General features: G+C 46.4%; 1 long non-coding RNA gene across 1 annotated transcript; it reads left to right on the top strand.

Moving 5' to 3' along the window:
• Nucleotides 1-89,429: 89,429 nt before the first annotated feature.
• Nucleotides 89,430-143,161, top strand: LOC309612013. The gene is made up of 3 exons (XR_014234886.1): nucleotides 89,430-93,130; nucleotides 103,774-106,541; nucleotides 143,151-143,161. It is a non-coding gene; the product is annotated as an uncharacterized lncRNA (long non-coding RNA).
• The last annotated feature ends 1,018 nt before the right edge of the window (nucleotides 143,162-144,179 follow it).

Here is a 144,179-nt window from a genome sequence, read left to right as displayed (position 1 = left end):
TGCTTAAGTGTGGTCACTGGATTGGACGTATTTGAAAGGCAGGGCTTGTGTGTGTGTTTGGGTTTTTTTTCATGAAAATAGCTTGTACTTTTCTGATTTTAAAACAATACCTTCTTGCCATATAAGAGTCTTTTGAAATGTTTGAAGAAAGTAAACTGTCCTGAATCCAGCCACACACAGATAAAGCACTGTTAACATCTTGATGAACATCCTTTCCAATCACAATCTTTTTATGGATTGAGAGATAGTTCTCACTTTTCTGTTGCTGTTGTTAAAGCTCAGAAATATACTCTGGTCCTATTTTATGATAATATAGAGTTACATTATCCTGTCTAATGGCTAATAGGATAGGATGATATAGGGTTGGTATACCATAATTTATTTAATGAAGACACTATAATGTCATAATGAGCCAATTAAAACTTTGGCTCATAGCTAAAAATTATTCTTTTCCATTATTGAAAGACAAATGATTTCAGGTTTATACCATGTATATACCATGGTTCAATGAACATGTTGCTTATGCAGTTGGCCAATTATTTTCTTGTTTTCCTAGGAGTGAGATTGCTGGATAAAAGACATACACATTTACCATTTTGTTATCTCTATTCCAGAGATTTCCCTCTGGAAACATGCCAAATTTATACTCCCACAAACACCTTTGTCAGCATTAGGTATTATAAATCCTACCAATCAAGAAAACAATTTCATTTTCACATTTATATAATTGGACATTTGTATGTCTTTGAAAAATTACCAGTTCTCTACCCATTTTTATTGAGGTATTCCTTTTTTATTGATATGTAACTGCTCTTTGCATATTAAGGATACTAGCACTTTGTCGTGTGTTTCTTGTTTTTTCTCAGTTTATCTTTGTTTTTGTTTTTTTGTTTTTTAAAATTAATTAATTAATTAATTTTTGGCTGTTTTGGGTCTTCTTTTCTGTGTGAGGGCTTTCTCTAGTTGTGGTGAGCGGGGGCCACTCTTCATTGCGGTGCGTGGGCCTCTCACTGTCGCGGCCTCTCGTTGCGGAGCACAAGCTCCAGATGCGCAGGCTCAGTAGTTGTGGCTCACGGGCCTAGTTGCTCCGTGGCATGTGGGATCCTCCCAGACCAGGGCTCGAACCCATGTCCCTTGCATTGGCAGGCAGATTCTCAACCACTGTGCCACCAGGGAAGCCCCTTTGTTTTTAACCTGTTTATTTTTGTTTTGTTTTAGTCCATTTTTGCCATATAGGAGTGTTACAATGTTCAGCATTTCATTGTTTACAACTTCTGGTAGCACACAGACCTGCCCTAGGCCCAGGTGAAAAACATCACTTATGTTTGTTTCTGGTATTTTAATGTTTTCATTTTGTTTGATATACTTTTAGCATAAGAAACCGACTTCTATTTTTGCTTCCCAAATGGTTATCCAATTAGGATTTCTTTAAAAGCTTGTTTGGAGAGGTAGAAGCCAAAGAGAGCGTAGAAAATAGAGGCTAAAAAGCAGGACTGGCTTCTCTATCTGACCTCTTGTCTTCAGCATCCTTTCCGCGCATAGTAGGACTAAGGGAAGCCAGTGTGGCTTTAGGCGTTGACTTTCCAGGAGTGTTGGCTGAAGCCAGGAATAAAATTGGGACAATACCCCGAAACTTGGCATGCAAGTTAGCTTTAAAGGGAATAATAAACAGGATGATGATAAGAGGTAGTTTGTGTGATGGAGTTTCCAGTTCCCTGAGAGGCTGCCTTCTCCACGCTGAGTCCATGACCATCAGAGACCAAGTGTCCTTCCCCTTTCCCCGCAGTGGTGTGACGTTAACACCAGTGCTGACGCTCTGGTGAGCAGCAGTTGGTGCCTCTGGCCCAAAACCCCTTGAGGATAGGTGCTGACACCCACCCGTGTGTCCCCTGCACTTATGCGGTCCCTGGCACACAGCTGGCGCTTTGAGGGCCTTTACCGGAACAAAAGGAAAGGCACTATGGTAGCTCCCCAGATTTTGTTGCGTCCACAGTGGAGATGAGTCATCACCCGGAGTCATGAGTCGAGCAGCGTTTGGGCTCAGAGCTAAAGGTTATGCTCTTACTGAATTCATTTTCATGCCTGTGTTCACTTTTCCAGCAGGCATGGGCTGAGTGTCTGCTACATGCCGGGCCTGTGCTGGGTACTGGGAACCTGCCCGCGCCGAGCTCCCGGACGCAGTGGGGAGAGAACCACAGTGGGTGTGGAGACCAGAGGCAGACCCCCGAGAAGTCAGGAGCGGCTTCTAGAACGAGCCTTGAAGGATAAGGGCAGGTAAGAAATTCCCTTCATTGAAAGGGAAATTTCCACTTTCTCCCAGGAAGCACAGGGAGGAAGGGCGGCCTGTAAGCTGGTCCAGGTTTTGTTCTTGTTGAGGATGAGCTTTTAAACCTGCCAGGAAGCTTTGGCAGAGGTTGGCTTCTAGCTCCTTTACCGCCTGGACGTGTGTTGCAGTTCGTACGTTTTCATGCTGTCCATCAGACTTCCTTGACGGTTCCCTCGTGGGCCCTGAGCACTGCCAGGAAGCAGGGGCAGGAGGTGGGGCTGGAGGGGGCTGCGTAGTCCACTGGCTCAGGCTGGGGCCTGGGGGACAGCGCTGGGCTGGGCTGGAATCCTGCTGACCTGGTCCCCACAGAGCGATGGAGAACAGGCTCCTTTGTCCTGGACGCTTGGCTTATGTTTCCGCAAAGTTTACAGTAGTTTTGCCAGCAGTCTGGCATGTTCATAGGGAGCTGTATCGGTTCAGATGTGCAGGCCTTTTAAACAGGAGCTGCTGCTAGAGCAGAAACTCCCCAAGTCACTTATACAGTTTGATTCCTTTTACGTTATTAAGTAGCATTTGACACAGACGCAGGTACCTATGTAACAGATGTTACATTCGTGTAAATTACGAGGCATAGTAATCAAACCAATGCTCATGAACTTGCTGTGAACACCAGAACTAGAATATTGTCAATGTATCTGAAACTACCCTGTGCCCACCACCCCATCCCATCCCCGTCTCACCCCCAGAGGTCACCACTCTCCTGGATGTTATTTTTTCATTATTTTGCTCATCTGAAAGTAGCTTCACCATCCATGTATGTACAGGTAAACAATACACCATGTCTTTTTGCTTGATTGTAAGCTTTATAAGTACGTTGTCTTCTGCGACTTTTCCCACTCAACTTATGTTTCTTTTTTTAAAATTTATTTTATTTTTATTTATTTATGGCTGTGTTGGGTCTTCGTTTCTGTGCGAGGGCTTTCTCTGGTTGCGGCGAGCGGGGCCACTCTTCATCGCGGTGCGCGGGCCTCTCACCGTCGCGGCCTCTCTTGTTGCGGAGCACAGGCTCCAGACGCGCAGGCTCAGTAATTGTGGCTCACGGGCCTAGTTGCTCCGCGGCATGTGGGATCTTCCCAGACCAGGGCTCGAACCCGTGTCCCCTGCATTAGCAGGCAGATTCTCAACCACTGCGCCACCAGGGAAGCCCTCAACTTATGTTTCTAAGACTCAGCCATGTGGTTGTGTGTGGCTAGAAACACTCATTTTCACTGCAGTGTACTATTCCTTAGGTGTCTCTGCCACACTTTATTTATCCTTTTGTTTATTATTAATTTGTATTGGAGTACAGTTGCTTTACAATGTTGTGTTAGTTTCTGCTGTACAGCAAAGCGAATCAGCTGTACATATCCATATATCCCCTCTTTTTTGGATTTCCTTCCCATTTAGGTCACCGCAGAGCACTGAGTAGAGTTCCCTGTGCTATACAGTAGGTTCTCATTAGTTGTCTGTTTTATACATAGTAGTGTGTATATGTCCATCCCACTCTCCCAGTTCATCCCACCCCAACCTTCCCCTGCTGGTATGCATACGTCTGTTCTCTATGTCTGTGTCTCTATTTCTGCTTTACAAATAAGTTCATCTGTATCATTTTTCTAGATTCCACGTATAAGCAATATTACATGATATTTGTTTTTCTCTTTCTGACTTGCTTCACTCTGTATGACAGTCTCTAGGTCCATCCATGTCTCTGCAAATTGCACAATTTTGTTCCTTTTTATGGCTGAGTAGTATTTCATTGTACATATGCGCCACATCTTCTTTATCCTTCTTTATAGATGAGCATTTGGGGCTAGGTGTCCGTGTATTGTTTTTCTACTGCAGACCCAGGCTTCTCTGCCCTGCTTTGTAATATTGAGTTGGAACCTGTAAACATTCTTCTTTTGCTAGATTTGTCACTAGAAGGTTCTGGATGGACATTGCAGAAGTAAGGGGCTTCTCTACCTGGTTCTGGGTGCTCTCCCCCCTTCTGGCTTGTGTGATGTGGCTGCTGGTAGTGTGTGTGGCACCAGGGACTCTCACCCTCTAACAAGCTTCGCGTCACCCTGGGGTGAGGCTTCCTGCTCGCCACCCTCCTCCGCCTTGGCTGCGGACCAGAGGGGGCCCAGAAAACCCTGTGAACACCCTCTCCGTGAGATCCGAGTCCCAGCCAAGTCTGCTCCCTCCCTGGACCGCTCCCTCAGCTCTGGGGCATTCTTCAGAGCTCGTATCCCTTCTCCGTAGAGAAGCCCCTGGTACTAGTTAATAACGCCTTTATGTTACATTTTCCCTGTTCAAATTGCTGGTGTGGTTTCGTCTCCCATCTGCACCCCAGGTGATGTAATCGTACACAGGTCCTTTGGTGCCCTGTTGGTCAGGCAGGGCCGAGGCAGGTGGCGGGTACAGTGGCCCCAGCGCACACGGTGTTAGGTCTCCCCGACTCTGGGCCATTAAAGCCGGCGGCTGGCACCCTCAGGCTGGCTCTGAGCTCCAGGCTCTCAAGAGGTACATGTTTACTGTTGCCCTTTAACCTCAGTCGTTACTGCAAAAACTAAATTATTCTTGTGATCATTTTCAAATTTCGAATTCCCAGTTTTAAAAAATAACTTCCTTTGTAATAGCTAATACCTGAGACTCACAGCTCACTGGGTTTTGGTCAGTTGGCAGTGGTGTGATTCACCATGTGAGGTTGAATTCTGGAAATATCAGCAAGGCGGGGTGGGGCAGCCATACTCAGGTCCCATCATCTTCTGGATGATGTTGTACTCCTTCCCGCTTCCTGCCGGGTGGGGAGAGGAGAGGATTCCCAAACAAACTCTTCTCTCAGGAGGGCCAGGGAGATGCTCTTCTGGACAGAAATCTCCTCTTGCTTTGCTTGTAAGAGTGGAGTTCTGAGGTCACCAGCTGCCCTTGAAACCTTTCATCCAGAGTTTTTGTTCCTTGTCGGCTTACGCACCTGGATGTCTTACGTGTAGCCCAGCATCCTTTTAGAAATAACCTGTGGTACCCAGGCTCTGCTGTCTGACAGACATTTACACCTGAACAAGTCAAGTTGGTCTCTGAGCCCCCATTTCCCCAGAGCAGAGACCATAATGGGATGAGCCTTCTTGGTAACTGAGCACATGACACAGTGCAGAGTGTAAAGGGCTTGGGGAGCCTGGTGCCTGACTCAGCACTGGCTTGATTACGGGGGCAGATGAGTGTGCCCAGTGGCCAGCATCAAGGGACAGAATTCAACCAGTTGGGAAATTCTGCCTACAGGTACCACTCCATTCATGAATTCCTTTTACATGAAAATTTTCATTGAAAAAAGAGAAAGGAAGAAAGAAGGAAGGAAAGAAAGGAAGAAAGGAAGGAAGGCAGGGAGATAGATGTGTACCAAAATGCCATTTTGTATCATTATTCTAGGAATCTATCCTGCATATAGGTTTGGGGAGCGTCTGGAATAACATTCACAGAAAATTATTTTTAAGTTATTTCTAGGTGGTGGGCTGTAGGGTAATTTTAACTTTTCTGTTTTGTATTTTTCCATTTTTTGAATAGTTTTACAGAAATAAAGTTAAATTCAGTGACCAGAGAGAAATAGAAATAAAAAAGCCTTTTCCTTCTGGAGGCCAAGCTGGCTGGGGCAGCAGAGTTTGCGGGGCAGCGGGGGCCAGGGGGCAGCGGGAGGAGGGGCATGGGGAGCTTCAGGACGGCGCGAGATGCACGCTGGCTGCCGGGAGCCTCAGATCACTCACCCCGTGGACCCCGGGGCCGCATCCACTGCACTAAACTCCCCGGCCCCCCGCAGGCGCAGCTGTCATGCGGGAAGCGGCCGCGCGAGGGCGCGATCCCCCAGGGAACCGCGCCGGCCCTCAGAGCCACGTTTCCTCTGCTCACCTGGCTGAAGAAGGGCTGTGGGGAGCTTGGGGAAGCTTGTGACACACGGGGAGCGGGGGCAGCCTCATTTTCAGGCATCCTCTCTGTGCGGTTCTTGATACCCTGGGTGTGTTTCACACAGATTGCTCATAACTGATAGTGACCATAAACTTAACCTCACAACGACACCCTGCACTCAGGTGGTGCCCTGAGCCCTGAACGTGCCCTCGTGGCTGCACCACGTTTATCACAGGTCCCTCTGGCCCTGCAAGTAAACCCCGTTTTGCCAGGGAGGGAATTACTGATACGTTTCAGGGATGAAGCATGTCGTGGGGTCTTAGGGCAGAAGCATCTGGAGCATAAATGACCTGATGGCTCAAGCGAGCAACAAGATGTTTTTCATGACGAACTTTGTCCTTTAAATCTTTTCTCTGCTCGGTTCTCCGTGCTCAGCACACTCCCCTCTCATTCCGGCTCTCAGTTCTGTGTGTTCAGAGCCCACCTCTGCAGGCCGGGCTCTCATGTCCCGTCCCTCCTGGGTTCAGGACTGTGACGGTGCACTTTGAGTCTGCGCTCTGCCCCTCTGCTGTGAGTGACCCCAGCTGCTCTGAGCTTCCCATTTCCCCTCTGAGTCCTCACGGCTGAACTGGGAACCGAGGCCACAGTAAAAGCGATTTGGGAGTGGAAGGGCCGTTCTTTCCTCCCACGCGTGGCTGGAGCAGAACGCAGCGGGGTGTGCCCGGAGCCCCGCCAGCATCAGCAGTGCATCTGTCTAAATGCTGGCGATTCTTCCAGCACAGGCCGCTCTGCCGATCCCCCTTTACCATGGCAACATCTCTGCGGCCGTCACCGGCGTGGGAGGACTTCATGTCTCCTGATAGTCAGGGTGGACCCTGAGCCTTGCTACCTCGGCACGTGGAGGGAAGCAGGCGCCCACCCGGACTGTGGCACCCCTGCGCCCAGAGGAGGGCCCAGGCCGAGGCCCACACCACCAAGGCCTGGGGTCTTGCTTAGAGAGTAACACCGGCCCATGAGCTCTGGGCAGAGGGTCTCGGGGAGGCTCGTCTCCGTTCCACAGAGGCTCCTGGGAGACGGAATCACTTGATGGGCAAGGAAAGGTGGCAGAGGGGTGGATTCTGCCCCCTCTGCAGGCATCGGGAGGCACTGGGCTCCCGGGGCCGCCTGCTCCTCCGGGCCCGCAGGGGCTCTCCAGGGACGGAGCGCCGGCTGGGAGCACGGCTGTCCCGCCTGCGGAGGGGGCGTCTGGCTGAAGCCGAGGCCACTTGAGACTGTTTTCTGCTTGCGGCGAGCTGCTCAGGAGAGTGCGAGGGCCGTTAGGGAAACATTCACCCCACAGCTGGAAGCTAGGGTCACACCGGGCCGGGGAGCCCGTGCGAGGGGACACGGACACGTGCGAGAGCCGGTGAGTGCCCACGGACCCCTCTTATGAGTTCCTGGACTCATAGTGTAATGAGAAAATCAGCAGGACAATCTTCCCTCTGGCGTTTGAGGACAGAGATTCAGAAAGGTGCAGTGACTTGCCCAAGGCCACGCTGGCTTAGCCAGAAATCAGGTCTCCTGATGTCCCATCCGCTCCCCTTTCTGCACGGCTCGCTGCCCACCCACCCCACCCTGCTTCCTCCCCGCCCTCGTCCTCCACTCCCTACGGGTGCCAAGGCTCAGCGCTTTTCAGCCTGGGAGCAGGCGGCCCCTGGGAGCAGCGTGGGGCTGAGGCCTGGGCAGCTGGTGCCAGGCAGCCGCCAGGTGGGCCGTGGCACCGCTGTCCCAAGGGCGGCAGCCTGTTGCTGTGCCCCAGTGATCCTTAGAATCGCAGACTCCCTGAGGAGGGGCCCAGGAAGGCTGTCTGTGCAGACTCCCTCTCAAGATGCGGGAGAGGCCGTCAATTCCCAGAGCCCAGAGCGTCCATCTGGCCGCCTTCAGCAAGCACAGGAGCAGGTGGGCTCCTGAGACCAGAGCCTTCCCTCGAGGAAGCTGCTCACCTCTGGCCCGGACCATCTGCCAGCTGTCCAAGCGCCCTGAAGGCCGGATGCTTCTCAGCGTCCACGCGCCACCCCGCCCCCTCCTCCCTGCCCACGCCGCATCCTCCCAGTGGCCTGGGGCCCGGGGTCCCCACCACCGGGGAGCAGTTCTCACGGCTTCGCCGGCTCTGACCCTCTGACGTCTGCTTGGCTGCTCTCCACCCCCCAGGCCTCCAGATGACTCAGACCCACATCCTTCTTCCCTGCTTTACTGCCGCTTCCTTAATTGCTTTCCTGCTTCCAGTTTTGTCCCCTTGCAGTTGCTTCTCCGCAGGCCACAGAGTGAGTGTCTAACATACACTAAAATCCACCTTTCACCAGGGGCCCCAGGGGCTCCTCTCTGGAAACCGGTCCTACCTCTGTCTCCCTGCTGGTCACCCTCACCAAGCCTCACTGCTTTGTCATTGCCTGTTTGCTTCTCTGTCCCCCCAGCAGGGACGGCCTGGGGGGCAGAGCAGTGTGCCTGCCCAAGGGTGCCCCCCAGAGGCGTGACGGCGCAAGCGTGGGTTCAGGAGTGAGTCCAGCTGTCGGGGCCCCGGCCTGGTCCTGGGGGCCCCCGTGGCGCCCCCAGGCCTCTCTGGTGTTTGGTGTGAGGCCTGTGCGTCTCCCTCAACACCCTCCTGACGGAGCAGGCTGTCCGGCCACTGTTTCAAGCGCACAGTTTTTTTTTTTTCTTGAGCACATTTAAGGAAGGAAAGAAAGAAGGAGGGAGGGAGGGAGAAGGAAGGGAAAGAAAAGGTGGAAGGATTGAAAGAAGGAAGGAGATGCATTGACTTCTAAGCTCCGGCTCTCCCGCTTGCCAGGGTTTCCTGTAGTCAGAAGATTCCAGGTCTCGAGGTCCCACACGGCTTTCATAGGCTCCGGGCACTTTTGTCTTTGCGGGCTCCTTCCTCCATAAAAAAGTATTAAAAATTATATTTCGTGACTATGTTCGTATAAAGATGAATATAATCTAGGCTGGAGTTACTATTTTATAGTCATTATTAGTCATTATTGTTATACTCATTTTTCCCTCTGATCTTAAAATAAATTAAAGCGTGTTGTGACCCCTCTCAGTGTTGTGGGCCCAGGCACTGTGCTTCCCACACCCGTGGAGGCCTCCGGGTGGGGAGGGTCTGAGTGCCTCTTCATCTAGGGGTTCGCTTTCCCTGGAGAAGGAGAAGCTCCCCGCCCACCCCCAGCTCTGAATGGGGTCAGAGGACGAAAAGGCAGGCCCTGCCGGAGCGTGTGCGTAAATGCCGTAAATCTAGAAACACAGAGACTGGCACCGTGAGACCTGCCGGAAGCTGGTCCATCCGGTGTCCAGGCTCCTGGCCTCTGCTGGGAGGGCGGTCACCCACGTCTCTGACTGTACCCCCGGCGGGTCACCCACACCCCTGACTGCCATTGCAGCAGCAGCCTGTCCCACTGAGGCTCCCAGAAGCGGTTGTGATAAGTCCTGGATCCCTGCCGAGCCCAAACCATGTGGACCTGATCGCACACGTGGGAAGGAACCAATGGTGGGAGCTGCTTTGAAGACCCTTGGGAATAAAGAGTGCGTGGGCCGGAGGGGGTGCTGTAGAGGGGGCAGGAGCGAAGGGTGTGCAGGCACAGGAAGTCACTTATTCTTACGATTCCGTGAGTGAAATTATACCTTCAAATCAGTCAATTCTGGTAGTGTGTCCTGAGCTGGGCATTGGACTTGTGAAAAGGCTTCATAGAGAAGTAATTCCCTCTTCAGATGGATGTTTTGGATGAAAGGAGAGAGGATGTAAACTCCTGTGCTCCGGAGCTGTACCCAAAACCGTGCGGTGTTCAGATTTTTCTGTCGAGGGAGGGGACACTGCTGTCATCATCACCCCGCTTGCAAATCCACTGAGCACGTGTAGCAGGGGAGCAGGGGTGGGGCCGTGTCCCTGGTGCGTCGGGGGGCCTGAAAGTCGGAATTCCAGTGAGTTCCAGTTCCTCGCTGTGTCACTAGTTAAGCTCTGTGCCTCGGGCACCCTCGTCCCCCATTTCCGATTCAGAGATGACTAACATTAGTACGAAAAAACAAATTACCAGAGTGATAAAAGAAGAAAACAGTTTTACTGGGCAAATCTCCAATTGCAGCATCTTTTGGCTTCAGTGAATAACTGCAGGTCCCCAGCTGGCAACCTTTTTACCTAGAAACTAAGTTCGGCAAATCCAAACAACTGGCTCTCCAACAAGAAGGATGGAACCTAACTCTACTTCCTTGAGACATTTCCGAGGAACGAGGATGGTATTTATCAGGTCTTCCACTGTCTGAAGCCCCTTAGGATGGAATCCTCTCCACGGAGGCCCCACGCTGGGGTGACTGCTCGAGGCCGACTCCTCGGGACCCTCTCCCTCTTGCCCCACCCAGAGCCTGACACTGCTGAGCCCAGAGGGTGCAGGGCACCCGGAGCAGATCGCGACTGCCAGCCCCGAATCAGGTAACCCTCTTGTTGAAACCAGGGATTGTTTCAGAAGATGATCCCATTGGCCCTTCACTCAGCCTAGTGAAGCAGCTACTCAAATCCCACGTGCCCTGGAACAGAAGTGACTCCTAATAGACCCAGCTGAGGGTCTGATACTCCTGGGCCTGGTGCCCGGCTCACCAGCCAGCAGCGGCCCACCTTGGCGAGTTCTCGTAGACAAACGTAGATGATGACACCACCTCCCCCTTGTTGATCAGAGCCTTCCAGACCATGGAACCAGCAGAGACTACGTCCAGTTGGGAGGGAATTGAACCGAACTATTGGCATTGCCCCAACAGGAAGCTTAGGACCTGCCCCGAAATGAAGAGATTCACAGGCGAGGAAATCACAGACTTTCCAAGAACCTCATTCCAAAGTCAGCAAGTTGACCAAGCTATAGGTGAGGCTGCTTTTCTTTGTGTTGCGTTAGTTCGTGTGTGTGAAGAATGAGATCTCAAGATGCATTACCAATTCCACCCTGCTTCCTGCACAAACTTTGAAACACACCTCGTTGTAGCTGAGCTGGGTCTAACCATCAGGTCAAGGAATGCTCCTTCCCGTTGAAGTTTTATCGACATGAGATGGAATCTAATTTGTTTGTACCTATTCATCTGTGAAAATGTTCTCTGATGTCGGAGGATGAGGCAACCTGAATCCACTGCCATAATCATCTGCTGACATTTTCAAGGAGAGAGGCCAAGGCCACTGAAGGCAGTTTATTATGAATATCGCCATCTGGACTTATTCGGATAAAATCATTTTTTAACCTAGGAGTCCTTTGTCTCCAGAAATGGAAATCGTGGTAAGTCATTCACTTGATTTTGTGATTTTCCAGGTTGGGTCACATGCCCACCGGAGCCTGGGATAGTCAGGTCCACCCAAATCAGATGAATTGGATCCAGAGCGGGAAAGAGATGGAGAATCAGGGCGCTGCTGCCTGAAGAAGGTGGGGAGAGGGGGGTTGCTGTGGAGGCAGAGCGAGACCCACCCCGTGCCTTCCTCCTGACCCCGTCCTCCAAAACCTCGCGGGAAGATGCTGTCATGACTGCCACCCCCGACTCCGAAAGCATGAGCTTTGTTCCCTCGTTCGTTTATTCAGCAGCCGTTCACTGAGAACTCAGCCTGGACCAGGACCTGGGCTAAATACCGCTGAGGATGCAAAGTAAGTCAGATGGGGTCCTGGTTCTTAAGGATCTGAATTTTTTGCACGGCTCATACTCCTATTCCTGTCATGAGCCATGAACCAGGGGTGACATGATGCCTGCCTTCTTGATGGAATCACCTGATTTCCTCTTTCTGGCAAAGAGGGATGAAGAAACCTGTCCATCATGGAGAAGGCATTTGATGTTCACTGAGGTAACAAATCGTCCTGATGGCTCGTGGGGGAAGGCAGTTTCAGTGGTAGTGCACATGGTGATCGTCGTCAGGGGGCCGGGGCCGAGGGTGGCCGCACAGAGAACAAGCTGGCTCATCTGGTGTCCTGGTCTGTGTATCCGGGGCCGCACCTGCCCTGCCGTACCCGGGGACCTGCCACGGCCGTGGGGCGGGGCCGGCAGTGGGTGAGCGTCTGCTGGGCCACAGCTGGGGTTTTCCCTGACTCCTTCAGTTTTTACTTCCCTTCGTGCCAAGCACGTTTGATTTTTAAAAAATCAACTTTTTTCTTCCAATGACCTTACTCGTGCTCTTTGAACCTCGAGATAGAAAAATCAAAGTCAGAATCCAAAAGTTTCCCAGGAGCTCCTGACCTGCTTTGGGGGAAGCCAATTCTTGTTGGAAGTACAAACAAGGGAACTGTTACCAAAGGTTCTGCACATGAGTTGTCCGAAGCATCCCGGAGGGTGGTACCTGGGGCCCCTCTGAAAGCCACTGCTCGGGCAGTCCTGTCCAGCCTCACTCTCGGCTGGGTTTTACCTGCACGGTGTCCAGAGCAACACTGAGGTCTCAGGCGGGACCTGCCAGGTCACTCTCCTCCTGTGCTGTTCCCACGTCTCTCTGTGCCTCCAGCACAGCCCTTGGCTCTCGCCGGCCTGAGGCAGGGGACCCTGAGAGAGCTCCTCGTATGGAAACAGGGACTCGGTGTCCATGCATCTTGGACCTCAGGCCTAGCAGCTGGTTCCCTTGCTGCCAGCCAGGTAGCTGGGTCTTTGTGCGTGAACCCTGCCTGGGTAGTCTCCCGTTCCCCCAGATTCCCGGCCCTGCCCTGCCCTCGCCTCCTGCCCCAGCCCGGGTGCTGGAGCCGGCTCCTGCACCTCTGTGTTCGGGGCCTTGCCCTCCACACGGAAGCTCTGACTTGGCCTGTTCTTGGATGCCTCTTGGGGCACATCCTTCTTCTCCCAGCGCCTTCCTGCATTCCACGGCCAAAGCCAGCAAACTGACCTGCTTCCTGCATATTATACTGTTAATGCACTTTGTAATCCTCGATGCTTCTCTCCTGGAGAGGAAAATTAATTTTCACATTTTGTGATTTCCTTTGATAGACTTGACTGTTCATGTCTCACACACACACACACACACACACACACGCACACACACACAGACACACACACACACACTCTCTCTCTCTCTCTCTCTCTCTCCCCACCCCCCTGCCCCTCACAGTTCGAGTTGGAGCCAGGAAACAAACTGGCCAGAAAGGTTTGTGCTTGCTCAGGACCCACAGCTCCAAAAGCCACCCTGCCACCGCGATCCGTAGATGGAAGTTTGCCCCACTTCATGCTCAGAGGGCGTTAAATTGTTGCTCTGAGTTAGAGCACATTCTGCCTTCCCGAAACTTCTGGGCACTGGGTTTCTGCATATGAGTTGGAGCTGGCCCGGACTCTGATGTGGGGATCGTGCGTGCTCTCGGATGTACCTACTCCGTGGGGTTCCCGTGAGGGTTAGAAGAAAACCGGAGTGATGGGGCTGGACCTGGAGCTTGATGCCTAGTGTGTGCTCAGTGATGCTGAGATTTGCTGTTACCCTCCCTGAGGGGGGCGTCCACCAGCCCGAGGGGACTCGGGAAGGCTCACACCCAGGTTCCCACAGAGCTGGCTCTCCACGTGTCCTGCGTCTCTTTGCGGATTACACCCTGCGGGCCAGGCTTCCCTCGGGGGAGCTTTCTTGGTCTTTCATACCTGACTCTCTGCCTTATGCCAGGGGTGGGGGGCTGTCAAGGGGCAGCAGTCCCAGTCTGGGCTGCAAGGAGCCTTCCGTTTCGACACGACCCTCTCCGGGTCTGGAGAGCTGCCCCGGAGCTGGACAGACCCAGTTCAAACCCCAGCCCCGCCCCGTCCAGCTGGGAGACCGTGAGAATGCCTTCATTTTCCCCATCCCATCTCCGCATCTCTGAAATGGCGATAACAGCACTGGCCTGACTGGCTCGCTGAGGTGAAGGACCGTCCGGCGTCATGCAGCGCTGAATTCCGGCCCAACCCGTGACAGCCGCTGTGTCTGGGTTACTGGGTGGCCTTGCCCCACACGCGCCTGTCATTGTCGTCATCTGTGACATCTCTGTGAAGCCCCTCGCTGAGGAGCAAACTAAGGGAGGTCCTCGAGAGAAACCAATATTAGGAAGAAAGTCACAGACCCATCGTTAGAGGGTCTGCAGAAGCCCAGCCCCAGCCCTTGCCGAACCTTCTGGGTTTGTATGAACAAGCTCGCTGGCTTCTGCACCCCCGGGCCCTGCGCCGTGCTGCTGCCCATCTTGGTCACACCACGCTCAGCTGCCTTATCTATTCCCTCCTGTCCTTCTCCTGTGGGACTCACGGCTCCTTGAGGACAGAATCCCTTTCGAGCAAAACGTCCTGTGTATAGTCTCCGTGATTCGACCTGCTCTGTGTGCAGTGACCTGCGTCGCTGCTCCGCTGTGCCTGCGTAGCTGAGTGATGCTGAGGCCGAAGGGGCCTGGATGACTGGCTCAAGCTCGCACGCAGCAGCCCCTCCAGGTCCCTGGCTAGCCCCCTGCCCCTGTCAGTTGTCATGGCGATGTCATGCCATCATCACCACCACCGTCATCGTCTGTTGATAGGGCAACCATGTCATTTGTCACTCAGACTGGCACACTTGTGAATGTGAAAGCAGGAGCTGTTGGTAATCACTCCAGGACCACCGGTGGGACCACTGGGGACAGTCCCCCCATTTATGGAACAAACACTGCGGAAGCCTCCCTGCTAAGCATTCTGCCTACCTTCTCTCTAATCTGTCAAAGGCTCCGCTAGGTCGGTCTGTCTCTACCTACCGTATTGATCAGAGTACTGAGGCCCCAGAGAGGAAAGGGCCCAGACCGAGGCCGTATCTCCTGTGAGGGGCAGAACCGGGCTGTCTGCGCCCAGAGCCGGGGCCTGCGACCACCTGCTGGCCTGCCTGCTGCTCACTTAATTGGGTGCCTCAGACGCATGTGGAGGAGCCGCGTTACATGGGTACTTGGTGAGGCCCGGGCGCTGCAAGGGTAACGCAGAATCCTGGGGCCCCGGCCAGGCTGGGGGTCGGACAGCTGTCAGGGCCCTTTGTTTATCTGGCTCTGCATGGACATCTCGGGCTAATTCACCAATCCCGGTGTGATGTGCGGAGCGCTCTGGACTTGGGCTTTTGCAGGGGATGGTGGCCTGGTAGCCTTCCTGCCCCTCGGGTTAGTCCAGGAGCAGTCGTCTCCCGCTCAGCTCCACGGCTGGGGAGTAGGAGGCCCCGTCCCCAGCCGGGGGAGCTGGAAATAGTTCAGGTGTTTCTCGCTCTTGTTCAAAGCAGGGATCGACACAGTGGATCCCGGTGCCTCCCTGTGGGCGCTGTGTGTCCATGAACAGTGAATGACAGCAGGGACAGCTGTCTACCTGGGGCCGTCACAGGCGGAGGCTGCAGCATCTCCGCACACTCACCAGAACAAAGGCTCCCGGTGAGTCCGTGGTCTGTAGCCCACCTGCCGATCCCTTGTTCCTCCGGCAGCCTTCTCCCTGCTCCCTTCAGGACCCAGACAACCAGCGGGGCCCGCACCCCAGGGCCATAGGGGATGCGTGCGCTACAGGGGTCATGAACACCCAGGGTTTTCTGGAAATGCGCTTACCCAAAGCGCCAGTGTAAGAGTAGACGACCAGGAAAGAAAGACACAAAGACATACCGCAATCAAATTTAGAAAAAGGGGTGGTGCATCGATTTTCTTTCTTCACATTTATATTTCTAGGTCATCATTGAAAAGTCATCCAGCATGGTAATTATCACTCCGTTCCTGTGCCCCGGCACAAGTTCCTAATCACTCTTTTTGGGAACTTCCTGGGTAGGGTACACTATTTTACTCATCGTACAGAACTTTTGTAACCAAAGACAATCCAGAATATCATGTGCTCTTCTACTCTGTGTTACTGAAAAATTGTGGGTCGTCTGGGCAATAGTGCTACAGACTGGGCAAGAGGAGCTCCACCTCCCGTGTGCCTGGTGGATACGTGGCATCGAGATATACCACGTGGTTTTTACATACGCTCCTGCCTCCTAATAACATGACGGTGTTTTATTGTTTTCCTCACCAGTGCTATTTGCTAACACATGTACAGCACTGACTGCCAGGCACCATCCTAATCCCTCTCTACTTCTGATCATGTTGAACTCTCCCCACACCTCTGAGAAATAGGGTTTTAGTGAGGGTAACTGTAGCTGCTTTGAGAGAGAGACGCAGAAACGCGGCGGCTCTAACCAGATTGAAGATTCCTTCTCCCTCACGTGACAGCCTGAGTTCCAAGCTGGAAGGCAGCGTGGTCGGGCGGATAGCTACTCTGCCCTTGTCTACGTGTGCCTTCCAGAGGGGCTCTGGTCGCTGCTGCCCAGCCCTCAGAAGCAGAGAGCAAGAGGGTGGAGGGAGACACCTGGAAACAGCACAAGGCAGTTCCTCCTCCTGTGGGAGAGGAGGGAGTCACGTGACCACGCTGCCAGGAAGGCTGGGGGCGTGGTCCAGCGCCAGCCCGGCCACAGGAGGAGGGTGTGGAGAAGGGTGAACAGCCAGGGGTTTCCTTACTGATGAGGGAAGTGGTGGCCTTACTGATGGGGAAACTGAGGCCAGCGGAGTCAGGAGCTCCCCCGACAGCACAGACAGTCCGTGTGGAGCTGGGATTGGTACTCAGGTTGTCAGCCTCATGTCCATGCTCTTAGTCGTTATGCTGTATTGCATTTTTTTTTTTTTTTGGTTTATTTATTTATTTTTTCGTACTTTAAATTTTTTTTATTTATTTATTTTTGGCTGTGTTGGGTCTTCGTTTCTGTGCGAGGGCTTTCTCGAGGTGCGGCGAGCGGGGGCCGCTCTTCATCGTGGTGCGCGAGCCTCTCACTATCGTGGCCTCTCTTGTTGCGGAGCACAGGCTCCAGACGTGCAGGCTCAGTAGCTGTGACTCACGGGCACAGTTGCTCCGCGGCATGTGGGATCTTCCCAGACCAGGGCTCGAACCCGTGTCCCCTGCATTGGCAGGCAGACTCTCAACCACTGCGCCACCAGGGAAGCCCTGTATTGCATTTATAATTCAATATTCATTTAAACAGATGACATAGGTCTTCACATTTGACCACCTACCGTATCCTTCTGCCCCAAAGCATCAAAGCCACCCATTTGTCGGGAAAGTACCCTGATGCATCTGATGTCTTGCTGGAGCGCTGGGTGTTACCCAGACTCTTGAGTCTAGAGCCCTGAGGAGCTGACGGGGTGGACGGACGAGACATTGGCTGGTGGGTAGGACTGGTCCCCAAGGGCCGGGAGGGGGCCTGCTGCTCAAGGCTTTGCAGGGACCGCTGCCTTGTCCTCCATCAAGTCTGGGCGGCGGGGCTGCTTCAGCAGGAGCTGCCGAGGGTGCGGCCCCAGGGCCGAGGGCAGCCAGCAGCTGCAGGTAACGCTTCCTTCAGCCAGGCACCTCTCCTCGGCGGGATTTCCAGAGCCTCTTTGCATCTTAGACAGCTCATTGCTGCTCTCAGCAACTTCATTCATCATGGTCCCTTTTATATTCCTCTCTTCTCCCTTTGGACACCAACATTAGGACAGGATTGGGAGATGGAGAAATTGGGAAGTCAGAAAAACAAAGCAGCACAACTTCATTCATCATGGTCCCTTTTATATTCCTCTTTTCTCCCTTTGGACACCAACATTAGGACAGGATTGGGAGATGGAGAAATTGGGAAGTCAGTAAAACAAAGTAGCAGGTACCATTTGGTGGCAATTTCTAGTTACGGAGGCATTTCCTGCGTGCATCTTGGAGGCACGGAGGCCTCCAGGGTCATGGTCAGGATGGGGGAAGAGCCTGGCAGAGGTTTGGAGGCTGCGTAGAGCACCAGGCAGTTGTGGCAGGTCCCGCATCCCAGCTCCGGTCCCCTCGCCTGGAATGCACTGCCTCCAGGCCTCTGGACTGACCACAGTGTTTTAGTCTAAATCGGTTCATTTTCCCTGCTAGGGGTTGGCAGGGACAGCACGGCGGATGGCCTGGGTTAGTTTAAGCAAACACCCCGATCCAGCAATTTATAGCTTCCAGGAGGTTACGAAACCAGCATTCCCCAGGACAAGTTCTGCGTTGTCACACACCTTGGCAGCCTCTCACACACACCCTTTTAGGGTTTCCAGACACCTTGAAACCCATCCATGGGTTCCCTGGGCAAGGACAAGAACTCCCCTCCTAAATTTCTCCAACTTAATTCATTTGTTCATCACACCTATGAAAATGGATCAACTCAATTGTTTATCGGTAAGAGAATAGTTAAGAGGGAGTAGTTAAATAATCAGGGCCAACCCACGGCATGAAATATTTTGCAGCAATTCCAAAGTGCGAGATAGATGCTACAAACAACAATATGGAAAAATCTCCAAGACAGTAAAGTTTGAAAAGTAAAAGAGAAGTTAATTTGTTTAGTTTGAGTACATACATTGAGAATGTGCCATGTGCTATGGCTGTAAGCAATGAGCAAGCCAGAAGTCCCTCCCTGGGAGCTCACGCCTCTGAAGCCAGGGTGGGAGATGGGAAATGGGACAGAGAGATGTGCTGGGTGGGCCACACAGGGCCGCTGGTTCTGTATGGGGGTGGTTTGAGGCAGGGAGAGCCGGTCGGGAGGCACGGCAGTAGGTCAGGGTATGCAGAAGTGTGGCCTGACCACGATGGGGGTGTGGGTGAGAAGTGAGCAGATTCTGGGCGGTAGAGGCCCGGGACTTGTGGATGGTTTGGAGTGTGAAATAAAAGAGAAACCAAGGAGGATCTCCATGTGGCAGGAAATGCTGGTCACCTGGGGAGGGGAGCAGGTTCAGGGGGCACGAAACCAAGGGCTCTGCTTCGGCCCCGTCTGCACGGCCGATCAGGGGTCCAGGCTGAGCTGTCAGGCGGGCAGGTGGTGGTCCAGCTTCAGGCTGGAGGAAGATGTTGAGAGGCATCATCTTCTAAACACGATGCATGGCCGTAGGACTGGAAGAGGTCAAAGGGGAAGAGACATGGTCCAGGACCGAGCCGGGGACCGTCCCTCATTTAGAGGAGGACCCAGCCTGGGAGGCGGAGAGGGACCAGACAGTGAGCAGTGAAGTAGGAGGAGAGCCTGGAAAGGAAGATCCCCAGAAACAAGGGCAGAAAGAGCCTCACGAGGGAGGGAGAGACCAAGTCTCACAAGTGCTGCCGATTCCACTCGTGTAAGATTGTACGTATATATAATATATATATATGTATAATATTATCTATGTGTGTATATATATATGTATACACACAGACCTCGGAGATATTGTGGGTTTGGTTCCAGACTACCACAATAAAGTGAATATTGCAATAAAGCAAGTCACACACATTTTTTGGTTTCCCAGTGCATATAAAAGTGATGCTTACACTATACTGTAGTCTATGAAGGGAACAGTAGCATCATGTCTAAAAAAAGAACAATGAAAAATACATTAGCTAAAACATGCTAACCCTGCCCCGAGCCTTCAGCCAGTTGTAATCTTTTGCAATAGTAACATCAAATATCACTGATCACCGACCACTGTACAAATATAGTAACAATGAAAAAGTTTGAAATATGGTGAAAATTATCAAAATGTGTCCCAGAGACACGAAGGGAGCAAATGCTGTTGGAAAAATGGTGCCGAAAGATTCGCTCGGCACAGGGTCGCCACAAACCTTCAATTTGTAAAAAGCGCAACATCTGCGGAGAGCAATACACTGATGTATGCAACACCAGACATGTAAATGCATGGGGAGTTCTGGAAGTATACAAACCAAAGGGTTAGCGACTGTGTTTGCAGGAGGGGGTAAAGGGAACTTCCTTTCACCCTCTTGTGTCAGGTGTCTGTGCGTTACTCGTGTAATTTTAAAACAAGAACAATAAATTTAAAAGCAAGGGAGCATCTCCACTGGAGAGGGCCTCTCCCTGCAGGGCCTCCTGCCTGCACATGCCTTCCTGAAAGGGGCTGGAGGTGCCCTGGTCTGGCCTTCTCCCCTCCATCCCTGGCGCCCACCACTTCCTTGTCCCTGACCCAGGGCTGGCTCCACGTTCCAATCCTCTCAGCGCTTCCGCATCCTGAATCCTGTCTGCCTTCCTTCCCTGGCAGCTGTCTCCTTCCAGACCAGTTAACACGGCAGCAAAAGGTAATTCCACAATTGGTTGCAGCTCTCCGTGAAAGTATAAATTATATGTGACACTGTGACATTTGCGACAGACCGCCACATTGATTTGGTTCTGTCTGTGGCGCTTGTTTTACCAATGCGCTTTTTTTCCTGCGCAATTTCAGACTCTGTTTTGTGCAGATGATTGAACATTCTGGAAATTTCTTCTTTTTGAATGATCCACTCCATCCAGACATCCCAAACCTTTGAGGCATAACAAATACAGCGCACACGGTCGCACACACACACACACACACACACACACACCCACCCACTTTCGATCTCTGTCAGGCTGAGAGTCTCAGGGTAAATGAGCCAATTTGTTTTCATTTAAATATGAAAGTGGGAGAAGTAAACCTAACGGACACGCATGAGCGAACACAGAGCTATAAGCTGGAAAAACACAAAGATGAATTTGTCACCTCTCTCATGATAAATGATGTCTGTGCAGTTACACAGGCCCAGCCCGGCGGCCGTGAGCACCTAGGTGCATTGTATTTTTATCTGTAGGGCCATTACCCTCATGTTTCCTGTCATAGGCTCTAAACATCACAGAGCCATGGGGGAGAGCGCTCTGACTGCAAGGACGCTGAGTTACGCCAGAAGCTGCACAGAAAAGTAGGTCATTGGGTCACCCGTGAAAACCAGAACAGAAAGTGAGTCTGTCTGACCCCTGCGAGCCCAGCGCTCCCCAAGCCCAGGCGGCGGCTGATGGAGCCCCTGGATGGGGGAGCCTGGACGAGGGGCAGCTGCATCCCAGGGAGCAAGAAACCCCCGAGGAAAGACCAGTGTTTCGGTGGAGACGCAGGAAGAGCGAGCGATGGGCCTGGAAGCATCCTTCTGGAGCCCACAGCCGGGGACATCTGTGGCACAGATGAGAAGAGTACACATGTGTTTGGAGCCCAGAACAGTGGGGCTCCCACACTTGCAGGGCTTGCCCCTTATGGCTGTTGACCCCATGTACCCTGCTTGGAGCTGACTGAGAGCAAGTAGACAGATGATGACCCTTCAGTGCTCTGGGGGCGCTTGGGGTGGGGGGGCATTATTGAGCTCGACCTCCCATCTTGAGCGGGAATTCCTTCCCCAGGACCCTGGACAGAGGGCCTGAACATCCAGCCCTACCCAAACTCAAGGAGTGGTGGGCGCTCAAGAGTATGTGGCTTCATGGTGAAGGTTCGAGGTCCGGGTGGATGGGCTGATCCGCCGGACTGAGCGGTGCCCCTTCCTCACTCATGTCCCGTGCACGAGCTTTCCATCCCTACAGCTTCCCGCGCAGCCTTCCTGTAGCGACGTCATGCTTCTTGGGACAAGTATGTGCAAGTGACCGCGCTCCCCTGTGGAAGCCAGTGACATGGGCTCAAGGCCCACTTATGTGACGCCGACATCAGTTCCCCAACCCCCAGGTGGCCACCTGCTGGTCCTGCTTCTGCCCTCGGAACCGCAGGGGGAGCCAACAGCATCCACCGGGTCTTCCCATCACTGACCTGCACGGGGGCGGGGTGGTGTGTTCTCCCACAACGTGGTTTCTGGCACCTTCAACATTCTGGTCACCTTCAGATCTGCCTGTGCCTCCTTTGAATTCCCCAGCGGTGGCCTGTGGTCGCTGGAGAGGGCGGGGAACCGTTGCCTTTATCCAATCAGTACCTCGTAGTTGAACTCTGGGAGCTCAGATTTTTATTTTTTAAACAAGCCGGGAACATTTAAAGCTCCAGAATGGGGTTTGGACTGAAACAACGTAAGCAGTTTTCGCGATTTCCCAGGACAGGTTGAGGAAGACTGGCAGAGTCCCAAGAGCTGGGGAGTCGTGGCTCAGAGGAGAAGGACGGTCTTCCAGGCAGGGACACCAACAAGGGGACCAGAGGCTGGAACCGCCCTGGGCCCTGGGGGCTGCTCAGGGGCAGGGAGGCCAGCCTTAGCTTGTCTGGGCTGTAGCCCTTGACCTCAACTGTGATGCTCCTCGGGGCTGCTTTGTGATCAGCTGCAGAGTCTCTAGTTCTGGGAGCTGCTCTCTCTAAAGCAGGAATCTCTTTTCACACCTGGGGAAGATGTACCAGCTCTCGAGTCCGGGGCCTCAGGAGAACGTGCTCCCTGTATGGGTGGTGGGACAGGATGGGACTCTGGGCTCGCCTCCTCCTGACACCCACTTGGAGAAGAGCCCCAGGGTTCCTGCTCTAAGGCCGCCCTCCGCCACTGCCAAGGGCTGAAGTCTCTGGGGATGAAGGGCGGCCCCCTCTCTGCCCACAGGCCCCTGGGCTCCGGGCAGTTACTCCTCATCCTCTGACCTACGTGCGTCTTTGGAAGGTGATCCCAAAGCTTTCCCTGGAGGAGTCTCCTTTTCCTCGTGCCCACTTCCACGGCTCCTGCCTGCCCTCTGCTAGATTTCGGGGGGCAAAACTTAAGCTGCAATTTCCTCACAGATGTTTTACCTGCAGTTACTGCTCCCGGTCCCCAGGGAGAGGTTGGCTTCGTGGGGGCCTCGGACCCCTCACCAGGCTTCCTGCACACTGGTATCAGTCAGGGGAGCGAGTACACGGCGTGCCTTTCCATGTTAATATTCCTTCTGAAAAAAATCTCTCTTCATTACTATGTTTGGACAGAATTTACTGGGACTTCAAACCGACGATGCTAAAAGTTTTTTTGTTTTGTTTTTGTTTTTTAAAAAATTTTATTATTTATTTATTTATTTATTTATGGCTGTGTTGGGTCTTCGTTTCTGTGCGAGGGCCTTCTCCAGTTGCGGCGAGCGGAGGCCACTCTTCGTCGCGGTGCGCGGGCCTCTCACCGTCGCGGCCTCTCGCGTTGCGGAGCACAGGCTCCAGACGCGCAGGCTCAGCAATTGTGGCTCACGGGCCCAGTTGCTCCGTGGCATGTGGGATCTTCCCAGACCAGGGCTTGAACCCGTGTCCCCTGCATTGGCAGGCAGATTCTCAACCACTGCGCCACCAGGGAAGCCCTAAAAGTTTTTACCTCAGATTTTAAGGGATGACTGATTGTGCAGAAGACGACTGACTCAGTATCTGGTGGACACCAGAACTGACCACACCGGCTCTGCCCAGTTCCAGGGTCCGAGGTGGGGCTACTAGACACAGGATTTGTACCTGGATGCCGTCTGGGCCACAGGACAGTGAATCCACGTAAGGCACGCTCTTGTGTCACAGGCCTCCACGAAGCTGACTCAAAGCAAGGAGGAAAAAGATGCTTTGCGCTGCAAGATGCAACCTCTCTGCCTCCCTGCCACCCCCCAGCCCAGGAAATGGGGACCCTTCCTCGAGATCAGAAGCGGTAATGCACCGACACTGTTCTTACACGAAAGTGGTGAGCTGGGAGCGAGCTGGATGCACTTGTGTCTGAAGGGGGTTGTGGTGATGATGGGTCCTCAGCCGGTCTCTCTCTGCGATCACACTTGTCACAGGGAACCAGGGGGAGAAGTATCCCACAGGAGACCCCACATTAAACACTTCACCTTCTGCAGCTCTGCAAACAGCCAGGGGCAAGGAAGAACCGGCAACAAGGAGTTGAGCACAGTGAGAGGGCAGAGGCGATTGGCGGGCTCAGCCCACCTTGCGTTCGTCCTTGGTAAACAGCTGGTACAGAAGCCGGTGCCGGCCGTGTGAATAAAACCCGCTCTAGGCAGCGGTGAAAGGCACCGCGATGACCACGAGGCGTCTGCTGGTGGCTCCCTGCGGCCTCCCGAGTGAGATCCACGTGGGTCTCGTCTGGTCTGTAATACCATGGGTCCCACTGCCCTGTAATCTGTCTGCATGCGTGTCTACCATCCCCACTGGACGGAGAGCAGCTCAAGAAGAGGTCATGTCTTACTCATCTTTTTTCCTACCAGCTGAATAATAATAGCCAACGTTAATGAAGCACTTACTGTATGCCAGGCTTTGTGCTAAGGAGGTCACATACCTTTAATTCTCCACACTGATCCTGAGTGGCTGATAGTATTTTCCTGATTCTAAAGATGGGGCACTGGCCCAAGATGACCTGCTGGTAATTGGTGAAGCCAGGATTGGGATTAGATGGGCTGATCTGGTGATCAGGCTTTTAACATTGTAGGCCACAGCTCTCTCAGTAAAGCTTCTGTGCCTGTCCCCACCCCACTCTCTGAACAGGAAGTCATCTCTCCCAAGGTCCCAAGGCCCCAATGCATCAAATCTGTCCTCACTCACAGCTCATACCAAAGCTAGTCTTTTATTGCGTCATTGGCACAGAGACCCTCCGTGTGATGTTGTCAGCTGCCTGAGAGCAGGAACTCCTCTTTATTCATCTTTGTTGCCCTAGAAATCTCAGGTTAGTGCCTTGTATATAGAAAATGCCAACACTTGTTTAATTGAATCGAATGTAATCATTTCTCATCTAGGGTTATAGATGGGCCCAATATAGGGTCCTTTGAGACTAAATAACATTGTCTATTGAATGGTAACCATGATATAATTGATAATAAGCTGAAAGGTGAACACAAGAAAAAAACATACTCCTGGCAGAAGCTGGGTTGCAAACATGAGTCATGTCTAGTGATATGACAGGTACACATGTGAAGTGGCACGTTGATGGTTGCTATGAGAACCGTTACTCGGGACTCCTGTCGGACCAGAGTAATAACGCCATCTCTGTAGCTGTGCATGTGATGTATGTGAGTGACAAATGCAGAGCATGTACTGAGAGCATATGCCAGTGGTTGTTACATGGAAGATTGTCCTTGGAAAAGGTAAATACCAAATCACTGAAACTTTTCCTAGTGTCTGTTGATGAAGATGCTGATAACCTTTCATGCCTACTTCATCAGGTGATAACATCAATTATAAGGGAATTCTCAGGCTTCATTGAGAAACTACTGTGTGAAGGGTTCTGGAGCTAAGTATTGTGTGAGAAATAAAGAGCCAAAGCAGGTGCCCTTGAACTTGAGAAAATTTTAGTCCTGTTGAGAATCCCCTTCTATACTTTGCCATTTCCTCAATAGTAACATTTTGCAAAACTATAATATCACAACCAGGATACTGACACTGATACAATTTACTGGCTTGATCAGATTTCCCAAGTTTTCCTTGTATTTGTGTGTGTGTGTGTGTGTGTGTGTGTGTGTGTGTGTTAGAACCTATGCAATTTTATCACCAGAGTGGGTTCATGTATCCACCACACAGTGGAGATGTTGAATAGTTGCAACATCATAAGTATCCTTCACATTGCCCTTTTACAGTCACACCCATCTCCCCTATCCCTAACCCCCATCCTTAACCCCTGGCAGCCACTAATTTGTCCTCCATTCCTTACACTGTGTCATTTCAAAAATTTTATATAAGTGAATTCATACAGTATGTAACCTTTTGAGATTGGCTCTTTTTCACTCATCATAAATCACTGGAAATTCATTTAGGTTATTTAGTGTACTAATATTTTGTTCCTGTATACTGCTGTGTAGTATTCTGTAGTATTGATGTACCCTAGTTTGTTTCTAGTCACCTATGAAAAGGTATCTGGATGAATTTCAGTTTTTGGCTATAGCAAATAAAGCTGCTGTGAACATTCATATACAGGTTTCGTGTAAACATAAGTTTTCATTTCTCTAGGATAAAAGATGAGAAGGCAATTGCTGAGTCAAATAGTAGTTGCATGTTTAGTTTTATAAGAAACTGCCAAACTGTTTTCCAGAGTGGCTGCACTGCTTGACATTACCACCAGCAATGTATGAGAAATACAGTTTTAACTCATCCTTGCTGGGTTTTGGTATTGTCACTATTTTTTATTTTAGTCATCATAATACATGTGTAGTAGTATCTCATTGTGGTTTTCATTTACATTTTCCTGATGGCTAATGATGTTGAACATCTTTTCATATGCTTATTTACCATCTGTAGCTCCTCTTGGGTGAAATGCCTTTGCATGTCTTTTGCCCATTTTCTAATTGGATTTTTTGGTATTTGCTGTTGAGTTTTGTGCTTTCTTTATATAATCTAGATACTAGTCCTTTGTCCAAAATGGGTTGCAAATCTTTTTTCCCAGTCTGTAGCTTGTTTTTTCATCCTTTAAACATGATCTCACAGGGCAAAGGATTTTTAAAATTTTGATGAGGTCCAATTTGTCAATTTTCCCTCTTGTGCATCATGCTTTTGGTGTCAAGTCTAAGACCTCTTTGCATAGTTCTAGTTCCTGAAGATTTTCTCCTACTTAATAAAAGTTTATAGTTTTGCATGTTACTTTAAAATTCCATGATCCATCTTGTGTTAATTCTGTATAAGGCATGAGGTTTAGGTCATGGTTCATATTTTTGACCTACAAATGTCCAGTTGCTGTAGCATAATTTGTTGAAAACTCTTCTATTGAATTGCCTTTGTATCTTGTCAAAAATTAGTGGCATATTTGTGTGGGTCTATTTCTGAGTTCACTGTTGTTCCATGGGTCCATGTGTCTATCCTTCTGTCACTACCATGCTATCTTGATTACTGTATTTATATACAGGCCTTAATGATGGGTAGAAGGATTCCTCCCACTTTATTCTTCTTTGTCAGGATGATTTTAGCTCTTCTAGGGCCTGTGCTGTACCATATGAAATTTAGAATAAGATTGTCTTGATGATATCTCATCTACCTTGCTGGGAAAACCTTGCTTGGATTTTGAGAGCAATTGCATTAAAGCTATAGATCGGATTTCCCTGGTGGCTCAGTGGTTAAGAATCCGCCTGCCAATGCAGGGGACACGGGTTCTTCCCTGGTCTGGGAAGATCCCACATGCCGCGGAGCAACTAAGCCTGTGCGCCACAACTACTGAGCCTGTGCTCTAGAGCCCGCGAGCCACAACTGCTGAGCCTGTGTGCCACAACTACTGAAGCCTGCGTGCCTAGAGCCCATGCTCTGCAACAAGAGAAGCCATCGCAATGAGAAGCCCGCGCACCGCAACGAAGAGTAGCCCCCGCTCGCCGCAACTAGAGAAAGCCCGAGCGCAGCAACTAAGACCCAATGCAGCCAAAAATAAATAAATAAAATAAATAAATTTATTTTTAGAAAAAGCTATAGATCAAGTTAGGGAGAATTGACATCTTTACTCTGTTGAGTGTTCCAATCCATGAACACAGTATGGCTCTCCATAAATTTAGGTCTTCTTTGATTTCTTTCATCAGCATTTTATAATTTTCAGCACAGAGATCCTGTACATGTTTTAAGTGTACACCTAAGTATTTTATTTTCTTTGCAATGATTATAAATGGTCTTGTATTTTTAATTTCAGTTTCCACATGTTCATTGTCAGTGTATAGAAATGCAGTTCATTTTTGTTTGCTGATTTTGTATCTTGTGACCTTACTGAATTTACTTGTAAGTTCTAGAAGGTTTTTCTTAGATTCCTGGGGAGTTTTTACAGAGACAGTCATATCATCTATAAATATAGTTTTATTCCTTCCTTTCCAAAATATATGCTGTTTATTTCTTGTTTTTGCCTTATTTCAGTGGGCAGAGCTTCCAGTACTATGTTGAATAGGAATGGTGAGAATAGACATCATTGTCTTGTTCCTGACTTTAGAGGGAAAACGTTTCCTTATTAAGTATGATATTAGTCATAATTTTTTTGTAGAAACTCTTTGTCAAGTTGAGGTGATTCCCTTCTATTCCTAACCTGCTGAGATTTTATTATGAATGGTGTTGGATTTTGTCAAATGCCTTTTTGTGTGTCAATTGACACAATTATATGATATTTCTGTATTAACTTATTGAAATGGAGCTTAACACTGAATGATTTTTTTGAATGTTGAACCATCTTTGCATACCTGAAAGACATCCTACTTGTTTATGGTGTGTAATTCTTTTTATACATTATTGGATGAGGTTTATGAATATTTTGTTGAGGATTTTAACATCTAACTTCATGAGAGTTGTTAGTCTGTAGTTTTATATGTTTGTAGTATTATTTTTCTGGCTTTAGTACTAGGGTAATATTGGCCTCATAAAATGAGTTGAGAAATGTTCCTACCTGTTCTACTTACTGGTGGAGATTGGGTAAAATTGGTGTTAATTCTTTAAATGTTTGGTAGAATTTTCTAGTGAAAACTTGTGAGCCTAGAGATTTCTTTTGGAGGAGCTTTTCAACTACTAATGTGATTTCTTCAATGGCTATAGGGTTATTCTAATTATCAACTTCATCTTGGTTGATGTGATAGTTTGTGGTTTTCAAAGAATTAGTCCATTTCTTATAGTTTCAGATATACAAGTTTAATGTTATTCATAATATTCCCTTTTTATCTTTTTAATGGCTGGAGGATCCATAGTGATATACCCCATTTCATTCCTGATATTGATGATTGGTATCTTCTTTCTTTCTTTCTTTTTTTTTTTTTGTCAGTCTTGCTAGAGGTTATCAATTTTATTGATTGTTTTTGAAAAACCAGCATTCATTTTTTAAATCAATTTTCTCTATTTTCCTATTTTCAATTTCATTCATTTCTACTTCTTTCCTTTTGCTTCCTTTGTGTTTATTTTGCTCTTCTCTTTCTAGTTTCTTGAGGTAGGAACTTAGATTGTTATTTTTTTTAAAGTTTTTTAAAAATAAATTTATTTATTTATTTTTGACTGCGTTGGGTCTTCGTTGCTGCACGCGGGCTTTCTCCAGCTGTGGCGAGCGGAGACTACTCTTCATTGCAGTACACGGGCTTCTCATTGCGGTGGCTTCTCTTGTTGCGGAGCATGGGCTCTTCAGTAGTTGCGGCACCTGGGCTCAGTAGTTGTGGCCTGGGGGCTCTAGAGCACAGGCTCAGTAGTTGTGGCGCACGGGCATAGTTGCTCCGCGGTATGTGGGATCCTCCTGGACCAGGGCTCGAACCCGTGTCCCCTGCATTGGCAGGCAGACTCTTGACCACTGCACCACCAGGGAAGCCCCAGGAACTTAGATTACTGATTGGAGATCTTCCTCTTCTCTAGTGTGAGCATTTAGTGCCATAAATTTTCTCACAGTACTCCTTTAGCTGTATCCAACAAATTTTGATACGCTAGCCCAGCCTTCTTGCTCGCTCTCTTCCTCCGTCTGTGAAAGAGAGAAAAGCAAGGTTGCCGGCGGTAATGCCTGTAAACTGCTGGGCACCACGCCGAGAGCCCAGCATGGTTACGTCTGGAAGGCAGGAGCAGCAGCAGCCGTTGCAGCTGGGGCCTGGGGCGTGCACAGCCTCCCAGGGCAGCTGGGGCCACGGCTCACACTCACGCCCAGACTCCGGGCCTGTGCCACACTCCTCACTGCATCCCTCCTTCCAGGAAACCCTGGCTCAAGGCCGTCTCCCTCCCATGTATTAGGGTTATCTAGAAAGTCAGAACCAATAGGCTGTCTCTCTCCGTGTATATCCCTATCTATCGATCGATAGATCTCTCCCTATAGAGAGAAAGGGAGATTACTTATATCTTCTTTGTTATCTAAATGATTACAGAGGCTGGCAAGTCCAAAATCTGTAGGGTGGGCCTGCAGGCTGGAGCACCAAGGCAGCTGCAGTTCAGGTCCGAAGGCCATCTGTCTGCGGAATTCCCTCTTCCGAAGGGGAGGTCAGGTTTTTGCTCTATTCAGACCCTCCACTGATTGGATGAGGCTTCTCCCCATTGAGGGCAATCTGCTTTACTCAGAATCCACTGATTTCAGTGTTCACCTCCTCTAAAACCACCCTCACAGAAACCACCAGAATGATGTTTTACCACATAGCTGAACTCATGGCCCAGCCAAATTGACACAAAATTAACACTAATTCAGATGCCTTACAGCCCGTCCCCTTGATCCTAATGCGTCTTCGATTTGTCCTGTACTCATTTCAGCTGCAAAGCTTCCCGCACGAAGCAGGTGCATGTCAGAGCAGAATAAGCTGGAATGTTTCTAGAGCCTCTGACTTCCTAAGGCTCCCCTGGGCATGCTCTGCCCAGGGGCCTCCCTCTGACCCTGGGCGGCACATGTCCAGAGGGTCAGGCCCCCATTTTCTTCTCTCATTCTTCCGTCCATGTACAAGTAGTTCTCAGATTCCCTTGTTGCTGTCCAGCTGGGGATCCTCAAGGTGGCCTGGATTGTATAGGACCTGGATTTAGAGGCTGCTCACCCCACTGGGCAGAATTATCTTTTAAAAATGGAATTCTGAGATCGTGTGTCTAATGTGTGAAAGGCTCAGGGATCCGCGTTCATCCCTAAGTCAGCTGTGACAGCGGCCATCCCTACCCAACATGTTTCCCATTTTAAAGATCTCATGCAAGTTCAAAATAGCTTTACACAATACCAGTGCTCCTCCTGGAGATGATTTTTTTCTTTCTTTTTTTTTTTCCTAATCCTTGACCTACTTTTTTCCTGCGCTCAATATACCTAATGAGTAATAATGACTTCAGAGAGAGTAGTGCCAGAGGAAGCCACGTTGAAGGGATGCCTTAAGAGAACGGCTCTGGAGCCCCGGAACTCAGCCAGCTCTGCTGTCGGGGCAGAAATGAGGGTGTCCATCCGAAGGGTAGGTTTGCTGAAGATCTCTACAGCTGTGTTGCGCCCCTGTTCATAGTCGGGGTGTTGCAGAGGTGGCTGATGGTGGAGAAGGCAGAGGGGCTGCCATACACGTGCGCACACACACACACACACAACCACATACACACACAACTACATACACACATATATACACACACACATTCACACACACACATACACACACCACACACAACCACATACACATATATACACATACATACACACACACACATTCACACACACACACACACCACACACACTCACACACACACACAACCACATACACATATATACACATACATACACACACACACACTCACACATGTACACGTTCGCAAACCCACCCCACCCACACCCAAGCTGTATGGTGCTGTAAGAAGAATGCTTCGGGGTCTGGCACATCAACTGCTCTAGAGGTGTTCTTCTAGAACGGATTCATTAATACTGTGATCCGTGCAGGAAGGGACTAGGGCCACTTCTCTGCCTCTGGAGCCATAAACCCGAATTGTACAAGGTTGTACAACTGTGCATTCAACATGTGAATTTGGGCGGGGGTATCCTGTAACGGCAACGCTGATCTGCACCCCCAGGGGCTCCATGGTTTCATTTTCTTCATGGGGAAAGAATCTAGGCCATCTAGAAAGTTCTGCCTTTTTCATTCCTTCTAGGTTTGGTCTGTTGTGTCATTAGGGCCGACACCAGAAAAAGAGGGAGTGAATCACGTATGTGTGTGTATTTAGGGGACTTAGAAGACATCAAATAGCCCCAACCGTGCTGTTTTCCAGCCGCAAATGAGGATAGGTCACTGCTAACGGACTCTTCTAGAGGGATTTCTTTGGTCCACAGATTAATGTTTCAACCCCTACCCCCCCCAAGACCTCCATTCCTATTATGTCTCACCCTCTTAGCATTAAATCATCCCCTGCCCCCCTACTATCTCAACCTCTTTGGGACATTCCCTTCCAAAAGGGAGGCCCCATCCCACCATGGGAATCGGCCCGTCTAAGAACAAATGACCCTCATACCCAACTGGCTTAGACCATTTCTTTGCAACTTTCTTCTCAGCATCAAAGCAGCGCTCTCATCAGAAGACGTTCCTATCATGCGCTCGACTCTGAAAATGCTTTCAGGCCCATGTGATCTTTGTGTCTGGGGGAGGGGGAGGGAAACAAGCATGTATTGAGCTTGCTCCATGTTTCAGGCTCATTGTGAGTGGTTTTACATCTGTGGTTTCTTTAACCATCACATCAACCTATGGCATGGCTGTGCATCAGGAAAAAAGATGTCATTATGATGTGTAAACCCGCCAACCCCAATCTCACCCCACTGAGGTGCTGCACAGAGAGAGGGGGTGGGGTAGAGACCAGAGAGGCCTGAATATCAGGTTACAATGATCTACAGAGCAAAGGGCACAGAGATCTCAGGAAGAAGAAAATATCCTTGAAGCTGGGGGGAGGGGAGGTAGAACGGAGAAGTGGATAGAGAGAGAGCTGGTCCTGTGAGAGTTTTAGAAAGTTGTGTTGGGTGTTGCTGGTGGACTTACCTCCTTGTTGTGCTGTAAACAGCTCTAGTGCCGTCTCAGGAGGTGTCAGAGAGCTGGAACTGGCCTTGTCACTTTCAGGTATTGTTGCTCTGAGCACCACTTTATAAATGAGGAAATTGGGGCTCAGAGTGATTGAGTCATAGCTCATCAGTGACAAGACCCACACACTTAAATGCGGGTTTGTCCGGCTGCAGTCTGGTACATAGTTGACACTCTGTTGATGCTTATGTGAGTCTGTTTACTTTTTCCCATTTGGGCCCAAGTAGGAAACAGAGGCACTGCTTAAATTTGACATTTCCCTGGCCAAGCAGCTTCCTAAAGTCGTCAGAGGCGAGCAGGACCATCTCCCGCACTGCATTCACCCTTGCACTTGCTGTGCATATTTGCACGCAGAATTCCTTACTTCCAGGTACCTGCATACCCCCTCATCTTCTTACCTCAGTCTGCAAAGAGGACCTTCTTCAGTGTCAAGAAGGCTGTAACCCATTGACTTCATGCTGTAAAATTCCCAGCCTATTACTTCGTATTTGTTCACATTTCCGAGTATTTCCCCCTTGCTTTTTTATCAACAACAATGTAATAAAACTCACCTTACCGGGTTCCATCTCTAGGGAGAAGAATGGAAGCTTTGTTTTCCTCTCACAGCTTGGCCAGAAAAAACAAGTCCTAAAGCCAGCATTCTTTAATTTCAGTGGTTATAATTTCCACTCCTTATTGGGTTTTCAAACCAAATGGTCAGGTTAGAAAGCAAAGCAAAACTGCTTTTTATCCCTAAATCCAAAGGGTGTGAATTTCATATTCCGAGCCCTTCAGGAACAAAGCCTTCCGGGATAAGTGATGAGGTCTCCCACACAAAGGGATTAGGCTGGAGTCAGTGCTGTTAAGTGCTGCCTTCTGACGCTGAGCCTCGTCTTCCTCTCTCAGGCATCATGGGGAGAAAGAATGCCCAGAGATAAACCCATGCACATATGGGCACCTAATTTATGACAAAGAAGGCAAGAACATACAATGGAGAAAAGACAGCCACTTCAATAAGTGGTGCTGGGAAAACTGGACAGCTACGTGTAAAAGAATGAAACTAGAACACTACCTAACACCATACAAAAAAAAAAAACTCCAAATGGATTAAAGACTTAAGTGTAAGACCAGACACTATAAAACTCTTAGAGGAAAACATAGGAAAAACACTCTTTGACATAAACCACAGCAAGATCTTTTTTGACCCACCTCCTAGAGTAACAGAAATAAAAACAAAAATAAATAAATGGGACTTAATTAAACTTGAAAGCTTTTGCACAGCAAAGGAAACCGTAAACAAGACAAAAAGACAACCCTCAGAATGGTAGAAAATATTTGCAAATGAAACAGCAGACAAAGGATTAATCTCCAAAATATACAAACAACTCATGGAGCTCAATATCAAAAAAACAAACAATCCAGTTAAAAAATGGGTGGAAGACCTAAATAGACATTTCACCAAGGAAGACATACAGATGGCCAAGGGGCACATGAAAAGATGCTCAACATCACTAATTATTAGAGAAATGCAAATCAAAAGTACAATAAGGTATCATCTCACACTGGTCAGAATGGCCATTATCAAAAAATCCACAAACAATAAATGCTGGAGAGGGTGTGGTGAAAAGGGAACCCTCCTGCTCTATTGGTGGGAATGTAAATTGATACAACCCCTATGGAAAACAGTATGGAGATTCCTTAAAAAACTAAAAATAGAACTACTATATAACCCAGCAATCCCACTACTGGGCATATACCCTGAGAAAACCATAATTCAAAAAGAGACATGTACCACAATGTTCATTGCAGCACTATTTACAATAGCCAGGACATGGAAGCAACCTAAGTGTCCATCAACAGATGAAAGGATAAAGAAGATGTGGCACATATATACAATGGAATATTACTTAGCCATAAAAAGAAACGAAACTGAGTTATTTGTAGTGAGGTAGATGGACCTAGAGTCTGTCATACAGAGTGAAGTAAGTCAGAGAAAAACAAATACCGTATGCTAATGCATGTATATGGAATCTAAAAAAAAAAAAAAAAAGGTACTGATGAACCTAGTTGCAGGGCAGGAATAAAGAGGTAGACATAGAGAATGGACTTGAGGACATGAGTGGGAGGGGGAAGCTGGGGCAAAGTGAGAGTGGCATGGACATATATACACTACCGAATGTAAAATAGTTGGCTGGTGGGAAGCAGCTGCATAGCACAGGGAGATCAGCTTGGTGCTCTGTGATGACCTAGAGGGTTGGGATAGGGAGGGTGGGAGGGAGGCTCAAGAGGGAGGGGATATGGGGACATGTATATGCATATGGCTGATTGCTTTGTTGTGTAACAGAAACTAACACAGTATTGTGAAGCAATTATACTCCTATAAAGATTTATTAAAAAAAAAATTGTACCTCGATCATAGGGTTGTTGTGGGGATGAATGACTTGATGTATATAAAGTAATTGGAACAGTGCCTGAATATGTGGATTACCTCCTGGGCACGTTTTTCCCTTTTGATAGTTAAGTTTTAAAGTAAACAACATTTCTTTAATGTAAATGTTAAATTGATGAATATTCCCTTATCTCTCTTTTTTTTCTTTGGATGTCTTTGTTATCCGTTTGGTCTATATTCTCCCCTCCCCCACCAAAATACCCATTGTTGATAACCTATTGAAATGACTCAGCCTAAGTCATAGAACTCAGTAAACTTTCCCACAAGAAGATCACAGCATTTCTGAGATTGGACAGTCTTGCAGCTGCACACTGGAGTTACATGGCACATCCTCTAAATCTGTAATTTAATGCCTACAGGGATGGAGCAGCAAATATTGCTCTTACCCACTGCCAGACCATGTAGCAGTGCCTGGGTGACATTGGGATCAATTTCACCTGCTCTTACCCACTCCTTGCCTGTCCCAAAGATGTGCATCTGACTTGTGAAAAAAATGGCAAAAGCTGTCCAGATGAGAGTTTGTGGGGACAGATCTGGTCTAGTGCTATTTTTTTCGAACCATGTCTCTCAGATCTCTGAGGTTCAAAGGATAAATTTTAGGGATTCTTGAAAATGAAGCCTGATTGTGACAGACAGGACTCAAGTGTCTCATTTTACCACCACGAAACTATCCCCCAGAGCCCAATCTATAAAGTAGGGAAAGTTTGTCCTTGGCACATTCATACCCTCAGACCCCCTTTTTTTCACCCCCCTGACCTGGGCAGGACAAGCTTTGGAGTGTCTGCCCCATCTACAGTCCTCTTCTATGAGTTGCTCCCATGTGGGCAGCCGTGTTGGAACCATGATCACATCACCCGGAGGCCACAACCGATTGGACAAAGGCATAGCTGTAGCTGATAGCTGATTGGTAGGCAACCATAGGGACACCGGAGGACAGACCAGCTGGGAGCTGAGTGAATGTAATGGCAAAGGGGTTCTCAGGACTCCTTCTGTGACACAGTGACCGCCCCCCACAAAAGGCCCTCCAGTTCCTGCACTACTTTCCTGTCTCCGTGAGGTCTGGCTCTAAGAATATTTCTGGGGTCCCACTGAAGCTTGCCCATGCAGTCTGTGTTCTGGCTTCCTTTATTCCAGAACTGTCCTTATAATGAACGCAGCTTACCTGAGAGGCCTGAGGGCAGCTCAGTTTCTTGACACCTAAGACGAACACACCTGTTGTATATCCCTGCGGGCACTTCTCCCCTGCTCTTGACCCGGGGCCGTCACCCAAGTGCCACGCACAGCCCAGCTGTCAACTACAGCCAGTCCATGGTCACTTGAGATTCAACAGGGGACCCTGTCTTTCAAGCTCAGTAACCTTCCATCAGTGCGTTATAAATTCTCTCTTCTGCCCCCTTAAAGCCCAGCCCTGGCCCAGTCCCCTCCGCAGCACTATAGTGGAGCTTGGAAAGTAGCCCAATAGGAGTTTGTCCCATGGTGGCAGAAAGATGAAAGAAAAAATCTGACCAGATGGGTAGAGGGGTGACGGAGCAGTCCTGTGCTTCGGTGCCTTTTCTTTCACTGAAGTTAAAGGTTGTGTTGTTCCATAAGTCACTTGCCCCTGTCTTGTGCTTCAGCTTCCCCATGGGAAATGGGAGCAGTGATGGCCGATGCACGCTGAGCTAATGCTTGCTGGGTACCTCCCGTATCCAGGCACTGTCCTGAGCGTTGACTACACCCTGACCCTCACAAGAACCCTGTGAGGTTGGCCTAGAGTGGCCCCGTGTAGAGATGGGGACGTTGAGGCATGGAAGGGTTAAGTAACTGTCCCCAGATTGCACAGCTGGGAAGCCACAGAGCTGAGATTTGACCCTGAAGAGCCTGACTTTTATCTGCAGGGTAACTGCAGGGGCAAAGCCCTTCTCATCCAGCCACATGGTTCCCAGATATGTTGGGGAACCAGCCCCAGGGAACTCAGGTCTCTTCAGGGGGAAGCAAGAGAGTGAGCCCTTTTCTCAAAGTTGTAAAAATCTGCTCCCAAACATATTTTCTAGTGGCTGACATTCCATCACTTTAAAACCATTTCCCTCACATGAAAGCTTTACATTATTCCCGAGTTTTCCGTATTTCCCACGGGATCACCTTTGTGCTTGCGTGGTGGTCTGCCGAGCCCTCTCCCTCCTCTGAGGTGGGTGACCCCCGATCAATCCCGCGATGGAGGTGACTTTCCCTCCAGACTCCCCGCAGCTTCACTGGGTCGCCCGTGGGTGTGGTCTACCACCTCCCAGTCCTTCTCCGTTTGTCCACTATCTGCAAACAGAATGCTCTGTGGAGATTCAACAGCAGCCTTTATTACCTCTCGGAGATGTTTACCAGCCAGGGTACAGGCCGCCTGGCTAAATGTGATTTTCCAATAAACAATCCGTGATTTTTAGTATAAGTATGTCCCAAATATTACATAGGCTATACTTGCACTCAAATTTTTCCTCGTTTATCTGAAACTCACATTTAACTGGGCACCCTGTGTTTTTATTTGCTCAGTGGGGCAACCCCCTCTCAGAGGGCTTTCTTCTCCCTGCAGTTTTAACCAGTTGAACACTTTGTTTCATATTTGTGACAAGCAGGATGTGACTGGCTTTCCCTGTGCTGAGAGTGGAGCAGTGGGGAGCTGGGGCATTTCAGGAATTAAAAGGAATCATTGCTTGAGTCTCTTCACCCTGATCTTCCTCGGCCTCAGAATTGCTGCTCTTCCTTCCCTCGCTGTGTCCTGGCTCTGAGCTCAGATGGGTGGGAACTTGTGGGGTTGGGAGCTTGTGTTTGCTTCCATCAGGGGTTGTTCATTGAATTCTCCCAGGTATAGCTGTCTCCCAGGTCAGAGGGAGGTGGACGAGGAGAAACGCATTAACCCACTGCCCCTGCTACCCCGTCCGGTGGCTCCTTGACTCTGGAGTCACAGGCCCTGCTGGTGAAGGTCAGCCGGGACGGGCGATCCTTTTGAGATCAAGGGAACAGCAGGCCTTGAAGAATAGAGGCATTAGCGTAAATGAGGGAGGGAGGAGAGAGGACAGTGAGGCCCCCTGGGGGCCTGTCAGGTTCATTGGAAGCACAGAAGGGCCCAGGGCCCCCCGACCCACCTGGCTTCATGTGTGAGCTCTGTCTGTATGATCATGATACCTGAATGTCCACTGTATCCGTTCACCTCAACACATCTCAATTGAGCACCTACTTTGTGCCAAGTACACTACTGGGCTCATAAAGATGAGAAAGATTCAGTCGCTGCCCTCAAAGGACCCACGTCTTCTTGTGAGGGACACTTGAAGAGGACATTTCAGCCCCACGAGGTGGGTGCTGTGAGAGTGATATGCCCAGGGCACCGTGGGCCAGGCAGCCGGTCGGGGACACACATCTGGGCTGTCCTGCCTGCCTCACGGGGTGAGACCTCCCCCGACACAGACCCCAGGAAGCAGCCAATACCTGACATTTCAAACCATGAGATTGAGGGGAAATACTCTTTTTTAAAAGCCCCCATTTTCAGGAAATATCTTAGCCCAGTCTAGCCAGGGGAACCTTCTGCCCTTGGAAATCCAACACAGGAAGCTGTTGGTTCCAATGCTCATTACACACAAGCACCTACCACTTCCCCGGGCTCCCTTCCCGTGCCTGGCCCTCCTCCTCTTCACCAGAAAGCTCATCTGCCTGAGCTAGTTTGGGCTAATTACTGAACAATAAAGGGTCTGATTTTTACATATTGGCTCTGCTCAGAGCTGCCAAGAACATTCAAAGTGGGGCCGGGTGGGAGAGATAAACATGTTTTCTCGTTATTTTACCTACAAGATTCATTTGAAGGGGGGGAAATCGGCCCGTTCGTAACCAGCTAGTTGTATGAAAACAGATTCCTCATTAATTTTAAGTGTGTCCACTGGAGAAGGCAATTAAAGTGAGAATGGCTAGTGAGTGGTGTTCCTGGGAACAGAGAAAGCACACACAGGGAATGGGGCGGGGCCCGGCAGGGCCTTGTGATAAACAGAGCCGCCCTCACCAGCTCTGCACGGGAAGCGGGCTCCGGAGGGCCACGGAGCAGGGGCACCGTGGCTTCTCCCTCCCACGGCGGGGTCTGGGGCTGCTGGTCAGTGGGCAGTTACTATGCAGTGACTAGGAACGTGCTCCCATGACGTAGGAGCAGGAGAGGAAACACTGCAGGCTCTTGGCGTCCACCTACGTGGCCTTGGGAGCCTGAGCCACTTGGGGATTACATATGGCCATCCATAGGCAAGTTGCAAAGCCGGTGGCCTATATTAACTCATTTGTCTTCTCGCCACTCTGTAAAGTAGGCAGGTCTATGGTGTGTTCAGGAGAGGAGTGCCGCTTGGTTTCTTAGAGCAGCTTAGACGACTAGCCCCTGGTACCATCCTCAGATGGCTGTATGGATTCCAGGGAAATCCTCGGCCCTTATAAAAGGGGCAAGAAGGGTGTGAGGAGGGCATATCAGCAGGAGAGAAAGCCAGTGTCAAAGGAGAGCTGGGCCCATTGTCTGGTCCCTTTATGAGAAGACCTCCAACCTACCCCAGAGTTTTTACGGGGTCTTTTATAGCATGTTCTCTCTTCACTCAGCCTCCTCTTTGTGGACCCAGTCCTTCCCACTCTTGGTCCAGATGATTCCGTCAGGAGTGGGCATGTGACCTAGACCAGACCAATCAGAAGAGTGCATTCTCCTGGGCATGTGACTTAGCTGCACCAAGCAGAATCAATCTAGGACTTTTCCGGAGGTATTGGAAGAGAGAGATGCTTTTTATGGGGTTGCTACCCTGCTGGAATGTAAGTTACTTTGCCATCATTGAGGAAGATTCTGTCTGGGAATAAAACCAGTGCAAAAGAAGGCAGAGCTAAAATGAAGAGAAATGGAATCCTGGCAACATGGTTTTAGTTCCTGGGTCAAGCTATGTCTGAATCCCTTGGATTTTCAGTTACCTGAGCCAATGCCACCTTTCTCCTTAATAAGCTTGGGTTTGATTTCTGTAATTTACAACCAATAGACTTCTGTCCAATAATCTCAAGATATAACCTTGGACAAGTTATATTTCTGGGATTCAATATCCTCATGGGTAAAATAGGGATAATAATGCCCCATCTATAGTTACTGAAGAGACCTGGCCATACAGCTACAGGTATAATATTTCCTTGGCCACATTAACCATTTTTGCCCTAGTTTCCCCTTGTGAAATAGGGCTCAAACTCCTAGGAGTGGGAACAATTTGGATAATGGATATGCAAAGGAATCTGTACACTTATATGGGAATATTTTCCCCCAAGGATAATTGCACTTTTCAAAAATTTTTGATTTTGAGATGATTGTAGATTCCCATGAGTTGATAAGAAGCAATACAGAGAGATTCCATATCCCCTTCACCCAATTTCCCCCAATGGTAACATCTTACATAACCGTAGTATAATATCACAATGAGAACAGTGACATTGATGCAATGCATGAAACTTATGCAAATTTCACCACCTCTGCATGCAGTTTTGTGCGTGTGTGTGTGTGTACTTAGTACTAGGTGATGTGTAGATTTGTGTGACCACCATCACAGTCAGAATACAGAACAGTTCATCACAATGATCCCTTGTGCTATCCTTTTTTACCCACCGTCACCTCTTCTTCTGCCCAACTCCTGGCAGCTGCTGATCTGTTCCATCTCTATAATTTAATAATTTCAAGAATATTATATAAATGGAATCATATGGTATGTAACCTTTGAGATGAGCTCCTTTCACTCAGCATAACTTTGCTGAGATCCATCCAACTTGTGAGTATCAATAGTTTCTTCCTTTTTATTGCTGAGTAGTATTCCATGGTAGGGAAGGACAACAGCTTTCTTAACCATTTATGTATTGAAGGACATCTGGGTTTTTCCCAGTTTTTTGCCCTTAACAAATAAAGCTGCCACGAACATTTGTGTGCAAGTTTTTGTGAACGTAAGTTTTCATTTCTCTGAGATAAATGTCCAAGAGTATAACTGCTGAATAGTATGTTAAGTCCATTTTCACTTTTAAAAGAAATTGCCAGATTATTTTCCAGAATGGCTGAATCGCTTTACATTCCCACCAGCAAGGTATAAGAGATCCAATTTCTCTGCATTTTCACCAGCATTTGGTGTTATTACTATATTTTATTTTAGCCATTCTGGCAGGCGTGTGATGATATCTCATTGTTGTTTTAATTGGCATTTTTCTAACAGCTAATGATGTTGAATATTTTTTCATGTGCTTATTTGCCATCTGTATATTCTCCTCAGTGACATGTCTGTGTACCTCTTTTGCCATTTCTGTCCACTTTCTAATTGGATTTTTGAGTTTTGAGAGTTGTTATAGATACTAGATACTCATCTTTAGTCAAATTTGTGATTTGTAAACCTTTTCTCCCAGTCTGTAGCTTGTTTTTTCATCCTTTAAACATGAGATCTTACAGAGCAAATGTTTTTTAATTTTGTTGAGGTCCAATTTGTCAGTTTTCCCTCTTGTGCATCATGCTTTTAGTGTCGGTCTAAGACCTCTTTGCATAGTTCTGGTTCCTAAAGATTTTCTCCTATTTTATAAAAGTTTATAGTTTTGCATGTTACTTTAAAATTCCATGATCCATTTTGTGTTAATTCTGTATAAGGCATGAGGTTTAGGTCGTGGTTCATGTTTTTGACCTACAAATGTCCAGTCGCTGTAGCATAATTTGTTGAAAACTCTTTCTTCTATTGAATTGCCTTTGCATCTTGTCAAAAATTAGTGGCATATTTGTGTGGGTCTGCTTCTGAGTTCACTGTTGTTCCACGGGTGCACGTGTCTATCCCTCTGTCACTACCATGCTATCTTGATTACTGTACTTATATACAGGCCTTAATGATGGGGAGACGGATTCCTCCCACTTTATTCTTGCCAGGTTGATTTTAGCTCTTCTAGAGACTGTGATTTACCGTATGAAATTTAGAATAAGATTGTCTTGATGATATCTCATCTACCTTGCTGGGAAAACCTTGCTTGGATTTTGAGAGCAACTGCATTAAAGCTATAGATCAAGTTAGGGAGAATTGACATCTTTACTCTGTTGAGTGTTCCAATACATGAACGCCATATGGCTCTCCATAAATTTAGGTCTTCTTTGATTTCTTTCATCAGTATTTTGTAATTTGCAGCATAATGATCCTAGACATGTTTTGTTAGGTTTATTACTAAGTATTTCATTTTCTTCAAAGCAACTATAAATTCTGTTGCATTCTTTATTTTGGCTCCCACTTGTTTGTTGTCTGTATATAGAAACACAACTGATTGTGTGTGTGTGTGTGTGTGTGTGTGTGTGTGTGTGTGTGTGTTGATCTTGTATCCTGCAACCTTACTGAGCCCATTTCTTAGTTCTAGGAAATTTTTTGGTAAATTCCTTGGAATTTTCAAAGTAGACACATTCCATGTTTTCTGCCAGTAAATATAGTTTTATTTCTTCCTTTCTACCCTGAATGCCTTTTATTTCTTCTTCTTGCCTTATTGCAGTGGGTAGAACTTCCAGCACTATGTTGAGTAAGAGTGGTGAGAGAAGACATCCATGCCTTATTCCTGATCTTAGAGAGAAAGCATTCAGTCTTTCACCATTAAGTATGATGTAAGCTCTAGGTTTTTTGTAGACGCTCTTTATGAGGTTGAGGAGGTTGCCCTCTATTCTTAATGTACTGAGAGTTTTTATCATGAATAAGTGTTGAAGTTCATCTGATGCTTTTCTGTGTCAGTTGGTATGATCCTGTTTTTCTTCTTTAGCCTGTTGATATGATGGATTGCATTGATTGATTATCAGATATTGAACCAGCCTTGCATATGTGGAATAAAGCCCATGTGGTCATGGGATTTATACATAAGTAAATATACACACACACACATTGGTTCTGTTTCTCTGGAGAACTCTAACTAATCCACCAGATGATATCTGTTTAATCTCCTAAGAGTCTTTGAGCCACAGAGGTCTCTTCACCTTAGGCTCCAAAGGGCCATGAGAAGGGGGTTCTGGTACCTGAACCCTGGCCTCCCCTGGCACAGCCTCGTGTTCTTTCCCCTGAAATGAGCCTCCAAAAAATTCTTATTTCGCAGGCAGCTTCTCCCTCGGAAATGAAGGTTCTGTTGTTGTAAAGCAGAAGCACTCGCCTTCAACAAGAAACAGCGTATTAGTATGGCCGTCAGGGTCTCCTCACTCTATAAAGTACCAAAGACAAGACGGATAATACTCTAGAAACTTCTTTCTCTAATTTTAGAACAGCGGAAGGAGCATGGGAAACATTTCGGGGGAATGTGTTGGTCTAGTGCCCCAGGATGATGGGGAGGGTACCTGGAGGGAGTGAGAGTGTGCCCTTGATGTCTTTGGGCTCAGCGTGGGCACAATGTGGGGCACAGAGGCCCAGGCTGCTGTGCTGAGCTCGGGACCCCTCTTAACAGGTGCCCTGGATGGCGATGTGGATTAAGTTTGACGAAAGCTTGTCTGCAGAAATGACAGTGAGCCCTCACGTACAACATTTCCAAAGGAGCCAGACTTAGGTTTAAGCTGAAAAACAAAGACCCTGGGTTTTCATAATTATTCTATGGATACTTTAGGAATAGACTGATCACGGCATGCTAGGAAGTGAAACCCATCTTCTCCAGCTCAGTTGTCTGCATGAGTAGCCTTTTTGGTCCCCTGAAAAAAAAGCATTTCTTAGCACCAGCTCAAAACCACTAAGAAAATGACACATTTATGGGGGTAGTTGGGGGAGGGGATGTTTCCTTCCTGTCTTAAGGGAATTTTTTAGAATCACAGAATCCCAAATTTGGAAGTTAAAGACCACCTAGTCTAGTGGTTCTAGACTCTGGCTGCGCATGAGAATCATCTGGGGAAACTTGTGAAAAACATCAATGCCTGCCCCCCACCCCCAGAGAGTCTGAGTTTAAACGACCACAGCTGGGGCCTGGGCTTCCTTCCGTGTGTTTGAGAAGCTCCCCCGGTGATGCCAATGGGCAGTCAGGGTCAAGGAGTCCTGATGGAGTCCAGTCTCTGCCCCATGCCTCAGCCTTAAAAGATGCAGGACACAGGATTTCTGAGCTTTTTGCCCAGCATATACGGATGCCTTCTGTCCCAGGAAACTCACTACCCCCCGAGGTGGCCCCGTTCTATTTCTGGTTGCCTGTTAGAAGTACCTTCTGTGTGTTGAGATGTTCTCTGTCCCGGGAGCCTTCTGTTCTCCTCTCCCCTCTGGCATCCTGCGGAACAACGCTGGTCCTTCTTCCTCAGGCCAGCTCCTCAGATACTAAAACACTGTGCTTCCAGAACCTTCTCTCCACTGCAGTCCTCAGATGACTTATGGATTCAAGGCCCTGATGGACTTCAGTTTGTCAACATAGCCTTCTGCTAGGTCTGCTCTTGGGAATGATGTACTGGGAAGCTCAAAACTTGAGGCCAGAGGTCCTCTCTGGCCCAAGCCATGACCCTGCCACCCACCATCTGTGTCCTCGAGCAAAGCAAGCCCTCCCCTGAGCCTCCATGTCCTCATCTGTAGAAGGAAAGGAAGTGACTGAAATCGATGGATCCTCAGCTAATGCTGTGAATTTCTAACAGCTGTCTGTGGTCAGCGCTCGGGGTTGGAAAATAAAGCTAAGAAATAATAATATCATCTTCTATGTACATCATGCTTTGTATTTTTCACAAACATTTTCTCACTCTGTACTCTCACCTGCCCTAAGAAGTGGGTTCAGCGTGACTGTCCCCAGTGCAGACCTAGGGAGCTTACGTGACCTGCTTTAGGTCACCCAGGTAACCGTGGGCACAACAGAAAGGGTGATGTTATCAGTCTTTACCATTAGTTCTTTGTTCTTAATTTAACACCTAAATAAATCACACTGCTCCTAAAAGAACTGGTTGTATCTTCTATGCCTCTAAGACCCAGGAGAGCACTGAGGTCATGGGCCCACATAAGTATTAGTTGAATTAACCAGTTCTTGCTATAAGACTTGGGTGCCTTGCACTGTAAGGGGCCCCAAGTGGCCACAGGGTGATCCGCCTCCAGGGTGAAGGTGAGCTCCATCTCCCCACGGGAGGGGGTTTCAGGCCCAACTGCCTGTGAATCACTCAGGGAGCTTTCAGAAATACCAAGGCCTGGTCCCTTACAGATCAACTAAATGGGAATCCCTGTGGGCGGGGCCAGGCATTTGCACATTCTTAAAGCACATCAGGTGATTCTAATGTGAAGTTAGGGTTAAGGAGATCAGGGCTAAAGCTGTAGTTCTCAACATGCTGGGGCCTCAGAATCACCTGGAAGGGCTTGTTAAAACTCAGATCACCGGGTACCACCCACAGTTTCTGGTTCAGTAGGTCTGGGATGAAGCCGGAGAATTTGCTTTTCTAAGGAGTTCCCGGGTGGTGCTGATACCTCTGGTCCCAAGGCCACACTGATAATAGATAACATCTAGACCCTCAGAATTTAAGAAAAGCAAAACTCCAGGAACATTGATGTCTTCTCCCACCTCCCCCTCTGCTCCATCTTCCTGCGGCCCACAGTAGCCATCTAAGGAGATGCCTTGAGCATGGATTGGAGCGATGAGGGCCACCCAGAAGCTAGAGTCCCTGCCGGGCACCCGCCAGCAAGGTGCACTCACCGCTGGCACCGGCAGCCTCATTCCTGCGCCAGTTTGGTCGCTGATTCAGCAAAGATTCATCGAGAGCTTCCTCTGCCCCAGGCGCTGGTCTAACTCTGGAGCATGTAGTACACAGGACAGGCAAGCCTTTGCCTCCGAAGGGGACAGAAAGAAACAAAGTCATTTTAGGTGGTGATTTTGAAGGCTTTATGAAGCAGATTTGAAATGTCAACGTTACGGTGATTAACTTCAGGGAACAATTTAAATTGGGAGGTCAGGAAAGGGCTTTCCGAAGAGGTAACAGCTGAACCGCAAAAGGAATCAGTTGTTTGAAGAACTGGGGGAAGAGAGGTATAGAGGAAACAGCTGGTGCCAAGGCTAGCAGCGGGAGCAAGCCTGGGGTCCCCCAGGAAAGCAAGGCTGCCGACGTGGCTAGTGACAGTGACAGCAGAGGACGGAGAAGCGGGAAGTGGCCAGATCGTGGGGCCGTGTGGGCACAGGGTGTGAATTGTATCATCGGTGTAACAGGAGGCCAGGAGCGGACAAGAGCACGGTGTGATGTGGCAAGGTGGCTGGATAAGGAGCAGACCATGGCGCCAAAGCAGAGGCCCCTGGAGCCGTGGACGATGAAGGCGCTTGCCGGACCTGGGCAGAACTCAGGCCCCGCTGCAGATGCACCTGTCTCTTCGCGGGCCTGCTGCCAGGTCCCTCTCCCGTCTCTGCTCACAAAAGCATCTTTGCAGCCCCCTGGGGAAATGTCACTTCCTTCTTTGCAGTTCTGAAACGAGCTTGTTTGCCACTCAGCAGCTCTCTGATTTATGAACTTCCCAGCTCCGCATCTTGGCACGCTTTGAGACTGTAGAGGATGCTCTTAACGAGGTCAAGAGGGGAGGGGGCCCCGGGATGGAGTCTGGTGACGGGGGTTCTATCCCTGACGCATCCCAAGTCCCTGACCCAAAAATGCCAACCCCATCGTTGACGGCGGGCCCAGACTCTCACCACCCTCCAGACACAGCTGTGCCCACAGCGGAGCCCAGAGGTGTACAGAGGCGGGGGTAAGGTCCTGCCGCTACTCTCGCAGGCCAGAGTCTTCGGAAAATTGCTTAAACCCTGAATCTCAGCTTCCTCTCCTAGGATGGGGTCTTTGAGAGGAATAATTCCGTTAATGCATGTGGGGCATGGCACGGAAGCAGCTCTGCGTAGAATTATTATTACTGGTTTTTTTCTCAGCAACTCTACTCACTGTGTCAGATGCAAGTCACAAATCAATTGTAGGGTTATATCTAAGGGTACTTCTGCATCCCCTCCTTCCCCAGCTGCCCCTCACGGAAGCATATAATAAAGGTAGTAATTATTAGTAGTATAAGATCAGCCAACCGTGACCTCCCCTTTCATGCTCTAAGCACTTTATACACCTCGTATCATTTCATCTTCACAGCGTATCATTGAATCTTTGCAAAAGTGTATCAGTCTCATTCTGTCAGCAAGGGCACGGAGGGCTGGAGACAATCAGTAACTTGTCCAGGGTCACCTAGCTAATATGTGGCTTGAGCCTGAGGCCATCAGTTGTGACCCTGAGCAGGACATGTAAGTGCTCGGAGCCCCAGGCTCCTCGTCCGAACTTTGTGGTGGTGTTGTTTGCAGTAAATGGTGCAGCGCACGCTCCTGCTGTGGGCAGGCCGAAGGCGTGACTATTCCCGGCCTCATTTGTACGAGCAGCTCCACTTCTATGCATCAGATACCCCTTTGCCTTGATCAGCTCGGCAGACGTGCATTGCCAGGGCCTGTGCTAAATGCAGACAGAAGTCAGGGTGCTTATGTGTCATGAATCCAACAGTTCATGTCAGTGGGGGAAACTGGAGCCAATGCTGCGTGAAGAGAACTTGCTAGAAAGGCTCCTATAGGCCCAGCAGTTCGGGGCACAGCCTCCCTGGCTGTTGGTCTGATTTGTCTAAAACCCCCAGGTCTGACTTTTCTACTCGAGGCTCTTTAAGGCAATGGCTTCTCACCTTTTGGGGGATTATGTGTCCCTAAGGACGGTTTCCCCAGAACGATGCACGAACATGCACAATTTCAGGGCTTAGTCACCCCAAAGCTTCCCCATAGCCCAGGCTGACGTGGGGTTTTAGAGGGAAGGAAGGGAACTTTGACCCCATGACAGGGCTCAGGGGAGGGCTGTCCCAGCCCCTTTCATTTGAGGACCTGCCCTCACAGAATGGGAGTCACACGAGGCATGCGTGTCTCAAAGGCATCCTTCCTCTAATTTTACTTGTTTAAGGGGGCCGTGTTAGCTTTGCAGGAGAGCATTTCACATTCAGTGTAACCGTGGGGCAGCATCCAGTGGGCCTGCGGCCTCTCTCCAGCTCCCGCGGCCTCTGCCCATCCCGGGCCCCATAGCCTCCTGTGCGCCCACACTCGCCCAGGGTTCACGACGAGCCGCGCTGGGGCCTGGCCACAGCGCTTTTCAGCACTCCCTTCCAGAGCCCTCGCCCACATCACAACGCAGCCACGCCAGGCAAGGCTCAGACAAGCCTCCGTGACCGCCCCTCCTCCCGATCCTGAGGCAGTTCTCTATAACGTTCCACAGGACTGTGCTTCCTGAAATTCCCACCCAGGAGCCCATAGCAACAGTGAACCCCGCAGGGTATGGGGAGGTAGGCCAAAGCAGCCAGAACCTCAGAGTTCTTGGAAGTCTTCTGTTTTCTATTTGGAAGTGATTCAATGTTTGCATCTCATCCCATGATATTTCCAAGTTCACTTGAACATTTAAAGAAGTAAAATTGATGCTGCAGGATGTGTGCCATGAATCACCTGTAGCTTGTCTACACTTCCAACCCATACCCTGACTCCCCCCAAGAACCAGCACCCAGTTAGTAGGAGCTTCTGGCTTGTGGGTGACTATTTATTCATTAGTCTATTCCCCAAATATTGGGGGAGAGTTGCCATGTGGAGGATGGCACAGAAGTTAAGCCCTGGGGTTCTGAGTCAGCTGGACTTGAGTTAAAAAATCTGTTCACTTAACTAGCTGTGTGACTTTGGGTAAGTGACTTAACCTCTCTGAGTTCCAGCTGCATTATCTATGGCTATAACTGCATCTGTCACATTGGACTTTTGTGAGAATTAACCGAAATAATGTCTACAGAGCTTTCAGTACCTTTCAGTACATTATCCAATACAATGCTGTTTATGTATTGGACCCCTTATATGTCCAATACATATAAGGTGGCACCTTATATGGAATTGTTCATATGCAATTGTTAACTGAAGTGTTAAAAGTGTTAAGTAGGGAATTATAAACAAAGATAAAGATATTAAACTTGTGTGTTTTCAACAACAAAGCTCTTTATTTTCACAGTCATGTTTCATTAAATTGTAAGTATTGAAAGAAATTATGTAAACGTGAGAGCAGGAACATCCAGGCAGAATGGGTTTGGGAAGAATCCCTGTGACTCTGGGTGGAGAACACCGCAACCAGTGGGAACAGAGGTAGTGGTCTAGAGACCCCATCCCAACGTTGCACGGGCGACACTGAACCCCAGGGCATGAGCACAAATGGAGGTCCACGTGCCATTCTGCTAAACCTTTAAAAGTTCTAAGTCAAGCTAACATGAAAGATAGTGGCTCTTTCTCTCCTGACAAACGAAAAAGCCACGTTGTAACATCGAATTCTTGGACTCGGTGTTTCAGCCTGGAACAAGGTGGCCTGAGAGGGCCGGCTTGAGGCCCTGGGACCAGATCTGCCACTGTTATCTTCCCACCCTCACTCCTTACCCACCGAGGGGGCCTGGCCCTGACGGCGCCATCCCAGCTCCATCTGCACCCCCTGCAAACAGTCACCCCTGGGCCGCCGTGAGGAAGAAACCCAGAGGAGAGGCCCTGCAGACAGAAGGGCTTTGGAGCCCTGTGGGCAGCGAATGCTGGGTCTCAGGCACGCTAAGCAGGGGTCTAGCCCCGGGGTTGGCAAGTATTTCTGTAAATGCCCGTGGGTCTCTATCATAACTGCCACGTCTGTCGTCTTGGGTGAGAACAGCCAGTCAGTGTGTAAGTGGAAGAATATGGCTGTGTTCCAGGAAAACTTTACCTACAGACACTGAAATTTGAATCTTATGTAATTTTCACGTCATTCTTCTTTTGATTTTTTTTTCAACCATTTAAAAATAGAGAAACCATTCTTAGCTCCTGAGTTGTATCCAGACAAGTGACAGGCGCCCTTGGCACTGGTCTAGAAGGTGAGCTGGAGCTCTGGGTGGACACGTCGCATGGAGCCCTGGACCTCTTACCTTGTGGGGTGTGGAGCAGGGCCCTCAGGGCACAGGGCCAAGAGCAGGAGCCCCCCTAGCCCAGCATCAGGCTGGCCCTGAAGCAGCCCGCCAGGCAGGAGCTGTGGCGGTGACTTGCTCCGGTTAAGGAGGGAAGCTGGTTGAGGGGAGCTTGTACCGTCAGCAAGAGTGGTTTGATTGTGACGCCGGCCAGGCCTCTTCAGCAGCATCCCCGAGAGCCGTCACGCCATCGCTCACCCCTCACTTTTCTCTCTCTGACCCACTATTTCCAATATCCCAGGCCTCCTCAGGGATGTGAAATGTGTGTGTGCGGGTCCCTCTCTCTGATCTCTCTGATAAGTAGAGCCTCACGTCATAAACTCCCTGATCTCTAGAAAACTCATTCTGGAGCCCACTGTGGAATCGGCTCTCATCTCAACCCCCTGCCCCTGCCCGGGGACACATCCAAGCAGGAATCATGGCCACAGCAGACCCAGTCCTGAGGGCACCTCTGTTCCCTTCTTCCTGCTCGGGCGATGCGCTGATGCCCGTCTGAGGACAGAGCATTACTTTTCATTTCAGTTCAGCTACTGGATTTCGGCTGCTGTCGCAAATGCTGTTGATATGGTTGCTGGATAATCTATTTTCCGTTTGCTCACTTACCAGCGATTTCTAAGGCTCTTATGGAAATCATTGTTCGTCATCCCTGTATTTAGCCTTGAGCTGAACCAATCTGCTGGCTTCAAAGCAGGGGTTGGGGGGGGAGGGAGGGAGGAAGAGAGAGAGAGAGAAGAAAAGAGAGGATAAAGATGGACTTGTCCACAATTTTCCCTTTTAAAAATAGCAACATACACTCCAGAGGTGGATGTGATTTTTGATAACAGATGCAGTCAAAGAAAACTATTTAAAATCACATTTTATGTCTAACTGACCATGCGGTGATGAGCTCCTTCGCCCACCGTTTGACTCAAATTACCATGGGAACAAGCTGCATCTTCAGAGAGGTGCTTTGGGAAAAGGGCTCCGGCAGCCTGTAGCTCCTGCCTCAGCCCTGCCCTCCCCCAGGAAGGTGAGCAAGGGCTCACCTGAGCCCTTCGTTGAGTTATTCATCCAGGGTCTCAATTCCAGCCCCCGGTGTCTAAGGGTCAGGACACTTCGGGATCCTTTTATCGTTTGGTGCAGGATCCGCAGGAAGATACATCTGATTTTAGTCTTTCTCTTCCTTTAGCACCAAAGAATCCAAGCTTAAAGTGGACCATCCTTCCTCCTGCCCCCCGCCCAGCCCCCAGCTGTCCTCTCCCCCTCTTCACAACACTGAACCCCAGACCCTTACGCCTCAGGGTGCCCTCCAGAGGAGCTGGGCCAGCCCGTGCCCCTGACCCCCTGTAACAAGGATCTCCCCGATTAGAGCAGTTTTCGCGAGTTGGCTGCATATGAGGTGCACCTGGAGGGGAAACTTTCCATGCTCATGCCCAAGCCAGACCTGCAGAGCAGACAAAGCAGGATGTCCAGGGGCGGGGACTGGGCCTCAGTTATTTGTAAAGGCTGCCTGGGGACTCGCATTCTGTGGTCCCTGAGGATGACGGCTGCTGTGAGGAATGACTCGTACTTCATTCTCACCCCAGCACACCCTGCTCCAGACCTGTGGTCCCTCCCTGCCCCCACCTCAGTGAAGAGCACAGACATTCCACGAACAAGGCATCTCTCCGGGGCCCCCCTGTTTCCACCTCTGCGTCCCTCTCTAGGTGATAAAGTCCACAGGGCCAGGGGCTGTGTTTATTGTGTTCACCCAGCACAACACCTGCCACTTAGCGAGGCCTTGGCATTTTCTATTGGTACAAATCATTGAGTGAAGGACTTTGATAAGAAGCCATACTAGTAACCTTGAAGCCCTGGATCTTAGACAGAGACCTAGAGTTTCTGGATTCCCAAGTTGAATGGGTCAGCTGCTTGGAACAGAGCCCCTGGGAGGCTCATGTTTGCACGAGCCAGCTGAACAGGACTCTGCTCTCCAGGCCCGAGTCCTTGGTTGGAGTCTGTGGTCACCATGATTGCTCCTTGGCTTGACAGCCATCGGAGGTCCTGGAGGGACCACATCTGGAACTCTCAGAGGTGCTTGCACCCCCCTGGTGTCAGAGCCACTGAGCATTTGCTTTCTCGCCTACCGTATCCACTATGTCACCTATGAGGTCCTCTCTACTGTGTCACCCATGAAGGCAGTGGCTCTCAGCTCTGGCCACCCACTGGAATCACCTGGGAGGCTCTGAAACATCCCGATGCCTGGGCTACTGCAGATCGTTAAGTGGGAGCCTCTGGGTGGGGCTCGGGCATCTGTAGCTCTTAAAGCTCATCCAGGTGACTCCAAGGCGCTGCCTAAGGCTGAGACCTGCTGGGCTAAGATGAGACCCAGACATGGGGGCGTTTCAGAGCTCCCCCAGATTGATTTAACAGCCAGGCAAGGCTGTGAGACTGGCTACAAAGTAAGGGTCCCTGTGTCCTGCTGGTTTCTAGGTAATGCGTTTGTTAAGCATTTACTATGTGCCAATCACGGTTCACATGTGAATTAACTCATTTAATTTTCACAACTGGAAAGGCTCTGATATGGGTGCCGGTCCCAGTGCTGCTTTGTACTGGCTATTTAAGCTCTTTGGACCTCAGTTTTTCTCATCCATAACATGAGAACAATACTATCTACCTTACTGGCCACTGAAATAATTAAATACGTTGATTTATGTCAGGTGCTGGCAAATGGTAGGTCTCCAATAAATGTCAGTTCCTTTTCCCGGGTTTCAAATATAAAACTAAAGTCTGGATCTCAGAGACACAACGTGACATGAATTAAGGGAAGATATAAAAGTATAGCAAAGTGACCCTTGCCTCAGGAAACAGAAGATAAGGTGGCCCCCAAAGTTCAGTTCGTGACAACCAGAAAACTCAGATCCCAGTTAGAAAATTAGCAACTGTTTTCAGCTATCTTAAAGACACTCCCACGACCTAAATTCATAGGTAGGATCATTTACTCTATAAAAGGATCCAGTCTTTTAAACAGAGACACCGGTGAACATTGTCTGCAGGGTGCGGAGTTGGGGGAAGAGGTGAAGGAAGGAGGTGATTTTGTTTCAGTCCTTTTCCTGCGGGGTCTTTAGTTGCTAGTGTTGGTTGTTTTGTTGCTGTTGTTATTGTTCCTACTTTAGTCATTTTTCTTTCATTCAAGACTATTTCCTTTTCAGTCTCTCTGGAGATTTATACAGACGACAAGAACAACATTGGTCCACTCTAGTGAACAAAATATCAATTTTGAATGTGACATTTTGAATTTATGAAAACTTTGACCTGGACTTAGCTGGAGATTTATGTTTCAGTTATTAATGGAGCAGAGACTCAAAATGTCCTTTGTCAGAGCTAGTGTGTGGAGAAGCAGAACTTACATCCAGTCTTGTGGGGCCTGACTCACTCTGGCCGGGTGTTGGGAAGAATGCCCCAGAAGGCACTTGTCCTCCGAGGAGGGTGAAGACCCTCAGGCTTGAGAAGTCAAGTAGCTGGGCTGAAGCCCAAGTTCAGGTCCAGTGACAACGAGTGTGGGCTTCTTTACTAAAAGGACCTTGTCTCTCAGGCCTGAGGGGCTCCGAGTCTGGAGAGGCTGCTGGAGTGTGTGGCCCCTCGTAGAGAACAGATCCTCTTTGCGGGGCAGGCGACGGGTCTGGGGTCCTGGTGAGCTCAGGCCCCAGGAGGGTCGTAGCCAAGGAGGTGCAAGGGGCTGTATGTTGTCACGGTCTAGCACTTGGTCTCTGGTCACACTGTTTGAGTTCACATTCTCCTTGCACCTTTTCTACTTTGCTTGGCATATACGGTGTGTGTGCCCAAGGAAAGGCAGCTTTTCTGATTACCTGAAGTCGATCCAGGAGTCATGTACGGGCACCTGCTGTGTGTCATGGTCAGGGCACCGGAGACTCAGAAATGGACAGGACAGACACGGTCTCTGCTCTCATGGAAAGTGGCCAGAAAGCCGGGTGGGGAACACTGCTTAAATGAGTAACTGCAAGGCTGGTGAGCGTTACGACGGGGAAAGAGGTGTATGCTGTGGGGTTTATAGTTCGGGACCCTCTTCCCAGTCTGGGGTCCAGGGCAGACCTCTGGGAGGCAGGGATGTTTGAGAGGAGACGGGAAGGATGGGCTGCACTTGGTACGTCGAGGAGGCCGGACCTCCAGGAGGCCACAGCCCCATGCGGGCAGAAGCCGGCGCTGGGCCTGCATTCAGCCGAGGGCAGGGAGGACGGCGGTCCCCAGCAGCAGCAGTTTGGGCCCAGCTGGGGTCTCTGTCCTCAGAAAAGTTCAGACCCCACACGGGGCAGTCCCCCCACAGCACCCACCCGCTCCATGAGTTTTCCATGCCCCTCCTGGCGAGACTGTCAGTTGTCTGTGTTTCCTGCTGCTACCTACGAAGCAAGGGAGTTTTCTTTTTTACGGATAATGGTGTTCCACGCGTTGCGGCAGCCCTGGCAGGCACTTTCCTGAGTTTGTGCATTTCTTGTGGGCAGGCTGTCTGCATTTTTATCTTTGAAAAGACTCTTCAGAGAGTTTACTGTCTAGGGGAGGGGCTTGTGGGCCTCGGTTCAGAAAGCTCTGAGGGGCCTTCCAGGGGGGGGGGGGTGTGTGTGTGTGTGAGAGAGAGAGAGAGAGAGAGAGAGAGAGAGAGAGAGAGACAGAAGGAAAACACAGCCAGTAGTCGTGCCCGTGCTTGGTCATGGGCACGACCTGCTTTAATTATTGGAGAGTCTGGCATCAGAGGAGATACCAGAGGCCAATGTCTCTTCAAACGGATGTTGCAGTTCAAAATCATAGCAGCCCTGGGGTCTGGCAGGGCTCCTCCTGCAGTTATTTCCAAGACATTTGATTGAACTGGGCCCATTTCCTCCCTAGCCTGGCGCTGAGATTGCCCAATGACAATGGACTGGGGTCTGATGCAAAAGAGGGAGCCCCCGAAGTCCAAGAGAGACCCAGGAGTGAAGGAGAGGACGCTTTGGACGCCTTCTCTCTGGGCCTCAGTTTCCTCATCTGTAAACAAAGAATAATAGGACCCATTGCAGAGACTTGCTTTTGTTATCGCATTAAGTTGTATGGACCCTGCCAGGCCAAGGCTCTCTGCCTCAGGGCGGGAGGTTCTTTTTTTTTTTCTGTTCGGGTTCCAGTAGGCGAATAACAAAACTGAAGCTGAGATCGACTTGGCACACGCTCTATTCAGTGGCCAAAGACTGGAGAAGCGAGAACTAAGTTCACGATCAAATTCTCGCCCACATGGGGAGAGGGATTTAATTTTAAAGACTAAAGGCAAAGGGAGGAGGGGTGAGGCTATGGGAAGGCATATGCATTAGTCTACGGGGGAAGGGGCAGGGCTTTTTGGGAAGTGGGGTGCCACCTCCTTTTCATCCTTTTTTTGGTCCTTTATGTCTGGTCAGGGCCACTGGTAGGTATGTCATTTAATAGCTAATGTAGTAAAATCAGTGTGTAATGAGACTCAAGTTCTGCTGGAGGTCAGATTCATCACCATCTTGATCCCAGCTGGTTCCATGTGGGTTTGTTATTTTTTTTGTTTGTTTCTTTGTTTGTTTGTAGTTTCCTTTCTTATCTCTGGACCCTTTAACTTAAAGATTTATGTTCACTCTTGGTAAAGGGGGGCGGAGGTTGATGGGTTTTGAGCAAAGACCTGGAGCAGCTGTGGCACCACTTTGAAGATGGAATGAGTTAATACATGTAAAGTGCTCAGAAAAGGGCAGGCACTTATCGATGGCTTGATAAGTGCTATTATTATTGCTGCTGCTGCTGTTGTTGTTTTGCTGTAGTTGTCGCCAACTTTGCTTTTTCCTCTCCTTGCTATTAATACTCTCAAGCCTGTGGAGGGTGGTCAGTGGCCTTCATCTGAGCAGGTCCAGCCCTGGAAGGCCAGGTCAGGTGGGGAGGACCCTATAGACTCAGCCCTCTCTGAACCTCTAATGACACCACATAGCCTCCAACTCCCTCCAAGCCCAGAACAGAAGCCAGGACCTGTGCACCCTTGAAGCACATCCCAGAGCTCAGCGCTCAGGGGGTGTCTGCAGCACCAGGGACCGTCCATCCTCAGGGCGGCAGAGCCAGGGGAGCCCAGGAAACGAGGCCCTCGATGTTGGAGGAGACAGGAGATGAGCTGAATTTACACTTGCGTTTCTAAATTTCTGATGGCAAATTCTGTTTTGATTTATGCACCGGTGCTCTTAGCATCAGATTTAGCTCTCCTACCTGACCCAGAACATTTGTGATTTACCGATCGGAAAATGGATGGGTTTGCATCCTGAGACAGTCTTACAGCCTCTTCAATAAATTCTTCATCGGCTGCTCTAAGCTCTTAGCCACTTCCCTTGCGTTTGGCTGCTCTGTGAATTATAGGCGAGTAAATCATATTTTATAGAGCTCCATTCCTGCAGGTACAGTCTGCTCATTTGTCTCTCTGGAAAATACGGGCTTGTGCATTTTGTGAAAATTAGCAGAGGAGCGTGTCATCCCCTTGGCAGGCCAGACTTTCTTGCTGGAATCCCTCCTTCCCCAGGATGCTGGTGCCTTCCCCCCAGCCCCTGCCCCATCACTCTGCGTCTTGTCCCCTTGAGGCCCCTTCCAGCCGGCCTTCCTCCTCTTGCAATGGGTTGCCCTCCTAGCTCCAGTAGAAGCCTGCTTTGCAACATTTCCTGGGAAGTGCATCCCAGCTTGAAGGGGCTTTGCCTCCTGCCTTTGAGATCAGCTGGCTCAGTGGGTAGCCACCTGGGTGCAGAGAGAACTCCTTCTCCTAAATATCTCCCAAGACCCGAACTTTCCAATACACACGAAGGGTAACTCACGCAGGATGTATCAGCTTCCAAGTAGAGGGCAAGAGTCATGCAATCCAGGAACCCCCTGTTCACTCCCTCTGCAAGCTTCCAATAAGTAAAGTGCTTTCCCCCCAAGATTAGAAGGCTCCTGTGATTCATCTCAGGCTTGCCAAACAAGATGGGGTGGGGGTGGGTGGCAATGTGGGGAGCCAGGGTCACCAACCTGGCAGGGTGAGATGGGAGTTGCATCTAGAAGTGCCACTGTGGCCACCTCTGCATATAATCACTTTGACCGCTCTTTAACTATTCTATCTTCTGCCAGAAGTAGTTGTTTAAAGGGTCTCAAGAAGGTGCAGTCACTCTAAATGCTGCATTGCTGTAAACAGCTCTGGAATCCTCTGAAAGCCTCAACCTTTTCCTAGACACCAAAATTGCTGTACAGGGAAATGCATTTGTACTGCACTTAATAACTATAAAGTGTATTGATATGCATTCTCATGTGAGGTAGACAGGGAAGGAATCACTTTTTTTTTTCCTCATTTCTTCCATGAATTTGTGTTACTTTAATTAGTTTCACCCCCTGTGTAATGTACAGATCTCAAGTGCACAGTTAGATGGCTTTGGACAAATGCATACACTAGTGTATCCCATACTCCTATCAAGGTTGGGGACACTCATCCCACCCCAGGAAGTCGCCTTGGGTTTCTCTTTGCAGGCAAGTGCTCATCTCCCCTACCCACAAGAAGCAACATGTATCACTGTAGATTGGTTTTGGCTGTTCCAGAGCTTCATAAAAATGCAATTGTACAGGATGTACCCTTTTGTGCCTGGCTTCTTTTGTTCAGGATCATGTTTTTGAGATTCACGCTTGTTGTTAGGCGTATTAGTAGTTCTTTTTATTGCTGAGTTGTATTCTTTCCTGCGGGGATTCTATAATTTGTTTACCCCTTAGATGGATATTTCTAGTTTTTGGCTATCATGAATAAGCTGTTATAAACATTCTGTGCAGGTGTTTTTTGGTGCACATATGGTTTTTATTTCTCTTGGTATAATACCAAGGAACGGAATGCTGAGTTGTAAGAGAGATGTAGGTTTAATTTTTGTAAGAAACTGCCAGAGAGCTTTCCAAAGTGACTTCATCATTTTACACTTCCACTACTCACGAATGAAAATTCTGGTTGCTCCACATTCTCACCATATTCTCTCAATAGTTGGTGTTGTCAGACTTTTAAAATTATAGCCATTTATAGTGGGTAAGTAGTGCCATCTCACTGTGGTTTAATTTGCATTTCTCTGATTACTAATGATGTTGAACAGTTTTTCATGTGATTATTGACCATTTGTATGGCTTTGTAAAGTATCTGTCCAAGTCTTTGGTTTTTAAAAAAGTCTGAGTTTGTTTTTTAAAAATATTGAGTCATAAAAGATTTTTAATAGATACTATATACACTTCATTGTCAGATATATGTGTTGAGAATATTTTCTCCAATCTATGGTACTTTTTTAGGACAGGTTTTTGATTTTGATGTAATTCAATTTTAAAATATCTTCGCTTATTCCCATGGTCATGATGGTAACCTTCCATGTTTTAGTCTAGAAGTTTTATAGCTTTAGTATTTATACTTGGATCTGCAGTCACCTTTGAATTAATTTTTATAAATGTCGTGGGGTAGGGATCAAGGTTCATTTGTTTTTCCTGCATGAATATCCAATTTAGCTCCATTTACTGAAAAAAAGGTCTTTCCCCATTGAGTTGCTTTGGTTCTTTTGTTAAAAATAAGTTGACGATATGTGTATCTGTCTATTCTTCTTTTTTTTTTTTTTTTTTAGGCCACTGTGTGGCATGCAGGATCTTAGTTCCCCCGACTAGGTATCGAACCTGTGCCCCCTGCATTGAGAGCACAGAGTCTTAACTACTGGACTTCCAGGGAAGTCCCTGTATCTGTCTATTCTGTTTCATTGATCTATTTGTTGATTTGTATGTAGATATCATACCATTATGATTCTGTAGCTTTATAGTATGTCATGAAATCAGGCAATATGCATCCTCCAACTTGTTCTTTCTAAAAATTGTTTTGGCTATTCTAGGTCCTTTATATTTCCACATAAATTATAGAATAATTTTCTCTTATATTTTCTAGAATAATATTGATTTCTACAATAAAAGATCTGCTGGATTAGGGAGAATTGATATCTCAGTAATTTTGAGTCTTCCCACCCATGAGCCTGTTATTTCATTTTGTTTATTTAGGCCTACTCTGTCTCAGTAATGTTTGAAGATTTTAGTGTATAGGTCTTGTGCATCTTTTGTTAAGTTTATGTTGAAGTATTTTTATTTCAACACCTATTGTTAATGAAATTGTTTTTCTTAAATTTCGTTTTCAATTGTTTAATGTTAATATATAAAAATAAAAATAGATTTTTATATATTGACCTTTTATCCTGTGACCTCACTAAATTTATTTATTCTGGTAGCTTTTCTGAAGATTCCTTTGTATTTTCTATGTACATAATCCTGCTGTCTGCGAAATGAAGACAGTTTAAGTTCCTCCTTTTCAATTTGTGTGTCTTTTTTTTTTTTTTCTGGCTTTATTCCATTAGCTAAGAGATCTCATTCAATACAAGGCTGAATAGAAATGCAGAGAGCAGATTTCTTTTTTTTTTTTTTTTTACCTGTTTCCAATCTTAGGAGAAGTGTTCAATCTTCCACCAATAAGTCTGAGGTTAAGCAGAGGTTTTCCACAGATGCGTTGTATCAGGCTAAGGATGTCCCCTTCTATTCCTAGTTTGCTGAAAGTTTTCTTTTTTCTTTTTTTTCTTTTTTCACCATGAATGGATGTTGAATATTGTCAAATGTTTTTTCTGCAATTATTTAATGAGTGTAGGATTTTTCTTTTATTCTGCTAACGTGGTGAATTACATTCTTGATTACGCTAAATTAACATTGAATTTCTATGATAAACCCCACTTGGTCATGATGTATTATCATTTTGTATATTGCTAAATTCTATTTGCTAATATTTTCTTAAAGATTTTGGTTTCTATGTTCACATGTAATATTTGGCTGATATTTTTATTTTATGTAGCATATTTTTCAGGCTTCAGTAGCCACATAAGTTGAGTCAGGAAGTGTTCACTTCTTTATTTTCTGAAAAAGTTTGTGTAATATTGGTATTATTGCATTCTTAGATGCTTGATATAATTCATCAGTGAAATCACACGGGCATGAACTTTTCTTTGAGGGGAAGTTTTTAGTTACAAGTTCAATTTCTTTAGCAAATAAAGGAAAATTCAGATCTTCTATTTCTCTTATTTCTGTTTAATATTTGTATCTTTCAAGGTATTTCATATAAGAAGTTAAATTTATTGGCATAAAATTTCCATAATATTCTTTTATTATTATTTTACCAGCTGTGAGGTTTGTAGTGATGACTCTTCTTATATTCATGGGATTGACAATTTCTTTCTCTCTCATTAGTATAGCAATGGACTTCTCAATTTTATTAATATTTTTAGAAAATCAACTAATTGATTTCCTCTATTTGTTTTCACTTTCATTATTTTTCTTATCTTCCTTATCTTTTTCTTTCTACTTTCTTTCTGTTTAATTTGCTCTTTTCCCTAATGTCTTAAGGTGGTATATTATATCATTGGTCTTAAATCTTTATTCTTTTCTCACATAATCACTTCATGCTGTATATTAATATCTCTCTCTAAGAACTCCTTTGGTTGCATTCCACAGATTTTAATATGTAGTATTTTTATTGTCATTCATTTAAAATATTTCTAATTTCCCTTGTGATTTCTTCTTTGGCTCATAGAATATTTAGAAATATGTAGCTTCATTTCTAAATATTTGGAGATTTCTAAATTTATTGTTACTGATTTCTAATTTAATTCTATTGTGGTCAGAGAAGATGCTCCTTATGATTTCATTATTTTATCATCTATCTTGGTAAATGTCCCATATATTCTTGAAATGAATGTGTATGGTGTTGAGTATTGTGTCTTTTAAATACCAGTTAAGTTGGTTGATATCCTTTTGCCTACTATTTCTATTATACATCTAACTATGAGCATGGATTTTTCTATTCCTTTCTTTTTTCTGAATGTATTTTGAAGCTCTCTTACTAACAGCACATACATTGTCATGTCTTCTTGATGAATTGACCCTTTTATTATTATGAAATATATATTCCTCATTATCTCTGGTAATATTCCTTAAAGCCTATCTTGACATGTTAATATAGCTACTCAAACTTTCTTATAGTTAGTGTTTCCCTTATAGTATATCTTTCCCTTTCTTTTGCTTTTAACTTCTCTGTATCTTTATTTTTAAAGTGTTTATCTTATAAACAGCATATAGTTGAATCTTGTATTTTTATCCAGTCTGACAAGCTCTGCTTTTTAATTGAAATGTTTAGCCAACTCTGCTATTTGCTTTCTATTTGTCCCATCTGTTCTTTGGTCATTTGCTCTCCTTTATTCCTTTCTTTTGAATTAATTGAATAAGTTTTAGTATTCCAATATAACTGCTCTATTGATTTTGAGTTTTGTAGTGGTTGCTCTAGAGATTAAAATATGTATTCTTTAGTTATTATTTTTAGATAAAATTATACCATGTCATGTAAAATGCAAAAATCCTACAATAATATTCCATTTATTTCCATTCCATCCTCGTGCTATTTTTAGCTACATTTTAATTCCAAATACATTGAGTTGGCCAAAAAGTTCGTTGGGGTTTTTCTGTAACATAACCCCAGCGAACTTTTTGGTGAACCCAATATTATAGGCCCTATAATATATTCTTAATATTTTTGTTTTAAAGAGTCAATTGTCTTTAAAGAAATTAAGAAACAAAAAAGTTTACCATTACTTCTCTCTTTGTTCCTTTGTGTAGATTTTGTGATTCCATCTGATTTTATTTACCTTCACCAGATGAACCTCCTTTAATATTTCTGGTAATGCAGTATATTGATGAATTCTTTCAGTCTCTATTTAGTTTGAAAATGTTATAGTTTCACTTTATAAAAAGCATATATTTACAGGAAATAGAATTCTAAGTTGATAGGTTTTTTCATCAGCATTTTAAAGATAGCATTCTATTTCTCATTATCCTTATTGTTCTCTATCAATGTATCTTTTATATCTTCCTGGTTAAAAAATTTTCTATCATTGGTGTTTAGAAATTTTACTTACCCCAAAATGTAGTCTTCTTTTTGTTTATAATACTCAGGATTTGTTTACCTTGTTGGATTTGAACTTGGGTTGATATATTTCATCAAATTTGGAAAATTTTCCACCATTATATTTTCAGTATCTTTTTGCTCTAATATCTCTTGCCTCTATTTCTGAGACTACAGTTACACATGTGTTAGAAATGTGTGTCAATTTCTTTTCTGAACATCCCATCTGTTTGCTTATTATGTCCACATTTTTCTTATAAATCCTTGAACAAATATGTTACAGTTGTTTTAAATTGCTTGTCTGCTAATCCCGTTACTTGTGTCATCTATGTGTCTGTTTTTATTGACTGTTTTTCTCCTAGTATTAGGTCATGTTTCCTGCTTAGGTCATTTTTCCGGCTTTATTTGTCTAGTGATTTTTGAGTGTTTGCTGTACATTGTGAATGTGATATTGTTGAGGGCCTGAATTATATTTCCTTCCTTTAAAGAAGGTTGCATATTTTTTTGGCTGACAGTTAATTTACTGACAGTGCAGCCTGATTTTAGGCTTTGGTATGATGGGCAAAGAGTAGGTAGGATAAGAAAGAGTAACCCTTAATAATTTAGGACATAGCTTTTCTGGGGTCTTAACTGAATGCTTAGGGTGTTCAGTGAAATTTCTCCCCTTTGGAAACTTGGACCTCCAACATTTCCCAGCACTGTGCCATCTCTGGAATCTCCATTCAGTTCCCAGCTCCCAGTAGTTGTTCTCTGCCAGGTCGTTCAGAGTCTCACCTGTGCATGTGTAGCTTAGCATTTGTCCATAGACTCAAGAGGTCCTTTATGCAGATTTCTGGGACTTTTTTTCCTGCATAGCTTCCTCTTCTTTGGTATTCTGCCTCTAAAATTCCAGCTGCCTCACCAAGAACAGACTCTAATTTTTTTCCTCCACCCAATGAGAACACTGCTGTCTATTTCAGTTCCACTTCCACGCCATGATTTAGAAAGTGTTCCCAGGCAGAAAGCTGGCAAAAATGTGAAGTTATTCCATGTGTTCTTCTCCTCACAGGGTCATAGCCCTGCACTGTTTGTTGTGGCTGAAAACATTTATTTAAAAAATTTTCCAGTTTCTTAGTTGCTTATGGTGGAAGATAAATCCAATACCCAATATTGTGTTATGGCCTGGACCGGAAGCCTCCACGAGCCCCCATTTTACAGATGGGAGTGTGAAGGCTTATAAACTCTATATGTTTTTGCCCCATTAAGGTCACTCAGGCTATGAGTGTCAGAATCCTGAGCAGAGCCCTGATTTCTGTGTCTACTTTCAAATCTCCCTGTACCACATCTCACCTTGTGTGAGAACATGGCGGTTCAGGCCATGGGAGCCTCCTGTTCTCACCCCTGGTGTGTTCTGTATTAGTGCTCCAATCTTTTGGAGACTCTGGATGGCAAAGTGTGCCAGGTGGGCTTTGGGTCTGGCAGGCCTGTGTCGGAATCAGAATCTTTACTTACCAAGGGGTTGACTTTAAACAAGTTTCTTCACATACATACCTTCATTTCCTTATCTGTTAAAAGAGGATAAAAACAGTCACCTCGCGAGAGATTTATGATGATCAAATGTTTAGAGCTCAGCATTGTGCCTGGCAAAGACGCATGTTCCATAAAGGTGAGCCAGCCCCACTCAGACTCTGTGAACTGGAGGTTGATCACTAACAAATGCTGCTCTGTCTCTTTCCATGCACATGGCAAGCTTGAGTTGTTTTGTTGATTCAAGGATTTTGAGGCAATAGCACTTGGCAAGTCCCAGGTGTTACTAATATCTCTGAATCACTATGTAGTTCTATAAATACCTTTCCTAGCTGTTATTGTTTCCCCTTATCTCACTAAAATGTAAGTCAGTGATGAAGTTATGAATAACCAGCTCCCTTATTCTCTGCTCTGTAATTAAGGAAGTGCTAGGTGAGAGCCCTCGCTGAGGAAAGGGAGTGGGTAAGTGCAAGCAGGCAGCGTGAATGCAGGAGGCTGCCTGCCACTTAGGCGCTACCTGGAGAGAGAGCGCTGTGGAAACCACTCAACTCAGAGTAGCGGAGCTTGGTACCCAAAGGCTGAAGGGTATACTCAGTCTCAGTCCACGAGCATTCTCCTTGTTGGGCATTAGCCTTGTAAAACCCAGTTTCCCAGCCTGGCAAGCACTTTGTTTTAGGCCTTAGCATTTCATCAGCATCTCTTTTTGTTTACGCATGCCTACCAGAATCAACCAGCCCATTTCAGTTGTACCCCGTGTTCTTTATTTTAAGTTGGAGAAGGAATATCTTCAGTGGAATTTGATCTTTTACAGAAATCTAATTTCTTAGGACCCAGGGCAAGCAATCTTGTAAAACTACTCTGCCTCTAACCCCATGGATTTTGAAAGACCTTAAAACATGAAAAATGCTCTTAGGAAGGGGAAAAAAAACATAATTTCTGGGGGAAAAAAACATTGCATTTGTTTTCTTTGACCAACAAGATGACTTCTCTCTTAATTACCCCCAGTTCTCAGAAAGAGAGAGAACTATAACCACTCAGAATGGCATCATCAAAAAGCCTACAAATAAGAAATGCTGGAGAGGGTGTGGAGAAAAGGGAACCCTCCTACACCATTGCTGGGAGCGTGAATTGGTGTAGCCACTATGGAGAACAGTATGGGGGTTCCTTAAAAAACTAAAAATAGAACTGCCATACGACCCAGCAATCCCACTCTTGGGCATATATCCAAAAAAGATGAAAAGTCTAATTCAAAAAGATACATGCACCCCAGTGTTCATAGCAGCACTATTTACAATAGCCAAGACATAGAAACAAACTAAATGTCCAATGACAGATGAATGGATAAAGAAGATGTGGTACATATGTAACAATGGAATATTACTCAGCCATAAAAAAGAATGAAATAATGCCATTTGCAGCAACATGGATGGACCTAGAGATTATCATACTAGGTGAAGTAAGTCAGACAAAGACAAATAACCTGTGATATCACTTATATGTGGAATCTAAAATTAATACAAACTAACTTATTTACAAAACAGAAATAGACTCACAGACATAGAAAACAAACTTATGGTTACCAAAGTGGGAAGGGGTGCCAGCTCCAGACTATGACTTAATATGGCCTGTGTATAGGAGTTACTTGACTTATCCCATCCTTGACACTCGTGAGGACCCTTTCTTTACATAGGAACAGGGTTGTGTTCCAACTCTCAGGAGATTGTCTGAATAAGAAAATAACGCAAAAGGCATGAGCTGGGAACTTCCAAAATGGCAGAGTGAGGAGCTCAATGGGTCCTCTTCCCAACAAAACCACGTTTAACTGGAGAAAATTGAAAAACAACAAGTATCCAAAAGTCTCTGAAAACCTCCATAAGGACATACAGAAAATGAAAAGATATTAATTCAAGAAATCCATGAATAGTGGATCCACTGTTCATGGATTTCTTGAACAGTGGGTGGTTCTTCCAACACCCAGCCTCATCATGCCTCAGGGCCTTCGATTCCAGGGTTCAGACCCTGAACCTCAGCTCCCACGAGTATGGTCACACCCTGGACCTTCTCCTCGTCTGGTGCTCCTCCTCTGTTACCACCGCCACTGAGCCTTCCTCCTCCCAGTCCCGCTGAACCTGTTATCTCGCCACCTTCATCCCTCCTCAACACCGTTAAACCAGCACCTTAGAAGAGGAAGCCCTGAGAGGCTGAGGTCCACGTTACAAATCCGGGTTCTGCTTCGCTGGTCAGACATTGCTTCTCACCCACTGCTTCAACCTCGTGTCCACTTGGCCCCTGACCTCAGGCTTGGCCACCCCTCCCCCTTGAATAAGACCACGCATTCCACCTTTTGACTTGACTATGATTGTCCTCTCTGTAGAGTTTTTGCATTTACCCCCAGGCTCCATTTTTCCCCACGTCCCACTGCTTAACCAGACCCCCCTACTTGGCCCCAGTTCAGCCCTGTGAGTCTGTACAGCTGGCCTCCCTCCACGGTGGGATCAGGCAAAATCTACTCTTTTGTGTCCTGAGACCCTGCTCCCCCGACCCCCCGTCTATCAGCTCCCGTAGCGGGTCCTCATTACCTCCCCCACCATCCCTAATTATCTTGCTTCCCTGCCCCTTCCAGCTGCCACTCCACCCTTGACACTTCCTCCCTAACAAGAGATACCTCCCCCAACTTAACACAGGGGGAAGTGCGTAGCTGCCTCATGGTATGTACTGTGAGAGTGGGAATGCATGTGTGTCAGGGACTTCTGAGCAGGTCAAAGCATTGTTGTGGAAGGAAGAAAAAGCCCCGCGATGCTCATTTCTGGCAGGAGTTCCATTTCCAGGCCAGGGGCTGAAGAGATGCTACCCTTTCACAGTCCCTGCCACAGGAAGGGGAGCATAGGAGCCTGGAGCTTAAACTCAGCCTAAGACCTTGAAAGCTTCATGAGAGGAATAGAGGCCATGGAACCTGGTGAGCAGGGGAGAGGTAGGCTCAGAGGCCAGCGATGTGGCATCTCATGGACCGTGATTTCTCTTGGTGGACAGATGGGCTCCTGCTGTCAGCATCTTTGGGAAATGTGCACGGGCTCCTCTGTTAGCATTGCTCACTACGGGTTTCAGCATTGTTTTCAGGTCAAGTGAGGTACAGATTGGAGGAGAGGGCCGTTCCATTTTCTTGTGCTGAACCTCAGGTCTTCCCGGCACCCGGAGACAGGAGGCTCTGGGAGCATCAGGGAACGTTATTGTCGTCCCTGATGCTGGTGTTCCCGTGCAGGGCAGCAGCAGGGCTTACCCAAGCGGCTGGAGAGATGTAAACTCACCTGAAGGGCAGTAGAATCCAAGAGGAGGAGGTGGCTGCCGTCGTGGGATGGGCTTCATCATTTGTTTTCTCCAGCCTCACTTTGCTCCGTCCATGTTGAACCCTTCCATCCACACACCCATGTAGCCGCATGCACGCACACACACACACACACACACACACACACACACACACCACTCACACACCACTCACACACACCATCCTCAGGGCCCTGCTCCAGTTGTCACCCTCCTCTGGCACCTTCAGACTTTCCCACCCCTCAGCTCCGTTGCCTCCCCGCTACAATGTAGTCCAGCCTCCCCCATCCAGGGACAACCACCTGTCAGTATTTTCTTTCCAATGGACCACTGGCCATCCCTCTCCTTCCCTCATCAACACATGTCCTGTAAGAGCTGTCTTCTCTCCTCGTCCTCAACCACTGCAGCCTGAACTTGACCCTCAGCAAAATCACGCCCAACTCCGAGCTCCCAGATCCAGGGCTCTCTCCTGGGTTTTTGTCATTTCCACATCCTCGGCAGCATTTGACTGACCACTTCTTGCAGCTCCAGACACCTCCCTCTGGCTCTCTGTTTCCTAACTGCCTTTTCCTTGTCCTCCGCCTGGTCTGCACAGGACGCTCCCCTCCTGACATCCCGTAAAAGCCTCTCACCTCTTTCCTCTACAACCTTGACCAGAGAGCTTCCTCCCTCTTGCAGCTTGAAGTCCAATCAGAATCTTCCTTCTCAAAAGCAGCTGAGCTCCAGACACCAGATTTCTAACCGCCCTCAGCACACTTCTTCCTGGAGGCTGGGAACCATTCAGGTACCTACAGCTCAACTTGTTCAAATGGAACTTTTCTGTATGACCCTCCAGTGAAATGATGAGGCAGAGAAGAAGGAACCCCACACCCTCCTCTCTTGCATCTCCAAAACCAGCATGCCGTGTGGGGCTATAGGTGCATCGAGTGACAACGTCACCCATAAGCACAGGTGAGCCCCGGTGCAGACCAGCCAAAATGAGACCAAAATTCTGACTGTAACTTTTATGGAAAAAAATTGACCATGGTGAAAGGCTTTCAAACTATTCTATTCGCTAGGTAATTACATATTATGTTACTACTAAATATTGTCCCAGTCATAAAAGCAATGCACTGGTTGGGTGAAATGTTGTCTCTGTTGTATGCCAGCTCCGTCGTACAGCCCTCTTCTCCTCCTCCACAAGCATCAGCAACTTGGCCATCCAAACCCTTCCAGCACCCTTGCCTCTCTGTCTGATTCTGTTTCTGTACAGCACCCGGGAGCACCCAGTTATTCCATTTTTTACTTTACCATCCAGGGTGTCAGTCACAGACGGATTACAGGCGAGCCTTCAGCATGGGTGACATTTCTGTTCTGCATCCTCACGGCAAAAGGCATGATTTGACTTTTGCTCTAGTTTTCTTATTGATGTCAGTGCGGGATGGAGCATAGAAATATATCCGTGTTACAAGTCACAGTGCCTCCAGCAAAAAAACCACTGCAACAACAAAGGAAATTCATTTTCTCACCCTACTCATTGGTGCATGATTTGTTTACTCATGGAGAGACAAGCACACAGCAGAAAGTGAACGCCTGCAAGCCTGCAAAAGGATTTAAATGGCGTGTATATTCCCATTAAAGTTCAGTCTTAATGTCACAGCAGAAAGGCAAAATCATAGAAGTAAATGATGTCGTTTAGAGATAATAGAGCTGCTGTGGGATGAAAGAAGGATGGACCAGGAAGGGGGAGAAGGAGGGCTTGGGGAGGCGAGAGAAAGATGCTGGAGGGGACGGGGGTTAGTGGACAGGTGAGACCTGTGACGCTCACCCAGGCAAGCTTAGCCCCTCCGTGCTGTGTGAGTGCATTCCGGAAAGCCTTACCTTTTCTTTCAGAGAATTTTAAACCTTATGGCTATGAAGAGAGAATTGAAAATTGGGGCAGAGAGGAATTCTCTAAATCTGCAGCCCGCTTGAGGTTCTCACTGGATTTCCTAGTGACTCTCTTTCCTGTTCTGTGAAATATAGTTGTAACAGGAAAAAAATGTTTCCTAACCCTCTAGAACACCTTTCCATAGGTGTTTCGTCTGTGAGTGGATGCGGAGGTGCCTCCGGTACCTTCAAGTCTGTGAACGAGTCCAATGTTGGACGCACAGCTGGCTGACCTGCTGGAGGGGCGGCCAGGGCTCGTGTCAGGGTGGAATCGAAGGTGGTTTGTCCAGTTCATAAACTGCTAGGTGTCGACACCACAATCAGTGCTCCTCTGGATGCTTCGAAATGAGGGAGCATCATTTCAGTCAAAAGAGTAAGAAAGGGGTAGTGGTCAGCCACGTTCCCATGGTGGCCAGGGGAGGAGGGAAGCCGCGTGCTCAGACGGTCCTGGAGGGTGAGCTTTTCTGTCACCTTGATTCTGGCATCGACTGGTCCCGAGTTCAGTTCCCAGCTCCACCAATGACTGGTTAGCACCTCTCCAGGCCTCTCTCCCCCAGTCTAGGGAATGAGAGTGACAAGGGACACATCTTGTGAGAGCATTGATAGGACTTTAAAGTGTTGTGTGTATAAAGTGCTTATCTCGGCGTGCCTGATAATGGACACGTGCTCAGAAAAGCGTTGGCTATTTCTGTGGTCTTTCTGGTCTGCAGTAGATGCCACCACTCCTTAGTCTCTGCTTGTTTTCCTTTGTGCATCTTTCCCTCCATGAGTGGCTCCGCTTTGCTCACCCCAGAGGTGGACACCCGACTAGCCTGGCCAATCAGCACATCGTCCCACTTCAACACAGACATAGGTCAGGTGGGCTCGGGACCCTCAGGGGCCAACGAGAGCCCTCTTCAGCCCTGCCCCTGTCTCTGGACTTATTCTCTGCAGGGTGATGGTCATCTCTGCCTTCCCTCTAGAGAGAGTCGGTCTGATGGGGGACAGTCAGAGCTGAGAGATGGAGAGAGAGGATCCAGAAGGCCCATGGGGTCCCGCCGAGCCAGCTGGAACAACCAGCTGCTGAAACATTCCCAGTAGGGAGCCAATAGACCCTCCTTTCAGCTTGAGCTACTTTAAGTTGGATTCCTCTCTCTCAATGCTAAAAAGCCCTGGCTAATGCATCCTGTCCTCCTATTTAGGGCGAAGAATGTAAGAGTGCCCACCTGCACCATGGTGGTTGTCAATCCTGATTATGCACCAAGATCACCTGTAGGGCTTTGGAAACAATGCAGAGTCTAGGTCCCAGCCCTGGAGATTCTGATTCGACTGGAGGGCGTCCGGGCATCTTTCTGTCTTAGTAAAGAAAGAATGAGGAACCAGGCACCTCAAGGAAAATCCAGGGCATCTCAGTTCCTGTGGGGAGAAGGAGGCTGGGCTGTCGACTGAAGTCAGGATACGGGAATCAAAATAGAAAACCCAAAAGTTTTCTTGTAAAGAAGTCAGAGGAGGGCCATCCTATCGTCGTCTTTGTTTTACTTGGTGACACTCGGGCTCTTTTTGATAAGAATCGTGATCTTCCATTTGATGCAAACAAAGATCTAATTATAGCATCTTAAAAGTTAGAAACCATTTCTACCATTCTAACCATTTCTTAATTCAGGTTCAGGCTGAGTCTTAGCAGTGGTTACTTTCTCCCACTGGTGTCACCCCACCAAATGTCATTTGTGTGCGGGCACTTCCTGTTTGCAAGCCCCTCCCCCAGCCCCTGGAAGAGACCTGCCAACCCTTGCTGAACCGGTGTGTGTTGCCGTTCTCCATCCGGTGGGGACTCTCCCCACCCCCTCCCCTCTCCTCTCCAAAGGGCACTCCGGACAGCATCTTTGTTCAGCCAAACCCTTCTCATGTTTGAAGGAGAAAAAAGGAAAGTCTTCTTTGCTGTCATCCTGTGTAAGATGAGGAAGGAGAAAGGATTTTGTTTCAGTTCAGGCCTGATTTGATTAGCCGGTGCTTGAAATGAATATCTTAAGGCTGGTTTTCCTTAAAACCAGCCCCAGCCATCCAGCACGTGGGACTCAGCTTCTAAGCTGAAACCTGGGGTCCACTGTTATAATTCTACACCCAGTTCCGGTGTGTGTGGTTTTTCCCCACACCAAGTAATTCTCTGACACCAACTGGGTGTTGTACAATTCTACTCAGTTCTGACACTATTTACCAGAAGATGACGTCAGATCCTATAGATCAGGGGTCCCCAACCCCCGGGCTGCGGACCCGTAGCAGTCCTCGGCCTGTTAGGAACCGGGCCGCACAGCAGGAGGTGAGCGGCGGACAAGTGAGCGAAGCTTCATCTGTATTTACAGCCGCTCTCCATTGCTCGCATTACCGCCTGAACCATTCCCCACCCCGCCAACCCATCCATGGAAAAATTGTCTTCCACGAAACCGATCCCTGGTGCCACAAAGTTTGGGGACCGCTGCTATAGATTAAGAGCTCAGTCCTACAAGACTACCCACCAACCCCTTCAGATGCCAGTTGCAAATCCAGGTCATCACCTGTGCTTCTGACTATAGATTGGAGGTTCCAACCACCCCCTCCTTGGGTTCAATTAATTTGCTGGAGCTGCTCACAGAACTCAGAGAAACATTTTACTAACCAGGTTACTGGCGTGTTATAAAGGGTATAACTTCTACCTGGAACAGACAGAGGGAAGCGTTTATGCATAGGGCAAGGTCTGGGGAAGAGGCTGGGAGATTCCATGCTCTCCGGTGCGTTCCTCTCCCCAAATCTCCATGTGTTCACCAGCCCAGAAGATCTCCGCACCCCGACCTTTTGGGTTTTTCTGGAGGCTTCCTTACAGAGACTTGATTGATTAAATCATTGGCCATTGGTGACTGAACTCCAGCCCTTCCCCAGTGGTACGGAGTTGGGACTGAAACTTCCAACCCTCTAATTACATGGTTGGTTCCAGTGACAACCAGCTTCTCTCCTTGGGTGCTTCCAAAAGTCACCTCATTAACATAACAAAAGACACCTTTATCACTCTTAGCACTCAGGAAATTTCCAGGGTTTTAGGAGCTCTGTGCTAGGAAGGGGACAAAGACCAAATGTATATAATCACCATATCACAGGGGTCTCGCCCTCACCCCTTCAGCCTTATCCAATCCTACGGTCAGCGCCTTCTTGCTCCAAACTCCCAGACTCCTCCACGATCGTGAACTCATGAGTGTAATTTCTAGGCACTGGCTTCAAGCGGAAGTTTCTCAAAGTGAGGTCCAGGGACTGTCCACACCCAATCCCTGGAGATGCTTGGTTTGAAAAAAAAAAAGAAAAAAGAGCCAGATCTGTATTCCTAGACCTCTCCCAGAGCAGTGGAATCAGACCCTCTGTGGAGCTGGGGCTGGGCATCTGCATTCTCTGCAGCCCCCAAGGCATTCCAAGGTGCAGAGTTTGAGCATCTCCGTGGTGGCGGGGGCCCCTGCTGCTCCTCCTCTCTCCCCTCCCGTGTTAAAATACTGGAAATCAGACAGCTGGGCCCTGAGCCGGGCACCGGGAGGAAGCCGGGACCGCTGCCTGGTCTCCCGGGTGAGTGTCACGTGTTAGGAGACCAGGGCTGAAAGGCAAGAGGGAAAAATGGTTCTTCCACTAGGCTTGGCATTTTAGAAAACCCTGTTTCAAACACCCTGAATTTTGAGGCCTGAAAATAGTTATTTTTGCCCTCATTACCTTCTTTCCCTATTTAAAATGGAATCATTGTCAGAAGAAAACTGCAGTTCTGCACACCCGTGCCATAGCCTCACACAATAGACACTAAAAATAGGGCTCTGCCTCCAAGCTCGGCGAAACTCTCCAAAATGAAATATATATACAGAGGCGTATTACCGGAGGTCTGTCCTGCCTTGTCTACTGACATCCATTTTGCCTTCTCTTTCCCCAAAATAGCTTCTCCTTCTTTTCCGGATGACCTCCTTTTCCTGATGTGCACTGGTCAGTGGGCAGTACGGGCCTGGACTGGCCCCCTTGGCCGCTCTTCTTGGGTTTTCTATTTTGATTCCTGATCTAGTTAACTGGGGACAGAGCCCATCCATCTGGAACCTTCTTGGCAAACATCAGCCTTGCCCACAGCTGTGATGACACCATCCCATCCTGCCCACACTCACAAGAGCCCAGGAGGTGAAAAGCACTTGGAGATTGACTTGAACGTGGGCCTGGCCGGTGGCTGCCCAGGGTCAGAGCAGGAGGCAGGTGCTGAGGGGCGGGTGGAAGGGAGGGGGCCACACAGCGACTCCCCAGAGGAGCACCTGGAAAGGCGGATTACTAACTGGGAGCCCCAGATCAACTCAGTGTCTGGAGAGCGGGAATTTCACTCGGGCAGACATATTGCTGCCTTGGCATTCTGGCAGATCCTAACACCCGAAATAGCACGACTTCTTTTCAATTCCTCCTGGCATCTGCCCACAGCACCCACACCCAGGAAATGGTGGGTGGGGTCTGTTTGGACCCACTGCAGTGAGCCAGAACCATTTCACTCGCTTGGGAGATGAATGCGGTGCAGCCCAGGGCAGGGCTTTCACGGAATGCGTCCATTCTCTCGGGCTTTTCCTTCTGTGACTGGGGCCCTGCTGTCGGTGTCGCGTGTGCTGTCACACACACCCTGGTGGGGCTCTCCAGCCCCCACTAATGTGAAGCCCCGTCCCCATCAGCTCCACAGCTCCCTGACCCGGCGTCCCCGTCCTGCTCCCGGGCCAGGGGTCCCGTCACCTCCGCAGCCTCCCCTGGATCTGGACCGGGTTTTCTTGTCTCTGCAGTACCACCCTGAGCAACTCTCGTTTGCTCTGTGAAGCGGGCTGAGCAGCCCAGGGCTGACTCCCCTGTGGTGTCTTATTCTGCTGAGAAGCCGAGGTCAGTCATGTTAACCTCAGACTTTTCCAGCATCACCTTCTCTGGGCCCCTCTGAGTGCGCTATCTCTTGGGCACCAACAGCTGTGTTCCAGAAAAGTGCCATGTGAGAGGGATTTTCTAAATCTGACCTTGTGCTGAAAGCAAATAATGATCTTAATAGTTGCAGAAGTTCCGTTCTCGGGACTAATTCTCTTAAGCTGCAGCTCACCTACAAATTTTTAGTGGCTTTCCAGAGACCTGCACGGTCACATATACGCAGATTCTCTCAGTTACCCCTGCTGTATGAGAAGCCACTCAGATCTACTGGCTGAAAGTAACCATTTTATTATTTCTCATGACTCAGTGGGTTGACTGGGGCTCCGCTGGAAGTTTCTTCTGCTCGTCTTGCGTGGGGTCTCTCATGGGCTTGCAGTCAGATGGCTGGGACGTCCAGTGTGCCTCTGCTCTGGTGCTTTGCCGGGCCGGCTGGAATGCTGGGCCCTCTCGTTTAACTCACGTGGTCTTTCCACGTGCCTGGCTTGAGTGTCTTCACAGCATGGCGGCTGGTTCCCAGAGCAAGCCTTCCAAGAGGATAAGCCCCACTTTGCAAGCCTCTGCTTTCATCCCTCTTGCTGACGACCCTTTGCCCAAAGCAAGTCACATGGCTAAGCCCAGGAACATCGTGGACAGTCCCGGCGGGCAGTGATCCCTTGGAGCCAGAAATGTAAACCGTCCACCCCACCAGTTATTCCACTGAGGCAGCCCCCTCAGGGATAACCAACTCTGACATACATGCAACACCATAAGCAAATCATGGTGTCTGCTTTTCACAGAGAGGAAACTGGAACAAATAGAGAGCCATTCAGGGTAAAAGGAGGAGCTGACCAGCTCTCCCTAACAGGCAAATTCTCATTAATGCCAAAGGAAATTGGAGCGCTTTTTTGGTCTGTTTCTTTTGGTCATTTTGGTTTTCGTAACTTTTTAAAATAACACTTTAATAAAAAAAAAATGCGCAGACATCATGGTTCATTGTTTACAATTCTTCCAGTCACTGGATTTCACTGATAGTAACGACGTCACCTCCAGCCCACAATCCTCCCTCACACTTCCTTCCCCTGAGAAACAAGACCACCACATTGGCTGGCAAATCCCCCGCTTCTCCTGCACATACGTCTCCCCTCAGAGGGATGTCTCGGCCATCAGATGCCGGTCTTGCCCTCTGTGTCCACAAGACACAAAACATCTAGTTGTCCCACACGTCCCCCGCCTCGGCCATGAGTATCCGTGATGTCTAGACACCAGCACTTTAAACACTTAAATCAGGAGGAGGATTTGTTTTGTTTCGTTTTGTTTTGAAGAGACGTGATTCACTGTTTTGGAGACCAGCAGATAGCAAGCTTGAACTTCAAAATCTCAGAAAGTAGATTCAAGGGAAATTACTTTGAATGATAGTAATAGACAAGAATTCAAGACATGCAGTATAACATGAAATAGCAACCGGTTTGCAAGGTAGAAATAGACACACAGATGTAGAGAGCAAATGTATGGACACCAAGGGGGGAAAGCAGGGGGCTGGTGGTGAGATGAATTGGGAGATTGGGATTGACATATATACACTGATATGTGTAAAATAGATAACTAATAAGAACCTGCTGTATGGCACAGGAAACTCCACTTCGCTCTACAGTAGAAACTAACACAACACTGTAAAACAACTACACCCCAGTTAAAAAAACAAAAACAAAAACACGAAATAGCACAAGAAGAGCAAGATGGAGCTGAAGAAGTAATTTTTTAAAAAACGTTTTCTTAAGGAAAATTTGAAATATTTATATAAGTAGCCAGAATAGTGTGATGAACTGCCTGGTGCTCGTGATCCAGCTTCAATAATGATCAGTTTGTAGCCAATCTTAGTTCACCTTCACCTCCACCTGCTGTCTCCAGTCAGGTAAGTTTGGGGCACATCCCAGACATCACATCATTACATCTGTGACCAGTGAATCTCAACATAATTATGCTGAGGGAAGAGAGCTAGACAAAAAGAATATATACTTTATGATTCTAGTTATTTAAGATTCTAGAATGTGCAAACAAATTTATATTGACAGAAATTAGATCGGTTACTGGGGACAGGAATGGAGAGAAAAGAGGGGGATGATTACAAAAGAACATCAGAAACTTCTGGGGGTGATGGATATGCTCATTATCTTGTTTGTGGTGATGGTTTCACAGGTGGCTACATACGTCACAACTCGCCAAATTTCACGTTTTAAATATGTGCTGTTTATCGTACATTAACTGTACCTTCGTACATCTATCTTATCACATTAGGGTTGAAGGTTGGGTTTAAAAATAAGCAGAGGGCTTCCCTGGTGGCGCAGTGGTTGAGAGTCTGCCTGCCAATGCAGGGGACACGGGTTCGAGCCCTGGTCTGGGAAGATCCCACATGCCGCAGAGCAACTAGGCCCGTGAGCCACAACTACTGAGCCTGCGCGTCTGGAGCCTGTGCTCTGCAACGGGAGAGGCCGCGATAGTGAGAGGCCCGCGCACCGCGATGAAGAGTGGCCCCCGCTTGCTGCACCTAGAGAAAGCCCTTTTTAAAAAAAAAAAAAAAAAAAAAGCAGAGTTTAAAAATTGAGTTAGATGTTTAAAATCATTTGTTTTATCCTTTCTATTTTTATTAACATAAATATTTAAGGATATACATTTTCCTTTGAGGCTTGCTTCAGCTATAACTCACAGGTTCTGTTGTATAGTTTTTTTAAATTGTCATTGACCTAATAGATGTTTAGGAGAGAGTTGTTTATCTTTTTTAAAATTCCAGATAGAAGAATCTCTTCTGTTGCTCTATTTTGTAATCGATGTCTAGGCTGAGCATATGATCAGAGGATTTTGCCCAGTACTGTTCCTACTTTTGGGAATTCGTTAAGATTTTCAGTATGGTCTATTATGTTATCAGTTTTCACTGACCCTTGAAAAGAAGGTAAATTCTCCATTTTCAGGAGATAGATTCTGACATGTATCAGTCAGATCAACTTTCTTAATTTTTACTTATTTTTGCTACCTGATATAAATTCTGACATGAATTAATAGAGTTGAAAAGTTTCCCACCACAGTGTGTTTCTATTTGTCCTTATCTCTTTTCTAACTTCTGCCTTGTGGATATTGCTGCTATGTGATTTTACACATAGATCTTCATTAACTCCTCTGTCTTCATTGTGTGACGTACCCCTTAGTGTCCTCTGCCCCATATAATGATTTTTATCATGAGTTTCCCTTTCTTTGAAGGCAATCTGACAACACGTGCTTTCTTTTGGTTTGTGCTTGCCCAGTACACCATGTCCATCCTCTTCATTTTGAAACATTATGGTTCACTGTTTTAGATATGTTGTGTTTAAACAGCATACAATTGGATTGTGCTTTATGACGTAATCCCATTTATATGAGTTAATCCCATTTATGTCTGTTGATGTGATAGATGAGTGTTTTTTTTTTTTTTTTTTTGGCTGCGTTGGGTCTTCGTTGCTGTGCGCAGACTTTCTCCAGTTGCGGCGAGCTGGGGCTACTCTTCATTGCAGTGTGCAGGCTTCTCATTGCGGTGGCTAATCTAGCTGTGGAGCACAGGCTCCAGGAGTGTGGGCTTCGGTAGTTGCAGCATGCAGGCTCAGTAGTTATGGCTCGCAGGCTCTAGAGCACAGGATCAGTAGTTGTGGCGCACGGGCTTAGTTGCTCTGCAGCATGTGGGATCTTCCCGGACCAGGGCTCGAACCTGTGTCCCCTGCATTGGTAGGCGGATTCTTAACCACTGCACCACCAGGGAAGTCCTGTGATAGATGAGTATCTGTCATATTATTTTTTTCCCTGAATATATTGTTTTAAAATATTTCCATATAAGGTCTATTTGTTTCCTGAGGGGTGGGGGGTCAGGGTGAGGAAAAAGAGAGGAGAAGGGGGTGGAGGAGAAAAGGCCTCAAGAGAAGAGAAGTTCTGGTATTTAGAAAGATTTGTAATGTCGTTCTATTGATTATCTTTATAATCACATCATCATATAACCCCCTCGGACATCTGCTTTTTAAACAGTACTGAGCAATGATAAAATTAGTATGTACTTTCTTCCCTTTCTCCTGCCGTTCCTCCACTTCCTGACTTTACTCAATAACATTATCTATCAGTTTTTGCTTTGGACTCTGTGGGATAGGGAGGGTGGGAGGGAGACACAAGAGGGAGGAGATATGGGGATATATGTATATGTATAGCTGACTCACTTTGTTATACAGCAGAAACTAACACAACATTGTAAAGCAATTATACTCCAATAAAGATGTTAAAAAAAATTTATATGTCTACTATTTGATTCTTTAGTTTAAATTCTTTCCTTTTTCTCCCTGGTTTTGTAGGTATGGCAGTTATCAACTTCCTGCCATCTTTACCCGTTTCCCACCCCAGTTTTTATGATTTGTACTATTTCTGCATTGTCAGAGCACATAACCTTTACATTTTGTGTTGTTACTCTAATCGTCACATTACATTTGCTCTTGGATCTAAACTCAATATAATCAATGCTTACAGTGAGACTTCAGGCTAAAGTTTCCGTAGTTGACTCTCAGTGGGCCAAAGTTCATTTTCTGGTCTTTTCCTCAAGAAGCGCTCATGGGAACCATGTTTTCTGAGTTCTTGAATGTTCAAGTGGTTTGCTCTAGCCTTTAGAATTGTTTAACAGCTTGGATGATATAAACTTTTTGGTTTACACTTTCCTTAAATATCTTCTAAATGTTGCTCTATTCCCTTCTAATGTGAAATGCTGTTTTTGTGAGGTCTGAGTTCCACCTGATTTTTTCACTCCTTGTAAGTGACTTGATTTTTTATGCTTTACTGCCCAAAGGATACCTTCTTTAAGTCCAGTAACTTGAGTAGGCGTGTCTTATGGGGTAACTGTCCTGAATCAGGTTTCCCTAGTAAGTGTTGTGAACGTTCAATAAGTAGATTCAAGTCTTGTTTCATTTTAGGAAATGTTTTGAGTTACATTTAAAAATATTTGTTCCATTGCGTTGCTTTGATCTCTTCAGGGACTCCAGTTTTGCGTATGTTGGTTTTCCTTAGACTTCCTGCCATCATTGTCATTTTCTCTCTAATCCTTTTAAACTCCTTAACTCTATTTCATTTAGTTTGCATTTCACATTTCTGTCCTTTGCTTCCCTTACAGTGTGTTCTGCAGTGACTCTGCTCCCTTTTTCTCCTTGCAGTTTTGTCTTCATTTGTGTGACGGCTTTATTTTTTTCTACTTCTTTTCTGAGTCTTCTAGTCCTACTTTATCCCCCCACATTGCCTTGTCATCTTTTGAGTTCCTGCTTTTGTGCTTTGTGGTTTTCCTTCAGAGAGAAAATTGTTTTGTTAAGGTTTTTTTTGTTCTGTTTTGCTTCTAATTCATGGTGAAATGTTTGATCATAATTTTATGTCTTCCGGGCTGTATTTTTCTGGTGCATGTTCTTCTGTTGACATGATTTGCTGCTCTTTGTGTCTTATGTTTTATCAGAAGTATTCTGTTTCCTTTTTCATTACATATAGAGCATATGGGTTGAACTTTCCTAAATACAGCTTTTTTTTGCAAGAAGTTCTAACCAGAGGTGGGGCAAGAACAGCTTTCTAGAATTCTTAAACCCAAAGGATCTCTCTTTCTCTGTTTCCACAGAGATGGACTGCTTTCTGAAAATATTGTGTGACTCTTTATAGGGTTCTGCCTCTTCAGCTTCTCTGAATCAAACCTGGTCCACAAGGGCTCCTGCTGCCCGTCTTAGGACTTCCAGTTCCTTCACCAGCCAGCACAAACAAGGGCAGATGAGCACCCCACCTTCAGGAAGTGTAGTTGTGCTTGCACTTTCTAAGCCTCACTGCCACAAGCCCCTAGACACTCCTGTACCTCTTCCTGTGAGGTTTCTGCTCTTGGCAGCCCTTACACATGTTTTAGAGTCTACAGATTGTATCCATCTCTAAATTTCAGTGCAAATTAAACTCCTTGAAGCTGTGTACGATTTCCGTGAGGAGAAATAAGCACCACCACCGTGCTCATTTCCAAATCTGATAATTTGGGGGAGTCAGCGCTAAGCTTCCATGCTCTCCTCATGGCATTTAGCCAGGCGCTGCCTGAGGCATGATGGGGGTCCAGTCTTCCTCCATCACTCTCCTTCCCCATCTCTGAGTCCTGTACCCCTGTTCCAGCAGGTAATGTGGTAATGTACATTAGTGAGGAGGAGGGTCAGTGGGGACAACCAGGAGTGGTGGGAGCTTCAGCAAAGTAGAGAACACACGTATCATCCAAAAGCCTTCCATATCAACTAAGGGGAAACACGCACACACACACACACACACACACACACACGCACGCACACACACACACACACAGAACACATCGGCAGGCCCTTGGTGTACCACCTGGTCTGGACTGTCTCTGGGGTCCTGCTCTGCTCTCCTGCACTAAGAATCCTCACCATGACTGCATACTGTCTTGGTGGCTTCTCTACCCTGCACCAACCCCAAGGCCATCCTTCATGCTGACTTTATCTGGTCACAATGAGTCTGTGAAGACACCTTGTTTTTTCCACCTACCCTACCACCCCACCTTTGGCCCTGCTCCAGTCCCATCTCATTCCCTTTAACAGGTACCTTCCTATCACGCAAGGCCTTAACCCAAGCAGCTCTGTGCAGGCTGGAGTTGTCCTGGGTGCACGCACCACCCCAGGGGCTCTGGTTGATTCCAGAGTTAGACTGTGACCACCCCGACCTCCCAGTGCCCAGGCCCACACGCGGAGTGAGGAGACATTGGCGTGGGCCAGCGCTGTGCAGAGAGCGAAGGCTGGGTGAGCTTCCAGAAGGGGACAGGAATGCTAGCGTGACAGAGCGGCCTGGGTGGGCCCGAAGGGGAGCTGAGGACAGGCCCGGGAGAGGAGGCCTGTGCCGCCGCGTGTCATCCGCGGCCCTGCACGGGGATTTCCAGGCTGCTGTGGAGCTCCAACAGCTCTGGAACAAAGTTGGAATGTTGTTGGAGAACAGCCTTGTCGGGACTAGGGGCCAAGTGTTCTTGGACACTTACCAGCAATAAACAGACTGCCATGAAATAGATCAAGAATCCTTTCCAATTAGGACAGTTGTGTGGGTTTAAAAAAAATTTTTTTTTCCTGAAGTAAGAAAGGGAACAAAATGCAAAAATCTGTTCTTTTCTTCCAAAAGTCTTTAAGTAGCAAATAAGCAAGGTGTCAGGACTGGGAAAACCTTCTGTCTAGGCTCCGAGTAAATGAACTTGCCTTTTGATAAAGAGCTTGAGTTAAAATTAAACAGATACATATGCATCGCTTGCAATAGAATGATCCTGCATGTGGCGCCTTAAAAAGAAATCTGAACATTTTTCTGAGTAGGGCAAGCACAGAGAATCAGACAACAGTCCCTCCTCCAGAAATCCATAAGCAGCCCTCTCCTTCCACAGCAGAGGAAGTTTCTCAGAGTGCCCACCAAATGTCCTCCTGATCTTAAAACAGATGGCCCAGGCCTTTCCCTGGGCGCTTCCAGACAAAGCCACTTAGGGCGCTCCGAGAGACAAAGTCAACATCCAAGACAAAGTCAAGTATCTAGGACTGCTGCGCCTACCCCAGGTCCACCCCCATCCCTGGTGGTGTCTTCAAAGTCTGCAGAAACGTCTCCAGTCCTTATATCAATTACCTGTGTTGGCCCATTTTAATGTAAATTTGAATCCAGTTTCAAATTCCGATTTAGATCCTGTGTTCTCAAGACGTAGAATGGTGCCAGGCTCATGGTTCACGCTCAGCATACATCTAGAGATGATAGAGGATGTTGTTATAACTTCACGTAGTAGATTTAGGAGAACTATGGAAACTTTGAAAGCATTTCTAACACACATTGCTTGGCTGTGGGAGATGGGTAAAGACAATGAACCATCATTTAGGCCAGTAGTTCTCATTGCTTTTTGGTCTTAGGATTCTTTGATACTGTTAAAAGTTATTAGCAGAAACTAACACACCATTGTAAAGCAATTATACTCCGATAAAGATGTTAAAAAAAAAAAAGTTATTGAGGACTTCAAAGATCTTTCGCTTCTAAGGGTTACATATATCGCTAATTCAGAAAATAAAACTAAGAAGATTCTAAACTATTCTTAATTTATTTAAAAATGATAATGATAAACTCATTGCTTATTAACAGAACATTTTTCCTTAGGAGAAATAAAACCAAAAATAGTGAGAAAAGTGGCATTGTTTTACATTTATCAAAAAAAAAAAAGAATGAAACTCATGCCTTGCTGTTGCGTCCTGTCTTCTAACTTCCTTTCCTTTCCTCTTTCCAACCGTAGTTGACTCTGAAAACCTGATCTCAGGGAGGTCAGCTTTTTCAACATGGCCACAGGCATTGCCCAGCAGAAGGCCATCAACAACCTTAGGGAGGGCTCTTGGGGCGCTTGGGTGACACCCCAGCTCTTCACTCTGTAGAAGAAAGGGCCCTGTCAGGTTGACTCAAGGGATACTGGCAGATACTAGAAACAGTCTGAGCAATGCAGACTCAGGAAGATAAATCACTTTTGGAGTGAACTCCTCACCGAGGGCAAGCTGTCTAGAAGTACGGTGGCAGGAAGTTGTCTGCCCCTGACCCCTGGATGAGTCACAGGGAACGGACCACCCCGTGCGTTTTTCTTTCACACACTTGCCTGTGTCATGACCCCTGCATTCTTATTCATTGCTTGTCTAAGTAGACAGACCACTTGAACTTCCCTGTAGGGTCTGGACTGACTGGGCCCAGGGAAGGGAGGTGTCCTGCAGCATCACACACGGAGGTGAGGAACAAACCAAGCGCCCCAGGGCCACTGGTGCAGAGCACAACTTCTTTGTCCCTGAGCAGTGCCATGGAATTGGATTTTCCCCCTGAAACCGCAACACAGTCAGGCCCCAAGGATAAGACTATCTGCTTGACACATGGACCCCCAGTTCCACATTGTGTGCCTTCTGCCCTTCAGGGGCCCCACTCTGTCCCCAACCCCCTCCCTCCGCCTGGCAGCTTCGCCCTTTAGCATCTGGGATTTTTGCCAGTAGAAATGCCCACCAGGTTTCACAGGCACTGGCTATCTTCTCCTTCTGGTCCCCCTTCTCAGAAGCATAGTTTGGCTCATTTATACTTTTCCTCTGTGTGCCCGGTGATGATTCCTCCCTCCCCTGACACCATTCTCATCCCTTCCTTGCTACTCGTGCGGGAGTGGCCCATGGGATGGATCTCAACTAAAACCTTTGGTCAACAGTGTGAAAGTCTGCAGGCACAGGGAGGTGCTTCCCGACTAGTTGTGGGAAAGCCAGAGGCCCTTTTTCAACTGCCCAAGCCTCTCCAAACATCAGTGAGCTCCCTGGGAAGCAACATTAACTCTTGTTCCTGGAGTACCGCGTGGGAGCTGGGTGGGATGCTGGGAGATGATAGAAAATATATATTTGTCTCTGCCCCCGGTTCCTGGCACAGAGCTCCTAAAACTCTTGTAATTTCCTAAGTGATAAAAACACTAGGAGCATCTTTTGTTCTAATGAGGCAACTCTGAGTGGGCTCCTAGAAGGGGGCTGGTCCTGGAAAGACCAAGGCATGATTAGAAGCTTGGAGTTTTCAGCCCCACCCCATCCACCAGAGAGGGGGTGGAAATGGAGTTAATGATGGATCATGCCCACGTGAGGAAGCCTCCATACAATCCCAATAGTAGGGGGTTCAGAGAGCTTCCAGGTTGGCAAATACATCCACACTGGGAGGGTGATACACCCCCATTTCCCCCAAACCTCGCCCTGTGTATCTCTTCTTCATCTGACTGCTCATCTGTATCCTTTATCATATCCTTTAATACACTGGTAAACATAAATAGGCATTTCCCTGAGTTCTGTGAGCCGCTCTAGAAAATTAATTGAACCTGAGGAGGAGGTCATGCGAATCTCCGATTTGTAGCCAAATTGGACAGAAACTGTGAGGAACCTGGGGGCCTGTGACTTGCAACTGGCATCTGAAGTGGGTGGGAGCAGTCTCGGGGGCGCTGAGCCCATACCTGTGGGATCTGACACTATCTCCAGGTATTGTGTCAGAACTAAGTTAAGTTGTAGGACACCCAGCTGCTGTCGCAGAGGATTGTTCAGTGTGGGGAAACCCTGCCACGCGCTGCTCTCAGAAGTGTCGTGAGTGTCCTGTGTGAGCAGTAAAGGAGACTCACAGAAAGAGAAACACAGAAGGACGTGGAAAACTGGGATATGCCCTACAAAGGAGACTGAGTTTTTCCTTTCTAGGTGCATTTGTGATTTGCGTGATGTGTCCATTTCAGAGAGATCTGCCAGGAATGTTCAGGGGACTTGATTAATTTTGACCAAGTTTGGTATTTGCTTTCAGTTCCATTAAATCTACCACCTCGAAATATAATTTTCTTAATTAGGAATCTGCAAAAGGGTTTTTTAATGGGTTTTAGTGCATTTCCAGGATGTTAATAAGGCAAGAGCTCTGAGTCACAGCAACTGCAGGCTATTTCTGACACAGTTATTATTTCCATTGTTAAAACCCCATTCATTGTCCTCATAGGGAGACCATTCAAACCTTGCTGTGAAGGGGACACAGTGTACCATACAGTCCTCCAAGACAGAGCTTCTAAACTTTTATAACGCAGGCCCCTTCTTGTGAATGTACGAATCTCACCCTGTTCCCACCCCACCCTCAAATCCTGAAAGGTCCCCAGCTGAAAATCACTATACATTTGCTATTTCCTTCACCCAAAAAACTTCTATTGAGCTTTACTTTGGGTCGTTTACACTGCAAGGACTAATAGCTTTTAGAATCTACTTTATAATACTAAATGTTTCTGTAATGTTGACTAGGCTTTTTCCACACCAGCATACATGGCTCCTTCCATGTCCCTGACTGGGATGAAATCTGCGGCTAGACACCCACCTCCTAGACAATCTCTGCTCTAAGAAACAACTTCCTGAGAGCCATGAGTGAGGGCTTTTAGTGTTGGTTTTGCAGATGTTTAAGCCTGGACCACCACCGCTTTCTGCAGGGAGAGAGGAGGGTGAGGGAACAGTGGGGCTTGACACGGGGAAGTAGCCGTTGACAACACCATCCAGAATTTCCTGGAACAGTTGAGTTGGGAAGATCATCAGCAAATTAGATACGTTAGAATGGGGGCGAGTTACCCAGGGCCGCTGGACCACTCCAGCCCACCCCGCTTCTCCCTGCTGCCCGGGTTTTAGTTTCAGAAGGAAAGGTTAGAAACATGCTCAGGTACTGTGTCATCAGCAGCCCTTTCATTGCCAATGTTCTCATCCATATTTGCAGGGATCAGTTGTTGCCGCATCACCAACGACCTCAACACTCAATGGCTTAAAGAAATATTGATTTGCTGTTACTCACAGCTGAGTAGTCCGTGCCTTTTATTCACTGATGCTTTGAGGTCTGGGGCCTCCTCGCTGACCCTGCAGGGACCGCCCCTCCCAGGTTGGCTAATTCCTAGAGACAGTAGGTGACTCACCTGCACGTGTACCTTTCAGATGCAAACCAACCAATCCAGAGCCCACATCCTGACCACCATCTTTATGGGGCTCCCACACTCTGGGCCACTGTCCTCTGCCCTAACCACCACAGGGCCAGGTACCAGACAAGTAGAGACAGCCCTCATGCCCCAGAGCCCACTGAAATTATTCGCACTAGCAAATCCTAAGCTGGATCACCCTGCCTCAATCATTCCTTCCATGGAAACCACAGTAGCGCCTCTTGCTCACTTCCCCCCAGCTCCTGACCGACCCTGGTGCTTTCCCATGTGACCCCACCATAGTGTGGTGGGCCCCCTTCTCTTGGGATCTGTAAGTATAACAAACTCTCTTTTCAATGGCAGTCATCTCCCGCTCTGTTTGCCTCACCATACCTGAATCATAGTACAACCTATATTTTAAATCTACACTTTACACATCAGTGAGGCAGCTCTTCTGGACTCAGTAGAGCATCTGCAGTCAGCCATGGGTCCAGCAGGCAGCTCTGCCGGTCTTGACTGCACTGCCATGTTTGCTTGGGGATTAGCTGCTTTCTGGCTGTAAACTTCTAGAATGTCCATGGCTGAGCCAGCTGGGCTCTCCCTCCTATGGTCTCTCTCCCTCCAGCAGGCCAGCCTGGGTCTGGTCACAGGGCAGTGGCAGGGAGCCAAGGGGGTAGACTGGGCAGGACCTCTTCCAGCCTCAGCTTGGAATGGGCACACAGCACTTTCCCTGCATCCTGTTGGCCAAAGCAATCACAAAGCAGCCTAGATTCCAGGGGGAAAGAAGTAGACTCTACCGTTTGATGAAGGGGCAGCAGTGTCCCATTGACAATGGCCTGGACACGGTGGAGACATTTCCCAATCACTCCACCACCACGTTCCTCTGCTCAAAAGAGCAAATTCTCTGAATACAATTTTCCCTTGTGGACTCAAATAAAGCTATTGACATTTTAAATTAAAAAAGAAAAAAGGAGGAGGCGGCCTGTGTGTGAACAATTCTTCACTGTTCCATTAGAACTAGAAACTAGATGGTATGTCATCGTCTCAGTGGGTGGAATCACATAAACATGAATGATTGGGACAAAATGTGGGAATCACTTGGAACACTTGTTAAAAATGCAGGTTCCTGGCCCCAGAACATCTAATTCAGTAAAACTCAGGATGAGGTCAAGGAGTCTGTATGCTAACACCTACTTCAGGGGACTCAAGGCAGGTGATCCTAAATACATTTGAAAAATGCTGGTGCCAAAAAATGTGTGTGTGTAATAACATCTCCATTTTACAAAAAGGAGACTAAGGCTCTAAGGCCTAGACCTATTTAGTGACCTGTCCAAGTTCACTTAGAAGGTTAACTGCAGAGCTGGGATTAGTACCCAAGTCTCTTGGCCCTTGACCTATGACGTGTGGTTTGAGGGGTGCAGAGAGCCCCCATTCCCCTTAAAAACGTTTCCTCTTGGGTCTCACCACAGTGCCTGAGAGTCTCCCATCAGCCATCCTTGGGCTCCTTTTCAGTGTGAGCAGGATTATTCCCACCCACTTCCAGACCTTGCAGGGGGTCTAGAATTACTCGGGCACTGGCAAGGTGGGGGAAGAGGCAAGGCGAACATGTTAAAACCTGCTGCCCTACAAGTCTCACACCTTAGCTGAAATTGATGTGTTGTATTAGTTGCTAGCTACCAGCTTAGTCCTGGGGGAGCCTTTTTCATCCCTTGAAAGCAAGCAGTGGAAAGAGAGCAGGAGGGAGAAAGGAGGAGGAGGAAGGAGGACATTGCTATGATTGGTCCTCTCTCTACACAATCCTTGTACTCCCATGATGACGGGGCCAGCGCTGTGCCCATTTTACAGATGGAGAAACGAGGATGCACAGAAGCCTACCCATACTTCCCGATGGAGACTGGACCCTGCCTCTCCTGCCCTCCTCCTGGAAAAAGACCATTTGACAAATAGAAATCCCCAAGAGGCTTCGATTTGGTGGTGTTCCTCAGGACCCCGGAAGAGGTATTGATGGGTTTCTCTGGAAGGAAAGTGAGGAATCAGCTCAGTTTTAAGATGAACTAGGTCTTCAAGCTTGATGTGGAAAATGACACCCAGGACATACCCCCAGCTGGGAATTTGTGATGACACAGTTCTACCCCGACTGCCCTTAGACATAGCACAATGTCAGGAAGACAAAAATGCAGCCCCGCGCCCAGTCTGCTCAGAATTGTAAGCAACAGTGTCTGATCACTCCTCAGACTGATGAAGGAAAACAGTCCTCATCAGTCTGGCACCGGCCTCATCTCTGGGTTGTTCCCCTGGGGCTCTGTGGCCACTTCAGACAGTGTATTAGTCAGGTTCTCAAAGAGGATGTCTGTGGATGTTACATTATTACCTCTCCATAGATAGATACATAGGTAGGTAGATAGATAGATAGGTGGATACATAGGTAGATAGATGGATACATGGGTAGACAGATGGATACATAGATGATAGATAGATGGATACATAGGTAGATAGATGGATACATGGGTAGATAGATGGATACATGGGTAGACGGATGGATACATGGGTAGACAGATGGATACATAGATGATAGATAGATGGATACATAGGTAGATAGATGGATACATGGGTAGACAGATGGATACATAGATGATAGATAGATGGATACATAGGTAGATAGATGGATACATGGGTAGATAGATGGATACATGGGTAGACGGATGGATACATAGATGATAGATGGATACATAGGTAGATAGATAGATGGATACATAGGTAGATAGATGGATACATAGGTAGATAGATAGATGGATACATAGGTAGATAGATGGATACATAGATGATAGATAGATGGATACATAGGTAGATAGATGGATACATAGGTAGATAGATGGATACATGGGTAGATGGATGGATACATAGATGATAGATAGATGGATACATAGGTAGATAGATAGATGGATACATAGGTAGATAGATGGATACATAGGTAGATAGATAGATGGATACATAGGTAGATAGATGGATACATAGATGATAGATAGATGGATACATAGGTAGATAGATAGATGGATACATAGGTAGATGGATACATGGGTAGACGGATGGATACATAGATGATAGATAGATGGATACATAGGTAGATAGATAGATGGATACATAGGTAGATGGATACATGGGTAGACGGATGGATACATAGATGATAGATAGATGGATACATAGGTAGATAGATAGATGGATACATAGGTAGATAGATGGATACATGGGTAGACAGATGGATACATAGATGATAGATAGATGGATACATAGGTAGATAGATAGATGGATACATAGGTAGATGGATACATGGGTAGACAGATGGATACATAGATGATAGATAGATGGATACATAGGTAGATAGATGGATACATGGGTAGACAGATGGATACATAGATGATAGATAGATGGATACATAGGTAGATAGATGGATACATAGATGATAGATAGATGGATACATAGGTAGATAGATGGATACATAGGTAGATAGATGGATACATGGGTAGATGGATGGATACATAGATGATAGATAGATGGATACATAGGTAGATAGATAGATGGATACATAGATGATAGATAGATGGATACATAGGTAGATAGATGGATACATGGGTAGATAGATAGATAGATAGATAGATAGATAGATAGATAGATAGATAGATAGATAGATATAGAGAGATTTATCTTAAGAAATTGGCTCATGCCACTGTGGGGCTGACAAGTCCAAAATCTGCCAGGCAGGCTGGCTGGAGACCAAGGGAAGAGCTGATGTCACAGTTCAAGTCTGAAGACCATCAGCTGGCAGAATTCCTTCTTCCCCCAGGCACCTCAGTATTTTTTCTATTAAGACCTTCAGCTGATTGGATGAGGTCCACGCCCATTATGGAGGGTAATCTGGTTTACTCACAGTCTCCTGATATGAGTGTGAACCTCATCTAGAAATACCTTCACAGCCACGTCTAGGCTGGTGTTTGTCCAAGACCGGGGTCCCATAGCCTAGCCAGGTTGACACATGAAATTAGCTCACAGCTGGACGGGGAGTATCCAGATGAGGGTGGGGATCTGTGCTCAGAAACAGGCTTGATGCTGAGCTGGATGCGATGGGAGGAAAACAGCACAGCGGTGCAGCCCCTGCACCTCCTGCTTCTGCAACTCGGCGGACAGGGTCAAGAGCTGGTGTGGCCTCCCAGGCAGCGAGCTGATTGCTTCCGACTGTGCTGTGAGCATACTGGACTCTTGCTGCCGCGTTGAGATGGCCTGGCTTCGCTACCCCACCGCCTCCTTGTGCCTGCTGCACACCCCGTCCTCCCAAAGGTACCCCCAGCACACAGGCGGGAGCGCACCCCCCAGCTCCCAGAGGGGCCCACAGAGGGCCTCGGAGTGACGAGAGCCCTGCATGGCTCTGCATGGCGGCTCCCTCATGGTTGTGCATTCGGCCAACCTGGTCCTAGGAGTGCGACAGAAGAGCTGGGGCAAGTCCAAAGGGGATGCTTTCAAGCAGCATGAAACCCAGGGACATGTTAGAGCATCGGATACAGTAGGAAAGCGCCTCTTTGTTCTCTCTAATGAGCTTCTGCCTCAAAGACGGGAGGGGGTGGGGACACGGTGGGGGGAGGTATAGGGGTTGGGCGGGGCTGCCGGCGGCTCAGGGGAGGTGGAGGGAGGGGCCGGGGGAGGGGGGAAGAGCTGGAGTGGAGAAGCGGGGGAGGGCGGTGACGCTCCGCAGCAGAGAGTTCCGGCGCTGGTCTCTAGACAAACAACAGAGAGTGAGCTGGAGACGCGTCACCCAGAGCCCCGGGGGATCAGGGCTTAACTGGGGCCGCGCTGGACGTCAGCACCCGGATATTTCTGGTGACGGTCGGATATGTTTAGCCTCAATTATCTGAATAACTTACTTGAATATCTCTAACCGGAGGTAAAATTTGATTGGAAAAGGAGAGAAATGTAAAGACCTGGGGAGGGAATTCCGGAAGCAGGGCTGGCCTGAGGCAAAATCGGAGCTTGGCGCTTTGTGTCTTTCCCTGGACCCCTGTTTGCAGGTGACCTTCCCACTCTGTGCCCCGTCCCCACTCCTCAAGGACCTCTGTGGGCAGGGGTCGCTCGCCTGTGACTCCACTTGACCTGCACCAGGGTCACGTGCAAGGTGATAATGACGCTAATGGTCACTGTGTTCTGACCGTGTGCCCCTAACGTACAGCATCTCATTGAGGAATTAAAAGTCCCATTTTACGGGCCTGTGACACACATGCTAGTGATTCAGACCTCCCTGCACCTCAGAAGTCCATGTCAGGGCCCCTCTTCAGTTCCCCTCGTGCTGTTTCTGATAAAATACTGAGCTGTCAAAGCCCAGAAGACCTCAGTGCCCACCTGGTTGACCCCCTTCATTGTACATGAGAGGAAGCTGAGGCCCAGGGAAGTCGAGGGACCTCTGTAAGGCTGCACAGCAGGTTGGCGGCAGGGTCAGCACTAGAACTCAGGCGACCGGGCTCCTTGGGTCGCCAAGATTCCTGTTTGTGGAGAAGAGCTGATAGACTCATTCACACCGTGACGTTCCTGACTGAGAACAGCTTAATCCCGCCACCCTGCATTTTAATCCCATTCTCTGCATTTTTACTGAGAAAGGAAACTGTCAAACATTGGCCAAGTAGGGCCTAAGAGGCTGGGTTAAAGGAGGTGAAAGTTAGGAGTTGAGGAAACACATTTTGGCTCTCCTCGGATCATAACACATGGGCAGTCGGCTCTGATGCTTACTTAGTGGGCTAGAGCTGCATAATAATTTACCCACCATACTACCTTAGGGTCAGGCTGGAATGATTGATAAACCCTTAGCAGCTTTGACATGGGAGGGAACTCGGAGACTGTCCGATTGTGGAATGGCAAACCCAGCACTGCACCATGCATCTCCTCCCCGACCCGTGGACGGCATACCCATCAATCCCAGATCCCCGGCTCCCATCACCGCTGAGAAGGGGCTGGTTCTGAATCCCTTTCACCCAAGAGCTCCACCAGTTAATGACAGTAGATTCAGGCATTGCAATCAAACTGTGACCTGTGGACCACCAGCCGTGGCATCACCCCAGAGCTGGTTAGCAATACAGAATCTCGACCTTGCTTCAGATCTACCAAATCAGAATCTACCTTTCTACAAGCTTCTGGGGGATCCACATGCACAGCGAGTTTTGAGAAACACTGGGTTGGGTTTCCTCCTCTGCTGAAACACAGAGAATATTCTTAGAGTGACGGCACAAATACACTTTAGAAGTGGTAGCGCAGGGAGTGGGAGGGTCAGGAGACTGAAGCCAACCCCTCTGGGGTAACCCATGTCACTAAGTAGCTGTGTAACCTGGAGGAGGGGGAGGAGGAGAGGGAAGGGAAGGAGGAGGAGAAAAAAAAATAGATCTAGAAAAGACACAAAGGCACCCTTAGCTATTTGGGGATCTTGCCTTTAGCCTGATCCCGTACCTGACGTCTCCCCACACCGCCCGCCTCTTCGAGAGATCGTCACTGGGTCTCCGCAGGGCTGGAACCCAGCACCACTATCATCCCACCAGGATGAATTCCCCCTAACGTTTTGGTAAAATAAAACTGGCCTCTTGGAATTCCCATGCAAACCAGCCATGGATCAATTTGACAGAAGGATATTTTACCTGACACAGGAGTGAGGTTCTTAAACCAATATTTGAAAAGTGTCCTTGTACTCTTGTTGAATTCATAGCATACTTTATTGGGAAAATCACAGGAAAAATGAGACCTATAAGAGTGGGCACCCCAAATGCGTGCTTGCAAAGCTATCTCCCAAGGAGCCTGTTAAACTCAAAACATTTAACAAATAACCCAAGCACTCAGAATGGATTCCTGGCCATAAATTCTTGGGACTGGGAAGGCAGCCCCGCAGGCTGGGTTTCTGTCAGCCTTGCTTAGGGCCCTGAGGTGTGACTGACATGCTAGCTTCCTGACCACTGGTCCTCCCTTCCTCTGCAAGTCTGTTGATTAAAAGCGGCAAAACCAGGATTTTCAGGACCCCTGAAAGTAAGAGGACCCAGAATTCTGAGCTGACGTGTGGTTACAGGGCGAGACAAGCATCTATCTCCGGGACCATATCCTCTCCCCGGCAGTCTAGGGAGTGGGCTGTTCCCATGGTAACTGGATGGTTTATGAGATATTAATTCAGTCTCGTTCTTCCTATCAGTGCCAGTAGAGTTCTTTTTTCCTTTGCCAGGCCTCTGAGTCCTGGAGATATGTGATGCCCTGGCCAAAGGAGAGAAGGATCCAGCCTTTGATTTCTAAGTCTTACGGGGCTCTTTATCTGAAAAGGGAAAGTTTCTGATGAATGAGTGACACAGGGCAGAAGGTATGGCTCAATCTTGGGGGGTGGGATTAATAAGCAGTTTGGTGAGGGGGGTGGTCCACATGTGCTGGAGACCTGACCCTCAAATATTCAGAGTGCCCATAGGGAAGGATGGCTTCTTGGAGGGCCGAGGGAGCCTGGACTCTAGGGCCTTTTTACCAAAGTGTGGTCCATGAACAGCAATGACCATCATCTGGAAACTCATCAGACATGCAGAATCTGGGGCCCCTACCAGACCCATTGGATCAAATCTTATTTAACTAGATGGCCATGTGTCTCATGTACACATTAAAGTGTGAGAACTTCTGTAGGTTCCACTGCTTGGGGCCTTGGCAGTGATGCCAAGACAATCTCAGAGCAAAGGAAGAAAATGGGGCTGCACCATCAGAATGCTCCCCACTGGCCTTGGACAAGATACCTTAGAGCAGCAGTCAGAAGCCATCCTCCAGTTTCCTGGGCTGTGAAAGCACTAGTGTCTCCTTACCACCCAAGTGGAGGGGTCCTCCAAGACATGACTGAGATGGAATTTCCCATCAACCCTAAAGGTGATTTAGTGAATTTACACAATGTAAAGACACCTGATGTGTCATCCACCTGAGTGCTGTGGAGTCAATTTATAGTCTTTACGTGGTTAAATGGATTTCCTGACAAGTTGTGTGTGTGAAATACCTACTCCCTACTATCAACGTATTCAATAGGTTTTAATTCTTTTTGTTGAAAATTCACCAAGGTACATGTAAGTAGTTTTGCTGCATAACAATCTCAAGATCTTGGTGGCTTAAAACAAATGTTCCTTTCCTTGCTCAGCGGCCTCAGGCTCCCTGGCTCTGCTGGGATCAGCTGGGCTTGACTCCGAGCCACAGGTGGAGTTCAAGTCTACTCTGCGTGTCTCCACATGGCCACAGCCACCCAAGGCGTATTCTTCTTATTGCAGATGGCAGAAGCCAAGCATCCAAGCAAAACCATAATGCATCTGCCAGCATCACACTTGCTCACATTTCATTGGCTGAATCAAGTCACATGGCCACGCCCAGGTAAGTGAGAAAGTCTGCTCTACCCAGTCTATTGAGAAGCAATGCAATCGCATGGCAAAAGAGAGGAGAGAAATGGGAACAGAAATCCCATCTTGCACAATATCTTAGCCCGTTTCCTGCCTTGGTGAACCTAATGCACTCAAGCAAGTCTGTCTGGAATGCTGAAGGCTCTGAGCAGCCAGGGTCAACCCAGGACCAAGAACGTGGGCAGGAAGAGAAGGCTGCTTTCTCCATAGAAGGCTGAGGGTGTCATTTTAAATATGCCCTGCTCAGTTCTTATTAACCTGGTTTGAAGGTAGCAAAAAACAAACAAAGCAAAACAACAACAACAAAAAAACGGTTAACTTTGGGATTAATTGGTGTAGTTCTGGTTAGTCAAGATTTTCCTGATTGAAAGCAAATGGCTTTATTTTTTTAAAATATTCAATAATCATGAATTTTAAGGAAAATTTAGTACAAGTTCAGAACATGCTTTTTTTTTTAATTAATTTATTTATTTTTATTTTTTTTGGCTGTGTTGGGTCTTCGTTTCTGTGTGAGGGCTTTCTCTAGTTGCGGCAAGCGGGGGCCACTCTTCATCGCAGTGCGCGGGCCTCTCACTGTCGCGGCCTCTCTTGCTGCGGAGCACAGGCTCCAGACGCGCAGGCTCAGCAGTTGTGGCTCACGGGCCTAGTTGCTCCGCGGCATGTGGGATCTTCCCAGACCAGGGCTCGAACCCGCATCCCCTGCATTGGCAGGCAGATTCTCAACCACTGCGCCACCAGGGAAGCCCAGAACATGCTTTCTTATAGAAAAGTTTCAAATAAATAATACATGGTATAATTATAGCAACAAGGATGATGGCAAAATTTATTGAATGCTTACTATGTGCTAGACGTATTTAATCCTTAACCAACCCTATAAGTTAAGTTATATTATTATCCTCATTTTACAAATGAGGAAACTGAGACTTAATTACTAATTAAGTCATTTTCTCAGGGTCAGCCAGCCAGCCAGAAGCATGAAAAGGCCTTGAACTGAACATCTCTTAGCCTCATTGTTCTGGTCCATGAAATGAAAATAAGAATCCCCACCCTGATATTATTAGCTATAAAGATAAAATCTATAACAGCCAGGTATATTGTAGGCTTTCTATAAATGATGCCTGCTTTAAAGGAACACAGCTTCTTGATCTGTAACAGGAAGGCAATCCCTACACCCCTTCCTCACTATAGGAAACAGGCTTAACTATTCTGATAATCAACTCCCTAGAAGGAATAACAACAGATAACAAAATTACTATTTTCTTCCAAGCTTCTCTCCAAAATGCTAAATAAGGACTTGAAAACAATATTAAGGTAAGATGGAGGAGTTTCTAAGAGAGAAGTACTGTGCTTTCATCTCTTTCCTCCGGTAGGAGGAGGAGGTTCAAGTAAAGGGTGGAAGAACTGAAAAGAAGTGGTTAAATTTGTGTCAGTCTTTTTCTAGGAGCTAGCTGGTGGGATCTCTCCCAGGCTGGGGAATGGGGGCCTGACAGCAGCAAAAAGCCCACATACCAGAGAAATCAGCCATCACCCTATGTTTGGTATCTAGACTAAAGATGCCATTCCTGTTGCAAATCCATTTATAATCCCTAAAGACGTATAAAATCCAAAGACCATAAGAGAATGTCACCAGCAAGTTGAGAAGTCATAAGAAGGAACTTAACATGCCTCTTTGCGGAGTGTGTTTAAAAGAGAATCAACCACAGACCCCATAGGCATTGAAAGGATAATAAAGAAACACTATGAACAAGTCCACATGCATAAGTTCAACAACTTGGATGAAATGGACCACTTCCTTGAAAACCACAAATTATCCAAACTCAACCAAGATGAAATAGACAACCTAAATCGTTCTATAACTATAAAATCAATTAAATGTATAGTTAAAAACCTCCCACAAAAGAAATCTCCAGGCCAAGATAGTTTCACTGGCAAATTCTACCAAAAATATAAGAAATAACATTAAACATACACAATCTATTCCAGGGCATAGAAGAGGAAGGAAATGTCCCAACTAATTTTATGAGGCCAGTTTTATCAAAACCAGACAAAGACAATACAAAAAATTAAAACTGTAGACCAATATCTCTCATGAATTTAGGTGCAGAACTACTCAACAGAAGATTAGCAAATTGAATTCAGGATTATAGAAAAGGGGCTGAGTCAGGAAGAGGGTGTGACTTGGGCAAGGCAGAACAAGAGAGTCTTTGAGGTGATGGGATTGTAGTGGAGGTTTGCAGATCAAAAGCGTGTTTAAATTCATGGAACTGTACATACAGAAAAAGTCAATTTTGATGTATCTTAATTTTTAAACACACTTAAAGTCCTATTTCTTGGGGGGATAGATTTCTTAATCAGAAAAAAATACACACTATGGTAGGCATGGTTACCATCCCCTAATATCCATTCTCCCTGTCTTCTTTGTAATAACGAGTTCTCTCTGTGTGAGTGTTGGAAGGGCACACAGCTGCCCAGCTACAGCCTGGTTCCCACCTCCCATGCAGCTACATGCGGCCCTGTAACTAACTAGGTTTTGGCTAGTGAGATACGAGTACCTACTTGAAAAAGAAGGTAAGTACACCCTCCTTAACCTTCCCCGTCTTCTCCTGGAGGTGGTGCTGCTGAGCTACTCTCAGCCACAGGATGAGGCCAAGAGTTACAGGTGCCTTGGGTCAAAGGACAGCCATCTGTTGACAAAGGCAGCCGTGCAGGGCTAGCTGGGAAACTGGATGACTTCACGGAGTGGAGCCCAACCTCCTGCGCTGGACTGGTAACGTGCGATAAAAAGAAACTTCGAACTTGTATAGATTAACGCGTCTTGCCGTCTCTTTGTTAGAGCTGCTTAATCCTTCCCATAATTAATACACATATTCATTGTTGAAAATTTTCAAGGGTAAAATAAAAGTCATCCAGAGTCTTGGGCATGGGAGACGGGATATGGGGATAGATTTCCTTTTCAGCCCTTCGATTGAAGTAACCTGCGCAGGAAACTCCACTGTCTGGAGATGCCGCTGCTATCACACTAATATTTAGCACCAGAGTCAAACCAGATTTGCAGCCAAGTCCTGCTGAGGCTATGTTCCTGTACCGTCCCTAGTGAAAGGAATTAGTACAATCGAATAGTTAAGAGCTTGGTCTTTGGAGCTGGAAAGCAGTGGGTTCAAGTCCTAGCTCCACTTCTTACTACCTCTGTGACCTTGGGCAGGTGTCTTAACGTCTCAGAATTTCAGTTTCCTCTGCCCTAAAATGGGAATAAATAATAGCACCTTCCTCGTGGAGTTGTTATGAGAATTAAATGTGATGATAGACAGAAAGGTCCTGGCACATCGTAAGTTCTCAATAAATGGGAACTATTGAATCATTTTTTCATACGCTACATGTCAACTAAGTGCCTACTGTGTGCAAGGCACGTTTCTATGCACTGGGCTGCAGAGTGACACAAAAAAGATCCTTGCACCCCTGGAGCTTAGCTTCCAGTGGAGGCGACAGACGCTAAACAACATTTTAAAACAATAGATCTGATGAAATTAAGATGGATGGAGAGTGACGCTGTTAGTTGTAATAATAGCTCTGACTTGTGCGGGGATGTTTGGATCCAGTGTCCTCCCTCAGTTCTGTAGGTCATGCAGAAAGCTGTGCAGGTGGGTGTGGGCAGTGAGGACATTCAGGGACTCGTGCACGAGAGCCCATGCAGTGCTCAACCCCGTGGCCTGTGCCAGGCGCCCTGCTCTGGGTGGTGTGTGCGCCCTCACTGAGTGTGGCCAAAGCCTTCACCTGCCGGAGCCCCGGGCTTACAGGGCAGGAGGATGAGCCTGGAATTCTAAGGACGATGGCAGGAGACAGAAGCCTCTGGTACCGCAACAAGGTTTCAGATCTTCCAGCCCCTCTCCCGGCAGCACAGGTGATCCCCTTTAGGGCCCACTAGCAAACAAAGTTAACTTTTCCGACCTAATGGATGGCAGGCTGTTTTCTTTGAGATGAATTTCTCTATCCGTGGATCAAGAACTGAACAGCAGTTCTCAACTCTGTTGTTCATCAGAATCACGTCTAGATCTTTAAAAAAGCAGCAACACTCAAGCCCGCACATTCCTAGACAGTCTGCTTCGGTGCAGCTCCGGGATGAAGACTGGGCCCGCTTGGCGATGTTCCGAAGTGACTTAGATGTGCCCCCAGCGTTGGGAGCCACCCGCTCGAGATGCGACTTTCATCCATAAACCGAGTCACAGACCACCTCTTGCCCCCAGGCAAGAATGATCCAGATGCTGTGACCTTGTAGGGCCGTCTTGTCACTCTCCCCCCCGAAGTTTAGAGAAAGGTGGCCATGATAGAGAAGGAACTAGGAACATTCCCAAGGGAGAAGCAGGCTGCTTCCCAGTGGTGAGGGGTCCTTCAGTCACGCTGTCCCTATAGCCTGGAACGCTCCCTCCTCTGTCTCTCCACGGCCTCTCCAAGGCCCAACCAAACTGCAGGCTCTCCACTTCCAAACCTCCTCTCTGGCAACAGCAGCCCACAAGAGCCTCTGCTTTCTTTGAAGTCTGGCCCCTCTCAGTAGTAACTGGGTTTTACAGTTTATAAAGAATCATTGCATACGTTAACGTTATTTAATACTCTCAACACCCTATGAGACAAATGTTATAACCATTTTACGGAGGGAGAAGCCACAAATTTAGATGGTTTTAAATGAGTTGCAAAGACCCCTTAACCTGCAACTGGCAGGTCTGGAGCCCAGGTCTTCTGCCTTCAAAGTGCTCTTAATTTCTACCCTACCTGGCAGATTCCTTTAGGCAGCATCCTACCCCTTGACCTCTTAATTTCTGTGGGTGTCAAGGTTGTTAGCTTAACCTTCCCAAGTACTTGATTATAAAATTTACATTTTGTTTTCCTCCTGTGTTGTCTATTGTGATAGAATGGTTTACTCATGATAGCACCAATTCAAATAAATTTATTAAATTTATTTATTAAATATATTGTTCACCTAGTGCCTAATTGAAAATGATGTTATTTACCAAAAAAAAATTTTTTTTTTCATTTTCTTGGAAATATTGACTACACAAAGTAAGGCACACTTTTCTAGCTTTAGTTCTAAGTTCCAGATTTTGAGAACTAACACAGACATGGGCCAGGCTAAGCTGGTCTTCCTGATTGGTTTACTGTGAGCATAGGAGGCTCAGGGTAATGAGGGTTTGGGTGCTGTTGTATCTTTAACAAGGCTCTTCATGGAGTCACATTTTTCCCCACATCAGCTTCTATGTGGGCATTCATTTAGGATAGGTGCCAAAAGGTCTCAAGATAGCAATAAGTCACTTTTTCTGGAAGGTCAGTGGCATCATCACTTTCACATTTTCTTGCAGGAAAATTGCAAATGATTAACTGAAGGTACAGAGTCACCTGGAAGAGACATTCAAACGATTTGCACATTGAATAAAAAACATTACCTTCGCCTCATCCTCAGGATGAATTTTTTTAGGACCCACCACTTTAACATGCATTGATAGAAATGATCAGATTGCAGATCTTTAAGCAATTGTTAATTTCATTTGAATCCCAAGGATACCAGCACAGAAGGTTTGGCAAAGGGCATTTCCTATTGTCCTCTCACATAGCTCGGATTTCTTCATCTTTCACAGCAGTCAAGTGAAGCGGCTCTGTTGGATGTGGAGGGAACTGGTGGGCTGCCAGCTGTGGCATTGTGTGGACCTGGAGATATTTCCAATTAGACGAGAGTAGGAGGCTGCCTCTGAGAGAGATGACTACTCCGTTTGTGCTGTGAAAGGGAAGAGAATTTGACCCTCTGGGGAGAAAGTTCACAGTCGAGAAATAGCTACATTCCCATTAAGTTTCCCACAAGGGATCCATGCAGCAGACTAGACTGTAGCCCTTCCCTCTCCGCGGCTGAGCTGAAGCTGAGCTTGGTGAGACCACACTGGAGCACTGTAGTTAACAGAGTTCGCACAGGTGCTTCCTATCTCTGTACTTTTGCACAGTATCTCCTCCTACCCCAGATGGGAATAGGAGTGGACTAGACACCGGAGAAGAAAATATATGAACCTGAAGATGCATGCATAGCAAAATAAACTACCCAAAATGTATATCAGAGAGGGAAAAAACTTTTAAAAGTTAACTTCTAAAGTCATCAGTGACTTCTGGGACAAATCAGGAAGTCTAACATACATGCAGTTGGAATCCCCAAAAAGAGGGAAAGAGGAAAAAGAAAAAAAAATAAATGAAGAAATAATATTTTCAAATTTTATAAAAACTATAAACCCAGAAATCCATGAATAGCTACAAAACTGAAGGAGGATGAACACAAAGAAAACCATACGAAATCACACCACAATCAAATTCCTGAATCCCAGTCATGAAGAGATCATCTTAAAAGAATCCAGGCAAAAAAAAACATTTTAAATACAAAAAAAACAAAGATGAGAGTGACTAGATTTTTAGGAAGAAATGGAAAAAACAGAAGAGAGTGGAACAAAATATTTAACATACTAAAACAAAGAAAAGGATCAACCTAGAATTATGTGCCCAGTAAATATCTTTTAAATAAAGAAAAATGGAGACTTTTCAGACAAACAAAAGCTAAGATACTCTTTATCAGCAGACTTGTACCGTGAAAAGTGGTAAATACAGTTCTTCAAGGTGAAGGAAAATGAAACCTAATGGAAACTTGTATTTATGAAAAGAAATAAAAAGCAACAGAAATTTTAAACGTGTGTGAAAACATGAAACACTGCACTGGACATACCCTCCTGCATGAAACAACATATGAACAAAATACGTGAAACAATGGTTTTCAAGCATTGGACATCAGACAACAGAGGATAGGGAGCCCTGAAGGACAGGAAATGAACGAGGTGAGCCCTGTAATTGCCTCATCTACAGGCCCTGCTGCAGGGATGGGGAACTCAGGTGGAGCCTGGTGGGCTCCCCGAGTGGAGGAGACAGAGCTAGTGGTCCAAGGAGATGAAAGTGGCTGCGGATTACAGGGCAGATGCCAGAGGAAAGAGAGAGACTCCGGAGAAGGACAGCGCTCCCCATCAGTTAGTAAGCAGTGCACTGATCAGCGAAAATGTGTAAGCCTGGGGAAAGAGCCACCCAGAAAGATTAGGGGAAGCATTATCTGGAGCTGATACAAAACCAGGAATAGCGTCTGCTCACCAGACAGGAAAACCTCATAGTTGAGAGGGCTTTGGATAGAATACTCAAAGGGTCTTGCCTACATAGTGTGCAAAAGCTGACCCTAAATTGATTTCACAGGGCTATACATATGTCAAAACTGATCAGATTGTACACTGATATGTGCACAGTTTACTTCATGTTACTTATAGCTCAAAAAGCCACTTAAAAAAGAAGATATATATGAGTGATTTTATGCCAGTAAATCCAACAATAAGGATAAAATGAACAAATTCCTTGAAAAACATCAAATACTGAAACTGTCTCAAAAAGAAATAAACAACTGAAGAATTGGATATGTATTTAAGAAATTGAATTCATAATTATAACATTCTCACAAAGAAAATTATAGACATAGATGACTTCCCTGACAAATTTTCTGAAACATTTAAGGAAGGAATACACCAATCCTATTCAAATTCTTTCAGAAATTAGAGAAGGGAACACTTCCCAGCTTATTTCATGGGGCCAGCATTTTCCTGATACCAAAACCAATAGGCAAATACATTACAAGAAAAGAAAATTACAGACAAACATCACTCATGAACATAAATTCAAAAATCCTTAAAGAATTTTAGGAAATCAATTCCAACTATATGTAAAAACAATAACACATCATGACCAACTGGGTTTTATCCCAGGAATGCAAGTTTCACTTAACATTGGAAAATTCATCAATGTAACTCACCATACTAGCAAACTAAATAATAATGAAAAACCAATAGGTTCAGGAAAATCATTTGACAAAATTTAAAACCAACTTGTGAAAAAAAACTCTCAGCAAACTAGGGATAGAAGAAAATGTCCTAAACCTAATAAAAGGCATCTATGAGAAACTTACAACTAACATCATCGTAAGAGAGGTGATGAATAAAGAGTACGCTGCCCCCTAAGTTTAGGAATAAGGCAGCGTGTCCATGTTTACGGCTTTTATTCAACATCACACCGGAGATCAAAGCCGGTATAATAAGGCAAAGAAAAAAAGATATAAAAGTCACACAGATTGGAAAGGAAGAAGTTCAACTGTCGTTATTTGGAGACTGTATATTTGTATACAAAGAAAATCTTTAGAATCTGCAAAAAAGTTATTAGAACTGAATGAGTTTAGCAAGGTCACAGGATAAAATTCACAAATCAGTAAACAAAATTAATTGTACTTCCATATACTAGCAACAATTGGAAATTGACATTTAAAAATAATACTTGGGGCTTCCCTGGTGGCACAGTGGTTGAGAATCTGCCTGCCGGTGCAGGGGACACGGGTTCGAGCCCTGGTCTGGGGAGATCCCACATGCCGCGGAGCAACTGGGCCCGTGAGCCACAACTACTGAGCCTGCGCGCATCTGGAGCTTGTGCTCCGCAACAAGAGAGGCCGCGATAGTGAGAGGCCCACGCACCGCGATGAAGAGTGGCCCCCGCTTGCCACAACTAGAGAAAGCCCTTGCACAGAAACGAAGACCCAACACAGCCAAAAATAAATAAATAAATAAATAAATAAATAAATAAATAAATAAATAAATAAATAAATAAATAATAAAAATAAAAGGAATTCCTTTAAAAATAAATAATAATAATACTATTTACAGTACCACCAAAACTCAGACATAGTTAGGGATAAATTTACACAAAATATTTCAAAGAAATATACAATGTATACCATAAAGCACTGCTGACAGAAATTAAAGAACACCTAAATAAATGGATAGTTATATCACGTTCATGGAAAGAAAGACTCAATATTATTAAGATGACAGTTCTCCTCAAACTGATCTATAGACTTAATACAATCCCTAATTATCAACAGACTTCTTTTGTAAAGTTAGGTAATTCTGAAATTTATATAGAAATGCAAAGAATCTAGATTATCCCAAGAATTTTGAAAAACAATAAGAAAGTTAGAGTACTATAAAATTTACAGTTATCAAGACAATGTGGTATCAATGTAAGAACAGATACATTGACCAATAGAGCCAGAAAAGTGTCTAAATATTATATACCCACATATCAATTAATTGTTAACTAAGGGGCCAAGGTTATTTAATAGGAAAAAGAGAGTCTTTTCAACATATGGTCTATAACAACTGGGTATTCATAATGAGAAAAAAAGTGAAGTTCAACCCCTTCCTCCCAGCATAAACAAACTCATAATAAAACTCAAAATGGATCACAAACCTAAATGTAAAAGCTAAAATCATAAGGCTTTTAGAAGAAAATATTGGGGAATATCTTACTGACTTGGGAGTAGAGAATGGTTTCTTAGAAAAGACACAGAAAGCAATAACCATAAAAAGGAAAATTGAGACGTTACATAAAAAATTGAGACATTTAGGGGCTTCCCTGGTGGCACAGTGGTTAAGACTCCATGCTCCCAATGCAGGGGCCCCAGGTTCAATCCCTAGTCAGGGAATTAGACCCACATGCATGCTGCAACTAAGAGTTCACATGCCACAACTAGGGAGCCCATGTGCTGCAACTAAGAAGCCAGCGAGCTGCAACTAAGGAGCCCACGTGCAGCCACTAAGACCTGGTACAACCAAATAAATATTTTAAAAATAAATAAATAAAAAAGATTGATGATATCAAGTGTTGGCAAGGACGTGAAGTGTGGCAGACAGACTTAAAGATGGTACCCAATGACCCCCTCTTCCTGGTGTTTCAGCCCCTGTGTACTCCCCTACCTTTGAGTGTGGATGGGACCTATGACTTGCTTACATCCAATAGAATATGGCAAAGGTGATGGGGTGTCACTCTTGTGTTTACATTAGATAAAATTGTGATTTCCATCTTGATGGCCAGCTCTCCCTAATGACCATCTCCTTTGCTGGGTTTGATGAAGGAAGCCTCCATGGGAAGATGCTCATTGGGCAAATGACTGAGTGTGGCCACTAGCCATCATCCAGCAGGGAGCAGGAGCCTCACAGCCCACAGGGAAATGAATCCTGCCCACAACCACATGTGCTTGAAAGTGGATCCTTCCCCAGTCGAGCCTCAGATGAGCCCCAGCCTGCCAACACCTTAATTGCAGCCTCATGAGAGATCCCAAAACAAGGGACACAGTAAACACTGCCAAAATTCCTGACTTGCACAAACTGTGTGATAACAAATGCGTTGTTTTAAGCCTCTAAGTTTGTAGTAACTTGTTAGGCAGCAGTGGATGGAACAAATGGATCCATCATACATTTTGGCGGGAGTGTAAAACGTCACAACCAAGTTTGGAAAAGAGTTTGGCAATTTCTTATAAATATGCATTTACTTGAAGACCCAGCAATTGCACTCTAGAAATCTATCCAAGTAAAATTTTTTATGAACAGCCCACTCAGGCAGGCTTATAAAAAGGGTGCATAAAGTAAACCCTTCACATTTTTCTCCCAGCCCATGCTTTCCTGGGAAATCCAAGTGTGGCAAAATAAAGGCAATCTAACTGCTTTTCCATCCCCACAGCTCCTTACCACTCACCTTGGCCAAGCAAGTGAGCAGCGCTTTGTCAAGCTTCCCCCAGGTATTCCTGCAGGTATGTAAGCAGGTGTGGGAGTCTGAATGTTCATTTGCCCACAGACCCTAACGTTATAGGTGTGTGGAGAAGCAAGAATTAACAAGCTAATGCTTTGTTTCCAATACAACATGAACGTTCAAAATTAGCTTTAAATATCGATCCCTCCTGTGTTTAAAACAGGTCAGTAAGATTTCCATCTACCCTGTTTTCTTCTGATCGCTGAGCAGCTGCCCCATGTGGCTGGTCTGGCCCCTTCCTCATTCTGGGGTGGAAAGCTACTCATCTTTCTATCAGAGACATTGCTAAGTTTTCTTCTTTGGTGTTTCTAGAGCACAGGAAGGAAAAGAGAGCTGCTTTGGGGGTGCTGTAGGTCTGTGTGGCTCAACCTGGGAGCAAAATGACAGCTCAGTGAGGATGTGAAGGCTGGGGGTAGGGTCGGGGGCCGGGAACAAACACTGCTGTCCTGCTAAATTCTCCTCCTCCTTCCTTGAGTCATCAGTGGGGACAGACATGGTACAGCCAAGGGCCACACCGGATTCAGTCATGCCTCACACATTTTTTTTTCTTTTTTTTGCTAGCTGCAAGAAACTTACTTTATTTATTTATTTTTTATTGAATTACAGTTGATTTACAATATTGTATTAGTTTCAGGTGTACAGCAAAGTGATTTGGATATATATATATATATATATTTTTTTTTTTTTTTTCAGATTCTTTTCCATTAGAGGTTATCCCAAGATACTGAATATAGTTCCCTGTGCTATACAGTAAATCCTTGTTGTTTATCTAACACATTTTTAATAATGCTGCGAATCTCTCCCAAAGCTCAATTCAAGTCAAAATGTGTGTATTCCCATCTACCATAAGGGGTCCTGGACACATCGAAGGGCAGAGTGGGCTTTCTCCTGGCCCAAAATGTCTGCATCATAAAATTTGTTTTTCTATCGACTTGCTACTTCACTCCCTTGATCTCCAGCAAGACACATCACACCTTTCTATAACTCAGGACCAAGGAGGGTGTCCCTTGAGGTGTGCAGCAGCCGCTGAAAACGGAAAAGCCCTTACTGGGGCTCACGGAGACCCAACAAGCAGATGGTGAAGCAGCTGTCAAAATCAAAGTCAACTGGCACTCAGCGACCTCTTTCTCGTCTGGCCCTCACATTTGCTGGGCAGCTCTCCTGGCCCTGACACAGTGCCATCACTGCTGAGACGGCACAGGACAGACAGACGCAGGCCTGCCCCCGGAAGCTTAACACTGGGATTTCAGTTTCAGAATCGGCCCGCCCCATTCAGTCCAATCTGACTGCCCTGAGACCAGCCCCTTTCTTCTTGGTTACAACTGCACCGACCCAGCCCCATGGGCCTCTGGAGCTGGCTGCTCTGTTCCCTGGCCCCCAAAGTGGCTGCCCCACAAAAACAGCCCAGAACTGAGAGGTTTCCCAGGACGCAGGACTTTTAGTGCTAAAAGCAGAGCATCCCAGGGAAACCAGGCTGAGTCGGTCACCCTACTTCAGAATGAAACATTACCTTACAAGGAAGGAAAGGAGAGGCGGAGAAGCTCGGGGCAGCTGCTCACCTGGACCACACGTTGGGTCCATGCACCCCACACATTGCACTTCCCTGCAGCGCCTGTGTTCACACACAGAGGTGGTGGAGTGGAATTTCACAAGCTGTAGCCCAGAAAAAACAGGCCTCGGTGATGTCTGTAGCCCGACTACACAGCGGTCCAGTGGACCCAGACCACAGTCGGTCCCGGTGGCCTGGCCCACACCAGCCCCCCACTCCCTGATTCTGCCCTCAGAGTTACCCCCATTCCTCCCTCCACCCACATGTCAGTCCCAGAGCCTGCCAGATCATTCTGGACCTCTGGATATTTGTTTAGATGGCTCCCTCTGCCTGCCCTGCCAGTTCCTCATGGATACCCACTCCTTCATTTCTGCCCCTGCCTTGGCCTTCACCCCTTTTTCCATCACTGTGCCCCCTGCCCTGGGAGGCACTAGGGGCAGTGGTTAAGAGCCCCTAGTGGGACTCAGACCCATTTGGGAAACTCAGGGGTTTCCCATATTGCTTCTTTCCAGGGGCAATTGGCCAAATTAGGCTCTTCAAGCCTCAGTTTGCTCATCTGGAAAATGGGAATAACAACGTCTACCTAAGCCCTCAACTGCCGTACACACTCATTTGTTTACAGGCCTTTATCCCTTGGTTCTTATATCCTGAGTGCCTGGCACTGAGATGTCTGTTGAACGAATAAAGTGGGCTGAAAAGATGAGGGTGTGACTTCTTCTAGAATTGGTTCCTGAGAGCACACACTCCGTAAACTTTGGAAGCTGTCGAAGTGACAGGTTTTGCCTTCTCAGCTCAGAGGGTGAGTGACCAGGACATTCTCGCACTCCCCGCTTTCAAGGATGGAATCCAGTTTGGCACACACACAGAACAAAAGCTTTCCAAAGAGTCCATTCGACCATTGCACTTCTAGGAATTTTTGCTAAGGGAATCATCGGAGATTTATACAAACGTCTACACAGGTTGCTAAACTCAGTGCCGTTAATCAGAACGAGGACTATAATAGCCTAACTAGCCACAGTGGTTGGTAGTTAAATCAGTTAAACATGGCGGTGAAGAGGTGTTGCAGCCGAGTGACCGGGAACCCAGGTCCTGAAACCAGACTTCCCAGGCTCCGTCCTGCTCCTGCCACGGACCAGCTTTGCAACCCTGGGCAAGTACTTCACATTTCTGTGCCTCTATATCCTCACGGTAAAGTGGAATGCATTAGGCTTTTGCTACGGATTAGCTACTTTAATTGTTTTCCTACCATTGAAAGTCATATTGTGGGAGGTTAATGACATGAGAAAATTTTCACAAATATATTATTAATTTTTCTAAAACAGGATACAAAAGTGAATATTTAGCACAAGCCTAATTTAAATGCTAAAATGTAGCTTTTAGAACTAGAGCAATAGGTGTGATAACCATCGATGGTTATCTCTGGGCAGTAGAGTTACAAGGGACTTTTCTTTTGGTGCTTTTCTGTGTTTTTAGTTTTCTGCAATAAACAGTGTCTGGCCACATTCATGCTAAAATGATAAGGTGGGTAGCACGGTGACCGCGGGGAACCTTGAGCGGGGAAGGGTGCCTCGGTGCGAGTCCCTGCTCCCCCCAGCATCTGTGGGTCCACGTGAGCCCTTCCCCTCCCTTGTGGAGTGAAAGGGGGGCAGAGGCAGGCCTCCCAAAGCCCCTCCAGCCTCGAGCTCCTCTGAAGGGCACAGTTCCTATGCAGAGATGTGCCAGCTGCTTATAGAGAGACAGCATAGAGAGCAAGCTGGGGGGAAAAAGTTATCTTTAATTAAATGACGTGAAAGTCATTCTCCACACAAAGGCCGATTCTGACCTCTCCGTTAGTACAACATGAAGGCCTGGGACGAGCCTCCCACCCTCACCTAAAGGGAGTTTGTAATTGATTGTTGAAGCATTTCATGAAGGCTGCTTTAAAATTCTTGTCAGATGATGCCGACATCTGATTCATCTCGAGGTTGGCGTTATTTCACAGTCTTTTCTCACTCAAGTGGAGGTTCTTCTGCTTCTTGGGTGATGTCACAATGAGTGGTATTCGATTGTACTCTGGGCACGTTGTCTGCTTGGTTTGGAGATTCTGCTTCCTCGTTAAAGCTTATATTTCAGTAGGCAGTCACCTGTTTGCATTTAGCAAGAGGTCCTGGCCTACTTGTAAGGGCTGTACTTCCAATGACAGATTTTTCTGAGCATTTGGGGTGTTATGTTGGTGCTTGATTTAGTAGGTGCTGCTGGGGCCACCTGGGCTGGGAGGGGGGTGTGGAGGTGGGCGGAGTGCCTCTGGGTGAAGGATGGAATCTTAGGCCTGTGGGGACAGAGAGGCTTCCTGAGCCAGGCTGCTTGTTGTGGTGGGATCCCCCTTGCTGGTGTCCCCCAGAGGTTCCCCCCATCGCGCTGTGGGCAACTGGAGTCCCAGGGCTGATGGGGGCGAATGCCAAGGAGAGGAACTGGAGGTGAAGAAGGAGCGATTCTCAGGAGGATGCTGCAGGCAGACACGTGGGCAGCCTGCAGGTGTGAGGTTCACAGCAGCTTCCCTCTGAGGACCACTCGCCTAAACGTGTAGGCAGTGGACCTAGTAGGTGGCAGCTTCTGAAAATGCTGTCGGCTGAGACGGTTGGCAGGAGCTCCCAGGGTTTCTTGGGACTCCCACCAGGTCCCAGGTGAGCTCCTAGAAGCTCTGGCTGCAGAGCTGCAGGCTGAGATCCCCTGCTCTCTGCTCCTCCGGCTCTCCCAGTGACTGCAAAGGTCCCAATTCTGTGCTAAAATTCTGTGCTTCTTCATCTTGAAGCTGTGGCTTCTGCTTTCCTGAACTGTGTTTCCATTCACCGTATATTTCTGGTTTGTTTTTTTTCTTCTGGGCTCAAGGAAGGAATATATGGCCATGCAATTGGGGTTGACCACTCAAATGTGAGGGAAATTGACACATGACCCTTAGAGAAAGAAGCTGGGGGAGGCACTGCACCATTCACTACGTTCTCTTCCCTCTACATGCTCTGATGGTGGCTCTGTCATCCAGAACGTCACGGGGCACGTAGCTTGAGTGAGAAGTAAACGTGCCATGTGCTTGCGTTTGTTACAGCAACATAACCTCACCTATCCTGACTGATACAGAAACAATAAATATGGAGATAGGCCAAGACCCTAGTGCAGACACTTCACATCACTGCATGGGTTATACAGTTTGAAGGTGACATATAATTTCAAATTACAGCCTGAATGAGAGATCTGAAGGGGAATCTGCCCATCTGCTAAGAACAACAGCAACGTATAACTGAATCACTTTGCTGTACACCAGAAACTAACACAACATTGTAAATTAACTCTACTTCAATAGAAAATAAAACAAAAATAAAAACAACAGCAACAAAAACAACACAGTTCCTCAACTGTCTACATTTGGAAGATTGGAAGTTTGGGATTCATGAACCTTTTTTCCTCCATTCATTCAAAGAGTATTTCTTGTGCGACACCTATGAATCAAGTACAGGGGTGGATGTGAAGAGTAGAAAGATGAATAAATACAGCTCCTGTTCTCCAAGAGCTTGTCATCTAGCTCTGCAGATCATCTGCAGCCAAGTGGAAGACATGTGATATATGGGGAAGGAATCATATTCATCCATTTCTCCAGCATCTGCCGTGCACCAGCTCTGTGTGCATTGAAGCCTCACCACAGCCCCATTCATTGGGGGTTATGGTCCCAGTATTAGACTTGAAGGAATCAAGGCTCAGAGCGGGTAAGTAACTCATCTAAGATGACCCAGCTGGTGAGCAGCAGAGCCAGAATTCAAGCACAGATTGGTATACCTCCCGAGCCTGAGCTCTTCTAACACTCATGGCACGCTAAGTGTTAGAGACATGGCCCTGGTGCCAAGGGAGCCGAGACTGGGCCCACTGCTCTTCTCCTATGGTTTGGGGAGTGTCAGATCAAAACACTCTGCCCTCAGACCAGCTACAGAAAGCCTTGGTGCAAGAGGAAAGCTTTGCTCCTTAGGATTCCCAGAGGTCCCCAACCCTTCAAAGGTGGGGACCTGGGACACCAGCCCTTCCTCTAGGTCTGCGTCTCGCAGGGAGGGAGGCTACAGAGAGTGGACATTCCCTGAGAGCTAATCTTCCGCCAGGCTCTCTCCAGCAGCACGGATCTGCCTTCAGTTCACGGAAATTCCAAATGAAAGGGTCCTTCTAGCACCCAAGGAAGGAAGCATGAAGGCCCTTCGGTGGCCTCACAGTAAGACACTAGGAAGCTTCCAGAAGCAAAAAAGAGAGCTGGAGGTCAAGACTCTGATGGGCCCTGAGCCAGTGGGGCTTGTTGAGTGTATGTAAGCTGACCGCTTGCCAGTGGGAGGAGCAGCCCTGAGGCCAAGAGCAGAGGCAGGCCCCCCCCCCCCCGCCGCGAGGGTTAGGGAGCCAGTGACACCAGGCACGTCATGAGACCCCCACTCCTGAGGAAGTGCAAGGGGCACCTTGTCTGCATTGTGCCTCCTAGTGTCCAAGGTGGTCAGGGCGGGCTGGTCATCCTCATTTTGCAGCCCAGGAAAGCTTGCCCAGACCAGTTAAGTGGCCTGCCCTGGTCCAAGCCAGTGTGCTTGCCTCTGCACCCAGAGATGGCCTCTCAGGCCTGAACCAGGGACCTGAACTTCAAAGTGAAGTTTCCATGATGGTTCAGACAAAGATGGGGTGTCCTGCGCTGGGCTTCTCCACTCTCCCGGGTCCTTCAGGCATTATCCACTAACGCTTAGCTAAAGAATCAGCAACGAGTATTAGTTTCCCCAGTGAGAGGGCTACAAGACCCACAGCATCCCATTTTTCAAGTCCTTGGGATCAATTAGTGAGTTGCAATGCCCAGTTTTGCATGGCCCAAACTCTAAGACTCATTAAAGGCCAAAGGGGGAATTTTCATTGTAGAAAAACCTGCTTGTACCTAGCTTGCAAGCAACTTTCAGGGTCCTTGGCACAGAAAAGCCAGCCTTTCAGATACTTGTATGATTCTTGCAGCTTGATTCCAATGTGGGTAGATTTGCTTAGCGATGTAGTTGTATTTGCTTTATTTTTTGTTTATCCAGAAGCTGAAGAGGAGAACTTTTCTCTACTGACCCTAGGGGTTTCTCCAGAGGTAGTTTGGCAGCCTCTTTTATTCAAACGTTATCCATTGATTTTAAAATAAAACAAAATAAACAAACCAAAAACAAAACCGAGTTTGTTAACATTCAGTAGTCACCAATCACCAATCCAAGAGTAACCTCCCTTTATTTTTCTTGTTCCGGTTTTATAATTTTTCTATTTTTGCTGTGTCCTGTGAAAATAAAACATGCTGGAGTTTTAACAAGACACAGTTTTCAGTAGATAATATTGGTGTGAAGTTAAACTTCATGTTTATTTGTATTTTCTCTTTATTTTTCAAATATTTCTTATAGCACCATATGGGCTGCATTTAGCACCTACTCTATCCTTTGTCTCTGACTGATTTTCTAATTCATAATCAGCAAGCTCTCCAAAAAAAAAAAGGAAATTGTCAAGTTATAAAGGTTTTTCTTTTCAAGTCTATTTTAATTTAAAGTATCATCCTTTCCAGTTTTCTCAGATATTCTCATCTAGGAATTATAAGAAAGGACTAAATGGAGTACAATTTTATATTTGTAGAGTATGTACGTGTGCTACACACTCTAAAACTGAAGATGCTTTCAACTGCAATAATAAACTCAACTGTAGATGGCATAAACAATAAAGAAGATTTACACTCTCATATCATAGAAGTCCCAAGGTAGGATAGCTCCACGTTGGCTAATTCAGTAACTGAGTGACATCAAAGCCATCCTCCCTCTTTGCCATCCTCAGGTTCCCCATATCCTTCATAATACGACTGACTCGTTCTCAAGATGACAACACCCAAGAGAAGAAGAGATTGACTCTTCCTCTGCATCTCTTCCTATGAATGAGGAGACCTCTCCAAAAATATCCCAAGCAGATATTCTCTGATATCACATCAGCCAAAATTCATCTCCAAGCCTAGACCCACCCCCAGCAAGAGGAAAGGGACAAGCCAATGAGCTTGGCAACGATCCTGGTCTCCTAAAGTTGAAAGATTATCTGGGCTAAACCAGGAGGAAAAAGAATGGATGTGAGTGCACACTCAGAGGGAACTGCTACACGTAACTTATTTCATTCAGTCCCCATAACAATCTTACGGGCTACCTATTGTTATCCCTATTTTAGAGATAGGAAACGAAAGCCTAGGAATTTCAATCATTTACCTGATTACCCACACATAGAGAATATAATGGATCAGGAATTCAAGAATCGTTTTCCCAATGAATTCAAACTCAATTGGAACCATTTCACAACTTAGAGGTTACAATGTTTCTCTGTTCTGGATCATTAAGACAAAGTTAGGCACTCAACATATAAAAAGCTCACAGCACAAACCCCACAGAATTTTAGAGTTGAGAAGGATCTTTCACATCCCGCCTCCTACAGCATTCATCCAAGTGGTTTTGAACATCCACCCTGTTTGAAGCACCACATCGGGAGCAGCTAGATGTGCCAAGATGAATAAGATATGGCCTCTGCCCCCAGGGCTCACAGACTAATAGGAAGAATGAGAAAGGTATACAAATAACAATACCATATGGCAGAATATGGTAAGTGCCGGGAGAGTTACCCAAAGGCATTAGGGTACTATTTGGGAAAAAAAAAAAAAAATGTTGACCATAAAAGTTATCATGGGAAAGACATGAAGTGGCAAGTTTCCTTGGAGATAACATTTCAACAAGCAAAGATAGATGGAAGAGAAGTGGATCCCAGGATGGGAGCCCCATGCAGGAGCAGTAAACTGCAGGTCATGTGAACAAAACATCGAGAAGTTAAATTTGACTGGAGGACAGGAAACAAATTACCTTGGAAAGCAAAGCTTGATCTTGAAGAGTTTATTTTTAGTGTGTGGAACTGAGGTGGGGGAAAATGAAGGTTTTTGATCAGGTGTGGCATGATCACAATTGCCTTTCTATAAAGATTAACCTGGAAATAGTATATATAAGAAGACGTTCTGTGTATCTGTTGGGATGCTTGGTCTGCAAGCAACAGAAAACCCTACTCAACAGAGCTTGATCAACAGGGACATTTATTATCTCGTTTAAAGGATGCCTGGAAAGTGGTTGGTTATTTCAGCAGCACTTTCCATCTGTCCTGCTCGCCCACTCTCAGGATGTGCGCATTGTTCACAGCGTAGCTCCCCCTGAGAAAGACGTTGCTGCAGTTTCCAAGTCTCTCCGTTGTAATCAGTAGCACCCCGGGGAAGAAGAGACAGTCCCTTCCTGTTGTCCCTCTCGGGAAGGAGGGAATCGCTCCCAGAAGACTTCCCCTCTCATCTCATTGGCCAGGGTTGAGTCAGATGTCCTGGCCTGAACCAATCACTGATAAGGAGAAGGGGGCCGCCATGACAGGCTTCATGAATTCATGAACACCCTGAGGAACAGGGAAAAAGAGTAGACTCCCCAACCAAATTAGGAATCTGCAAATACGGAAGAAGAGAGGAATGGATGCTGGGGAGACAATGACTGGGGCCTACTGTGTGTTCCGTAAGAGGAATCCGACGCAAAAAGGCCCGCTAGAGGGCTAGGGCACCATTCCAACTAAGAAATAATGACTACTTAGACTGAGGTCGCGTCTACAGAAGTGGGAAGCTGCTCTTGTTCGTGTATGACATAGAATCCCTTGATTCATCATATGCACTGCTTGATTATCTTCAGTGATGGAGAACGCTCAACCTCCTGGGGCTACCGCGTTCCATTATTTACCAGCCATTGGTGTTGAGCCGAAACCCTCACTCTTTTTTTCATAGGAACAGTTCCCAAACCAAGAATTCCCCATATTTATGCAATTGAGGGGTTTTTTTAAATCTTAAATGGTCTTTACTTTTATTACCATCAAATGTAGTTTTGCTGGTTCTAGTACAACATTCCAGCCTGACTTTTCAACAACCATTGGTTAACGCTCCATAGTGTGCAGGTATTGTCGTAGGCACTAGGGGTAGACAGAGAACAAGGAGCTCACAGCCTGGTGGGGAAGTGGACACGCGGACAAGGAATTATAAATCTAGTGTGACAGTGCTATAACATGAAGTGGGTTGTGCAAAGTGTGATTGTGACAATGACCGATAACGAGTTATAAGATTATGACGAATGTTAGAGTAGTCTTGAGAGTGATGAAACAGCATCGTGGCTCTCTGACCCCCACCTCCCAGCCCTTAAATCCCCTTTGGAATTGTATCCCATCAGTGACTGTGACCACAATGTCCTAAGTTTAAGCAGACACACCTGTCAGTGGTTAATTTGATCAGGGTTGAGACAGGCTGAGTCAGGCCCAAATTGATGAAATGACACTGAGCAACTTAATGTTCACTTTGCTCTGTGTGGAGCAGACAGCACTCAGCTCAAGTGGTTCTTTCAACCTGGAGAAGAAAGAGGTGGGTTGTGGTGGGGCTGTGGATGGGTTGAGAAGGGGGTGAGGTGAAGGGTAGCTGAACAAGGCTTACCAAAGGGCCAGAGGACCCTGGAGGGAATAGTGGTTTTCAAAAGCTTGTTTTTCAAAGAAATGGTATTTCAAGTGGCTGACCTCAAAATTTGTCCCAAGTCTCTGGTTTCTGGCCTTCTAAGTGCTTGTGCTTTATTGAACATTTATATAGGTGTGAACCTGTAAGTTTTCCAAGCGATGAGGAGACTCGTATAATATCTCATTCAGTATGTTATTGTTGATGCAGGTTTAATCGTCTGACCTCTCAGTTCATCTATTCACGGGAGGATTGAGTGGCTGGGTCAGCATCTTGTCAAACAAGTGACTGAAAAATGAAAACACAGACCCGTGAGCCGGGTTTTGTTGTCGGTGGTGTTTGTTTATATGCATGACTGAAATAATTGGCTGCTTTCTGAGTAAATGACTCATTGTCTTGGCGATGGACTCAACCTAGGAAGGCCCCAAAGAGCTGTTGGAGCTTGGTTCCTCTCTCAGTTTTAGGACAGAACGACGGCAATGGACGGCCAACAGGTTAAAAAGAAAGTTAAGGAATCAGGAGAGGGGTGAAAATACATGATGCTCAGAGTAAGGGGTGCAAAGGAGTCCTCTTGATAGAGCTGAAAGATTTATTTAATTTTTTAAATTGAAATATGGTTGATTTACAGTATTGTGTTACTTTCGGGTGTACAGCAAAGTGATTTGGTTATACATATATACGTGTGTATATACTTTTTTTGGATTCTTTTCCATTATGGTTTATTACAAGATATTGAATATGGTAGTAGAAAGACGAGTGATGCTGGGAATATGAGAGGACACGACAGACCTTGTTTCCCGAAGCCTCAGTTCAGGTCACTCAACTTCCCTTGACTCTAGGCTTCCTCAACTGTAACCCAGGAGTGAAATCACCACATTCATATCATAGCACGGTTATAAGAATATGTGTGGGAGCTTTGTAAACTGGAATGTTCTCTCCATGTGGGAAGTGATCTACTTCCTAGGAGGCCTTCTGTGGGGTTGATACATTTCTGAGACTGCCAGTAACTACAGGGAAAGTACAGATGGTCCCCCTGAGTCTGCAATGGAAGCACAAACATGGAGGCTTTCCCTGGACCAACATTCAATGAAGTGTCCCTATGCTGGCTTGTGGCCTGGGTGGCTAAAGCTAGTTTTACCATCATGTAAGGGGGGCAAGTACAACATATTGTTCATTCATTCAATGCATTTCTTGTGTATCTATCATTGCCACACACGGTGCTTGACCCTGGCCCTCATGTACTTGATCATCTAGTCGGGAAGAGAGACATTATACTCATAATTACCTGTAAGTAGGGTGGCCCTGTATCTCAGTCTGCTTCGGACAGTCCTGGTTTACTCCTGGGACTTGGTATAATTATAAAGAGATCTTCCTTTTAGTCTTGAGTATCTAGGTTTGAACAGGAAACTATATGGTCCTCCTACCTATACATCATCAGCGTGTCATCTGATTAACAAACTCTAAGAGTCTAACATGTCTCTAAAACACATCATTCATTCATTCAGCATACATTTTGAGTGTCTGCTGTGTGCCAGGCATTTGGCACAAGGAGAATCTGGGAAGGCCACCTGGGGAGGTGAGAGCTGAGCTGAGGCTTGGGTGGGAAGGAGGAGGAGGAGGAGACAGGCCCCGCAAAGAGCTGGGGGAGGGACCTCCTGGGGAGGGGGGCGAGCGGTGAGTACAAAGGCCCTAAGATTAAAGTACAGAGAGGTCAGTGTGGCCAGAGCACAGTGACTGACGGGACAGTGGCCAGAAACGAGGTCAGAGAGTGACCAGGGGCCAGATAAACCCTGAAGGCCATCTCAAAAGGTTTGGCTTTATTTCCTTTTTTTTATAGTTGATTTACAGGGTCATGTTAATTTCTGCTGTACAGCAAAGTGATTCAGTTATACATATATATATATATTCTTTTCTAAAATATTCTTTTTAAAAATTTTATTTAATTAATTAATTTATTTATTTTTGGCTGCATTGGGTCTTCGTTGCTGCACGCGGGCTTTCTCTAGTTGCAGCGAGCGGGGGCTACTCTTTGTTGTGGTGCGTGGGCTTCTCATTGCGGTGGCTTCTCTTGCTGCAGAGCACGAGCTCTAGGCACATGGGCTTCTGTAGTTGTGGCTCGCGGGCTCTAGAGCGCAGGCTCAGTAGTTGTGGAGCACGGGCTTAGTTGCTCCGCGACATGTGGGATCTTCCCGGACCAGGGCTTGAACACGTGTCCCCTGTATTGGCAGGCGATTCTTAACCACTGCACCACCAGGGAAGTCCTAAATATTCTTTCCCATTATGATTTATCACAGGATATTGAATCTAGTTCCCTGTGCTATTATAAGAGTTTCCAGATGCTAACCCCAACCTCCCACTCCATCCCTCTCCCACCCTCCTCCCCCTTGGCAACCACAAGTCTGTCCTCTATATCCATGATTCTGTTTCTGTTTCATAGATAGGTTCATTTGTGTCGTATTTTAGATTCCACATATAAGTGATATCACGTGGTACCTGTCTTTCTCTTTCTGACTTACTTCATTTAGTATGATCATCTCTAGTTGCAGGTTTGGCTTTAATCATGCTTGCAGTGGAGAGCTATTGGAGTGCTGTGCACAGGCTCTCTGACTGCCAAGTGGAGAGTTGACTGCAGGGATGAGAGTGACCACGGAGAGGCTGATGTGGTTTTCCAGGTGCCCGATGACACATGGACCAGGACAGTAGCGCTGTTGCTTCTCTTTTGTTCAAATGGTAGATATTTTATGAGCTCAAATACTTGCTTTTCATCTCTCCAGCGCTACCTCCAATGTAAAGGCCACAGAAGTTAGATTTCTGGTTACCATTCTGAGTCTCTATGTAACTCAGAAGTGTCAAGGGGCAGGGCGGGGTGGGGGGTGGGGTCAAGGAAAATCCAACAGAAGGTTCTTTTCCGTGGAGTCAAAAGCAGAGTGTCTGAGGCTCAAAGAGCTGTGGAACGTCCTGGGTGTCATCAATCTTGGCTTCGGACATCTGACACTGTTTCCCATGGGTCCTTTTGCAATAAAAGGGTGAAATGTAGTCTGAATAACAGTACAGTGAGGTGGATTCATTACTGGTTGGACTTCTCTACTGGAGGGTATTGATTTACGGTTCTGGGAAGTCTTGGGGGCGGGCACTGCTGGCAGTTCATCCTGGTCAACATTCTCCTTAAGGACTTGAGAGGCGTGGATGTTTGTTTATCCTTTTTGCAGATGCCTTAGGCCAGGAAAGATGAGTCATGGTTGGAAGACAGACTCACCATTCAAAGAGTCCCAGAAGTTCACGTCCTCCTTTGTACCAACCTGTTCCCTCCATCTCTTAGTAGGTATCCAACATAATGTGCGTGAGAATCAACCAGAATGTGGTCTTAAATGCGGGCGTCTAGATTCCACTCCTAGTATGTCTGGGGAGGACAGGAACATGTGATTTTCACAAGTGCCAACAGGATGCTGAGGAAGGTGGTCTGGAGCCCACAGTCTCCTCGCTACCTTTGAGCTCCCTGAAGGCAGAGATGGTCTTTTCCTTTAGCATGTGGTACACACAGTAGGTGAGCACTCTGCTTGGCAATGAATATCCTAACATCCCCTTCATCCTGAGAAGATTGAGGCCCTCTGCCAGGGTTCTCCCAGCTCCCTTTCCTTCTACCTCCGAAGGGATCATAACTTCACAGAAGACACCCATGTCATTCCCTCTTATTTCAGAAGAAGAGTGTGGACTTTGGAAGCGTACAGGTCTGGGATCAAATCCGAACTCTGTTATTGATTATCCAGGCCAACGTTTCTCAAACCGTGGCCCACACCAATCGGCGGGGGAGCTTGTTCAAACAGATTCTGATGCAGTAGGACCAGGCTCTGTGTGTCTGCGAGCTCCCAGGTGATGCTGAAGCTGTCCAAGGCCACACTCTGAGGAGCACATCTCAGAGTCTCAGGCTGTGAATGACCTTGCTCAAGTACCTTCAACTCTCTGAGCCCATTCCTTCCATTGGGGAAAAAGAGAAGGTCATGTTGGTCAAGGTTGCGTTGACTCCATGTAATAGGAAACAAACAGTGGAAACAATTCATGGGTCTATTTTTCTCACTTAAAAAGCAGTCGAGGGATAGAGAGGCCAGGGCCGGTGCCGCTGCCCGCGGAACCAGGCTCCTTCAAGCTCCCTGCTTCGGCAGCACACAAAGTTGGAGCCTCCAGGCCGTGAGATGGCAGGCAAAGGGCAAAAGCCATGTGCCAGCTGACCCTATTTTTAAAAAATAGGAATATGTAATAACTTACCCAGAACCCCACCTGGACAACACACTGGTGAGATCTGGGTCAAAGGACACTCCTGGCAGCTCAGGAGTGTGACAAGGTGAGTATTCTAGCTGGGCACGTGGCAGCTCTGAGCAATGTTGGGGGTTATCAGTAAGAAAGCAGGTAAGAGTGGACATTGGGTGGCCTCTAGCAGAGTCCGATGCAAGTATCTGTTTTGTGCCATTGTAATGGGGTTTGGTGGGGCTTAATGGGGCCCGGCCTAGCACCTGCCCCAGAGTAAAACTCAACAGACCTGGGTTTCCTTCCTTTTTCTCCTACGGGCCTGAGCGCATCTCCTCCAGGCATTGCTGCAACCAGGATTGCTTCTCTCTGGTGTCCTGAAAAATCTAATGTGTTGGCTTTTTCCCTTCAGCCTTCTTGACTTACCCATCTCTCCTAGACTGAAAAACCCTCTCTTCCTGGCTTTCTCTTCCCACTCCCCACCATCTTGCACACCTCCCCATGTGTCACTCTGACAACCACCTGCATTTAATGGGCTTAATTGCCCATCTTCCCCTAAAACTGCATTCTCAAAAATCAGAAATATCATCCTACCAATGAATTCCAACAGTCTCTGTTCACTGTTTGTCCCAGTGAACTTCCTGGCAGTATTCTAACATCACTGCACACACCTCCTGCTTGAAGCACCAGCCTCTTGTCTCTGAGGCACTCTGCTCTCTGGTTCCCCTCCTTCCTCTGGAAATGCTTCTCTTTCCTTCTCCAGCTCTTTCTCTGCCTTTTCCTTGGAAATAGACATTTCCCAAGGTCTCTTTTGCATACCAGTCACCCTACATGCTCATTTCATTCATTGCCCATAGTCTAGAGCAGAGGTCAGCAAACTGCAGCCCACTGGACAAATTTCACCCTCCGCTCCCCTCCCCCCAACTCCCACTCCAACTCCAGTTGTTTAAATAAAGTTTTATTGGGGCATAACCACACCCAACTCATTTGCATATTGTCTGTGACTGCCTTTGCACAACAATGACAGAGCTGCCACAGTGACCCTATGGTCCATAAGCCCAAAATATTTATGATTGCCCTTTACAGAAGAACCTTGCCAACGTGTGCTCCTGACTCTTAACAATGGCCAAACACACTTCGCTCCCTATTGTTCACTCATGTGCTCCAGACTCTGGACAATCCAGCAGGATCTCCTCCAGCATAGCTAATCCAAGTCCCAAACTGTCTTCCTCCTCAAACCTGTTTCTGCTCTTCTTGGCCATCAATTTTTATCAGTTACCCCATCCATGACCTACCTGTGGTGAAACTAAACCTTTGCAGCCAATTTGTGGCATCAGGACCATGGAGGGATGAAGGGCCCCCAAGTTCAGTCTTTCAACAGTATCCATCATGGGCACTGAACTGGTTTTGTGTGTAAAAATCAGTATGACATTAGCAAAAAAACAAAACCAAAAAAAATGACACTTGAATTCAGCTCCTTTTTCCTTGAAATCTGTCTCTAAGTCACAGTGCTGGCATACTCACTTTAATGAGGTCCCTTCATGACAATAGAGAGGCAAAATTCCATAAACATGATAGTCCTTTCTCTCCATTGACCTAAAGAGCAATCATTCAACGTTTAAGTGCTTCCTTCCTAACTTCTAATTGTTTGATTTGCTGCAAGACTGAATTGTATATCACTGAAGAAAATGTAAGGACCAACACGTAAACAATACCACAGTCAAGTTTGCTGAATAATTTACTTTTTCTACTTCCCCCGAGGAATGAATGCCCTTCTCAATGTAATTCTCCTCAAGTTATTGGAACGAAATAGAAATTATTTGGCCTATTAAATTCTGCAAAAGTATCGAATGAACATACCAAGATCGTGGGCAATGGTGGGGGTCCCCTGTATAAGCTCTATGAACTTTGCTGGCTTTTTAGCAAAACGGATTCAGAAGGCTTTAAAAGCATCAGCAAAGACAAAGAGCAACAGTTGCTGGCCCTTTGATTTGTCCTTCATCTGTCAGATTCCTGTGCCTCTGCTATTTGTTAGACACGCGTGATGGCTGCTGGAGATGCCAAATGAATGACACGGCAGAGCCTCCGAGAAGACTTACAAGGGCTCAGTGAGCCCTGCTCACTTTGTAAAATCAAATCCACGGGGCCACAGAGCAAGTGATTCATGATATTTATAAAATAAATGAATGTAGGAATGACACTCCCTGGTTATGACTTGCCATCAATTACAGAAGGAAGGATGTGACTATGTTAGTGCCTGTTACATGACAAGTGCTGTATTATTTCCTCAGTCTGCAGTATAGGCTGGATAAAATCCTGAGCCTTGTCAGAGACTGATGGCAAGTCAAGAAATGGGTTGTAATAATCAGATTTCTGCACACAGGGACTATATCATCCTTTGTTATACGGTGGAAACAGTCTTCGGCGCCGATGAGCTCTTGTTTATATTTGAATGATTGTTTGCGGTTTCAAAGCACTTTAAAATATGCCATATCTGTATTCCACCCCATAAAGCTGTGGCCTATGTATTTTCATCCCCATTTGGTAGCTAAAGAAACTAAGCGTTGGAAAGTTGCAATGGGTTGCCCGCGCACAGCTAGTGAGTAGTGGGTCAGGCGCTGAAGCTAAGCCCACTGCCTCTGTGTCTGTAAACCTTGTCACCTGAATTCTCCAAAGAGCCACAGAGCTCATGAGTGACCAGGGGAATCACCACCCTCATCTTGGGCCCAAGCTACTGGCCACATTGGAGTTGGCACTTTCTCTCTTACTTTTATTTATTTATTTTTGGCTGCATTGGGTCTTTGTTGCTGCGCGCGGGCTTCCTCTAGCTGCGGTGAGCAGGGGCTACTCTTCGTTGCATTGTGCAGGCTTCTCATTGCAATGGCTTCTCTTGTTGTGGAGCATAGGCTCTAGGCGTGTGGGCTTCAGTAGTTGCAGCACGCGGGCTCAGTAGTTGCGGCACGGGCTCTAGGGAGCGCAGTCTTCAGTAGTCGTGGCTTGCGGGCTCAGTAGTTGCGGCACATAGGCTTAGTTGCTCCGCGGCATGTGGGATCATCCAGGACCAGGGATCGAACCCATGTCCCCTGCATTGGCAGGCAGATTCTTCACCACTGCTCCACTAGGGAAGCCCCCTCTCTTACTTTTAAAGTTTAAAAGTAAAGTTTGAAAATGAGATCTGTGATCCCATAGCAAATCCCTTCTTCACGGCTAGTGAGTAATAATGAAAAGGAAATAATGAAACAGTTAAGTAACAACCAAAGCTCCAACACTGGGTCCCTTTAGGAGAGAGCTTCCCAAGGGGCTGTCGTTTGGGCCCCAGCACATCCCAGCCACAGAGCAAAGAGCAGGGGTCTTTCAGCTTGTACCTCAGGTACCACAGGCCCTAGGGACAATGCAGGCAGCTCCCCCAGCAAAGCAGCCACAGGCCAGGTAGGAGGCCAACGATCTCACACCTGGCTTCCTTTCCCTCTCTCCTCGGAAGCAGTCCATTCTTGGCCAGATTTAATATGCTGTCCCAGAATCCAATCTCTGACTTCCTTGCACGAATAATCAGAGCTCCCTTCCCCACAAAGCGCAGCGAGGACCCTGGGGCCCTGCCCACCTGACGCAGCCGTAACCCCCCCAAGGTCGGAGATGCTCATGTCAGCTGCCCGGCCGGGCTTCCTGGCTAAAGGTGACTGATCCTCACATAAACTGAGACGCTTTCCTGAAAATGGAAAACAACTTCATCAAAGATAAATAACAAGGAACCTGGTCTTCGTGTCACATCCCCCACTGGAGGGAAGCGAGCAAGCAGTGATGCCCGTCTCCCGTGGGCAGGCTCTTGGATTTTCCACGCGTACAAGTAAGAAGTCTGCTCAATGAACTGGTCACTTAAATAGGCTTTTTCATCTGCTGAGTTTCCATTTAAAACACCGACAAAGCCATCCTTGCAAAATATTCTCTGGTATTTATCTCTTCCAATTCACTTAAATTAATTAATGTGCAATTGTTCTCAAAGCTGTGTGATGGGGAGAGTTTCTAAGAATTGAGTTTCTTCTAAGAACATGAGCTCTCTGGCTTATTTGATTTGCCAAACGCAGCAAGGGAGCATTTTCTCGACACTTTCCCAAGATTTATTATGGGGCCACTAATTTATTCTCTGTTAAATTGGGCATCTCTAAGCCGAGAAAGTTGTTAGAAAATGAACAGGAGAGAGGGACATGTGATCATCCTCTGTGAACAGAGTTCACTTGAATTGATGGAAACTTTTCACAAAGTTTCCCCAGAATTTTAAGAATAACAATGAACGAGCAATGGAGATGGAGCGTGAGATGATACTGCTCCCAAAAGAGTGGTTTTCTCATCTTTACAGACATGCAGTCGGCAAGCTCATTCCACCTTATTGCACCCCACCAGGCAGACAGAGAGTCAAGTTCACCAACTCACATGTCAGGAGAAAAGAGAAGGCAAGGTTCTGGCTGCATCAACTCCAGCCACACTGTCAGTGGTTTATAAGAAGGGCAGAGCTGTTGGCTCAAGCCCCCTCCATGGTGGGAAGTGGTTAAGAACAGGAGCTTGGGAGCCAGACTGACAGGGTTCAAATCCCAGCTCCAGTTTCTCCAAAAACTAAAAATAGACCTACCATATGGCCCAGCAATCCCACTCCTGAGTGTATATCCATAAAAACCAAAAACACTAATTTGGAAAGATACATGCACCCCAATGTTCATAGCAGCATTATTTACAATTGCCAAGATATGGAAGCAACCTAAGTGTCCATCAACAGATGAATGGATAAAGAAGATGTGAAACATATATATCCAATGTGTATGCACACACACACACATATTACACTGAAATACTACTCAGCCATAAAAAAGAAACAAAATTTTGCCATTTGCAGCAACATGGATGGACTTGGAGGACATTATGCTAAGTGAGATAAGTCAAACAGAGAAAGACAAATACTGTATGATATCACATATATGTGGAATCTAAAAAATACAACAAACTTGTGAAGAAAACCAAAAGAAGCAGACACAAATATAGAGAACAAACTAGTGGTTTCAAGTGAGGGCAGGGAGGGGCAATATAGGGGTGGGCGAGTGGGAGGTACAAACTACTGGGTGTAAGACAGGCTCCAGGATGTATAGTACAACACGGGGAATAGAGCCAATATTTTGTAATAACCGTAAATGGAAAGTAACCTTTAAAATTTTTTTTAAATCAACACCTGAAATACAAAGACTTCATCACTTAAAAAAATAATCCAAGCTACTACTTACTGGGCGGCCCTGGACAAGGTACTCACCTCTTTATGCTTCAGCTTCCTCCATGGAAAAATGAGAATAATAACAGTTCCTGACAGGATAATTGTGAGGACTCCTTGATTAATATGTGTGAAGCTGTTAGAACGTGGCATAAACCACCATGAGTTTGCTAGTATTCTATGCACGTAGTAACAGAACAAAGATATACAAGTATTGCTAAGAAGGGGTGCTCTGAGACCCCCTTTGATGAATACATCAGGGAGAGGTCATTTTTCACATGCAGACATGACACTGCTATGATGGAGTTCTGGTGTTTTTTTCTTTAAACATTTAGAAATTCTTTGGGTTTTTTTGGAATGTATAAAAGAAATGTATTTATCACATATTTCTTTTTTTCTTAGCTTTGATGTTTTTCTTTCTGTTTTAATTTTTATTTTATATTGGAGAATAGTTGATTTACAATGTTGTGTTAGTTTCAGGTGTACAGCAAAGTGATTCAGTTATACATATACAATATATCTATTCTTTTTCAGATTCTTTTCCCATATAGGTTATTACAGAGTATTGAATATGGTTCCCTGTGCTATACAGTAGGTCCTTGTTGTTTATCTATTTTATATATAGTAGTGTGTATATGTTAATCCCAACCTCCTAATTTATCCCTCCCCCCTACCTTTCCCCTTTAGTAACCATAAGTTTGTTTTCTAAGTCTGTGAGTCTGTTTCTGTTTTGTAAGTAAGTTCATTTGTATCATTTTTTAGATTCCACATATTAATGATATCATATATTTGTCTTTCTCTGTCTGACTTACTTCACTTGCCTAGTATGATCATCTCTAGGTCCATCCATGTTCCTACAAATGGCATTATTTCATTCTCTTTTATGGCTGAGTACTATTCCATTGTATATATACACACATCTTCTTTATCCATTCATCTGTTGATGGATATTTAGGTTGCTTCCATGTCTTGGCTATTGTAAATAGAGCTGCCATAAACACTGGGGTGCATGTATCTTTTCGAATTATGGTTTTCTCCAGATATATGCCCAGGAGTGGGATTGCTGGATCTATTTTTAGTTTTTTAAGGAAACTTCATACTGTTTTCTATAGTGGCTGCACCAATTTACATTCCCACCAACAGTGCAAGAGGATTCCCTTTTCTCCATACCCTCTCCAGCATTTATTGTTTGTAGACTTTTTGATGGTGGCCATTCTGACCGGTATGAGGTGAAACCTCACTGTAGAAACTATTTGATATTTAAAGTAGACTAGTATGGAACTGGTTTGGGTGTAAACGGTGATAATTTTGAAGGTGAGAATCATTTCTAACTCATGGTTACTTTGTTAACCCTGTCTCTTCATAGAAAGTGTGAAGAATTCATCACAAGGTTCAAATCACCCAGTTCTGAATAATGGAAATTTTTTTAGGTTCCTATTTTACCTGGTTTACATGTAAGAAAAGATTTTGAATCAGGGAAGGGACAGCCTCACCGCAGTAATTACCATCTATCCCAGGATATTTTAAAGACACATTAATTTTATTTTCATTAGAACAATAAATATGCCCACTATAGAAAATGTGGGGAATTCAGAAAAGTAGACAGAAAAGAAGAAAAAATTTCTAGTACCAGCTTCCAGAACAATTACCACAAATATTGTGATGTACTTCCTTCCAGTCTTTTTTCCGTACATGGAATGTACAACTTTTGTTGTTTTTACACTGGAACTATGTTAAATAGAAGACTTGTCCTCTTCCCTTTTACCATAAGCATTTTTCCATGTTAGGACCATGCTTCAGGTCCTGTCTCATAGCTCAGGATCCCATCTCTGTTTCTACACTAAGACCTCATTGTTCCATTAGAAATAAACAGGCAGCCCAGCTCCATCCTTCCGATGTGTGTGGGGGGAAATATATAGGCTTAGGTATAATAAAACTAGATCAATAAGACGTTATCTTTAGGGTTCCTAGCACTATAAATACATTTATTAGTATTTCAACGTAAGAGTTAAACTACCCACAGTAATGCTCTTTTTTAACCAACTGTGGCAGTCCTAGTGTCCCAAGTGGTCAATTCCAGGGGAGACTGTGTTGATTAGCTTGGGCTCCTATAACAAATTACCACAGGTTGGGGAGCTTAAACAATAGAAATGTACTTCCTCACAGTTCTGGAGGCTAGAAATCCAAGACCAAGGTGTGGGCAGGGTTGGTTTCTGGTGAGGCCTCTCTCGTTGCCTTGTCGATGGCATCTTCTCCCTGTCTCTTCATGGCCTTCCCTCTGCACGTGTCTGTGCCCTAATCTCCTTGTCTTCTAAGAGCTCCAGGCGTGTTGGATTTGGGTCCACCCTAATGACTTCATTTTAACTTAATTACCTTTTTAAAGACCCTGTCTCCAAATACAGTCACATTCTGAGGTACTGGGGGTTAGAACTGTACCATATGAATTTGGGGGAGTGGGGGGCAATGCACAGTTCAGCTTATAACAAGATCTGTTAGGCCATGCTACTACCCCTATGAGTTTGCACGTTTGATTGTTTCTTTTAACACAGGGATAAAATTCCTTTTTAGTGATGTCAACTTCATATCTAGACATCTGAGAGCTGAGACTGGGTCTGAGGTCACTCTTGGCTACTCAGATCTCACCATAGTGCTTGGCACTTAACAGGCAATGAAAGAGAGAAGTAAAGGGGGCAGGGAATTAAGTGCATGGACCCAACGCACGTCATCAGTCTGCTCAGGCCTTCAAAACTAAAAGAGGAGGGAGGCTAAAATACCACTGATTTGTTTTCTAATTCAGCTCCTCACTTTATCCTCAGTCGTGAAGATACGCAATGACTCATTTGTCCAGAGTTAGGGTGAACTAAAACATACTAGTTCTTATTTAGTCTGCGGGAATATTTTCCTCACTTCATGTGTGCCTTCAAAGACTTTTTCTTATATGTGTTTAGTTTTTACATTAAAAAAAAAAAAGAGTAAAAAAAAAAGAGAAAAAAGGAAAGGAAGGATGGAAAGGAAGGAGGGAGGAAGGAAGGAAGGGAGAGAGAGGGAAAGGAAGGGAGGGATGGAAAATTTTTGAAAAACAGAAGAGTCATTGTCTTGTATAAGTTTTTTTTTCCCCACTCTTGCAGCTGTTAAGAACATAAGTATGGAGTTCATACACATTATTTCACCTTATCATCCAAAGTACCCAGTTGGATAGATGTTTTCATCAACATTTTGCACTAGAGGACCTGAGGCTCAAAAAAGTGAAGGTAATTGAACAAATCACCCAATTATTAGTGGCAGAATCAGACCTTAACTTTTGTCTTCCAAACCTAAGCCCAGTGCTTTTTCACCTCTGTCCTTGGCTCTCCCTCCAAAAATAGAGATTCACATGCTAGGCTCCCATGCCTTTTCTACCTTGAAGAACAGTAGGAAATTAGGGAAGAACCATAAACTAAAGGACATGAAAGTCAGACTCTGCATTAAACTGTGTTACTCTGAGCGCATTACTTCCTGTTACCCTGGGTTCTCGTCTGAGAGAGGATGCATTGCACACGATCATCTTTTTTTTTTTTTTAATGAAAGCTTCTTTATTTATTTATTTATGGCTGTGTTGGGTCTTCGTTTCTGTGCGAGGGCTTTCTCTAGTTGTGGTGAGCGGGGGCCACTCTTCATCGTGGTGCGCAGGCCTCTCACTGTCGCGGCCTCTCTTGTTGCAGAGCACAAGCTCCAGATGCGCAGGCTCAGTAGTTGTGGCTCATGGGCTTAGTTGCTCCACGGCATGTGGGATCTTCCCAGACCAGGGCTCGAACCCGTGTCCCCTGCATTAGCAGGCAGATTCCCGACCACTGCGCCACCAGGGAAGCCCGCACACGATCATCTTTAAGGTCCCATTAGTTGTGTAAAGATTTATGGTGAACAGAAAGGAAGTCCACATACTGTTGGGAGGGCAGCATTCGATAATTCTTGCAGTTAATTTCTAACAGGTGTGTGGGCCTTTTGCTATGACCACATCTATCTTATACCTACTACAGCCCCAGTGAGAGACACATCAAAGATAAGCTTTACCTGTTTCACACTTTTGTCTCCATTCTCCTAGATCTTTGTGAAGAAACTCTGTGTAGGATATAGATGAACCTGTACTTCCTTGGAATTTTCTCCACTATTAATTTAATAAACATTTATTGGGCACCTGCTACATGCCCATACTTGTCCAGGTAGAGAAGATAAAACCATGAGTTAGAAATGATTCTCACCTTCAAAATTATCACCGTTTAGTGGGGAAACATCCATGTAATGGAGAAGTTAGATGTCTTGAATGGCTAATTGAGGAATTGTAAATTTGCCCATCCAACAAAGCAACGAAAGCACTATCAAAAATGGTCAAAATCAACTATTTTAGAACTATGGATATTAACCAAAGACTTACAACAATCTGAGAAACATTTGTTGAGGAAAAAACTGAACCTCTATAAGAACCGCTCAGTGTGTTGTTGACCTACTCCCATTCTTCCCTTGATCTCCTCCCATCCTTCCTTCCCTAACTCCATGAAACCTTTGAAAACCAGCAGCCTCACAACCACAGTGGCTGTGAAAACCAGCAGCCTTGAAGCTACCAGATGGAGCGGATCCTGTTTGGGTGCAAGAAGTTTCATTCAGAGCATTGTCTCTATTTGATCTGTTTCAACATTTCCTGGAAGAGGCCCATTCACAGCGTTTTCTCATTGTTTGGCCCGACTTGCACCTTGTTCTGTGGTAAAGAGCCCTACCCTTAAAGCATTTTTTGAAAATAATCAGCAGCAGCTACCTAACATTGCAGCTGCCTGAGGCTTCTAAGCCACTTGGGGCAAACAAGATCCTGGCTAAAAACTTAAAAGGAAGATCAGGAGCAGGATGTCTATAGGGGGTATTGAAAAGTTCTGAGGGATGTGAGACATTCTTTCCTGGTGATCTAGAAGGTTGTACCTATACTTGGGTCTGTGTACATGCCTAGGAAAGACCTGTGAGGGCTCCAGTCTCTCACCATGGGGTGACCCAGAGACCTTGCACAAGCAGGAAGTAAAGGGCAAGGCAGAGAACAATCTAAGTATTGAAGGTATGCCTCAACACACAAAGAGCCCCTTGGCAAGGGGTGGAAGACATAATGGTTCAAAGCACTTAAGGAAATCTCTGATGAGTCATTAGCTGAGCATGAAGCTAAGCAAGCAGAGACTTCAGTGACCAGACACTAGAGGGAATACAGACTTTAAATAATTAGTCCAGGAAAGTCACTAAAAATACAAATAGGGACAACAAAACCCGGGGACAGAGGAGATATGATTCCCAGAGTTGCCACATTATATTATAAAAAATGTCCAGTTTCTGGGGAATTCCCTGGTGGGTCCAGTAGTTAGGACTATGTGCTTCCACTGCAGGGGGCACGAGTTCGGTCCCTGATTGGGGGACTAAGAGCCTGCATGCCACGTGGTGTGGCCAAAAAAAAAGAAAAAGAAAAAGTCCAGTTTCCAATGAAAGATTATGAAACACAAAATGAAATAGGAGAATATGGACCATGCAGAGGAAAAAAAAACAAACAAAAATGCAGTCAGTAGAAACTGACCCTGAGGGAGCTCAGATGCTGTATTTCGTAGTCAAAGACTTTAAATCAGCTATTAGAAATATGTCCGAAGAACAAAATGAAACCATGTCTAAAAGAATGAAAGGAAAGTAAGACAATGATGTCCCACCAAATAAAAAATATCAATAAATAGATAGAAATTATCTAATTCTGAAGTTGAAAAGTACAGTAACTGGAAATCATAAATTCACTAGTCGTGCTCAATAGCATATTTGAGCTGACACAAGGAAGAATCAGTGAATAGAATAAAGATCAATTGAAATTATCCAATCTGAAAAATAGAAAAAATGAATGAATAAAAGTGAGCAGAGCCTCAGAAAGGTATGGGACTTTATCAAGTATCCCAACATATGCATAATGGGAGACGAGAGAGAGAGAAAAGGGGGCAGAAGGAATATTTGAAGAAATAATGGCCTAAAACTTCCCAAATATTATGAAAGACATAAATCCACACATCCAAGACAGTCAATGAACTCCAAATAGAACAAACTTAAGGAAGTCCACACCTAGACACATAGTCACACTGTTGAAAGATGAAGGCAAAGAGATAATCTTGAAAACAGCATGAGAAAAATGACTAACTGTGGGAACGAGCGATCCTCAATGAGATGAATAGCTGACTTCTCACTAGAAACCATGCAAGCCTGAAGCAGCGAGATGATGTATTCAGAATGTTGGGGGAGAGAGGAAGGAAGAGAAACTGTGACTCAGAAATTCCATATCCAGAAAAATTATCCTTCAAAAATGAAAAAAAAATTAAGACATTCTCAGATGAACAAAAACAAAGAAATGTGTTGCTAGCAGACCTATGCTACAAGAAATAGTAAAGGGAGTCCTTCAGGCTGAAATAAAGGATAGTAACCAGTCATTTGAATCCACACAAAGAAATCAAGAGCACTGGTAAGGGTAACTACAAGGTAAACATTAAAGAGAGTATAAAGTTTTTTGTACCTCTTTTCTCCTCTTACCTGATATGAAAGACAACTCCATAAAGCAATAATTACAGAAATGTGTTGATGAGCTTATAATGTATAATGATGTAATATATATGACAATAGGGCTTCCCTGGTGGCCCAGTGGTTAAGAATCTGCCTGCCAATGCAGGGGACACGGGTTCAAGCCCTGGTCCGGGACGATTCCACATGCCGTGGAGCAACAAAGCCCACGTTTCACAACTACTGAAGCCTGCGCGCCTGTGGCCTGTGCTCCGCAACGAGAGAAGCCACTGCAATGCGAAGCCCGCGCACCACAATGAAGAGCAGCCCCCACTCGCCGCAACTAGAGAAAGCCCACACACAGCAACAAAGACCCAACGCAGCCAAAAATAAATAAATAAATAAATTTATTTTAAAAAAAAATATATATATATATGACAATAATACCACAACAGTGGAGGAATAGAATGGAGCTGTATCAGAGCAAAGCTTCTGTATACTATTGAGATTAAGTTAGTATTAATATGAACGAGATTTTTTTAAGATGCTAATTATAATCTCCTGGGCAACCACTAAGAAAATAATAATAGTAATAGTAATAATAATAAACGAAAAATAAGTGAATTAAAATGGCACACTAGAAAATATCTAAAAAATCTATTTAACACAAAAGAAGGCTATGTTGTTATGTGTATATATGTTTATAAATGTTTATAATCTTTCTGATGAATTGGCCTTTTTATCATTATATAATGTCCCTCTTTGTCTTGAGTAACATTTTCTGTGTTAAGGTCTTTTTTATCTGGCATGAGTATTGCCTCTCCAGCTCTCTTAGTTCTCTTTGGTTGCTATTTGCCTCTCCAACTCTCTTAGTTCTCTTTGGTTGCTATGTGCATGTTTTCCATTCTTTTACTTCAATCTAACTGTGTCTTTGAATCTAAAGTGAGTTTCTTGTAGATAGTGTATAGTTGGATCCTGTTGTTTATCCATTCTGCCAATCTGCCTTTTTTAAAAAGTACTTAAATTTAGTGTAATCACCAATAAGCAGAATTTACATCTGCCATTTGCTACTTGTTTTCTTTATTTTTTATGTCTTTGTTTCTCTTTTCTTCTTTTTATCTTATATTTCTTATATGTCTACATTTATCCTATTAGTCCTGTTTCTCTGGAGAACCCTAATACGCACTACAATGGAATTAAATTATAAATAAATAAGAGAAGGAAATTTGAGAAGCTCACAAATAATGTGGGAAATAAGCAACACACTCCTGCATATATACCAAAGAGAAAAGTTAAAAAAGAGAAAAGTTAAAAAAAAAAATGCCCCCACAAAAATTATACATGAGTGTTCATAGTCATATTATTTATAATAGCCCAAGGGTGGAAACAACCCAAATGTTCATCGACTGATAAAACTGATGAATAGATAAATAAAATGTGATATATCCGTACAATGGAATGTTATTCAGCAATAAAAAGGAATGAAGTACTGACACACACTACGGCACATACGACCCCTGAAAACATTATGCTAAGTGAAAGAAGGCAGACACAAAAGGCCACATATTGAATGATTCCGTTCGTGTGAAGTGTCTAGAATAAGCAAACCTATAGAGACACAACGTAGATTCGTGGCTGTCTAAGCCTGGGGTTGGGGAATGACTGCTGACAGGTATGAGGTTTGGTTTGGTTTGGTTTTGATATAATGAAAATGTTCTAAAATTAAATTGTGGTAACGGTTGCACAACTTTGTGGATATACAAAATCCCTGAAGCTGTACCCTTTAAATGGGTGAATTTATGATACGTAGATTATATAAAAAGAAAGAACAGCAAACTCTGTGATAGGAAAGGAAAGGTGAGAAGAAGGAAGAGATGATATTTGGCTGTCTTCACAATTTTGCTGGGCCAACTGTATCTCTGTCCCGTGTCTACAGCCCCAGCCTGATGAGTGCTGCGGAGAGAGGAGTGGGTGACACACCCCAGAGGAAAGGGGAAGAAGGAGCTGGTGTTGGAGTTGGGATGTGAGGGATGCCTTGACCTAGGAGGTGGAGAACAGCAGGAAGGGTGTTCCAGGTCAAGAAAAGAGCTGCACTGAGGAACGGATGAGGCTGGGAGAGAAAGAGTCTCGAGTGGGGCAGGAGGGACGTGTGGCCAGGAGCAGGGAGAGGAGAGCTGACGGTGTGCTGAGGAGGCCAGATTTTATCCTGGTTTGGAAGAAGCCAGCGACAGTTCTTAATGAGCATCAGAGCTGCTCCTTTTTTTTTTTTTAACATGTTTATTGGAGTATAATTGCTTTACAATGGTGTGTTAGTTTCTGCTTTAGAAGATATACAGATTGCCAACAAACACATGAAAGAATGCTCAACATCACTAATCATTAGAGAAATGCAAATCAAAACTACAATGAGGTATCACCTCACACCAGTCAGAATGGCCATCCTCAAAAAATCTACAAACAGTAAATGCTGCAGAGGGTGTGGAGAAAAGGGAACCCTCTGGCACTGTTGGTGGGAATGTAAATTGATCCAGAGCTGCTTCTTGAAAGCTCATCTTGGCTTCAGAGTAGATGTTGCATTGGAACGGGGGAGGGGTGGAGAGACGGAAATGAGTGAAACTTGCTAGATGCCCAACGTGAAACTTGCTAGAAGCCCAACGTAACAGCCCGGGAGAGAGAGTGTGGCTGTTGTCCTGATCAGAATGCAGCATTAGAAAAATCCATTCTTCTTATTCAGGCATCCATCTGTCATCTGGAAGATTCTAGTTTGGGCTGTCAGAGGGTGGTATTCAATGCTATTGCTCAAAGAGAACATCACTCCTCTGATAAAAAGATTTGAGGGCGGAAGCTGTGATGAGAACATAACAAGCTGAAAGAGAATGCACTTCTACACATCCCCTGCGTCTTATTTCACTGGATACATTGAAAAATTCTAACATTGAAATAAGTTTCAATTCTATGATGGAAAGAAATGTCATTTTCATCACCGCTTGAATGGGCTCATCTTAGAGGCAGGGAGGTACTTAGAAAAATGGATGAAGGAGTCTTGTTGTCTCTAATTTGGGGAGGTGGGTATGAATTTTTGCAAGCCCAGTGACTCTGGAAGACTATGGTCTGTGCTCTTCCTATTGAACTGCTTCATTTCTAAGGCCTCTGTTTTTCTAAATGCTAAATAGATCGTGGCCTCTTATCACAAACATTAAGTAGCATTGTGAGAATTAATAAACTTCCATTGGTCCAAAAGAGAGTGTTGGGGCCAATAAATAAAAGACCTTAGCAGACATGACCATCCTTTAGGAAAACTGGCTCCCAGAGAAACTGTCAGTTCACTGAAGGGCCCCTATGGAAATTAATGGAAGCATTCTAACTGCTGTTCAACACAGAAATAGAATTCCAATGCATTGGAAGAGAGGAAATCAACTGTCAGAAAAATACTGCTAAGTAACTAGACTCATTTTGTCCAGGAGAAGTAGTAGACATTGGGAGCCGAAACATTAGGAATTACGATTTTCCCATAAGAATCCGTCCAAGGGGAAAGGATCGTCCATCATACCCCATGTTTTGATTTGTTACAGCCAGAAACCATCTGAATGACCTCAAGAAATAGAGGAGTTAATAAAAAATATAATACTATCTAACATTTTAAAGCCCTTACCATGTTCCAGAAACTCTGCTAAGCCCCTCCTGTATCATTGAGGCCTCACAATAACCCTATGAAGTTGACAATAGTTTTCTCTCTACAATACAGCTGCAGAGATTGAAGTTCAGAGAGGTTAAGGGGCTTGCCTGAGGTCACACAGCTCCCATGAGGCAGAGTCTCCATTCAAGTCAAAGTCTTGGAGACTCTGAGCCCCAGACTCTCAATGACTTGGTAATTGCCTCAGATTTTAAGATGCGAATGCCCTGGAGCTGGAGCAAGAAAGCCACCCAGGCCCCAGGCAGGGCTAAGGGATGTCTCTCTCTTGGCCTTCGCACTTCTGTCCACACCTCCTCACCCTGTACACCCGCACTGCTGCTCCCTCACAATGTCAACTCACAAGGGGCCTGGCTCGTCCTGGCCCAGAATCAGCCCCGCAGCACCCTGGCCGTTGGAGCCCTGCTGCCAACCAGCGCTGTCTCTCACGACCCAATGCCAAATTCCTGTGAAAAGAACCTTCCAGGTCCAGCTCATCCTCTCATCCAGTCTCACAGGTCAGAAGCCCCTGGCCGATCTACCCAGTGCTACTCTACCCTCATGTCACCTGGTCCAGTCCGTAGGGCAAGGCAGGGTCCTGCCCAAGCAGCAGGAGGTGGGCAGGGCAGATGCTCCCCCCGCCCCCGGGGGGAGAGGGTGAAGGGTGGGCAGGGCAGGCAGAGCTCAGAGCTCGAGAGCACACCCGGAGGACGGAGCATGCCTCACCAGGACCTACTCACCACATCCACACTCCTCCTCAAGGAGACGTGAGTCTGAGAAACTACAGGGTCTATTTTTTTTTAAATTTAGATCGGAGTAGAGTTGATTTATGATGTTGTGTTAGTTTCAGGTGTACAGCGAAGTGAATCAGTTATACACATACATATATCCGCTCTTTTTTAGATTCTTTTTGCATATAGGTCATTACAGAGTATGGAGTAGAGTTCCCTGTGCCGTACAGTAGGTCCTTATTAGTTATCTATTTTATACATAGAAGTGTGTCTATTGATGACGGATGACCGAGCATTAGGAAGAAGGACCACTGAGGACTGGTCAGATTCGTCCACACCCGACCTCACCCCAAACTCAACAACTCCATCCTGTGGACACCTTTTCCTCTCATCACTCAGACCTATACCTACAACTCTCTCTTTCCCCTCCTTCCTGGGCCTCCAAGACTAGTCAAGATTATTTGTCAATTCTTTCTAGTAAATATTTCTAGAATCCACACTTGGTTTCAGAACCCAGACCCATGTCTCAGGTTGAATCCATTGAACATATAAGAGTAACATAGCATCACAATTCTATAAGGAAGGACTGTTATTATTACCCATTATTACAGATAAGAAAACTGAGGCCCTGGGACTTCCCTGGCAGTCTGGTGGTTAGCACTCGGTGCTTTCACTGCTGAGGGCCCGGGTTCAATCCCTGGTCGGGGAACTAAGATCCTGCAAGCCACATGGTGCAGCCAAAGAAACAAACAAACAAAACTAAGGCCCAGAGAGGCGAAGGAGCCTGTCCAAAATCACGCAGCTTGGACCCCAGCAGACACCCTTCCGTATGCCAAGAGCCTACATGTGCCGGACACTGGGCATAGCGGGGAGCATGGCAGATGGGGTCCTGCCTTCCTGCCGTGTACAGCCTGGTGCACAAAGCACCAGGGGTGCAGAGTTGGTCTGTGCAACCTACTGGTCTTGCGGTGATGTTCTCAGGCTTTGGCAAATGTTCAGTCAAGGTGGCCAGCTGTCCTTCTCAAAAGTATTGTCCTTTATTTTGACCTTTCATTCTTCCTAATTTTTTTTTTCCCAAAGGGTGTTAAAATGTCTTTTCAAAGAATGAAATTAGAACACTCCCTAACACCATACACAAAAATAAACTCCAAATGGATTAAAGACTTAAATGTAAGGCCAGACACTATAAAACTCTTAGAGGAAAACATAGGCAGAACACTCTATGACATAAATCACAGAAGATCCTCTTTAACCCACCTCCTAGAGAAATGGAAATAAAAACAAAAGTAAACAAATGGGACCTAATGAAACTTAAAAGCTTTTGCACAGCAACGGAAATGATAAACAATACGAAAAGACAACCCTCAGAATGGTAAAAAAGTATTTGCAAATGAAGCAACTGACAAAGGATTAACCTGCAAAATTTACAAGCAGCTCATGCAACTCAATATCAAAAAAACAAACAACCCAATCCAAAAATGGGCAGAAGACCTAAATAGACATTTCTCCAAAGAAAATGTACAGATTGCAAACAAACACATGAAAGGATGCTCAACATCACTAATCATTAGAGAGATGCAAATGAAAACTACAATGGGGGGGCTTCCCTGGTGGCGCAGTGGTTGAGAATCTGCCTGCCAATTCAGGGGACACGGGTTCGAGCCCTGGTCTGGGAAGATCCCACATGCTGTCGAGCACCTTGGCCCGTGAGCCACAACTACTGAGCCTGCGCGTCTGGAGCCTGTGCTCCGCAACAAGAGAGGCCGCGACAGTGAGAGGCCCGTGCACCGCGATGAAGCGTGGCCCCCGCTCGCCACAACTAGAGAAAGCCCTCGCACAGAAACAAAGACCCAACACAGCCAAAAATAAAAATTAATTAATTAATTAATTAATTTAAAAAAAAAACTACAATAGGTATCACCTCACACCAGTCAGAATGGCCATCATCAAAAAATCTGCAAACAATAAATGCTGGAGAGAGTGTGGAGAAAAGGGAACCCTCCTGCACTGTTGGTGGGAATGTAAATTGATACAGCCCCTATGGAGAACAGTATGGAGGTTCCTTAAAAAACTAAAAATAGAGCTACCATACGACCCAGCAATCCCACTACTGGGCCTATACCTTGAGAAAACCATAATTCAAAAAGAGTCATGTACCACAATGTTCATTGCAGCTCTATTTACAATAGCCAGGACATGGAAACAACCTAAGTGTCTATTGACAGATGAATGGATAAAGAAGATGTGCCACATATATACAATGGAATATTACTGAGCCATAAAAAGAAACGAAATTGAGTTATTTGTAGTGAGGTGGATGGACCTAGAGTCTGTCATACAGAGTGAAGTAAGTCAGAAAGAGAAAAACAAATACCGTATGCTAACACCTATATATGGAATCTAAAAAACAAACAAAAAAACGGTTCTGAAGAACCTAGGGGCAGAACAGGAATAAAGACACAGACATAGAGAATGGACTTGAGGGCACAGGAAGAGGGAAGGGTAAGCTGGGACGAAGTGAGAGAGTGGCATGGACATATATACACTACCAAATGTAAAATAGACAGCTAGTGGGAAGCAGCTGCATAGTACAGGGAGATCAGCTCAGGGCTTTGTGACCCCCTAGAGGGGTGGGATAGGGAGGGTGGGAGGGAGACGCAAGAGGGAGGGGATATGGGGATATATGTATATGTATAGCTGATTCACTTTGTTATACAGCAGAAACTAACACACCATTGTAAAGCAATTATACTCCAATAAAGATGTTAAAAAAATAAAATCCCTAAAATAAATAAATAAATCAATTAATTAATTAATTCATGGGATGTTAAAAAAAAAAGTCTTTTCATTAACAAAAGCACTGGAATAGGTGATGGGATTCGTCATGCGTGCATGTGCCCGCACATGGCAGAATAAAGTTGGTAGCCCACTTTCATTCCTTCCCACCCCAGCCCTACTTAAAAAAATAAAATCAATTGTCTGTGGAATCTAGAGGTCTGGTGACCACTTAGTCGGGGCCAACTCCTTAGCCTGTGTGGGGCTGTCGACCACCTTGCCTGCACCTTCTGTTACCTTCCCGCATCCTCGCCTCCTGCTCCCCTACCCTTGACACCTTTTCTTTCTTTCCCTTGCTTTTTAACCATTTTATTGTTAAGTAAAAAGTATGCAGAAAACCGCCTGAATCAAAGGTGCAGCTGCATGGATTAACAGAAGATGGGCTCCTGCAACCACGCCTCACCCTGCTCCCTTCCAGCGGCCCCCCTCAGGCAACAGCAGCTCTCCAGAAGCATCTCCCTTTGTCCTGCTGTCCCCTGCAGACCCCGCGGCCACACTCGGTGCTGACGATTCCAGCCCGCCCCCCCCCGCACCGAGACCGTCCTCTGTCTGAGCTTGAATTCGGCCCCCAGGGCCCCCCTCCCGCACTTCCCCGAGCCATCCATCGGAGGCCAGTGGGCTGGGGGCAGGGAGCCTTGGGCACAGTCAGGGGACAGCGCCTGTGGTCCAGTGGTCGTGGCTTCCCGCCTCCCCGCCCTCGGCCCGCCTTCTCAGCTCCTCTCCCATCAGCGTACCCTATCTCAGCGTTCAATCCCCTCTGCTGTAGCCGGACGCAGTCCACCCCCTGCCCCACCTCCAGAGCCAACCCCTCCCCGCTGCCATGGCCTCCAGAGCTTCTTCACTCTCACCTCCCCACATAGGTGACGTGTGTCTGGATTGACTGGGACAGCAATACTTTGCACGTTGTCCCTGCGTACGTAATCACAGATGCCTCTTCAAACTCAAAATTATCCTGGTCGGGATGCTGAGTTATGTCCACTTTATTCACACGGCACTCGGAGGAATCCTTTAAAAACACAGAGCAGGGGGACTTCCCTGGTGGTCCAGTGGCTAAGACTCCGCGCTCCCAATGCAGGGAGCCCGGGTTCGATCCCTGGTGGGGGAACTAGATCCTGCACGCCTCAACTAAGAGTTCACATGCCGCAACTAAGAGTTCACATGCCGCAACTAAGAAGCCCGCATGCCACAGCTAAAGATCCTGCGTGCCGCAACTAAGACCCAGCGCAGCCAAGTAAATAAATACATATTAAAAAAAAAAAAAAACCCACACAAAGCAGGCCCCTCCTCAGACACACCCATTGGGTTGGCTATTATAAGAAACAAAAACAAAACACAGAAAGTAACAAGTGTTGGCAAGGACGTAGAGAAGTTGGAACACTTGTGCGTGGTTGGTAGGAATGTAAAATGGTGCAGCAGCCGTTGTGGAGAGCAGTATGGAGGTTCCTCAAAAAGTTAAACACAGAATTACCTTATGATCCAGCAATCCCGCTTCTGGGTATAGACCCAAAAGAATTAAAAGCAGGATCTTGAAGACATATTTGCACACCCGTGTTCACGGCAGCCTTATTCACAATAGCCAAGAGGTAGAAGCAACTCAAGCGTCCTTCAACAGATGGATAGATAAGCAAGGTGTGGTCTGTACGTATACTAGAATATGATTCAGCCTTCAAAAGGAAGGAAATTCTGACATAGGTTACTGCATGGATGAACCTTGAGGACATTATGCTGAGTGAAATAACAGACGCAAAAAGGCAAATACTATATGATTCCACTTACATGAGATCCCTACAGAAGTAAAATTCAGAGACGGAAAGTAGAGCAGCGGTTGCCAGGGGTTGTGGGAGGGGACATGGAGAGCAAGCGTTTCACGGGGACAGAGTTTCAGTTTTACAAGGTGAAGAAAGTTCTTCTGCTCAAGGTTATGTGGCAGCCTGGATAGGAGGGGAGTTTGGGGGAGAATGGATACATATGTATGTATGGCTGAGTTGCTTTGCTGTGCTCCTGAAACTATCACAACATTGTTAATCGGCTATACTCCAATATAAAATAAAAAGTTAAAAAGAAAAAAAAGAAGGCTAATACTTTGGGAAAAAAAAAAAAAAAGGTGATAAAATTTCCGGAGGTGGATGGTGGTAACGGTTGCACAATAATGTGAGCATACTTACTGCCAGTGAATTCTCTTCTTAAAAGTGATTATAGGGACTTCCCTGGTGGCGTAGTGGTTAGGAATCTGCCTGCCAATGCTGACACAGGTATGAGCCCTGGTCCGGGAAGATCCCACATGCCACGGAGCAACTAAGCCCGTGTGCCACAACTACTGAGGCTGCGTGCCACAACTACTGAAGCCCTTGCGCCTAGAGCCCATGCTCCACAGCAAGAGAAGCCACCGCAATGAGAAGCCTGCGCACCACAATGAAGAGTAGCCCCCGCTCGCCGCAACTAGAGAAAGCCCGCATACAGCAACAAAGACCCAACGCAGCCAAAAATAAATAAAATTATTTTTTAAAAAAAAGTGATTATAAAGGTACATTGTATGCTGTTTCTATTTTACCACCATTAAAAAAAAACTCTCGAAAGGCTTTTCATGGAAACTGGAGTAAAATCCACGAATGCAGGCCTGAAGGGCCTGCACTAGCGGCCAGCCTGTCTCTCCGGGAGCATACCCACCCCACCTCCCACACCGCAGGCCCCTCGGCCTCTGCTGTGACACGTAGGCCGTCCCCAGTCACCCCCTCCCTTATTTCTAGCTTCATTTTTTTCTAACTGAATTGTGTGAAAATTGCCTGTGTTACAGGAGTTTCGGGGTACATGGTCCAAGGCCCTCTTGGGGGTGGGGAGATGGGATTGATCCCACGCCGGGGGGAGGGGGTGATGGAGAGGAGAATGAACTGGGAGGCGGGGATGGGGGATGGGAGTGGGGAAACTGGGAGGTCCGTGGGGCGTGTGGTCACTAACCTGCCTTGGTTGTGACTATAAAAATTACTCAGAGCACAGCAGACGCCCTTGCTTGGTTTTGTTCACGTGACTTCAAGATCTCGGTTTTCTGCGTAGCCTATCCAAAATAACTAAATAAACAGTTTTCAGTCCTAGAGCCAAAAATAACCTTCCAGGTGAGCATGGGTCTCCTTGTAGGCTCCCTTCTTGGAAGGAGGGAGGGAGGGAGGGTGACACCTGGCGAGAAAGGGTCTGGGATGCAGGTCCAGGAAAGGATGGAAGGGTCTGGGTCCTCCAGGGCTGACATTCACCCACCGTCACTGTCTCCCATGTTGGCAAGCTGCTCTGACTTTACCCTCGTTCGGAAGGTCAGCCTGGCCCATAGCCTCTGAGCTGCTCACCCCTAGGAATGGTTTGTGATTTTTTTCCCCTTTGTTTATTTTTTTTATTGAAGTACAGTTGATTTACAATGTTGTGTGTGTTTCAGGTATACAGCAAAGAGTTATATATATATATAAATCTATTCTTTTTTCAGATTCTTTTCTTTATAGGTTATTACTGATATTCACTATAGTTCCCTGTGTCCAGGAATAGGTTTTTTGGGGTTTTTAAAATATCTTTATTGGAGTATAATTGCTTTACAGTGTTGTGTTAGTTTCTGCTGTATAACAAAGTGAGTCAGCTATATGCATACATATATCCCCATATCCCCTCCCTCTTGCGTCTCCCTCCCACCCTCCCTATCCCACCCCTCTAGGGGGTCGCAAAGCACCGAGCTGAACTCCCTGTGCTAGGCAGCTGATTTTGATCAACTCCCAGCTGCCCTCTCTTCCTGTGGTTCTTCGGGGTCAGCGTCTTGTCGGATCTAATGACTAATCTGGAACATAAAGAAAATGAGGGGGAAACCTTGCCCAACTTGGTATCGAGCACTGCAACGTTTGCTTCGCAGTCAGAGCTGGAAACCATTTGACCTCCAGAAACCAAAAAGCAGGTTGAGAAAGAACAGTAATAACAGGCGTTGTCAAGCCTCCATCAGGAGCCAGTCACGTGACCTCCGTTTTCTCTAAATTGCATGAAAACCTTGCTACTTGAGGGTTATTGATGCTGCTTATAGATCAGGGGACTGAGGCATGGAGGGTTCACAGACTTGCCCGAGTTCTTACTCCAGTGTTTCCTTCTGGCTCTGGCCCAGATCCTGGCCTCACGATGGAAGCCGTCTGTTAAAATCACACACTCAGCCCCTTCTGGTCCTTGAGATAGAGATAACCAAAATAATGAACTATGGGGGTTGGTTTCTAACTTTTTGAGTGTGACTCAGCTGAGAGGCCTAGGCCAGGCCTTAGGAGCAGGTGCAACAGCGGGGAAGGTGTTCGCTGGGCGTCTGCTGTGGGTGGGGCCCTTTGCCCTGCACACCCAACGGCTACCCTGCCCTCTGGCTGGGGGTGCCCGGGACTGCCAACCACGCTGTCCCAGGCACCAGGCCAGGCTGGCTCTGCCCTTGGCCCAGACGTGCCATGACCTTCATCTGAACCTCAGCTGCTTTCCCCACAGACTAGGCTGATGATCTTTGCCCCGCCTGTCTCATGGGGCCACCGAGAGATAAAATGAGGCACCAGAGGTGACAGCACTGCAAAGTAGAAAGCATGTGACGGTCCTGAAATGCTACTGTAATTCGTGACTGCAAGACTCTGCCCTCCGCTTAATTGCCAGTCTTGCTTGGTTCTGGTTTGAGCCGAGTGCTGTGGTTATTACAGACCAGACTCCCGCGTGTTGAACCCCTCGTTTGTGCCAGCCACCTCGACGATCTCATTTAATCGGCACAACAGCTCTATGGCCTGGGGACTCCTGTGATGATCCCTGTTTATCCAATGAGGAGACTCAGATGCAGAGAGTTTATGTCACTTGCTTCTGGTCCCAGAGCTGCGACGGGGCAGTGGGTCAGTCACTCCAGAGCCCACATTGAGCCACCAGGATCCAAGGTCTTGGAAGAAGCAGCTGCCTTAGGACTGGAAGCTGAGGGGCGTTTTTAACCCACTGGATGTGTCAGCCCTCAGGCAGACCTGAGCCCCCTTGCCCTGGGTGCTTGCTTGAGAGGAAACCTCCCTGGCAGGAGTGGTTCTCCAAACACAAGACGACAGATGAGCAAGGACACCTGGATTTAGAAAAGCAAAACTCACCTTGTTTATATCTCCTCCCAAACCCCAGGGTTGGGTGTGAACAGTGACCCCCGCTTAGCAACAGAGACACCAAGCCTGCTTGGCTGGCGCGATCTTGTCAGGTTACTCAAAAACTCTTCTGTGTGTGACACCTTAGATGTTTGGTTTTGCTTTCAAGCTGAGTACAGTTTGGGGGACAGATTATTTTATAGCCCTCACAGGTAAATGCCATTTTCCCATCAATGAAAGGTAATCTGCTGTCATAGCCGTCCTGCAAAGCTCCTCCCTGTATGCTGGGTCCCTTCTTCCTGCCTGAATCTGCTCAGCTATAGAAAGATTCCCCCTTGGCTTCGAAAAAAATCGAGTTGATATTTTGACGAATTTGAATAGCAACCAGAAAAGAAGGTCAAGTTTTAAAAGAAGCAACAGGGGAGGGGATTGTAATTAAATCCGCTCTGGGCTGGGTACGGATGATTCATCTCACATAACATTCTGGAAACCACGTGACCGAAGGTATTTTTCTAAATAACCTCAAGTGCTACTCAAGTTATTCTTTAAATTGCATGCCAGCGACATCTCCGAACTGGTATTTTGCTTGGCAGGCGCTGAGCCTCTGCCACAGCCCGGATTTTCCTGCAGGCAGAGGCCGGCCTTGTTTTGACAGTTGTTTCTGCTGCCTTCCCCTTCTGCCTGGAAGGATGACACAGCCGCACAGGCCCGGGGAGGGAGGCGCATGCTGGGCTCCAGAAAGACAAAGGCACCTCTGCTTGGGTCGGAGGAGCTGGTCAGGGCCCTCAGTGTGGGCAGGATGAAGCCTTAGGTCTTTTCCAAATGGTGGCACTGCTGAAATTCCTCTTCCAGGAAGCTTCGATTGAAACAGTGAGGAGCCCCCAGGCGACTGTCTGCTCAGAACCTACTCTACCAGCAAGCGACCCCGCCCACCACACCACTCCTGCCATCCAAAGGGTTCCAGAGGTTTCTCTGGTTAGTATATGGTGATGCAGCTCTAGGTGGGTCCTGGGCCAGCAGCCTGAGCCAAGTTGAGCCCATCAGAATCCTTTCTTTCTTTTTTTTTTTTAATTGAAGTATAGTTAATTTACAATGTTGTGTTAGTTTCTGGTGTACAGCAAAATGATTCAGTTATACATCTATATATCTATTCTTTTTCATATTCCTTTCCATTATGATTTATTACAGGATTGAATATAGTTCCCTGGGCTATACAGTAGGACCTTGTTGTTTATCTATTTTATATATATAGTAGTTTGTATCTGCTAATTCCAACTTCCTAATTTATCCCCCCCCTTCTTTCCCCTTTGGTAACCATCAGTTCTCTATGTCTGGGAGTATTTTTCTATCGTGTAAGTAAGTTCATTTGTGCCATATTTTAGATTCCACATGTAAACGATATCACATGGTATTTGTCTTTCTTTGTCTGACTTGCTTCACTTAGTATGATCATCTCTAGTTCCATCCATGTTGCTGCAAATGGCATTATTTCATTCTTTTTTATGGCTGAATAATATTCCATTCTGTATATACACCACATCTTCTTTATCCATTCTTCTGTCAATGGACAGTTAGATTGCTTCCATGTCTTGGCTATTGTGAATAGTGCTGCTGTGAACAGAGAGGTACATGTATCTTTTTGAATAATAGTTTTGTCCAGATATATGCCCTGGAGTGGGATTGCTGGCTCATATGGCAATTCTATTTTTAGATTTTTAAGGAACCTCCATACTGTTCTCTGTAGTGGCTATACCAATTTATATTCCCACCAACAGTATAGGAGGGTTCAATTTTCTCCACACCCTCTCCAGCATTTGTTATTTATAGACTTTTTAATGTTGGCCATCATGACAGTCCTTTCAAAACCAGGCTGTATCTTGG

Source organism: Balaenoptera borealis, assembly GCF_965194805.1.
Source record: "Balaenoptera borealis genome assembly, chromosome: 15".
NCBI classification, from domain to species: Eukaryota; Metazoa; Chordata; class Mammalia; order Artiodactyla; family Balaenopteridae; genus Balaenoptera; species Balaenoptera borealis.
This window is presented reverse-complemented; position numbering and strand designations above follow the sequence as displayed.